Source organism: Amblyraja radiata, chromosome 9 (assembly GCF_010909765.2).
Source record: "Amblyraja radiata isolate CabotCenter1 chromosome 9, sAmbRad1.1.pri, whole genome shotgun sequence".
Taxonomy (NCBI): domain Eukaryota; kingdom Metazoa; phylum Chordata; class Chondrichthyes; order Rajiformes; family Rajidae; genus Amblyraja; species Amblyraja radiata.
Window position 1 is genome coordinate 896619 of NC_045964.1, and position 144179 is coordinate 1040797.

The following is a 144179-nucleotide window of genomic DNA, read 5'->3' on the forward strand; positions in this document are numbered from 1 at the left end:
ATGTGCTGGACAACTATCCCCAGTCTTTACCGACATTTTCAATCTCTCACTGGCCCAGGGTGTTGTCCCCACTTGCCTCATGACATCAACCATCGTGCCAGTGCCCAAACAGTCAGCCACAGGGAGCCTCAACGATTTCCGCCCAGTGGCACTCACCCCTGTCATTGCTAAGTGCTTTGAGCGGCTGATCTTGGCTCACCTCAAAGCCAGCCTCCCCCCCACACTGGACCCCCATCAGTTTGCCTACCGGGCCAACAGGTCTACAGAGGACGCCATATCGGCGGCCCTACACTCTGCCCTGACCCACCTGGACAGCAATAACACCTACATCAGGATGCTGTTCATTGATTTCAGCTCCGCTTTCAACACTGTCATCCCCGCCAGCTTGATCACCAAACTCAGCGGGCTTGGCATCTCCACCTCCCTCTGCAACTGGACACTGGATTTCCTCACCAACAGACCACAGTCTGTTAGGGTCAACAACCTCACATCCTCCACTATAACACTGAACACCGGCGTGCCACAGGGCTGTGTGCTCAGCCCTCTCCTCTACTCCCTCTTCACCCACGACTGCATCCCTAAGTACGGATCCAACGCCATCATTAAGTTTGCTGACGACACCACGGTGGTAGGACTGATCAGTGACAACGATGAGTCAGCCTACAGAGAGGAGGTCCAGCACCTGACAACCTGGTGTGCCAATAATAACCTCGTCCTCAACTCCAAGAAGACGAAGGAACTTATTGTCGACTTCAGGAAGGTCAGAGGGGGCAGACATACCCCCATCCACATAAACGGGACTGAGGTGGAGCGCGTCTCCAGCTACAAATTCCTCGGGGTACACATCTCGGAGGATTTGTCCTGGTCCCTCAACACCTCCAAGCTGATCAAAAAGGCACAGCAGCGCCTTTACTTCCTGAGGAGGCTCAAGAAAGCCCACCTGTCCCCCCAGATCCTGACCAACTTCTACCGGTGTACCATCGAGAGCATCCTGACCGCCTGCTTCACGGTATGGTACAGCAGCTGCACTGTTGCGGACAGGAAGGCACTACAACGGGTGGTGAAAACCGCGCAGCACATCATCGGTGCCCCGCTCCCTGCCATGGATGCCCTCCACCGAAAACGGTGTCTGAAACGAGCTGGGAAGATCATTAAAGACCCCTCCCACCCCAACCATGGACTGTTTGCCCTCCTCCCATCAGGGAGGTGGTACAGGAGCCTCAGGTCTCGTACCAGTAGGATGAGGAACAGCTTCTACAATCATACCGTCGCATTGCTGAACTCGGAGTCCCGCCGATAGATTCCTCCGGTCCCTCCGTCCCCATTGTTTAATTATTCTGTATTTTTTATTATTCTGTATCCTCTTTTTTTTTTTTTTAATTTCTATATTGCACTACTACGGACTGATGCAAAACTGCATTTCGTTGTACCGATACTCAGTATTTGTGCAATGACATTAAAGTTGAATTGGAATTGGATTGAATTGGATCCGTGAGTTTTGTGTCCCGTTAATTCTGGTGTCTTTCTTAACTTTTCCTGTACTCTCTTTCCCTTTAACTCCATCCTTGTATTTCCAATTTGTCTCCCCCTCCCCATTATTTAGTTTAAACCCACCCATGTAGCAGTGGCAAACCTGCCTGCCAGGATGCTGGTCTCCCTGCCTGTCAAGGTGCATCCTTTTGTACAATTCACCCTTACAGGGGGAGGAGCCATCTTGGTGAATGGCGGCTAGCCAGCAGCCGTCCGTTTTAAATTCGTTTTTTTATAATAATTTTTAGTGAGTCCTGTCTTTTGTTTGTAGGGGATATGGTCTTTTTAATGTGGGGGGTAGGTGTAACTATATATTTTTTGGTCCCTACCTGGTCGGTGTGGCAGCCTTTTCTCCGGGCTGCCCGTCGACCCGTCCTCGTGGCCTACCAGCGGGCTTGGAGCGCCGTTTCCTGGCGGGGACCGCCCAGCACCTCGGCCTCGGCGGCGGCACCGCGCTGGAGTGGAGCGGGCGATGCCTTGCCTGGGTCGCCACGCTGGAGCGACGCGCTGGAGCTCTGGTGAGCTGGACCGCCGAGAGCAACATCTCCGGGCTGCAGGTCTGCGGAGCGGAGAGGCGGCAGTGCGGAGAGGCGGCAGTGCGGCGAGGCGGCGCCGACTTTATCATCGGGAGCCTGGGAGCTCCAAACCGGCGCGGCCTTGTTGGCTTCGGCAGCCGCGGGCTCCAACCAGGAAGCGGCCGTTCCAGGTGGCCCAGCCGCCGAAAGGACTCTCCCGACGCCGGGGCAAGACCACCCGGTGAGAACAGTCAGGAACATCGGGCCTCCGTAGAGGCAATTGCGGTGGCCTCAATAGGCCTGACTTTGGGGTGAACATGGGGTGGGGACTGGACATTGTGCCTTCCCCCACAGTGCTATCCACTGTGGGGGGATGATTTTTTTTTGTCTAATTGTAATCCTGTAAGTCTGTGTCCAAGATGGCTGCTGTGAAGAGAGAGTGGACGCTGGCGCGCTTTGGCTGCCGCTGCTCTCTCTTCACACTGTGTTTTTGATTTTCTGTTTTTGGATTGAATTCTGTTTTTAATTTGTGTCTCTGTGATGTCTTTATTACTTATTTTATTCCGATTATATGTTTTTATTCCGATTAATATGTATGGTGTCCTTGAGATGTCTGAAAGGTGCCCATTAAATAAAATTTATTATTATTATTATTATTGCTCCAAAACAGATGCCCGTGGTCTAAGAATCTAAATCCCTGCCCCCCGCACCAGTTCCCCAGCCACATATTCAGATCCCGTATCTCCCTGTTCCTGCCCTCACCAGCACGACGAACTGGAAGCAACCCGGAGATAACCACCCCGGAGGTCCTGCTTTTCAACCTTCTTCACAGTTCTCTAAAGTCACGCTGCAGAATCTCTTTCCTCTTCTTCCCGACGTCATTTGTGCCGACATGCACTACCACTTCCGGCTGCTCACCTTCACCCTTGAGGATGTTCTGCAATCGGTCCATGACGTCCTGGATCCTGGCACCAGTGAGGCAACACACCATCCTTGAATCCCACCTGTTGCCGCAGAAACCCCTGTCTGTACCTCTCACGATGGAGTCCCCGACTACCACAGCTCTGCCTGACGCCTGTCACTTCGGCTTTGCTTCAGCGCCACGTTTTGCCTCGCAGACCTGTCCTCCGCTCAGACTGGCAGTGCCTTCTGTCCCGACAGCTTCCAAGAGGGTGAACCTGTTTTCACGAGGTACATCCCCGGGGTCGCCTGTACTCCAAGCTTCCTTCCCTTCCTCATCGTCACCCACCTTCTCTCTTCCAGTATCTTCAGTGTAACGATCTCACTGTAGGTCCTGTCCAGGAAACTCTCGTTTTCCCGGATGATCCGGAGGTCATCCAGTTGCCTCTCCAGTGCCCCAACACAGTCCTTCAGGAGCTGAACCTGGACACACTTTCCACAGGTGTAGCAGCCAGAGGCACCATCAGTGTCCCTGACCTCCCACATCCTGCAAGCATCAAACTGAATCAGCTGACCTGTAATTCCTTCACTGTATCTCACCCTCTACAACTTTTGGCGTAGTCTCCTCCCTCAGCCTCCTCGCTGAAGACACTCGTGCCAAAGACTCGCACTTTTCTCACAGGGCACTTTGCTCGACAGGCCGCTCCCCTACTCAGCCAATCCCCACTCTCACTCTTCACCTGCTGCTCCTCTGTCGACCTTGAAGTTCTATCGTATTGTATCTGCAGAGCTACCTTGTCTTGTGAGGAGTAAAAGGATCCTTCTCTTCCTTTCCACCTCACGCCCCTAAACCTGGAGGGCTGCTGCAAAACTCTTTATTAACTGTGGCATGCGTAATACTCATGGTCTCAGCCCAAAAACACCACTGCCTTTAAAACAGCAAATTGTTTTTAATCAGCTCTGGCTATCTTGAACTATTGGAATCTACTTAATGAAGAAATGATTAAATTCACATGGTTCATTGTGAAATTTATTATGCAGAACTTTAAATTAAAAGCTAATTACATGTCTTAAGATATTAATATTCTGAAAATGTATCAGTCCAGCACCATCAAAATCCAGATTACTGGTTTTACAGTATTCTACAGTTGGGCCAATAACTATATTTATTACAGAAAGAATAAAATCTATGAGTCTTTCTGCAATGTTCCACTTTTTAATAACAAGGAATTTCATGTGATAGGATAAACTGGATATATTACAAGAATCGAGAACCAGAGGTCATACTGTAGGTTTAAGGTGAGGGGGGAATGATTTAATAGGAACCTGAGGGGTAACTCTTTTACACAAAGGGTGGTGGGTAAATTGGACGAGCTATTGGAGGAGGTAGTTGAGGCTGGTACTATCACAATGTTTAAGAAACATTTAGGCAGGTACATGGATAGGATAAGTTTGGAGGGATATGGGTGAAATGCAGGCAGATAGAATTAGTGTAGATGGGACAAGTTGGTCAGTGTGGGCAAGTTGGGCCGAAGGGCTTGTTTCCACACTGTATGACTAGAATTTTTCAAATATAAAACAATTGCTTACTACATCAAAACTAAGTAGGTTGATCTGAGTTATTATGGTGCCTAGCACTATTAAATATTAACTGGAGGAATGTATTGAATACGGTAAAAAGTGGGAATGACAAAGTGGTTAAGGGTTTTCAAATGATCATGACCAAAGAAAAAAGGTGATGAAATAGTGCAGTTAGAAAGTACTAATGCAGTGCAGAACAAATCTATTATCAAACCACTACTAACTAGTCTGAATAATGTCATGAAACAGCAAAACAACTTGCAATATAAAACTATAAAATAAATCCAGCAGTTCTTTAACAGATGATTGGAGATGATGTCTCTATAGACTTTTTGTAATCTACATAAAATGAACAAGGGTTGAATAAAACTAAATTATTGAAGTGAAATAAGATTAATTTAATCTATTTATAACTTACATAAAGTCGGAACCAACTGTCAATGGAAACTGAGCTAACAGAAGTCTAATAAATGTGAGTTTCCAAAACACAACAGCAAAACATTCATAAAGCTATGGCTTTCCTCTATGCTTCATGTTGAGGTATAATTCCACAGACATTATGTGACATTCACATCATACTGACGTTTTGTTTGGCAGTGTAGGGTAAATGTTGTGAATAGCAAAAGAGGACACAGAGTGCTGGAGTAACTCAGCGGCAGTCAGGCAGCATCTCTGGAGAACACGGATAGGTGATGTTTCAGAGACCCTTCCTCAGACTGATAGGGGGTGGAAAGAAAGCTTGAAGGGGCAGGACAAAGCATGGTAGGTACTAGTTGAACACAGGCAAGGGGGTGTTCTAGTTGGTGAAAAGCCAAAGATGAAAAAACAGAAGCCTTTGTCCACCAATAGTGGAAGTTATTGCAAATTTGGTTTGTTGTAATGGGGAGAAAGCTACAACCTGCTGCATAAGCCCATTCACCACTGAGGCTGTGGTGGGATTCATGACTCAGCCTCTGGATGGCTTGACTGTAATCCACTGACTGTGTAGCACGCAACTAAAGATTTTCACTATCCCTCAGTACAGGTGAGGTCACCTGATTGGTGACCCTCGGACTATCCTCGATCGGAGTTTACTGGCTTTACCTTGCACTAAACGTTATTCCCTTATCGTGTATCTATACACTGTGAATGGGTCGATTGTAATCATGTATTGTCTTTCTGCTGACTGGTTAACACGCAACAAAAGCTTTTCATTGTACCTGGAATGTGACAATAAACTAAACTGAACTAAACTGGAAGGAGGACAAAAATGCTGGAGAATCTCAGCGAGTGAGGCAGCACCTATGGAGCGAAGGAATAGGTAATGATTCGGGTCGAGACCCTCCTTCAGGCTGATGTGGGGGCGGCAAGAAGAAAGGAAGAGGCGGAGACAGTGGGCTGTGGGAGAGCTAGGAAGGGGAGGGGAAGGAGGGAGAAAGCAAGGACTACATGAAATTGGAGGTCAATGTTCATACCGCTGGGGTGTAAACTACCCAAGAGAAATATGAGGTGCTGCTCCGCCAATTTGCGCTGGGCCTCACTCTGGCCATGGAGGAGGCCCAGGACAGAAAGGTCGGATTCAGAATGGGAGGGGGAGTTGAAGTGCTGAGCTACCGGGAGATCAGGTTGGTCAATGCGAAGTGTGCGGAGGTGTTGGGCAAAGCGATCGCCAAGCTTGCGTTAACTGGAAGACTGTTTAACACAGATTAGTTGGAGTTTCCCAGCACCTCTTGCATTTATCAACTATCCAATAACCTTTAGGTCAAAAATTTCAGCCGGATCCCAGAAAAATTTCTGTGTAAAATGCCTCCAATGCCATTTGTTATGCATACTCCTGAAAGGTTTGACTTGTTTTATTGGGAAAACAAATATTTTGAATTTACAAGAATAGAATGCAAATATAGATTTTATACCAGCTGGCGACGATTGCGGGAGGTGGTACAAAGCAATATGAATATCTAAACCCACCCATCCATTCCAGTTTTTAGAAAAATTAACAAAATTACTGGGATAACTTATTTTATATAAAGGGTGGTGGGCGTATGAAATGAGCTGCCGGAGGAGGTAGTTGAGGTAGGTACTATTGCAACGCTTAAGAAACATTTAGACAGATTCACGGATAGGTTTAGAGGGATACAGGCCATACACAGACAGGTGGGACTAGTGCAGATGGGACATGTTGGCCAGTTGGGCAGGTGGGCCTGTTTCCATGCCCTATGACTCCATGACTCTACAAAATTATATCTGTATCCCTATTTAAAATAAATAGGCTTGTTGATGACGTGGAAACTTTAGCTCATTCATGTCTTTCCAAAGCAGAGGCACCTGCACTGAACGCGGTCAGAGTGAAGGTAGTTGGGCACACCATTTATACTGGGATGGATGTGCTTGAGAGGCATATGAGGCACAAGGTGCAGGTCATCCTGAAAAACCCCGGGCATCCTCTCCATGTAATTCTGGAGAGTCAAAAGAGCACTCGGAACAACAACCGGCTCCTCTCCCTGCCCTGTAGAACGGAGCGGTTCAGGAGATCCTTCACCCCTGCAGCCATTAGATTTTATCATTCGGACCGCTAGGCTGTAGGGGGATGCATTCTGCAATTTTTAATTTTTAACTGTTAATTATTGGTCTTTTTAAGTATTTATTGCTCTCAGGTAGTGTCCACATTGTATTCTATGTATTTTCTGTCTGCGTTCATTTTGAATCTGTGGGTTTGTTGGTTGGGGGCTTCTGGACATCTGAATTTCCCTGAGGGGATCAATAAAGTATTTATTAACATTATTAACATTAACATTAATCACAAACAAGAATCTCCAGGCAAATACTCTCAACCTTCACTTAATTGCAACAGAGCTACTACATCAGAGTCAACTGGGCAAGGACTGTTGATGGCAGGAGGAGGTCTGAGAATCCAGTCGAACAGGAACAGGAGCAGCAGGAATCCAGAGAGAGTGAGAGAACCTCAGGCAGCAAAGAAGCTGTTTATCTTCTCCTGACTGTCAGTCATTACGCTCAAAGAGCTCTCGTGTGGAAACCGCCTTCACTTCAAACCCTTTCATTTACAACACTCAGAATCCTATGGTATGTGAACATAACCAATGAGTTGGGGAAGCAAGCTGAAAAAATATTTGACTTTTCTTTGAGACTGGTGATTTATCAGAAATCAGCGCAATTAATAACATGGATCCAAATATGCTTTCAGTAAGTGAGTATAGACAATAAACAATAGACAATAGGTGCAGGAGTAGGCCATTCGGCCCTTTGAGCCAGCACCGTCATTCAATATGATCAAGGCTGATCATCCCCAATCAGAACCCGTTCCTGCCTTCTCCCCATATCCCCTGACTCCGCTATCTTTAAGAGCCCTATCTAGCTCTCACTTGAAAGTATCCAGGGAACCGGACTCTACCACCCTCTGATGCAGACTCACAACTCTCTGTGTGAAAAAGTGTTTCCTCATCACCATTCTAAATGGCTTACCTCTTATTCTTAAACTGTGGCCCCTGGTTCTGGACTCCCCCAACATCGGGAAAATGTTTCCTGCCTCTAGCATGTCCAAACCCTTAATAATCTCAATAAGAAAACCTCTCATCCTTCTAAATTCCAGAGTATACACGCCCAGCCACTCCATTCTCTCAGCATATGACAGTCCCGCCATCCTGGGAATTAACCTTGTAAACCTACGCTGCACTCCCTCAATAGCAAGAATGTCCTTCCTCAAATTAGGGGACCAAAACTGCACACAATACTCCAGGAGTGATCTCACTAGGGCTCTGTACAACTGCAGAAGGACCTATTTTCTCCTATACTGAACTCCTCTTGTTATGAAGGTCAACATGTCATTCGCTTTCTTCACTGCCTGCTGTACCTGCATGCTTACTTTCATTGACTGATGAACAAGGACCCCCAGATCCCATTGTACTTCCCCGTTTCCCAATGACACCATTTAGATAATAATCTGCCTTCCTGTTTTTACTACCAAAGTGGATAACCTCACATTTATCCACATTAAACGGCATCTGCCATGCATCAGCCCACTCACCCAACCTGTCCAAGTCACCCTGCAATCTCATAGCATCCTCCTCACAGTTCACACTGCCACCCAGCATTGTGTCATCTGAAAATTTGCTAATGTTACTTTAAATCCCTTCATCGAAATCATTGATGTATATTGTAAATTGCTGTGGTCCCAGCACTGAGCCTTGCGGTACCCCACTAGTCACTGCCTGCCATTCTGAAAGGGACCCGTTAATCCTTACTCTTTGTTTCCTGTCTGCCAACCAATTTTCTATCCATGTCAGCACTCTACCCCCAATACCATGTGCCCTAATTTTGCCCATTAATCTCCTATGTGGGACCTCATTCAGTAATGAGGTTATTGAAGTTCATCAGCTTTAGGAGAAAAGCAGATGAGAAAAGCTGTCCTGAACTACCATCTACCTCATTGGAGACCCTCGGACTATCTTTGTTCGGACTTTACCTTGCACTAAATGTTATTCATGTCATTTCCTTCATCACTGTGGACGGCTTGATTGTAATCATGAATTGGATTTGCGCTGACTGGTTAACACGCAACAAAACCGGGTCTGCGCCGACCAGCGATCCCCGCACATTAACACTATCCTACACACACTAGGGACAATTTTACATTTTTATACCAAGCCAATTAACTTGCAACCTGTATGTCTTTGGAGTGTGGGAGAAAACCGACAATCCCGGAGTAAGTCCACATTGGTCACGGGGAGAACGTACAAACTCTGAATAGACAGCACCCGTAGTCAGGATCGATCCCGGCTCTTTGCTGCTGAAAGGCAGTAGCTCTACTGCTGTGCCAACGTGCCACCCTATTAGGGGAGGTAGAGTTGCTGCCTGACAGCGCTTACAACGCCGGAGACCTGGGTTCGATCCTGACTGTACGGAGTTTGTGGGTTTTCTCCGAGAACTTCAGTTTCCTCCCACACTCCAAAGATGTACAGGTTTGTAGGTTAATTGGCGTGGTATGAATGTAAATTGTTCCCAGTGTGTGGAGATAGTGTTAATGTGCGGGGATTGCTGGCCAGTGCGGACTAGGTGGGCTGAAGGGTCTTTTTGCGCGCTCTATCTCTAAACTAAACTGGACTAAACTCTAGGGTGTTGCATGCTGTGAAGGAAGGAATTGCAAATGCTGGTTTCAACCGAAAATAGACACAAAATGCTGGTGACTCAGTGGGACAGGCAGCATCTCTGGAGAGAAGGAATGGATCCTTGTTTCAGACTAGTTAGGAATAAGGGAAATGAGAGATATAGACGATGATGCAGAGAGATAAAGAACAATGAATGAAAGATATGCAAAAAAATAACAATGATAAAGGAAACAGTCTATCGTCAAGCCCACAGTCGCCGAAAAGTTGTAAACATTTCAACATCCAGCGGCGACCAGAAAAACGTTACGACTCTTTAGGGGACTTGAGGAGACGACTCACGAGCATACAGGCGACACCCCACTACCATGTGTTGACAGCCAAGTCGCCTGTAGTCATAGAAAAAATCGCTAAGTGGGACAGGGGCTTTACTGACATTGAGTCTCGATGGGGACAAGGTGCAACATTTTGAAGGAGTAGTTAAAATCCTTTCTCGCCACATTACTCATTTCCACTGTTAATGCACCACAAGTTTCCGCCTTCCTGCAGCAATTGCCCTAAAGTTCCAAAACAAGCTCAAGCATTAAATGATGTTTACTTCTTGAGAAAGCAAACACAAAGATCTTCTTTTTCCCACCAATTCTCCGCAGCACATTCCACAATGTTTTGCAGGAAAATAATTCAGATGGTCGAGATTGTGAAAAGGATATAATTATAGAAAGTTATCACGGTAACGCAGCGGTAGAGTTGCTGCTTTACAGCGCTTGCAGCGCCGGAGATCCGGGTTCGATCCCAACTACGGATGCTGTCTGTACGGAGTTTTGTGGCAACTGCGGTTGTTTAAAGTGCTTTATAAATAAAGTTATTATTATATTATTATGTACGCTCTCCCCGTGACCTGCGTGGGTTTTCCCCGAGAGCTTCGGTTTCATCCCACACTCCAAAGACGTACAGGTTTGTAGGTTAATTGGCTTGGTATAAATGTAAATTGTCCCGTGTGTGTGTGTAGGATAGTGTTAATGTGCGGGGATCGCTGGTCGGCACGGATTCGTTGGGCCGAAGGGCCTGTTTGCACACTGCTTGTCTAAACTAAAACTAAACTAAAAGCAGCAGAACGTTAAAATTGTTAATTGCCACATTTAATTGCCTGCATTCAAGTACTGAAGCCTAGAAACTGGCATTATGCAATATTTATCCAAGAATAATAAAAATATTACAGTTCACTTTGGTTTATTAAATGGAATGGAAGAGTGGCGTTAGAAATTGACGAAACAACAAATTGGAAAGGAAGACAATAATCTTTTCCAGCTCCCAAACTCCAATCCTAACAGATCAGTGGTAATTATACAAAACCGGAGATAAATATTAAAATTTATTTTCGACATCAACCGTGAACGTGAAACACAGGTTTTGCAATATTTTTTACTTTAACAGCAGTAATTCAATTATTTATTTTAAGCAACTGACATGTCCACTGACCTGCCAGGGAGAATTATATGTACAGTACATGAATCATCCACCCACTGACACCACCCAGCACCTACAGAAGCCATTCAATACACTGTATCTTTGCAATCTGCTCCAAAGTGCAAAACAAATACTCCTTCCTGTCTTTTCTGCAGCTCAGTTTTGTTTTCATCAAGTGCTCTTTTGAAAGTTACCAGGTCAGCATGGACAATTGTGTCCAGTTTTGGTCTCCTAATTTGAGGAAGGACATCCTTGTGATTGAGGCAGTGCACGAGGTTAATCCCCGGGATGGCGGGACTATCATATGAGGAAAGATTGGAAAGACTAGGCTTGTATTCACTGGAATTTAGAAAGATGAGAGGGGATCTTATAGAAACGTATAAAATTATAAAAGGACTGGACAAGCTAGATGCAGGAAAAATGTTCCCAATGATGGGGGAGTCCAGAACCAGGGGCCACAGTCTTAGAATAAAGGGGAGGACATTTAAAAATGAGATGAGAAAAAACGTTTCAACCAGAGAGTTGTGAATTTGTGGAATTCTCTGCCACAGAAGGCAGTGGAGGCCAATTCACTGGATGAATTTAAAAGAGAGTTAGATATAGAGTTCTAGGGGCTAGCGGAATTAAGGGATTATGGGGAGAAGGCAGGCACGGTTACTGATTGTGGATGATCAGCCATGATCACAATGAATGGCGGTGCTGGCTCGAATGGCCTATTGCCTCCTACTGCATGTATTTTCTATGTTTCTAATATGGGCCGAAGGGTCTATTGCCTTGCTGAATGACTAATTATTATCATTGGGAAGGCTGTAGCAGCACCTAGTGGTGGGTTGGGGAGGTCAGAACCCTCGTCATTGGTCGGCTCGATCACGTGACCGCGGGCTTTTCAGTTAGTTCGTCAGCGCTCCTCCCAGCAACAGGAGCTGTTTTTTGTTAGCTAACCAGGCACGCATATTGCACAAGTTTTGGTGTCGTTTTTATTGATAATAAAAATGACTTCACTCAACCTGTCTGGTCTCGCTCTAAGGCGGTCATAAGAATAAATGAGAAAGTAGACCTGACAGCGATAACAGAGGAAGATAGAGGCACAAGGAGTTGCAGATGCTGGGTTACAAAATAAAGACTGCAGTATCTCAGCTGGTCGAGCAGCATCTCTGGAGAACATGGAAGTTAGATAACCTTCTTTGTCAGTTTAATCCTAATATAGATTGATGCTGTTAAGTTAAATAAAATGGATCATATACAGTTATAGGTACATATTTGGTTCAAACTCTTGAAGATTTGATCTTTTCTGTTCATGTCATGCAAAATAATTTTTATTTTAATAAGTCTGACAAAGGGTCCTGACCTGAAACGTCACTTATGCATGTTGCTCCAGAGATGCTGCCTGACCTGCTGAGTTCCTCCAGCATTTTGTGTCTTTCTTTTGTAATAAGATCCGCACAAGAAGCGACAAGACAGACACCATTGTATGCAGATGCCGAGATGTGTGTTCAGGTCTGGCTGAACAACTTCTAATCTTGTATGTGGACTCGATAAGAAGAATAAGATCCAGCAGATTTTTTTCAGAGTCTCATTAGCCCTTTCAAAGTTCTATGTTGATTAATTCTTTCGAAGGTCCAGTTAAGAATTTTCAACTCGTCTTTCCACGGGTCTGAAAGACTCATGCGCATATGTTAAAGATACATTATTTCACTGAAAGCTTAATTTTTTTAATTACTGTTGACTGAATAATTAGAGCTGGTACCAACATGGTCACTAAAATATTTGTAACATGAAGAAAAACTTTTGCTCAAAAATATTTTAGTCAGCCTTGCATTAGGAATAAGCATAACTGCTGGTGACTCATGATCAAACCTCTGTGGTGTTACCATGGTGCCGTACATTGTAATAACAATGCAGCTTGCACTGCTGTTTATACCGTGCCTGAAGACTGGATGGTTGTTAGTTATAAACCATGGATTTTGATGCCGAGGTCATGGCAAGTGGGTGTGAGTGGGGGAAGAGCATCATTGCCTAGGACCTGCTAGATACAATTTTCAAATTGTTTAGCAAATGAGTGTGCAGCTGCCCACCTGAAAGAGGAACTCGTCTCCATGGAGTCAGGTCAAGAGTTGCGTGTTTGAGGCAGCTTCTCTGAAAGATCCCTTCAATGGTGGGGAGGACAGTACCTTAGTTTTAGTGTAGAGATACAGTGTGGAAACAGGTCCTTCAGCCCACTGAGTCCACACCGATAACGATCACCCATACACTAGCTTTATCCTACACACTAGGGACAATTTACAGAAGCCAATTAACCTACAAACCTGTACATCATTGGAATGTGAGAGTTAAGGGCCTGTCCCACCAGCATGCGACTCCATGCGGCAAGCGTGACCTAACGCGGTCGCTTGAGCCGTACGGCCATGAGGAGCCGGTCCCACTTCGATCGCCGGAGCCATATGGAGTTGTGCGGAGCTGGTCCCGACATCACGCGGGGCTCTGAAAAACTGACCGTGTTCACAAATTCCGCGCGGCAACGGCCTGCCAGCCCGCAGCTGCCTCGACGCCGTACGTCACACGCGAACTTCCCGCGGACTTCACTCGAACTTCATGTCACTCACTCGACCTCTGCGTGGCCCCCGCTTCTGGTCTGGTCGCGCTTGCCGCATGCAATCGCATGCTCATTGGACAGGCCCTTTAGGTCGCGCTTGCCGCATGGAGTCACATGTTCGTGGGACAGGCCCTGAAACCTGAGAGCCTGGAGAAAACCCACGCGGTCACAGGGAGAATGTATAAACTCCATAGGGACAGTGCCTGTAGTCAGGATGGAACCCGACTAGCGGGGCAGCAACTCTACCACTGTGCTACCTGTGATGGACTGGGCAATGTGCACCACTCTCTGTAGTATCCTTTGTTCCTGGCCATTTGCCTAGCTGAAGCAGACCATGATGCAACTAGTCAGGATGCTCTCTAGTATGCAGCGATGGAAGTTTAATAGGGTATTCGTCCACATTCCAAATCTCCTCCATCTTCAAAGGAAGAAGCGGCATTGATGGACTTTCTTTGTGAATGTATCAAGGTGCTGGGTCCAGGACAGATCTTCAGAGACATGAACACACAGGAACTTGAAGCCATTGACTAGCATCCTATTGATGAAGACAAGTTATTGGATTCCAGGTCTTCCTTTCTTGAAGTCAACAGTCAGCTCCAAGGTACACACAAATGCTGGAGAAACTCAGCGGGTGCAGCAGCATCTATGGAGCGAAGGAAATAGGCAACGTTTCGGGCCGAAACCCTTCTTCAGACCCCAGTCAGCTCCATGGTGTTGCTAGTAGTCTGGCACCTTCATTCAGATTAGCGATCTCCCTCCTCATCATTACTGGATATTCATCCAGCAACAGTGCTATTATCAATTAATTTGAAGGATACAAAGCGAGTTTTACCCCAAGGTTTAGGCAGAATTGGTAGAACATTCAATATAAGATGGTGCAATTGGACCCACCCAAGTCAGAAGGTCGCTGCAGCTTTCATGCCAGTTCAATACCTGGACTAACACAAATCCTTTTATGAATTATTCAGCCCTACGAGGTGTGACAGACCCATGTTCTCCTTCAGGAATGAACTACAGATGAAGTAATGGTAAATACCTTCAACTCTCCTCCTCCCCTGAGCCCCATCTGGACTTGTATCTATTTCTTCCCTCCCCTTCCACCTTCATTGTTCTTCTAGCTTCACACCTCTTCAATCCTTTTGTCTCTCACCTTCTGTCTTTTCATCCATGGCCATTGTCCAAGCATCTGCCTATCAAACTGCCCCCTTCGCCTGTATCCACCTATTACTCATCAGGCTTTGTCCTGCCCCTCCTCACCTCCAGCTTTCTCCCTCCCCCCCCCCCCCCCACCTCTCATCCCCAAAATTTAGTCTGAAGAAGGGTCCCGATCCAAAACGTCACCCATCTGAGAAGCTGATTGACCCACTGAGTTACTCCAGCACTTTGTGTCTTGTTTTGAAAACCAGCATCTGCAGCTCCTTGTTTCTACATAGTTTGATTATTGGCATAAATAGTTGTGCCAGGCAACCTGCTTCCATGCGGTATGTCAATTAATCTTCTAAAATCTCCATCTACACTTGATAGAAACAAAATGCTGGAGTAACTCAGTGGAACAGGCAGCATCTGTGGAGAGATGGAATGGGTGACGTTTTGGGGCGAGATCCTTCTTCAGACTGAAGAAGGGTCTCGCCCCGAAAAAGGGTCTCAACCCAAAATGTTTAAATCTGCTGTTCCTTCCTACACTTGATGTTCGGGCCGGTTGGCTTTATTTAAAGCTCGTGACTGCCCAGATTTCTAATGCTACCCAAGTGCCAGCTGTTGATTCAGCCCATGCTACGCAGGCAGCTCAAAACTGGTTTGTAGATGAGGCTCTAGGATTATTATAATCCCCTTTCTAGATAAGTCTGTAAGGTTGTTACAAACTAGTTCCCACAGCTCAGGGGAAGTTGAACTTGACACATGGGCCCAGCCTTCCATCATTCTCTGCTTCCACCCTTCTCATCAATGAATTTAAACTTTCGATATACAGCGCGGACACAGGCCCTTCGGCCCACCGAGTCTGCGCCGACCAGCAAGCAGCCGTACACTGGCACTGTCCTACACACTAGGAATATTTTTACAATTTCTGAACCAAAGTCAATTAACCTACACACCTGTACATCTTTGGAATGTGGGAGGAAAGCAGAGCAACCGAAGAAAACCCACACAGTCGCGGGGAGAACGTACAAACTCCATACAGACAGTACCTGTAGTCTGGATTGAACTCGGGATTGTGAGGCAGCAACTCTATTGTTGTGCCAACTGCCCCCATTGTTTCATTCCGTTTATAATCCTTTCCACAGTTCCAGTTAAAAAAGGACACAAGTGCTGGAGTAACTCAGCAGGTCAGGCAGCATCACTGGAGAACATGGTTAGGTGACGTTTCACAGAGTGCTGGAGTAACTCAGCGGGTCAGGCAGCATCTGTGGAGAACATGGATAGGTGATGTTTCACAGAGTGCTGAAGTAACTCAGCGGGTCAGGCAGCATCTCTGGAGACCATGGATAGGTGACGTTTCACAGAGTGCTGGAGTAACTCAGCCGGTCAGGCAGCATCTGTGGAGAACATGGATAGGTGACATTTCGGGTTTGGATCTAATTCTACTCCTCTTGCTTTTTTCCCCATTTAGTATTTATCAAAGGCTTTTCTAAATATCCATGTATAACAGATCCATTTTTATTTCTTCCAGCCACTCACTCACTTTTGCCTATCAGGCTTGTTAAGCCAATGTTTCCTTTATAAAAAATGGTGGCTTACTTTAAGCCCAGCAAGCTGGTAGAGTTGCCACATTACAGCGCCAGAGGCCCAAGTTCATTCCTGACTCTGGGTGCTGTCTGTGCAGAGTTTGTACTGTGATCACATGGGTTTTCTCCAACTGCTCCACTTTCCTACCACACTCCAAAGTCGTGCAGGATTGTAGGTTAATTGGCTTCTGTAAATTGCCCCTAGTGTGTAGTGTGGAGTTTGAGTTTGAATATAGTTCATTGTTAGCGTGAAAACCTTTTGTTGCATAATAATCAGTCAGCAGAAAGACAATACATAACTACAATGGAGCCATCCAATGTGTACAGATACACGATTAAGGGAATTACGTGAATCATGTTTAGTGCAAGATAAAGTCCAGTAAAGTCCGATCAAAGTTAGTCTGAGGGTCTCCAATGAGGTTGATAGTGACTCAGGACTCTATTTGTTGGTGGGATTGTTAGGATATAGAACTGGTGTGAACAGATGATTAATGGTTGGCGTGGATTCGATGGGCCAAAGGGCCTGGTTCCACACTGCATCTCTAAGCTAAGCTAAGATATCAGTGGTGTGGCAATACCTGGAATACACCCAGGTCTAATGATGCTCTCAAACTGATTCACTGTTGACCCAGTACTTGAGAGTAAGTAAAAAGCCCACTTTTATAATCCTCTGCAACATACAAGCCTTCTGCTGCTTGGAAATAGCACGTTGACGTTTGTGTAACATTGGCTGGAAAATCTCCAGCATTTTCAAATGGATAGATTTTCCTTTGCTATTCCTCTCTTTAAAATATAACAATGATTTTTTTTCATTAAGATCGTGCAACACAAACCATTACTCTACACGACACTTTACTGATCGATGCATGTTTGTGTCATTGCACAGCTCCCATGCAGGAACTATTTAAGTCATGAAAAGTCTTACTAAAGAATTAAAACATAATATTATTTGTATACCGCTGTTTTATAAGATCACTATGGGATACAAATGACCTAAAAATGACACTGAATTTGAACATTGGAAGTCTTGGCTTCTGACAACAATGTTGAAATCTGTTTAAGTCAGGAGAATGGGGCTGAGAGGGAAAAGTAGACCTACCTTGATTAAATGACGGAACAGACTGGATGGGCTGAATGGCTGACTACTATTCCTCTGCCTTATGATCCCGTGGCCTCATGTTTAATGTTCTGATATGCGGGTGCAAACACTGCTTGCCTAAAATTGGACTGGATTTCCCTTTTTGTTGCTGCACCAACACATTGCATTTAGCCAAAATAGTTCTCCTAATATTAACAACATGTGCAATAATATAGGCTGGTTTTCACTCCAAAAAATTTGTTAAATTGTGAAAAAAAATGGTGTGCTGGGGGTTGGGGAAATTTTTTTTTAAATCTCTTCATCCGACGGAGATGTGACTTTTTTCGATCGTATCTCCGTCTGCACTGCGGCCTAACATCATGGAGCTGGCGTTCCCTTTGTTTGGGACCAACTTTGGGAACTCCAGCTGCAGGAGCTTCGACCGCCCCGGTCGTGGGAGCCTTGATTGCCCTGTTGTGGGGGAGCTTCGATCACCCCGACTGCGGGAACTTCGATCTCCCCGTTGTGGGGGAACTTCGATCTCCCTGTTGTGGGGGAGCTTCGATCACCCCCGACTGCGAGAGCTTCGATCACCCCCGACTGCGGGAACTTCGATCACCCCCGACTGCCGGAGCTTCGATCACCCCCGACTGCCGGAACTTTGATCACCCCCGACTGCAGAGAAAAGGAGGGAGAAAGTAACAGCTATTCGCCTTCCATCACAGTGAGGGGTGAGAGATCACCGATAGCAAGATGGATGCTGCCTGCGCTGGTGGGGACTTGCCGTGGGTGCAGTGATCTTGGTGTTTGTGGGAACATCGCATCATGGGAGCGTCCTGGAGTCCAGTGCAAGTGCGGACGGCTTTCTGACCGGCTGGACAGGGACTGCAGAGAGAGCGACAAGCGGTCAGTCCAACTCTGGTCACATCACGGTGAAGAGCGTGTGTGTGGCCCGGACTTTGGACTGATGGCTATGGGTCTCCGCTTTTGCTGTGTGCTCCGGGGATTTGCACACTCCACTGTGGTGGCTGTTTATGTTTAATTTTCATGTAATATTGTGTCTTGTTGCTTTTTTTGGTGTGACTGTATGGTTAAATCAAATGTCACTGTACCTTGGGGTACACGTGACAATAACGGACTATTGATCGATTGAACTATTGAACTCAGTGGATAAGGCAATGTCTGTGGAGGGAATGGACAGATGATATAGTTTGTGTTTTAGGGTTATTACTCTCACTTGTAACGAGATACAGTGAAAAGCTTGGTTTTGCACGTAATTCGAACAGATCAGATATACCATGAATAGATACAATCAGTTCAAACTCAAGTACACTAGGTAGAGCAAAGGGGAAGATACAGAGTGCAGAATATAGTTCTCAGCATTGAAGCGTGTCTGTCTAATGTCCACATTGGGATAGTGTTGAAGAGCTCAGTACCCAAGCTTATTGAGAGTTTGGCCCGGGTTTCAACTAATTTGTGTGTGTAAGACAAGAGGGCCCAAACCGGAACAAAGCACATTTTGCTAGTTTATACACAACCTGCATACTTTGCGAGGTGTCTGAGCAATTTCCAATTATTTTTGATTTGCTGTGTGAAGTATCTCATTATGGGACAACTGCCTCTTAAAATGGCATTAAACTGTGACATTCATTGCCTCGGATGCCTGTGGAGGGAGGCCAGGTCATTGGGTATTTTTTAAAACGGACATCGATAGGTTCTTGACTAGTAGGGATGTCAAAGGTTAGGGGGAGAAGGCAGGAGAATGGGGTTGAGAGGGAAGAATAGATCAGCCATGATTGCATGGTGGAGCAAACTTGATGGGCCGAATGGCCTAATTCTGCTTCTATGACTTATGATATTAAACATTGAGCTTAGTTTAGTTTAGCTTAGAGATACAGCGTGGAAACAGGTCGTTCGGCCCACCAGGTCCGTGCCGACCAGTAATCCCCGGACACTAGCACTATTCTACACACTAGGGACAATTTTACAATGTTACCAAAGCCAATTAACCTACAAACCTGTACATCTTTGGAATGTGGGAGGAAATCGGGGAAAGCCCATGCCATCATGGGGAGAACATACAAACTCTGTACGGACAGCACCCATAGTCGGGATCGAACCCGGGTCTCCAGCACTGTGAGGCAGCAACTCTACCGCTGCACCACCGTGCTGAGTTGCTCTCATTGTTTTTGCATGACTCCCAAGCAATCGGCATATTCTGTTCTCAGAGCTCTGTTTTATGTAGAGGGAGTTTCAAACATACATTGCGTGATGCCCAATGTCATTAGATGTGCAACTAAACGTGGGAAACATTGAACATTATAGTGTAAACCCCAAGCAGAGATGCCAGATACAACTCCACAGTTTCACCCTGAAAGAATTGCTGAATCCCTTTGTTCTGTGTCATATTAGATCACGTAGATCTAGAAAAGAATCAGGTGGCTGTGTCTTCCAGTTTCCAGGCAACAGACTTTTTGATGCCTCAGGATTGATAAATCATATTAAAAAAGAAAGCAAAGGATATATTCAGGTCAGACAGCATCAAAAGAAGTGAAATAAATAGAATTAACCTTTCTTTCTGGTTGGTGACCTTACATCAGAGCTAAAAAATGCTGTGGCTTTTAAGTAGCTAAGCAGGGAGAGGGAGGGGCAAGAACAAAAGGTAAGGTCAGTTGTGGATGGAGGGGCAGAGTGATTACATGACAAGTAGGATGATACAAGACAAATGGAAATGGCAACAGGACAACACATTTTAGTTTGGGAACAGCTCCGTCCAAGACCGCAAGAAATTGCAGAGAATTGTGGACGCAGCCCAGACTATCACACAAACCAACCTCCCTTCCATTGACTCCATTTATACCTCACGCTGCCACGGCAAGGCCAGCAGCATAATCAAGGACCAGTCGCACCCTGGCCACTCCCTCTTATCCCCCTCCCATCGGGAAAAGGTATAGAAGTATTAAAATGCACACCTTCAGATTCAGGGACAGTTTCTTCTCAGTTGAACCATCCTACCAAAAACTAGAGGGCAGTCCTAAACCACCATCTACTTCATTGGATTATCTTTTATCTGACTTTACTGGCTTTATCTTGCACTAAATGTTATTCACGATATTCCCTTTATCATGTATCTATACACAGTTGCTGGTTCGATTGTAATCATGTATTGTCTTTCCGCTGACTGGATAGCACGCAACAACAGTCTTTCACTGTACCTCGGTACACGTGACAATAAACTAATCTCAAACTCAAACTGAAGGATTGGTGTTGAGGAGGTGTAAAATGATCAATTCCTGCCTCTGCAAACCTCCTCTAGACTTTGTTTGCTTCTTATCCATTTACCTAACCCATTTCAAATATGTTGAAAGTGTATTTGCCACTGTTTGGCCCAGGTGCAAAACCTATTCAGCATTCTTGACAAGAAAGGCACAACGTGCTGGAGTAACACAGCAGGTCATGCAGGGCCTTGTAGGGCCGAGATGGCCTGTTTCCGTGCTGTAATTGTTATATGGTCATGCAGTATCTCTGGGGAAAAAGGAATGGTTGATGTTTCGGTTCAGTCTTTCAGTCCGAAACGTCTCCCATCTTTTTTTCTCCAGAGATGCTGCCTGACCCGCTGAGTTACTGCAGCAGATTGTGTCTATCTTTGGTAAAAACCAGCATCTGCAGTTCTTTGTTTCTACAATCCTGACAAGATCTAGGTTGGATACATACCATGCACATAATACAAGTTGCAGCAGCCATTCAGAATGGATAAGATATATAACTGCCATGAGAAGTCTAAAAGTGTAGATGTTAGATGCAAGCATCTTGAGAGAAGCATCAGGAGGAATGACCTTATAGAAACAAGGAACTGCAGATGCTGATTTACAAAAAAAAAAGGCAATGTGCTGGAGTAACTCAGCAGGTCAGGCAGCATCTATGGAGACCATGGATAGGTGACATTTTGAGTCGTGACCCTTCTTCGGACTGAGAAGAAGCATCACGTGAACTGACCTGGAACATCATCTGTCCATGTTCTCCCAAGCAATGCCCTTATATGGTGATTTTATTTCACCATTTATTAGGATTGTTTTAATTAACATGAATTTTGTTTGCTTACATCACTTCAATCTTCAATGAACATTTGTGCTCTTTAATTGTGAAAAAATTCAGATTCTACTCACTCTTATTTTGTTCGATCAATCATGGCAAACAGATTAGAAGTCATTCCATTATTGTTTTTATACCTCGAAAATCCTTTAACGAAATGTTCTCTGCAGCTTACCAGCAACATAAGACCATGTAAACAATTCTTATAAATTGATGAGTGAAATCCACATAATGCAGCCACGTAATATACATTGACCTGGTGCAAGAGGTTTGAATGTCCATCACGGCAGAAGCAAGCTCTTCTGTGAACAATGGAGTCTTGCTAATGATAGAAAATTGCTTAATTACACCAAAACGTTTCAGAATATGTTCCCGAATTTATCTTTTGTAGGTCGTGATGTTAATTAACATCAGATTGGTGTTGGCGCAGGCTGCACCGAGGTAATATTTTGTGCATGGTTTTTACAAGTCCTGGTGGATAATTGTGGAGGTGAAAAACAAGTGAGGATGAGAGAGGCTCCATTTTAGTCACCAAACAATCAAAAGAACAAACTGGCGTCAAGCATTTTGATGTGCAGATGCGAATGTTTAATTTTCAAAGAAAAATTACAGTAGCCTGCAATAAAACATTGGAAAGAAAGGAACATTGAAAGTGACATGCTTTTAATTCTGTTCTATTTGATTTAGCTTTCAAGTGGTTTTCAGTCTGCAATATCAATTGTGTAAACAAATGAATATATACATATGCAGATCATTGTGAACAAAATGAATAAACTGTAGGTGGCATCATCTCACCTTTGATTTATTTGGATTTGTTTCATTTAGTTTATTTTAACATACATATGAAACATTGACTTCCCATGTTGGAAAATTAACCCTTTTTAGTTTAACAGAAGCGTTAGGAAAATAAAATTAAAAAGGTACAAGAAGATAGACACGAAATGCTGGAGTAAGTCAGCATGACAGGCAGCGTCTCTGGAGAGAAGGAATGGGTGACTTTTCCGGTCGAGATCCTTCTTCGGACTGAACACCTGAAGAAGGGTCTTGACCCAAAACGTTACCCATTCTCTTCCTCCAGAGATGCTGCCTGTCCCGCTGAGTTACTCCAGCACTTTTGGTCTATCTTCCAAACTGGTTTTCTTGCATGACTCTTGCTTGTACAGAGATCTGTTCCTCAGAAGAATGCAGAGCTTCGGGTTCATCCAAGGCTTCTGGTTGGGAACACTCGGATGCTTTTCATCATCTTGCACACCTCCACACATTTCCTTAAGGAGTCGGGAACAACTATGGCATTTTCATTCAGGTCCATGGCCAGGTCTTGAACACCGAACTCCAGTATTCTGTGTCCACCTTTGGTTTAAACCAGCATCTGCATGTCCTGCACAAGGTACAGGACGAGTAATGAAGAGCAGAGACTTGTGCATGGGATCAAGTGGAGAACATATAGAGGGATGATCTTTACTGTGATGGCAAATTTATGTAGTCTGGTGTGTTGTGATGCAAATTAGCTTTTTCACAGATTGTATTCCTGGTCTGGGGCTTTGGACGCTAAGAAAAACATTAAAGGGCCTGGCCCACTTACATGTCGTTGGCACGCAAATTACACGACCTTGTGGTCACGTTGAGGCGCACGGGCATCGTATGGCTGCGCGGGGCCAGTCCCACTGAGAAGCGCGGAGCTGTATGTAGTTGTGTGCAACATCGCGCGGGGCTCCGAAATTTTTGTAGTGAACGAAATCTTCGCTCGCCAACGGCCTGTCGCGGAACTGACAGCCAAAGTGGGACAGGCCCAAGACCCTGGCGCGACGCAACGTCTCACCTTCAACAGCAGCAAGACACAGGCAAACGATCGTCAAACTCGACCTGGGGCTCACGGCCGTTGCGGTCCGGATCCGCCCCTACTTCTACTCCCAGAGCGGGGCCAAGAAAATTGAATATGGACACAAAATGCAGGAGTAACTCAGCTGGACCGGCAGCATCTCTGGAGAGAAGGAATGGGTGACGTTTCGGGTCAAGACCCTTCTTTCAGACTGAAGAAGAGTCTCGACACGAAACATCACCCATTGCTTCTCTCCAGAGATGCTGCCGGTCCCGCTGAGTTACTCCAGCTTTGTGTCCATCTTCAAATGATGTCACGCGCTCCAGATGGCTGTGTGTACGCATGTAATCGCGCCCGACCTTCGCGGGACTGTCGCGGCTCAACGCGACCACAACGCGTGCCAAAGACACGTAAGTTTGACAGGCCCTTAAGACAGTTTCTCCAGAGATGCCGCCTGACTTGCTGAGTTACTGTGTCCATCTTTGGTTTAAACCTTATATCCTGATCAGATATATCTGAGAACATTGTGGGAAACTAGAGAGGAAATTGCAGGAGCCCTGGTTAAAATTTATGAATCATCTTTAAATACAGGAGAGGACTGGAGGGTGGCAAATGTTGTGCCTTTATTCAAGAAGGGCTGCAGGGAAAATACTGGGAACTATAGGCTGATGAGTTTGACATCTGTAGTCGGAAAGCTACTCGAGAGGTATTCTGAAGGATAGGACATACAAGCATGTAGAAAGACAGGGCTGATTAGGGATAGTCAGCATGATTTTGTATGTGGGAGATCGTGTCTCATAAATCTGATTGAAATTTTTGAAGATGTGACCAAAAAGATCGATAAGGGCAGAGCTGCAAATGTTGTGTATATGAACACAGCAAAGCATTCGACAAGGTCCCACATGGTAGGCTGCTCTGGAAGGTTAGATCACTTGCCAGAGATTCGATTGTTTTCCGGATCGTATCTCCGGTTGCTCTGCAGCCTAACATCATGGAGCTGGCGGCCTTGCTCGAGACTGACTTTGAGCCCCACCGCGGGCCCGTGGACTTACCATCGGAACCTGTGGTCCCTTGCCTGGGATCAACGCTCCAATTGCGGCCTGCGTATTTCAACATCGAGGAGCTCGCAGTCTCGGGTAGAGACTGATGTCGGGAAGTTCCAAGCCTCAGGTGGTTCAACCAGCCCCGACCCGGGGCCCGATCGCCCGGCGCGGGGAGCTGACATCCCCCAATGCGGGAGTTTGATCGCCCCGACGTGGAGGGCTCGACCGCCGGCTGCAGGAGATAAGATCGCCCCGACAACAGCCCCAACCGTGGGAGAACAAAGAAGGGAAGAAGATTGAACCTTTTTGCCTTCCATCACAGTGTGGAAGTGGGGGAGTCACTGTGATGGATGTTTATGTAAAAACATTATTTGGGTGTCTTGTTTCTCTTTATTGGTATGACTGTATGGCAAATCAAATTCCTCGTTGCAAAACCTACCTGGCTCATCAATTACTATTATGATTATAATTATGATAGGATCCAAGGAGAGATTGCCGAATGGATAGACAATTGGCTTCATGGAAGGACACAAAGTGGTGGTGGTGGAAGATGGTGGAAGGTTGCTTCTCAGACTGGAGGCCTGTGACTAGTGGTGTGCCTCAGGGTTCAGTGCTGGGCCCGTTACTGTTTGTCGTCTACATCAATGATTTGGATGAGAACATAAACAGCAAGATTATATGGCCTTTCCAGTTATGATTAGCAAGTTTGCAGATGCTACAAAAGTGGGTGGTTTTACAGATACTGAAGATGGTTGTGAAAAATTGCAGAAGGATCTTGATCAATTGGCCAGGTGGGCTGAGGAATGGTTGATGGAGAGAAATATAAGGTGTTGCTTTTTGGGAAGTCTAACATGGGCAGGACCTACACATTGAATGGTAGGGCTCTGGGTAGTGTTGTAGAGCAGAGGAATCTAGGAGTACAGGTGCATGGTTCCTTGAAGGTGGAGTTGCATAAGGTGATCAAAAAGGCTTTTGGCATGTTGGCCTTCATCAGTCAGAGTATAGGAGTAGGGAGGTCATGTTGCATTTGTGTAAGACGTTGGTGAGGCCACATTTAGAGCATTGTGTTCAGTACTGGACACCATGTTATAGGAACGATGTTATCAAGATTGAAACAGTACAGAAAAAAAATACGAGGTTGTTGCCAGGACTAGAGGGTCAGAGTTACAGTATAGGGAGAAGTTGAGTAGGCTGGGACTCTATTCCTTGGAGTGGAGGAGGATGAGAGGTAATCTTATAGAGGTGTATAAAATCATGAGATTTTAGATATTTTAGAATAGATACACAGAGTCTCTTGCCCAGAGGAGGGGAGTCGAGGACCAGAGGACATAGGTTTAAGGTCAAGGGGAAACATTTTTTTTTAGGGAGAGGAATCTATGGGGTACCTTTTTCACACAAAGGGTGGTGGGTGTATGGAACAGGCTGCCAGAGGAGGTCGTTGAGGCAGGGACTATCCCAACATTTAAAAAACTGTTAGACAGGTACATGGATAGGACAGGGTTGGATATGGACCAAACACTGGCAGATGGGACTAGTATAGCCGGGACATGTTGGCCGGTGTGGGCAAGTTGGGCCGAAGGGCCTGTTTCCATGTAGTATCACTCCATGACTATGATTCTATCTGCAGTTCCTTCCTACACAAGACATCAGTTCAGATGAGTTTAGCTGAGAGATGCAGAATGAAAACACGCCCTTCGGACAAACGTGTCCACGCCAACCGAAGATCATCCATGCGCTAGTTCTCTGTTACCCCAGTTCTGTATCCTACACACTAGGAGCAATTTACAGAAGCCAATTAACCTGCAAACTTGTACGTTTTTTGGAATGTGGGAGGAAACCGGAGCACCTTGAGGAAACACACGCAGTCGCAGGGAGAAGGTACAAACTCCATATAAACAGCAGCCATAGTCAGGATCGAACCTGGGTCACTGGCGCTGTGAGGCAGCAACTCTACCACGGCACCACCGTCGCAAGTGGTCTGGAGACCTAGCTGGATTTTATTGGTTACTATGTTTGGTACCTGATCTCTGCAACTTAACACCACAAATCTGCTTCAAGCACACAAACCCTGTGCAAAGAAGGCAAATACACGCAGGGATGAGTTTTTCCAGCGGTTTCTGGTTTTATTCCATATAAAAACAAACTATTGTTGGAGATGGCAGCAATCAGAGTTAATATATTTCCACACAAAGATATCATTCACGCATATATATATATGGACAGACACATTTTATATGGCCTCTCCAGCATGAATAGAGATCACAAGAGTCTGACAAAAAGCCTTTAAAAAATGTTTCCATAGGGCTTTAACTGACAGCATATTATAACACTCGCTAGAAACCTTTAAGAGAAATCCACAACTTTATTTGATGCCCCGTAGAAAGGACTTTATTGGGATGCATTTGGATGGAGGGTTTGGGAACAGCTCCAACCAAAACATCAAGAAATTGCATAGAGTTGTGGACGTAGCCCAGACCATCACACAAACCGACCTCCTTTCCATTCACCATCTCCACTTCACGCTGCCTCCGCAAGGCCACCAGCATAATCAAGGACCAGTCCCTCTTCTTGATACGATACCATACAATATAACTTTATTTATTCCAGGAGGGAAATTGGTCTTAAACAGAATTCCATTGTGATCAGCCATGATCACATTGAATGGCGGTGCTGGCTCAAAGGGCCGAATGGCCTCCTCCTGCACCTATCTTCTATGTTTCTATGTTTCTATGTTTCTAAAACACAACAAGATACATGAAACACAAAATTAAAGTGACGAGTGGAATGTCCAGGATTGGGGATGTGCAAAGATTGCGCTGTGTCTTGGTGGAACCAGTCTGTTACATAGATACATAGATACATGACGTCACATGCGCGCAGAGGGTTAGCGGATGGAGGAACGTGAACAGTCACGGTGTGGCGTGTGAGAATGGCGATGGCGTGTGAGAATTCCCTGGGCAAAGAGTATGGACAGAGACCCACAGCCATCAGTTCAATGTCTGGGCTACACACACGCTCCTTAACCGTGATGTGACCAGGGTTGTACCATTTGTTGTTAATGAGAATAGCAAATCCCCCACCTTTACACGTGTCACTCTCTCTGCAGTCCCTGTCCGCCTGAACAATTTGAAAGCCCTCCACACTAGCATTGGATTCAGGGATGTCCTTGTGGAGCCATGTCTCTGTGAAATACAGCACACTGCTCCCATGGTACTCCCTCTGGGGCCTCACTAGTGCAGCTTGCTCATCCATGTTGTTAGCCGGTGATCTCACGTTGCCCATTGTGCTGGAAGGCAAGTCTGGCTCATTTTACTCCCGACCGGCATCCGCTGCATTTCGTCCTCAGTCCCTTGGGGATTTCTGAGTTAACCCTGGTGAAGCCAGCCAGTCGGGGCAGTCGGAGTTCCAGCAGTTGATCCCTGGTGTAGACAACAAAGAGACCAGCTCCTACTTGTTGTATCACCCCAGCGAGGAAAGAGATAAAAAGTTTCCCCTATCACACGGTGACGCAGCAGTGGAGTTGCTGCCTTTCAGTGCTTTTAGTGCCAGAGACGCGGGTTCGATCCTGACTATGGGTGCTGTCTGTACAGAGTTTGTACGTTCTCCCTGTGATCTACGTGGGTTTTCTCTGAGATCTTCGGTTTCCTCCCACACTCCAAAGGCGTACAGGTTTGTAGATTAATTGGCTCGGTATAAATATAAATTGTTCCTAGTGTGAGTAGGGTAGTGTTAATGTGTGGGGATCGCTGGTCGGTGCAGACTCGATGGGCCGAATGGCCTGTTTCCATGCAGTATCTCTAAACTAAAGTAAACTAAAGGGCCTGTCCCACTTATGTGTCCTTGGCACGCAAATTACGCGACCTCGTCATCGCGTTGAGGCGCACGGGCATCGTATGGCCGTGCGGGGCCAGTCCCATTGAGAAGTGCGGAGGGGCTATGGAGTTGTTTGCGACATCGCGCGGGGCTCCGAAATTTTTGTAGGGAACGAAATCTTTGCGCGCCAACGGCCTGTCGTGTAACTGACGGCCAAAGACCCTGGCACGACGCAACGTCTCACCTTCAACAGCAGCAGAAGCAGGCAAACGATCGCCGAGCTCGGCCTGCGGCTCACGGCCGTTGCGGTCCGGATCCGCCCCCACTTCTACTCCCAGAGCGGGAACAAGAAAATTGAAGATAGACACAAAATGCTGGAGTAACTCAGCGGGACCGGCAGCATCTCTGGAGAGAAGCAATGGATGACGTTTCGGGTCAAGGCCCTTCTTTCTGACTGAAGAGTCTCGACACCAAACATCACCCATTCCTTCTCTCCAGAGATGCTGCCGGTCCCGCTGAGTTACTCCAGCATTTTGAGTCTATCTTCAAATGACGTCACGAGCTCCAGACGGCTGTGCGGGCACATGAAATCGCGCGCAACCTTCGGGGGCCTCAACGCGACCACGAGGTCACGGTAATTAGCGTGCCAAGGACACGTAAGTGGAACAGGGGCTTAAATAACGTGGTGTGAAAAAAAAACTAACAAACCAAAAATATACCAAATAAATAGGAATAGAAATAAGTATAAAAAAGGAAAAGACAAGCGACTGTTGCCTGGCTGCTGTACGCACAGCGCCAGAACCAGAACCCCTCCACTATCAGGCACGAGGTACAGAAGTGTGAAAACGCACACCTCCAGATTCAGGGTCAGTTTCTTCCCAGCTGTTATCAGGCAAATGAATCATCCTACCACAACCAGAGAGCAGCGCTGAACTACCATCGACCTCATTTTAGACCCTTGGACTATCTTTAATTAGACTTTAGTGTACTTTATCTTGCACTAAACATTATTCCCTTTATCCTGTATCTGCACACTGTGGATGGCTTGATTGCAATCATGTACAGGTATAGTCTTTCCACTGGATAGCACGCACCAAAGAAGCTTTTCTTGAAAAGTGGGATAACATTAGCTACCTTCCAATCCACAGGAACTGATCCTTAATCTATAGAACATTGGAAAATGATCACCAATGCATCCACGATTTCTAGAGCCACTTCCTTAAGTACCCTGGGATGCAGACAATCAGGCCCTATGGATTTATCAGCCTTCATTCCCATCAGTCTACCCAACACCATTTCCTGCCTAATGTGAATTGCCTTCAGTTCCTCCATCACCCTAGATCCTCTGGCTACTAGTACATCTGGGAGATTGTTTGTGTCTTCCTTAGTGAAGACAGATCCAAAGTACCTGTTCAACTAATCTGCCCCATAATAAATTCCCTTTTTTCAGTCTTCAAGGGTCCAAGTTTGGTCTTAACTAATTTTTTCCTCTTCACATACCTAAAGAAGCTTTTACTATCCTCCTTTATATTCTTGGCTAGCTTATCTTCGTACCTCATCTTTTCTCCCCGTATTGCCTTTTTTGTTATCTATTGTTGCTCTTTAAAAGTTTCCCAATCATCTGGCTTCCTGCTCATCTTTGCTATATATTTCTCTTTTATTTTTATACTGTCCTTGACGTCCCTTGTCAGCCACGGTCGCCCCTTACTCCCTTTAGAATCTTTCTTCCTCTTCGGAATGAACTGATCCTGCACCTTCTGTATTATTCCCAGAAATACCTGCCATTGTTGTTCCACTGTCATCCCTGCTAGGGTCTCTTTCCAGTCAACTTTGGCCAGCTCCTCCCTCATGGCTCCATAGTCCCCTTTGCTCAACTGTAATACTGACACTTCTGATTTTCCCTTCTCCCTCTCAAATTGTAGATTAAAACTTATCATTTTATGGTCACAACCTCCTAATGCCTCCTTTACCTTGAGTTCCCTTTATCAAATCCGGTTATTTGCATAACACTAAATCCAGAATTGCCTTCTCCCGGGTAGGCTCCAGTACAAGCTGCTCTAAGAATCCATCACAGAGACACTCTACAAACTCCCTTTCTTGGGGTCCAGTACTAACCTGATTTTCCCAGTCTACCTGCATGTTGAAATCTCCCATAACAAGTGTAGCATCAACTTTGCTACATGCCAATTTTAACTCCTGATTCAACTTGCACCCTATATCCAGGCTACTGTTTGGGAGAGTGCAGATAACTCCCATAAGGATCTTTTTACCCTTACAATTCCTCAGTTCTATCCATACTGACTACATCTCCTGATTCTATGTCTCTCATTTCATTCTTTACCAACAGAGCTACCCCACCCCTCTGCACACCTGTCCGTCTTTTCGATAGGATGTATACCCCTAAATATTCAGTTCCCAGCTCTGGCCCTCTTGCAGCCATGTCTCTGTAATTCCCACAACATCTCACTTGTCAATTTCTAACTGAGCCTCCTCATCCACTTTATTTCTTATACTTTGTGCATTCATATATAATACTTTTAATCCATTACTCCCTCACCTTTCACATCGATTCCTATTTCACGTGGTTTTACACTCCTATCCCTTCCTGAGCTTTCTGCCCCGTTAATTCTTGTGTCTTTCTTAACTTTTCCTATATTCTCCTTCCTTTTAACTCTATCCTTGTATTTTCCATTTGTCTCCTCCCCCCCCCCCCCCCCACCCGTGTAGCAGAGGCAAACCTGCCTGCCGGAATGCTGGTCCCCCGCCTGTTAAGGTGCAACCCGTCCCTTTTGTACAATTCACCCTTACCCCAAAACAGATCCCAGTGGTCTAAGATTCTAAATCCCTGCCCCCTGCACCAGTTCCTCAGTCACACATCCAGATCATCTATCTCCCAGTTCCTGCCCTCGCCAGCACGAGGAACTGGAAGCAAACTGGAGAAAACCACCCTGGAGGTCCTGCTTTTCAGCGTTCTTCAGCCTTAGAACTGAGATGAGGAAAAACCTCTTCACACAGAGAGTTGTAATTTGTGGAATTCTCTGCTTCAGAAGGCAGTGGAGGCCGATTCACTGGATGCTTTCAAAAGAGAGTTAGATACAGCTCTTAGGGCCAGCGGAATCAAGGGGTATGGGGAGAAGGCAGGAACGGGGTACTGATTGTGGTGCTGGCTCAATGGGCCGAATGGCCTACTCCTGCACCCATTGTCTATGTATCTATGACCTGCATGGGTTTTCTCCGCAATCTCTGATCTCCTTCAACACTCCAAAGACATTCAGGTTTGTCGGCTAATTGGCTTGGTAAAATTGTGAATTGTCCCTAGTTTGTGTGCGGTGATCCCGGGCTGGCATGGACTTGGTGGGCCGAAGGGCCTGTTTACACGCTGTATCTCTAAACTAAACTAAACTTAATTTACATCTCTCCCCTTTCAAAGTATGACACTATAAATGGTGAACATTGCTTTTATTTAGTATGTTTATATATAAGACAAGTGTCATTAGAGGAAATTATATCATTTGATCAAATTACATGAAAATCAAAAAGTTGAAGATATTGGAAGCAAGGAACTCCAGATGATGGTTTAGACAAAAAGACGCAAAGTGTTGGAGTAACCCAGCGGGCCAGGCAGCATCTCTGGAGAACATGGATAGGTGGTTCGGGTCGAGACTCAAGAATGGTCCCGACACGCCACCTATCCATTTTTTCCACAGACGCCACTTGACCCGCTGAGTTACTCCAGCACTTAATGTTTTTTTGCAGATATTAGAAATCTGAAATAAAAACAGGTTCTGATGAAGGAGGGTTGTAAATGTGACACTTAAAGCTGTATGCTGGAGCACATCAACGAGATTTACTTATCTACAGAGGACCGCAGACCCTTGGTTTAGTACAGATAGCCTCTAACAATCAAGTGATGCATTTATAGAGTGCATCAAGGACAATTTACACTGGATTTTATTGCTTGGAATAAATAACACATGAGTACTGAAAGCAGCATCTCAATTTGTAAGGTGGCTGTAGCATGAAATGGAACTGTGCCCCTGCTCCCTGGGTTCTTTCTTTTGCCAAACCAGCAACAATTTGAAGACATTACTGCCCCATTTTACAAAATGCTTTCTGAATCGTCTCACAATTTAGAATCACATTCCAGTCACATCCTACAGATTGCTCTTTCATGTTTGATTTTGCTTTCCTTTCACTATAAGGAAAATAACCCTCAAAGTCCAGAGACACGGTGGCACAGCAGCAGAGATGCTGCCTTACAGTACCAGAGACCCGGGTTCGATCCTGACTATGGGTGCTCTGTATGGAGTTTGTATATTCTTCCCATGATCGCCTGGGTTCTCTCCGAGATCTTCAGTTTTCTCCCACACTCCAAAGACATACAGGTAGGTTAATTGGCTTGGTATGAATGGAAATTGTCCCTAGTGTGTGGGATAGTGTTAGTGTGCGGGGAGCGTTGGTCGGTGCAGACTCGGGCCTGTTTCCGTGCTGTATCCCTAAACTAAACTAAGGTTCCACTGCATCTCTGGAGGTGGAGCTGGCCAGGCTTCCTGTCTGACCTTTTGTCCTTTGCCTCAGGCCTCAAACGATGAGACCCTGCTCGATTGACTTGTCATTGAGCCTGCAAATACATGAAGAAAATCTTAGCATTTAGAACTGTGAAGTCCACATGTAACATTAACAGCTTAAACAGAAGACACCTGATCATTACAACATCTCTATGGTAGACAAGCCAAGACATATAGGACAATCAAGATAAATTGAATTAAAATGAGCATTTAAAAGACATTTGGACAGGTGCATGGGTAGGAAAGATTTAGAGGGATATGGGCCAAATGCAGGCAAGGGGGACTAGTGTAGGTGGGGACGTAGATAGGCATGGGCAAGTTGGGCCAAAGGGCCTGTTTCCATGCAGTTTCCGTGAACACTATGCCAGTTGAAGAAATTCACACATTATACAAATTTTCTTTGTTTCCCCAGACTTTTAAACCAACTTCATATCCACAAAGATGTGAATTCACAAATTCTGTATCATTCAAACCCATGGATTCCAATAACAGAAACATAAAATAGGTGCAGAAGTAGGCCATTCGGCCCTTCGAGCCAGCACCGCCATTCAATATGATCATGGCTGATCATTCCCAATCAGTACCTAAAGCAATTCCTGCTTTCTCCCCATATTCCTTGAATCTGTTAGCCCTAAGCTCGATATCTAACTCCCTCTTGAAAACATCCAGTGAATTGGCCTCCACTGCCTTCTATGGCAGAGAATTCCACAGATTCGCAGCTCTCTGGGTGAAAACGTTTTTCCTCATCTAAGTTCTAACTGGCCGAGACCTTATTCTTAAACTGTGACCCCTGGTTCTGGACTCACCCAATATCGGGAACATAACCACTGCACTGGTGTGAAAAAAGGAACTGCAGATGGTGCAAGTTGGGCCGACGGGCCTCTTTCCGTGCTGTGTGACTCTATTTACAAAGTGAAGGGATACTGTAAAATCTTTGCCTAAGAGTCAACTTGTAGCATTGCTTATCACAGTGTTACAATCCCGTGATGGCATTGTAACGTGCCTTCACTTGACATGGAATAGCAGTGTCTATGCTCTGAGCATGACAGCCCAAAGTATGCCTCATCCACAGGGAATTGTGTAAGATTTGGCAAGCGGTTCATTGATCAGCCACGTGAAGAATATTAACAAATGTGCAATCTCTCTTTACAAGCTAAGTTACAGAAACACAAGCCCTGTTTTCACTTCTTAATTATTTTAGCTGTTCTGTTCTCAGATTTACACGTGAAATCTAATCCGATAAAACAGTTCAAATGGGACATTTTCTTCCTTCGTAGGTTTCCATTCACCGAATGAAAGAATAATGATCAAACTACATTTATTTTTAGAGCTGAGGAAGCCTAAAGCTCAGTCATAACAATTTTTGGAGGTACAAAACTTTAGAGCAATTGAAACTGATGAATTTTAACACTGCTGCTGTACATTGCTTCGAGCTGCTGCATTGCCAGCTAAGATTAGAAAGCAACCTATTACATTGTTTGAGCTAAACGCGCAACCTTCAACACAAACACTTTCACGGAATGACTCATATTGCCTTGTGCAATGCATTTTGTTACGTGCTTCCGTCAAAATAGCAGCAACTATGGGAAAATGTAAAACTGCAGGAGAGACCCCTGGCTGGGGAAAAACACTAAAAAGATCACTTCCAAATGTATTCAATACATGCATTACCAATCTATTAATAGTGTAAGGCATGCATTATTTTTATTCTAAATCTAAATAAAATAGTCATTAAACAAATAAAAGTCACATTTTCTCATACTTAATATTTTCTTAACATTACAATAGGACTATGAGACATAGGAGCAGAATTAGGCCATTTGGCCCATTGAGTCCAATCTGTCATTCAATCATGGTTGATCTATTTCTCCCTGTCAACCCATTCTCCTACCTTCTCCCCATAACCTTTGAAGCCCTTATTAATCAAGAACCTATCAGTCTCCACTTTACAAATACCCAGTCTTGGCATCCACAGCCGTCTGTGGCAATAACGAAAATGAAATGTAATGTTTGCCTTTGTGGTTTGTGTTTTTAGTAATATTATTTCAAGATGAATTATATTAAAACAGTTATCTCGGACAGAGGTTATTTTTGTTTTCAAATCAGAAATAATGATTGCAGAGGAATAATGGACTTCCACAGAGTGTTTAGTTTAGTTTAGTTTAGTTTAAAGATACACGTGAGTCCACACTGACCAGCGATCACTAACACTATCCTACACACACACTAGGAACTGTTTACAATTTTATCGAAGCCAATTAACCTGCAATTAACCAATTAACTGTCTTTGGATTGTGGGAGGAAACCTAAGCACCCAGAAAAAACCCAGGCGGTCTCAGGGAGAATGTTCAAACTCCATACAGACAGCACCTGTAGTCAGGATCAAACCCTAGTCTCCGGGCACTGTAAGGCAGCAACTCTACCGCTGTGCCACTGTGCTGCCCAGTTAGCTGATAACCCATGCAGATGAAGTGAATGCAATGAAACCTTGATGTACAGACTTCACAAAACACTCAAAATACTACTGACCTCAAGCAAGGCAGAAGTTAAACATTTATTATTCACCATTTCCTGAGATTACATGGCATGATCTGTTTATCTTCTGTTTTAGCAGGGGGTAGTCTCAGAAATAATGCTTGCAGAAGAATAATAGACTTTGCTCTGCATGGGGTAGTCTCTTTATAAGCTGACAACAGCGCCATCTTCTGGTACACTACAACTCGACACTCCATGGTTTTTTTAATATATCAAAAGCAATTGTTTAGGTGTAGGTTTAGGTTTTTTATTGTCAAGAGGTATAATGAAAAGCTTAGTTTTGCATGCAATCCAATCAAATTAGATAATACTAAATCTTTGACTTTATACTATACATTAATGCAATCAAGTCAGACTCAAGTAAACGCACGGGACTTGGTGCCAGCTCTCATCCCTGCAATTGGATCCACAACTTCCTGACCAGCAGAGCACAATCAGTGAGGATAGGGGACAAATCATTCTCCACGATAATCCTCATCACTGGTGCTCTACAAGGATGCGATCTCAGCTCACTTCGTTACTCCTTGTACACCCACAACTACGCAGCCATGTTCTGTGGGCGGAAATCCTGGGGTGGGGTGGGGGGGACCTGTCCCACCATGTTTTGGGAGGTGGGGGACAATGTTGCAGCAAAACTGAAGCCTCTGAAGTCGAGTTGCAGCCACAACGCCACCACAACCTCCGCAACAGCCAGCTCCGATGGTAAGTCCACAGGCTCTGCGGCTGGAGCCCTCAAGGTCGATTTCAGTTGGAGGTCACCAGCACCTAGAATCTAGCAGCCCAGGACTAGCTGAAGTTCCCTGGTCGACTCGCCTGCCCCAGGTCTGGCTGTAGCGCCCATGTTGCCTGCGTGCTCCGGGACCAGCTGCAGTTCCCAGGTCGCGAAAACTAATTGAAAAAAAATACAGCTGCGGGCCGGATGATTTTGTATTACGGGCTGGATCCGTAGGCTGTAGATTGCTGACTCCTGTCCTAGATGTCATGCCTCATCTTGTCACCCCCATGGTTTAAAAGCGATTTCCACCCCTGCAAATCTAATTCAATTTTCAAATTCGCAGACGACACCAACATCGTGGGCTGGATATCAAATAATGATGGAGATCGAGGACCTTGTGTCCTGGTATCGAGACAACAATCTTTCTCTCAATGTCAGTGAGACAAAGGAGATATTGATCGACTTCAGGATGTGAAGCGGTCCACATACACCACTGGTCTGCATTGACGGTGCCAAAGTGGAGATGGTTGAAAAATTCAAATTCCCAGGACTCAATATCACCAACAACTTCTCCTGGACCACCCATATTGTAGCAACGACCAACAAAGCCATTACTGAAACCTGGTTAAGAGGGGGGCAGGACTGGCAACTCAATGATACAGGTGCTTCAGGAGAGACAAGGGTGAGGGTAAAGAAGGAAGGGGGGTTTCATTATTGGTAAAGGAGGATGTCCAGCAGTAGGGTTACCAATTGTCCCATTTTTGCCGGGACATCCCGTATATTGGGCTAAATTGGTTTTGTCAACCGGCCTTGTCCCCTATTTGACTGCTACTACTAGCTGCTCCTCAACTTACGATGGGGTTACCATTGTAAATCGCAAATATCGTAAGTCGAAAATGCATATAATACATCTAACCTACCATCACCAGAGTGTTCAGGATTGGCCCGCCAGGTGCTTGTGGGTTTTCATTCTCCAGGCTAGTTTCCCAGCCCAACCCACCCTCTCTCCGCTCTTCAGTCCTCTGCCCCTGGGAGTGTTTTTAATTTCCATGTTTTAATCATGAAATCTCTTTGGCGTTTTTCAACCGCTGATCAATTAGGTTTGAGATAGTAATGGATAGGGACAGAGAGGGCCCACGTGTTAAAATGCTCAACTGGGGTACGGCCAACCTTGAGGGTATGAGAGAAGGTCTCGCTCAAGTTGATTGGAGCAGGTTATTTGAGGGTAAAGGAACATCAGCCAAGTGGGATGTTTTTAAAAGTGTACTAACAAAAGCTCAGGATATGCACGTGCCTGTTAGAGTGAAGGGCAAGCAGGCAAACATAAGGAAGCTTGGCTGATGAGGGAAATTGGGGCATTGCTCAAGAATAAGAAGGATGCATGGGAAGGGTATAGGCAGCTGGGACCGCCCCCCCCCCCCCATCACCCCACCCCAAGTCCCCAATGTAGAGGGGGAGAATCCCTGTGTAGCGGGATCCCCACCGCTGGGGCCCCCTCGCGACCAGCAGGCAACACCGACCGCCACATAGTGTCTGGTTACACAGTCATGAGTATAGAGTGAGTAGAGCAGGGGGCTGAGCACGTAGCCATGAGGTGTCCCCGCACTGATTGTTAATGAGGAAGAAGTGTTTCAGACAATTGGAACAGACTGTGGTCTGTGGATGAGGAAGTCAAGGATCCAATTGCAGAGTGTGGCGCAGAGACCCAGGCCCGTGAGCTGCGTAACCAGCTTTCATTTATTTATTTATCTGTTTATTTGTTTATTTATTTTTAGACAAAGATATTTATTACAATATTAAAATAATATTTACAATAAAACAAAACAGAACTCACCACTATAATACAAGACAAACGTTAAACTACAATACAACTATCTTACACTCCTTGGCAACGATACATTCAACACCCCGTGTTGCCCAGCGGTTACGGAAATCCCCCAGGGTGCCCCTGGACAGCGTGTAGTCCCTCTCCAAAACCACCCGGGCGCGGACGTAACCCCGGAATAGGGGCGAGCAGCCGGCTCGGGCAGAGCCCTCTTCCGCCCGGCGCCGTGACTCGCAGATGGCCAGCTTGGCCAGGCCCAGGAGCAACCCATGTAGGACATCTTCAGCCCCACCCTCTCCCCTACGCACAGGGTGTCCAAAGATGAGGATGGTGGGTGAAAAGTGCAGCCAGAAGGCAAGGAGCAGCCCCTTTAGATATTCAAACAGTGGCTGCAGCCTCACGCACTCCATGTACACGTGGTACACAGACTCTTCCAGCCCGCAAAAGTGGCAGGCGGCTGGCGAGTCTGTGAACCACGAGAGAAACAGGTTGCAGGGAACTCCTCCTCCACCCCAGGTCCCCAATGTAGAGGGGGGGGGGGAATCCCTGCTTACACGGACCTCCACCGGGGACCCCCCTCGTGATCGGAATGCAACACCGACCGCCACTTGGTGTCTGGACGGTGGACCAGGGCGAGGAACTGCAGGGTGTGGAGGAGGGGCCTGTACAGGACACGCCTCCCTGCGTCTCGGAGGGAGATGAAGGGTGTCAGGAAAGGCGGCTCAAGTTGTGTGGGACCGGGAAGGATTACGGCGCCTGGGTCCAATGAGTACTGCCGGCTGAGCGGGGGTTTGCTCAACCACTGGTACTCCACACGTTTGAGCCCCCCCGACACCCGGTGGGGCGGGGCAAGGACCGGCTGCTCTCACGCCCGGGCCGTCACCCTCTGCCGGCGGTGGGGGGGCCCGGTCAACGGCAACCAGGTTCCAGACTCTCAACAAGTCCCTGTAGAAGCTGGGCATCCCCATCAGGACCGCACGGCTGACGCCCACCATCGGATCCGCGTACCTCCTTGAAGGCAGCGTTGGAAAAAGTGCGTCGCCAGCACGTGCCACCTGGGAGGATGCCCTGAGTACAGGTATCTCTGCAAGGTCCTGAGGCGGAGAGCCGCCAACTTGGTGCGAATGCACACCAGCGACTGACCGCCCTCCTCGATCGGGAGACTCAGGACCGCTGCAGAAACCCAGTACTTTCCGTTGCCCCTGAAGAAGCCCACCAACAGCAAAGGTGGCTGGTGGGACCAATGTGGTCAATCTGTACCAGAGCATGGAGGCCACGAGTTGGTTAATGACCAACACCCTGCCCCGGTAGGAAAGCACGTGAGGAGACCCGCCCAGCGCCCCAGCCGGGTGACGACTTTCATCTCCAGCTCCTGCCAGTTCACCGGCCAGTCTTTGCAACAGGACGCAGGTAAACTCCACGTGAATGATCTCACCTCCTCCGGGAGGGAGTCCACCCGCCAGGGACCCACCAAGAGTCCAGAACATTTCCCCCGACTCGTATAGAACCATGCCCGTCAACCTCACCCAGAGCAGACTAATGGGCCTGTCCCACTTAGGCGACTTTTTAGGCGAATGCAGGAGACTATGCAGTTGTCACATGGTCGCCACATGTTCGCGGATGGTTGCCGGGCAGTTGCCTTCGTGGTCGTGAGGAGTTCCCACATTCTGGGAACTAGTCACGGCCTCATTATGGTCGCCGCAAATTTTTCAACATGTTGAAAAATTAATGGCGACTAGAATGAAGCCGCCATGGAGAGTAGCGAGAAGTCTTGTGCTGTAGGTGGGTCACCAGGAGGTCCTAGTGGGTTGTCAGGTGGCCGATGGTTCTCGGAGGTTTTCGTAGGTTGTAGCCGGTGCTGACCGGTGAATTTCATTGGCTCATTGGGAAATAAAACGTAAGTAGTTTTCAGCACCAAGGATAACCGGCCGGTAATGTTAAATGTCGGCCGAGCTTCACAGCCGTGTATACAGTGCATTCAGAAAGTATTCACACCCCTTCACTTATTCCACATTTTGTTACATTACAGCCTTATTCTAAAATGGATTAAATTATTTTTTTTTAAATCAGCAATCTACACACAATACGCCATAATAAAAAAGTGTAAACAGGTGTTTAGAAATGTTTTGCAATGTAATTAAAAATAAATAACTGAAATATCACATTTACACAAGTATTCAGACACTTTACTCAGTACTTTGTTGAGGTACCTTTGGCAGCGATTACAGCCTCAAGTCTTCTTGGGTATGACGCTACAAGCTTGGCACACCTGCATTTGGGTAATTTTTCCCATTCTTCTCTGCAGATCCTCTCAAGCTCTGTCAGGTTGGATGGGGAGCGTTCTTAAAAGTTGTCTCCTTCTCCCTCCTTCTTTTAAAGGACTTCCCGTACACTGTGCATTAGCCGTCTTAATTACACCTACATAACGGGCTGGTGAAGGAAGTGATGTGTGTGTGTGTGTGTGTGTGTGTGTGTGTGTGTGTGTGTGTGTATGTGTGTGTGTGTGTGTGTGTGTGTGTGTGTGTGTGTGTGTCTGTGTGTGTGTGTGTGTGTGTCTGTGTGTGTGTGTGTGTCTGTGTGTGTGTGTGTCTGTGTGTGTGTGTGTGTGTGTGTGTTTCTGTGTGTGTCTGTGTGTGTGTGTGTGTGTGTGTGTGTGTGTGTGTCTCTGTGTGTGTCTCTGTGTGTGTGTGTGTGTGTGTGTGTGTGTCTCTGTGTGTGTGTGTGTGTGTGTCTCTGTGTGTGTGTGTGTGTGTGTGTGTGTGTGTGTGTGTGTGTGTGTGTGTGTGTATGTGTATGTGTGTGTGTGTGTGTGTGTGTGTGTGTGTGTGTGTGTGTGTGTGTGTGTGTGTGTTCCACTCTGAGTTGCCGTTCCAGTTGCCGGGTTTTCAGGCCATTGCCGGCAACAGTCGCCTAAGTGGGACAGGCCCATAAGGAATGGCTCCACGCAGATGGCGTACAGTTGGCCCGACATGGGGCAGCCCTGACGTATTCTTCTGCGGAAGGGAATGGGGGCCGTCAAGGATCCGTTTACTTTGACGAGGCAGTGTATAAAAGCCAGATCTGGGCCACAAAGTGCGGTCCGAATCCAAACGCCCGCAGAGACCTCAACAGATACTTGTGATCCACCCAGTCTAAATCCTTCTCCTGGTCGAGGGAGAGAAAGGCAGTGGGTACACCGGTCTCCTGAACCTGGTAGACCTGGTCCCAGGCCAGATGGATATTATCCTGGATGGACCGGCCCGGGACCGTGTAAGACTGGTCAGCGTGGATCACTTGAGCCAGCACTGGGCCCAGGCGGTTTGCCATTACCTTTGCAAATACCTTGTAGTCGGTACAGAGGAGGGAGACTGGGCGCCAGTTCTTTAGACGCCGGAGATCGCCCTTGTTGGGCAGAAGGACCACGACAGCCCTTCGCCAAGACAGGGGCATCTCTCTGGTCGCCAGGCTCTCCCTCAGTACCATGGTGTAGTCCTCCCCAAGGATCCCCCAGAAAGTGCGGAGGAACTCTGCTGTCAGTCCGTCTAGGCCAGGGGATTTGCCCCTTCGGATCTGATGGAGGGCCACGGTTAGTTCGGCCAGTGTCAGGGGGGCATCCAGACGTTCGGCACCCTCCGGGTCGACCATGGCTAGACCTTCCCACAGATCACTGCACTCGTCACCGCCAGAGCTATCTGGTGAGAACAAGGTCCCATAAAAGGAACGAACTGCTGCGTTAATATCCTCTGGTTCAGTGACGGAGGAGTCATCATCAGCGAGCAGTTCCACTAACTGCTGACGGACTTCCCGCCATTTCTCCAGCGAGTAGTAGAAGGGTGAACCGCGGTCCAAATCGTGGAGCAATTAGATCCACGACCTCACGTACGCGCCTCGAGATTTCTCCAACTGTAGCTGCGCGTCCTTCTCCTGGTATTCCCGCCAGAGGATCGTGTCCCCGACGGTCTGACTTAGACGCAAATCCAAATCGAGCAGCTCGCTCCCGAGCTGTCTGATCTAGGAATCGCGTCTCTTGGTCGACCCTCTAGTGTACTCCTGACAGAAACTCTGGATTTGGGCCTTGCCCACGTTCCACCATAGCCGCAGAGAGTGAAATTCTCCCCGCTTCCCCATCCAGGTATTCCAGAACCTCTCAAACGAGTCCCGGAAGTGGCGATCCTCCAGCAGCCAGTTGTTAATAAACAATAGACAATAGGAGTGGGAGGAGGCCATTCAGCCCTTCGAGTCAACACTGCCATTCAATGTGATCAAGGCTGATCATCCACAATCAGTACCCCGTTCCTGCCTTTTCCCCATATCCCTGATTCCGCTATCTTATCTAGCTCTATCTTGAAAGCATCCAGAGAACCGGCCTTCACCTGAGGCAGAGAATTCCACAGTCTCCCAACTCTCTGTGAGAAAAAGTGTTTCCTCGTCTCCGTTCTAAATGGCTTACCCCTTATTCTTAAACTGTGCCCCTGGTTCTGGACTCCCCCAACATCGGGAACATGTTTCCTGCCTCTAGCACATCCAAACTCTTAATAATCTTATATGTTTCAATAAGATATCCTCTCATCCTTCTAAATTCCAGAGTATACAAGCCCAGCTGCTTCATTCTCTCAGCATATGACAGTCCCGCCATCCTGGGAATTAACCTTGCTGCACTCCCTCAATAGCAAGAATGTCCTTCAAATTTGGAGACCAAAACTGCACACAATACTCCAGGTGTGGTTTCACTAGGGCCCTGTACAACTGCAGAAGAACCTCTTTGCTCCTGTACTCAACTCCTCTTGTTATGAAGGCCAACATGTCATTCACTTTCTTCACTGCCTGCTGTACCTGCATGCTTACTTTCATTGATTGATGAACAAGGACCCCCAGATCCCGTTGAACTTCCCCTTTTCCCAACTTGACGCCATTTAGATAGTAATCTGCCTTCCTGTTTTTGCTACCAAAGTGGATAACCTCACATTTATCCACATTAAACTTCATCTGCCATGCATCTGCCCACTCCCCCCAACCTGTCCAAGTCACCCTGCATTCTCATAACATCCTCCTCACACTTCACACTGCCACCCATCTGCAAATTTGCTAATGTTACTTTGAATCCCTTCATCTAAATCATTGATGTATATTGTAAATAGCTGCGGTCCCAGCACTGAGCCTTGCGGTACCCCACTAGTCACTGCCTGCCATTCTGAAAGGGACCCGTTAATCCCCACTCTTTGTTTCCTGTCTGCCAACAATTTTCTATCCATGTCAGCACTCTACCCCCAATACCATGTGCTCTAATTTTGCCCACTAATCTCCTATGTGGGACCTTATCAAATGCCAGCACATAAAGTGCCAAGAGTTAGACCCTCCCCGCGTGTGCTGCGGGATAAACTCCACCCATACCAGGTGCTGGTCCGAGTACCGCATGGAGGCCGCTGAGACATGGGAAACGTACGCCCGAGAAAAGTACAGGCGGTCGAGGTGAGACCCACCCCCCTCTGACCTCCTGGAGAAGGCACTTGAGTCGGGGTGGAGTCCACCAAGTCAAAGGTCCTTCAACTTCTTCACCCACTCCTGACCGCGCTGGATATCGGAACGGTCTCCTTACTCAAGGGTACAGTTAAAATCACCCCCCGACGATAACGCAGTCACCAGGGTCGATGGAGCTCAGCAGGGCAGACACCTCCCGGAACAGGCGCGTCTGCAACACGGCGAGCTTGGGGGCGTACACGTTGACAAAATGCAACGGCACGCCATCCAGGCGCACGGCCAAGTGAAGCAAGTGGCCTGGCACCAGTTCCTGGACCTTTAGGATCTCAGGCCGGAAATTCAGGGCCAACAAAATGGCCACCCCACTGGAAATGGAGCTGAGGTGGCTCATGAAGACCTTGTCACCCCACTCCAGGAGCCAGGTGGGCTTGTCTCCTGGGGTGGTGTGGGTTTCCTGCAGGAAGCTCACCGCATATGTCCCATCCCTCAGCGTTGAGAGATGGTTAAACCTGCGGAGAGGCCTCCTGCTGCCATTTATGTTATAACTGGCTATGGTGATCGCCATGTCAGGAGAACACTAGATCCCCTCACCAGTCCCCCGGTCGCTGACAGCAGAGCTGCTCCTCCCCCTCCGGACCCTAGGTGGATTGGCGGTGGGTCTTACCTTCTGGATCTTTGCTACAAGGGACGCTCTACTGCTCCCTCTACCCTCAGCAGGAATGACGCTGCTCTCGGCCTTGGCGTCCCTTTACAGGTCATCTAAGAAGCTGGTCGCCGGTCGTCCCCCTGCACCCCCATCTCCTCCTTGCCCCTTCGCCTCCTTTTGAGGATGAGGTTCAGTGAGCTGGTGAGCCCGTATAAGTTTGGCCACCGGAGGGAGGCCAGTCTGGGCTGATGTTGGGCTCCCTCCGTGGTCACGATGAACTTGCATATTTCCTCCACTGGAATGAGTGGAGTGACATCGGGACGAGCGAAAACATCAATATTCATTGTCCAAGGAATCCCCTTCCACCCACTAACTGCAGATAGAGTCACCATCCACATCCCCGGACATGCCCTTAGTGCTCGATACTCCTGCTTCACCCTGTGCAGCGGTTGCCTCTTCCCCACCCGCTGGTCTCTCTACCTCAGTCCCAACCCTGGGGCCAGTGGCAGAGGGGCCTCCCCCAGATGTACCCGGAGAGTCAAGCCCATCGACCGAGGTGGCGTTTATCCCTCCCCCAGTTGGGCCCAGAGTGGACGCTGGTGCACCAGACTAAGGGAGTCCCTCTGGAGCCAGGTCCTGAAGGAGTGAAGGGCTGGTTTCCCCAACCCCTCCCCGCCTACAGTCTCTACCTCCAGATGCGAGCTCTGCGCCTTGTCCTGGGTGGGTTGCTCCTGGGCTTCCTCGGGTGCCTGATGTGGGACTCCCACCCCAACAGGAAACTCCCCCTGCTCCATAACACCCGAGTGGTCCCCAGAATCCCCTCCAGAACATGGGACCGGGCGGGCGGGAGTCTTCCTCCACCACAGTACTCCCCTCTCCCCAGGAGGATTCCTGTTCGTCCAGGACGGAAGTTCCTTCCTAGAGAGATTCCTCATTTTTTTCAAAGGGGAGGAGCTCACAGACTCTGGGCAAACCTGAGCACCTTTCATCTGCGGCTCCCCCTCCTTCCATCCGATCCCCTCTGCCCCAGCTGGATTATGGGGCTTGTGGACTTCCTAATGGAAGGTGACGGGATGGGTGGAACATTCTTGTCTACGGGGATTTTATTCCCCAGGTGTTTCATCTTCTTTGCCGCCTTGACCCCCTTCTTTTGACCCTCCCCACCCCCACCCATGCCCTGCGCACCCCAGGGTTCCCTGATTACAGAGGGGGTGGGAGTGGTGAGGGGGGGAGGGGTGTTAGTGGCACAGGAGGCAGAAGCCTCCGCCCGGGATATAGCATAATTCCTCCAAAGTTACTGGAGAGTATTCTGAGGGATTGGATGTACAGGCATTTGGATGGGCAAGGGCTGATTAGGGACAGTCAGCATGGTTTTTTACGCGGGAGGTCCTGTCTCACAAATCTGATTGACTTTTTTGAAGACGTGACCAAAAAGGTTGGAGGGCAGAGCTGTAGATGTTGTATACATGGATTTCAGTAACACATTCAACAAGGTTCCGCATGATAGGCTGCTCTGGAAGGTTAAATCGCATGGGATCCAAGGAGAGATAGCTGAATGGATAGTAAATTGGCTTCATGGAAGGAAGCAGAGGGTGATGGTGGAAGGTTGCTTCTCGGACTGGAGGCCTGTCTAGTGATGTGCCTCAAGGTTTGGTGCTGGGCCCTTTACTGTTTGTCATCTACATCAATGATTTTGATAAGAACATACAGGGCAAGATTAGCAAGTTTGCTAATGATACAAAAGTTAGTGGTTTTGCAGATGGTGAAGATGGTTGTAGAAACATAGAAACATAGACAATTGGTGCAGGAGGAGGCCATTCGGCCCTTTGAGCCAGCACCGCCATTCATTGCAATCATGGCGGATCGATTGCAGTTGTGATCGATTGCAGGAGGATCTGGATCCATTGGCCAGGTGGGCGGAGAAATGGTTGATGAAATTTAACACAGAGAAGTGTGAGGTGTTGCATTTTGGGACGTCGAACAAGGGCAGGATCTACACAGTAAATGATAGGCCTCTGGGTAGTGTTGTAGAGCAGAGGGATCTAGGAGTACAGGTGCATCGTTCCATGAAGGTCGAGTTGCAGGTAGATAAGAGTGGTTGTCAGAGCCATTCATGCTTAGGCTAGTTACTGTTGGCATATTATATTATTTTGTCTAGATATTTCTAGCGGTATTGTTTTGAACACTTGGAGTGGGCATTTGATGCATAGATGGGCGTTATATATATCATAGTTGGAGAGGAGTGGGCAGATCAGACGAGCCACAGGAGAGAACAGTTCTCACTAAATAGTAAGAACGGAAAGCTACAATTTGTATAAGAATAAAGAGGACCTGGAATGTTCATCTTTTTGTCTGTACAACTACTTCAATAAAGAACCAACAAAGAACCAAAGAACTGGAAGATTTGTTCTTTCATCTGTGTAAGATCACTCCCACTTTCCCCAGTAGTAATGGCAACGGAAAGTTGGACATTGAAAAAGTTAGAAATTGCCATTGTAGTGGCCTGGACACGGTCAGAAAAAAGCTAGACGCCAGGCAGGTTCAAAGGTTCTTTAATGAGAGTTGTGAACATCCACTCACAACGAGTTCCACCAAAGGGATGTAGAATTCCCAGAAACCCCAGGGCAGGAACCGGAAACCGAGGGATGGCGACCCCCTGCAGTGGCGCGCGCATGTGTCGCTGCACCTTGGCGGTCTGGCACGGGATGCAGGTGCGCGCCCAATGTCCAACTTCCTTCCGCAGCCCGTGCCACATGAAGCGGGAGGCTACCAGCGCCGTTGTCGCCCGGATGGAGGGATGCGCAAGCCCATGGAGCACCTCAAACACCCTGACCGCCAGGCGACGGGGACGATGGGCCGCGGAAGGCCAGTGGAGACTTCACACAGCAGCGTTGCACCCACAGGACCACAGACAATGTCCTCCAACTGCAGGCCCGAAACTACCGTGCGATAGGCGCCCGTCTCCTCGTCCGCCAGCAGTGCGGCTGCCAGGGCGGAATAATGAATGCCCTCGGCCACCTGGAGAACGGTGAGGACCACGGGTGGCGATAAGGCGTCGGCCACCCTGTTGTACTTGCCCTCCACGAAACAGATGGAGGTGGTGTACTCCGACAAGTACGACAACGGCCTCTGCTGCCGCGCAGACCACGGGTCTGAAACTTTGGCGTGAAATGAATACACATAACTGTTCTATTAATACAAGACATAATTTAATTCAATTCAAATTATTACATAGACTATATTATTCAAAAACGAGGTTGAATAAATTTTATCCAAACGTCTCTCCCAGATGCGATAAATGTTTGTTTCAAAACGCTAATTTAACACATTCATTTGTAGGATGTACAAAGTTGAATAAATTTTGGAGTGATATATTTGATATATTTACAAAGCTCTTCAAGTCAAGAATAGAACCCAAAATGGAATGGATTATATTTGGAATAATAGGAGAAGATACCAATTTAAATAAAGACCAAAATGTTTTTTTTAATTATGGGTTAATAATTGGAAAGAAATTGATACTTAAATTTTGGAAAAATACAACCATACCAACTGTTAAAATGTGGATTAGGAATATGATGGACATAGCACGCCTTGAAGAAATGAGACTCCGACTAATAGATAAATATGACCAATTCTTAAGGAATTGGTCTCCTTTCATCGACTTTTTTGAATCATGTGATGCAGCGGTACCATAAGGATTGCTGATTTCAGTTCATGACGTGGATAGATCTACATCTCCGAATATAGATTTAAAAATTCTCTTTTAAGGGGCCTTTTCTTCTATTTCTACTTTCCACCTTTTCTTTTTTATTTTATTTTTTTATTTTTATTTTTTATATCCACACTTCACATTTTTCTACTCTCTACCATCTATTTTTCCACTCTTTCCCCTTTCTATTGTTTTCTTTTTCTTGTCTTGCCTACTCATAACATAAAACTAGAGGTTGTACATAGAATGGATTACGGTATGACATAGTTGGCACCTAAAATTAGGTGCCACTGTATTGTTTTGTATTGTATTAACTTCTAATAAAATAAACAAAAAAAAAAAACAAAAAAACAAAACAAAAAAAAAAAAAAACGTGAAAGTTAGCGGCTTGTGATCCGTGAAGGCAGTGAAGGGCCTTCCCTCCAGGAAGTAGCGAAAGTGGCGCACGGCGAGGCACAGGGCAAGGAGCTCACGGTCAAAAGCATATAACGGTGCTGAGCACCACTGAGATGCCTGCTGAAGAAGGCAAATGGCCGCCAGCATCTGTCAATGAGCTGCTCCAACACTGCCCCAACCGCAACCTGAGAAGCGTCCACCGTCAGGGCAGTCGGGGCATCCTCTCGTGGGTGGACGAGCATCGTGGGCCCTGCCAGGGCTTCCTTAGCCCTTTTGAACGCCGCCACTGCTTGGTTGGACCACTCAACCTCCCTGCGATGACCAGCGATGAGGTGGAAAAGTGGACGCATGATTCCGGCTACCGCCAGCAAGAAGCGGTGATAAAATTCGACCATCCCCACGGATTCCTGCAGGTGGTCGGACGGGGGAACCGGCGGACAGCGTCCCCCCGGCTGGCAGAGGTACCACGGTTGCCGTGGAGTTACGCGGTTACGACTGTGGAGCTACGCGGTGGCCAAGGAAGTCGATGGCCGTCACCCCGAAACAGCGCTTGGACGAGTTGATAGCCAATCCATGGTCACTGGGGCGCTGACACAGCTGGCGGAGGTGGATGCAGTGCTCCTACTGTGAGCAGCTGGTCATGAGTATGTTGTACAAGTAGACGAATACAAAGTCCAGGCCACGGCAAACACAGTCCACAAGCCGCTAGAAGGCCTGCACAGCGTTCTTCAACCCAAACGGCATCCGCAAAAATTCAAACAGTCCAAACGGTGTAATAATTGTTGTCTTAGGGATATCATCGGGGTTGGACTGGAATCTGGTTGTACCTGCGAACGATGTCCACCTTGGAGAACACCGATGCTCCGGACAGATGGGCATTGAAGTCCTGTATGTGCGAGACCGGGTACTTGTCGGCGACGGTCGCATCATTCAGGCGACGGTAATCCCCACACGGGAGCCATCCCCCGCCCGCCTTGGTGACCGTGGAGCGATGACACCCATGGGCTATCGGAGGGGCGCACAATGTCCATCGATTCCATCAGGCGGAACTCCTCCCGAGCTAGATGGAGCTTGTCCGGTGCGAGACGAGACGCCCTTATGCACGGGCAGGCCGGTAGTAGGAATGTGGTGCTCCACCTCGTGCTTGGGGGCAGAGGAGCGGAAGTGGGGTTCAAGGATGTCCAGGAAATCTGCCAGGATGTGCGACGACAGGGGGCCATCAGGGTGTGCAGTCGGGTCACCAACGTGGAGGGAGACCGGCTCCATTGTGTGGAGTGCACCAGGTGATGCCACTTGACATCCACGAGGAGTGAATGGGCTTGTACGAAGTCGGCACCCAGCAGCGGCTGGGAAACGTCGACGATGACAAACGCCCATGAAAAACAGCTGTGGCCAAAGTTGATAGAGATGGTGCGGACCCCATAAGTACGAATAGGGCTCCCGTTCACCGCAGTGAGGGGGGACACGTTTGCCCGCACGGATGTCAGCGATGGACGGAGGCAGCACACTCACCTCTGCCCCGGTGTCCACGAGGAACCGACCCCTGGTGCGGCTATCCCAGGCGAAGACACGATGAATATGGCCGGCCGCCGAAGGAATCACTGACGACCGGCCCCTTCATTTCCTGGGAACGCACAGGGCGGGCGACATTGCCTAGCTGCTGCTCCCCAGCGGCAGTGATAATAGCACCAACCCCCTCTGCTGGCGTCTGGTGGTGTAGGCGATGGTGCTGGCTGGGCCGTCCACCAGCGACCTCTGCTGGCGTCAGAGGGAACTGCTGACGGGCTATGCTGGAGTGACGTGCCTGCTCTGGGGTGCTCGATGGTGGCAGGATTTTGCCATGGAGGTCGTCCGGAAGTGGCTGAGATGCGGTCAATACAGGCCCCGGCCTGCTCTGCGCTTCCTGATGCCACGGGAAGGTCGGCCGGCGCTTCCAGGTCCCGCTGACGGGACATCCACAGCTGGTCAGCGTGCTCGGCCAGCGCCTGCGTGTCGGTAAAGGGATCGCTGGCGAGCTGCAGGCAGATGTCGGGCGGGAGCTGCTGGAGGTTGGCATGTTTAAACAAGAAACAGGGCTTGTGGTTGCTCATAAGGGCGAGCATGTCCTCCAGGAGGGCCGGCAGTCACCGAGGCCGTCCATGCGCAGAATCTGAGCTGCCCGATCGGACTAGCTAAGGTTAAACCTCCTGATGAGCAGGGCCTTGAGGCCTGCATATTTGTTATCAGCTGGGTGGGACGAGGAGGTAAGGTTTTACTCGCCTCGCAGTCACCTGGTCAAGAGCGCTGATGACATAATAGTACTTTGATGCAGCCACCGTCACACCCCACAGAGCAAACTGTGCCTCTGCTGCTGGAACCAGATATCAGGCTTCGGTCCACAAAGTCAGGAGCTTCAGCACGACGGCGTCTGGTCCATAACGAAGCGTGATGAACGTCGGGGTCACCCATGTAGTGGCCTGGACGCGGTCAGAAAAAAGCTAGACACCAGGCAGGTTCAAAGGTTCTTTAATGAGGGTTGGGAACATCCACTCACAACTGTGGGCAGTCCCTTGTCCCTGTCCCTCAAGTGCCGAGGGGGATGACCCAAGGAGTGGCCTAATATTCAGGGCTGCCACACCATTACATTAAAGTAATAACTGTTCTCTATGAGTGAAACTGGAGCTTGTGAAAACCTGGAACAAAGGATTGGTTTATTGCTTAAGCCTGACGCTGACAACTGGACAAGGTCTCCTCCTGCTCTATCTGACTAATGAAGATTGGAAACTTCGGAAGCAATGTGCAGGGACAGAGTGGGTACGTACAGCTAAACATATAGTATTAAGATTTATTGGAATGGCTACTATAAGAGAAGCTCTATTGGAAAACAGCTGCTGATGGAGAATTGAAAAGTGACCTTGAGAATTACAGCAACATCTTTTGTTTTGAAATACCAGTCAAGTTGTTTTGAATTCCAATCGCAATCATACGGCTTTATGTCTACACGTCTTAAAGGGATAGTGAGCCAGAATGTCTAAAGCTCAGCCACAAGAGGGTGAAATGGAACGGGATTCTGGAAAAGAAACAAGAACCATTAAATATACGGACAAAGGTCGGAAATTGTTCATGGAAAGGTGTCAGAAGGCAAGAAATACGATATGTAAACAAGCTATCAAGTTAATTGAAAAGCTGAAGGAGCGCATGAAATCAGATGAGAATGTGAATGAAATACAATCTAATCTGGTTCAATTAATCAAGCTGTGCAAAGTCAGAGAAAACCACGAGTCATTGGTGAAAGTACCACTGCCTGAAAAGGAACTTGAAAGGCAAAATCAGTGGTTTCAAGAAAGAATTGAATCTTTTAATGGTTTTATACAAGATGTAGATAGGTGGTTATCTGAAGTGGGACAGCAAACTACGCACTCTTTAGTTGAATGTGCCATACAACAAAGTGTTGTAGAATCAGAAGAAATTGGACCTGAAGAGTGTTTCAAATGTCTCAAAACGAAGATCAAGCCACAAATCTGGTTCTGCATCGTGTGCATCTTCAAGGGTCTCTGCTCGTATTGAAGTTCAGGCAGATTGGGCTCTTGGAACTGGCTGCTGCCATGAGAAAAAGATCTGCTTTAAAAATATTTTGGTAATGAACATAAGATCGCCAATGCATATATGGTCAAGACTTTTGCTTGGTCAGTGATCAAGCTAGAGGATGTGAAGGCATTGCATGTGGTCGCGCTGTTTCTTAGAGGTTGTTGCAATGCTATGGAACATCTCACCTATATGGAGGAAATAAATGTTGCTTCCAATATGAAGATCATCCTTCTAAAACTGCCTTACAAGCTCAGAGACAAGTGGAGGGATAGGGCATGTCTACTACCGGATGAATATGGACGTCGAACTAAATTTTCTGACCTGGTGGACTTCATGGAGAAGCACGTGACGATATTGTCAGATCCACTTTTCGGAAACATTCAGGATCCTAGACCAATTGCAGATGTGAAAGGTTCTACTTGTGCTAAAACAAGAGAAAGATCAGGACCAAAATGAAGCAGTTTTGCACCAACTGTAATACCTGTAGAAACAGCAGTGCAAGAAAATCCGACAACAGGTGGAGCGAGAAGACATGTATCTACCACTAATACTCAAGGTTCTTGTTTGTTCTGTAATAAAAGTGGTCACACTTTAGGACGGTGTCTACAGATCAGGAAGAAAGGGCACAAAGCAAAGATAGACTTCTTAAGAGAGAAAGGAGTCTGCCTTAGATGTTTGAAGGTGGGACACATGGCCAAAGACTGCAAGTCGTATGACTTGTAATGTGTGCAACCAAGATCATCCTGAAATACTTCACATTGAACAGAAGAACAAGAACAAGAAAAGCGGGAGCATGCAGAACAGAATGAGGAGCCAATCGCTGAGCAATGCTGCTTCCTCATCTCAGAAGTGTGGGCATATTGAGGTAGTGTTCATGCATGGGGATCGTTGGTTGGTGGTGCAGACTCGGTAAACTATAACTAAATTAACCATTGGAGGAACAGCACCTCATATTCCGTCTGGGGACCTTGCGTCCTTATGGCATTAACATTGAATTCTCCCAATTTGGCTAGCCTGTGCTGTCTCCTCCCCTTCCTTAACCCTCTAGCTGTCTCCTCCCACCCTCCCATCCGCCCGCCCTCGGGCTCCTCCTCCTCCTCCCCTTTTCCTTCTTTCTTTCCCCACCCCCCATCAGTCTGAAGAAGGGTTTCGGCCCGAAACGTCGCCTATTTCCTTCGCTCCATAGATGCTGCTGCACCCGCTGAGTTTCCCCAGCAATTTTGTGTACCTACTAAATTAACCATCTTTGGGATGTGTTGAGCAGCTGGAGGAAACGCATCCGATCACCGGGAGAACATGTAAACTCCACACAGAAAGCACCCGAGACATACTCTGGCGCTGTGAGTCAGCAGCTTTGTCTTTGCATCTGGGGACAGTGTATTGTATAAAGTGTATAAATGATCAAAGTGAAATATTCTTCCACTTTTATATGATCATACATATAATATGACCATAATAAAAACTTACCTGGAAAATTTCGAACATCAGGCATTTTTTTCCATTTGTACAACGGTATTTCTGTATCAACGGGCAATACCAACAATTGAAACTAGGTATGTTACAATACTTACCTTCAGCAGCGCTGCAGTTCTGCCACTGGCCGTGTGCGCGATTTCGGCACGTTTGAGGGGAGGGGCTGGGTTAAAACGCGATTTTCTCTTACCTTGTCCTGGATTATATTTTGTCGGAGTCCAGGCGTTTGCTGAAGAATCGTTCCGACGGCCGTTCTGTGTCCTTTTAAAAAAAAATCACCCGACAATTTCAACGCTGGAGTCATTTTAAAACCAGCTTCTAAAGCCGTAAACGCTGACAACGGGGACGGATTTCATGTAGGTGACAGGTAAAAGAAAGTTGTTTATATTTATGTATAAAAGTGTTTCTTAAGATGCCTTTAGTTCACATTTTAAGTTGTGAAATGGTGATTTAGTCCCCATACGAACCGGCATGCCGATATGGGGGTATAAATCACCACAATCTCAACGTTCCAAATGGTCCCTTTCCAGTAAAACCCATCGCAAGTTGATTTAAATGGCCATTAATTTACAGGTATTAAACATTAAATTCCTTCCATTTGGCTTATAAATCCATGACAATGAGATTTAAAAAACATGTTTTATTGTGAATTCTTGTGTGAGTGTTATTTGGACACTTAGGCTATTTAAAAATGTTAATCTATTCTTTTTTTAAATTTTATTTTTTTTATTTATTTTAATTAGAAGTACAGTAAATTACAGTAATACACATCACATATATCTTATTACATTTGTTAATCTATTCTTAAGAAATTGATAGATGTTTAGATCTAGTAATTGAATTTTGTAATTAGCTACAATTAGGTGACTAACTAATTATATGCTTTAATTCCAAGTCATCTAAGTAAGATTGTTTCATATTTGTTTCAGAATGCTTCAATCCACAATAACTGAAATTTTCTTAATTTTTAAGAAAGTTATGGGCTTTTGACTGTCCTCAATCACAGCTTTTGTGTTCGGTCAATGGAAAAGAGTATGAAAATGGCCATAGCTTTTTTAATACTGAAGATATGAAAGTGAATTAGGTGTCAAATTAAACTTCTTGTTATGCTTTATCGGATGGGAAAAATTACAGACTTGATTTTTAAAATCTCAAAATTTTGTAACATTGCTACTGAAACCGTCTGCGTTGATAAAGCGTTCAAGAAGGAACTGCAGATGCTGGAAAATCGAAGGTACACAAAAATGCTGGAGAAACTCAGCGGGTGCAGCAGCATCTATGGAGCGAAGGAAATGATGCTGCTGCACCTGCTGAGTTTCTCCAGCATTTTTGTGTACCTGCGTTGATAAAGCCACTGACTCCAGGTGACAGGTACACAAAATTGTTGGGGAAACTCAGCGGGTGCAGCAGCATCTATGGAGCGAAGGAAATAGGCAACGTTTCGGGCCGAAACCCTTCTTCGAAACGTCGCCTATTTCCTTCGCTCCATAGATGCTGCTGCACCCGCTGAGTTTCCCCAGTAATTTTGTGTACCTTCGATCTTCCAGCATCTGCAGTTCCTTTTTGAAGACTCCAGGTGACGCCCGGTCAGTTTCGCATTGATATCGCTGGAGGGCGATGTGTTTAATCTCAGGTAGCCTCGCTGTGGCAGGCAAAAGCGAAAGAGGAACTTTTGTTGCCTTCGTCGCCGAATAAGGTTCTTTAAAAACGCGACCGAAAACCGGACCTCATTGCATTTGTGTGTGTGTGTGATTAATCTACTATCCCTGGACTGAGTCAGGCGGAAAGCCGAGCTGCTGCAGCGGCGTATGCTTGGGATCTGGAGCGCACTTTGGAAGTTACCTGCACCCCGAGAACCGACCTTGGGCTTGTGAGAGGCCCGAGCTGCGCACCTGTACCCCGGGAAAGGCTCCCATTGATCCCTGTACCCCGGGAGAGGCTCCCACTGATCCCTGTACCCCGGGAGAGGCTCCCATTAACCTGTACCCCGGGAGAGGCTCCCATTAATCCCTGTACCCCGGGAGAGGCTCCCATTGATCCCTGTACCCCGGGAAAGGCTCCCATTGATCCCTGTACCCCGGGAGAGGCTCCCATTAATCCCTGTACCCCGGGAAAGGCTCCCATTGATCCCTGTACCCCGGGAGAGGCTCCCATTGATCCTTGTACCCCGGGAAAGGCTCCCATTGATCCCTGGACTCCTAGAACGGACTCTGACACCGGACTCGGACTCGCAGTGAGTTCCTACAACGGACTCTGGTTGCCTGATGCGAACCACAGCCAACTCTGCCTGCCTGCACTCCTCTATAATCTTTGGTCCTGACCAGCTGGGCATTTGGCGTGAATCGGTGCTGATCTAGCCCCTGTCGCTTCATGGCTTGGTGAGGCTTTCCAAATCACTGCTGCCCTGTCACAGTAAGTAGGTGGTACTTAAACCCATCCCGGACGTAGATTTGCATTTTATTTTCCTTTCTTTAATACCTTAGTTGAAATTATGTAGAGGAATTATGTAGAGGATGTTCTTTATGTTTAAATCTCTTATTAATGTTATGTCTGTATTCTTTCTTTATGTGCTGCACTGGCAAGAAGCATTTCACTACACCTAGGTGTATGTGACTAATAAATAACCTTTGACCTTTTGACCTTTTGAATTTCACTACATCTAGGTGTATGTGACAATAAATCAACCTTTGAACCTTTGAACATTGAAAAAAGATTAGGAAGCTGCCTTAACAGTCACCTGATTCTGCTGCTTTGCACTGACATTTTAATAACTCTGACACTGGCCACTCAAATCAGCTGCCCTGGACATTTTAATGATTGTTTTTACTGTATTTTAATGTTGCTGTTTTGCCTGCTTTTAACTATTTATACTGTGTCGTCAGGGACTGGATTGTTTTTACTGTTATTATATGTGAAATGTTTAAGTTTCATGTGCGATGCTCCGGTATTCCCTGGGAAACGTCTTCTCATTTTGCACTGTACAACTGTTGCTTTGCAAGATGACAATAAGGGTTGATTTGATTGATTGATTGATTGATTGATTAACAGAAAGCATCTCAATAATAGTACAGAATCAAAGGTCAGAGAGACAAACTAAACATTGCCACTATAGAAAGTGGGATTAACTGCTGACAACTGTCAGTATCATTGGAAGTAATTCCCTAACTTGTGGAAAGTTCCCAGCGATTGAGACCTGACATCTGTCCTTGTTCAGGTAGTTGTCATTTTGCATTATAAAAACCAGGAGAGATTCCAATCAGGTGCAGCAGTAGAGTTGCTGCCTCACAGCACCAGAGACCCATGTTTGATCCTGGCTACGGGTGCTGTCTGTATAGAGTTTGTACGTTCTCCCCGTGACCACGTGGGTTTTCTCCCGGTGCTCCTGTTTCCCCCCCACAGTCCAAAGACGTGCAGGTTAATTGGCTTCTGTAAATTGTAATTTATGGAGTCCTAGAGTAATACAGTGTGGAAACGGGCCCTTCGGCCCAACTTCCCCAAATCGGCCAACAATGTCCCAGCTACACTAGTCCCACTTGCCTGAGCTTGGTCCATTATCCCTCCAAACCTGTACTATCCATGTACCTGTCTGTTTCTTAAATGGGATAGTCCCAGCCTCAACTACCTCCTATGGCAGCTTGTTCCATACACCCACCACCCTTTGTGTGAAAAAGTTACCCCTTAGATTCCTATTAAATCTTTCCCCCTTCACCTTGAACCTATGGCCTCAATTCCCCTACTCTGGGTAAACGACTCTGTGCATCTACCTGATCTATTCCTCTCATGATTTTGTACAGCTCTATAAGGTTGCCCCTCATCCTCCTGCGCTCCATGGAATAGAGACCCACCCTACTCAACCTCTCCCTATAGCTCACACCCTCTAGTCCTGGCAACATCCTTGTAAATCTTTTTTGAACCCTTTTCAGCTTGACAATATCTTTCGTATAACATGGTGCCCAGAACTGAACACAATATTCTAAATGCCGTCTCACCAACGTCTTGTAAACTGCCACATGAACTCCGAACTTCTGTACTCAATATTCTGACTGATGAAGGCCAAAGTGCCAAGTCCCTTGTGTGTAAGATAGTGCCAGGGAAAGGGGAGTTTGCTGGTTGATGCGGACTCAGTGTGCTGAATGGTTTGTTTCCACTCTGTATCTTTGACGTCCAAAAGTCTAAACAGTCATGTTTATGGAAGGGATATCACATTTGACAATTTTTATGAGTGCTTGATGATATGAATCGGGTGGTTATGGATCCAGCAAACCCCCGCTTTCATAGATAACCAGCTGTATTGTGACTTTTCTATAAAGCAAAGATGCACCATACACGCATACAATGGTGTATTTACTTTATTTCCCACATAAATTCTTTGTGAGTGAAATTTATACTGTGTCTCAAATTTCTGGATGATGATTTGTGAATTCTGTAAGGGTGGACTTGCAATACTGAATGGCCAGGAAGCGGCCAAAGTAGCCCCAGAAATAGTGGATGCATTAGTGATAATTTTTCAAAACTCTTTAGATTCTGGAGTAGTTCCTGATGATTGGAGGGTAGCTAATGTAACCCCACTTTTTAAAAAAGGGAGGGAGAGAGAAAACGGGGAATTACAGACCGGTTAGTCTAACGTCGGTAGTGGGGAAAATTCTGGAGTCAATTATTAAAGATGGGATAGCAGCACATTTGGAAAGTGGTGAAATCATTGGACAAAGTCAGCATGGATTTATGAAAGGTAAATCATGTCTGACGAATCTTATAGAATTTTTCGAGGATGTAACTAGTAGAGTGGATAAGGGAGAACCAGTGGATGTGTTATATCTGGACTTTCAGAAGGCTTTCGACAAGGTCACATATAAGAGATTAGTATGCAAACTTAAAACACACGGTATTAGGGGTTCAGTTTTGATGTGGATAGAGAACTGGCTGGCAGACAGGAAGCAAAGAGTAGGAGTAAACAGGTCCTTTTCAGAATGGCAGGCAGTGGCGAGTGGGGTACCGCAAGGCTCAGTGCTAGTAACCCCGACTATTTACAATATATATTAATGATCTGGATGAGAGAATTGAATGCAACATCTCCAAGTTTGCGGATGACACGAAGCTGGGGGGCAGTGTTAGCTGTGAGGAGGATGCTAGGAGGCTGCAAGTTGACTTGGATAGGTTGGGTGAGTGGGCAAATGCATGGCAGATGCAGTATAATGTGGATAAATATGAGGTTATCCACTTTGGTGGCAAGAACAAGAAAGTAGACTATTATCTGAATGGTGGCTGATTAGGAAAAGGTGAGATGCAACGAGACCTGGGTGTCATGGTACACCAGTCATTGCAAGTAGGCATGCAGGTGCAACAAGCAGTGAAGAAAGCGAATGGTATGTTAGCATTCATAGCAAAAGGATTTGAGTATAGGAGCAGGGAGGTTCTACTGCAGTTGTACAGGGTCTTGGTGAGACCACACCTGGAGTATTGCGTACAGTTTTGGTCTCCTAACCTGAGGAAAGACATTCTTGCCATTGAGAGAGTACAGAGAAGGTTTACCAGACTGATTCCAGGGACGGCAGGACTTTCATATGAAGAAAGACTGGATAGACTCGGCTTGTACTCGCTAGAATTTAGAATATTGAGGGGGGATATTATAGAAACTCACAAAATTCTTAAGGGTTTGGACATGCTAGATGCAGGAAGATTGTTCTCGATGTTGGGGGAAGTCCAGAACAAGGGGTCACAGTTTAAAGATAAGGGGGAAGTCTTTTAGGACCGAGATGAGAAAAACATTTTTCACACAGAGAGTGGTGAATCTCTGGAATTCTCTGCCACAGAAAGTAGTTGAGGCCAGTTCATTGGCTATATTTAAGAGGGAGTTAGATGTGGCCCTTGTGGCTAAAGGGATCGGGGGGTATGGAGAGAAGGCAGGCACAGGATACTGAGTTGGATAATCAGCCATGATCATATTGAATGGCAGTGCTGGCTCGAAGGGCCGAATGGCCTACTCCTGCACCTATTTTCTATGTTTCTATGTTTCTACTATCACAATGACAGTGCTTATGGTGAACCAGTGCCTTTCTAATTATTAGAAATTCTAATTCTAAACCTTAGAATTCTTTCAAGTACTATCTCTCGCATGCTGTAGGCAGATCAGATTGTACTTCATATTCCACTGTCTTTGCAGTATTGACATCTTGATCTTTGTCCAACCTTTTTATAACATCTCTGTATTTTTTGCCTTCCACTGTTGCTCAATATTAATGAGGTTCTAGATTCATGATTCCTCTGTTTCTATATTGGGGAGAAATTGTCTTGGAGTCCAACTAATTTTTCCTTGAATACTTCCCTCAGGATTGATGTAAATGTATCTACAACTGGTTGTGCGCTTTTTCTGAATCTTATCTTGTCCGTTCAATTTGGCCTTTAGTTGGGAGTAATAGTTTCAAACTGAACAATCCTTGATTATTAAATATTCTCCTCTTGCCTGCATTTCTGCTGTCCCTATTGGTACCACTGCTTCATGTGAACCTACAAACTTAGTTGCTTTTGCCTGTTTAACAAGGTTGGTTGGATTCACATTTAGCTCTAGCCATTTAAAATATTTGCACTTGATTTGGAGAAATATATTGGTTGAAAGACATATGTCATGAGACCATAAGTCATCAAAGCAGAATTAGGCCATTCAGCCCATCGATCCATTCAATTCTATTTTGATTCAATTTTGCCCTATCTACCCCATTGTCCTGCCTTCTCCCTGTAACCTTTGACACCCTTACAAATCAAGAACCTATTAATCTAAAGATACCCAATGTCTTGGTCTCCACAGCTGTCTGGGACATGTAAAATAATTGATAACCATGTAATACAAATTTTAAATAATTTCACAGTGGATAAATGTATAGTTTGCTTGCTGGGCTACTGGAGCCCTTACGTAAGTATATATATTAATTGACCTTGCTCTACAACTAAACCAAAAGATCAAGTTGAGTTTTAAAATCAATTTCAAAATAATTATTTTTTATATAAGAAACTTTTTTTTTGTTTTGAGTTAAAGCTTTTTCCTCAAGCATAATGTAATATTTTGTTTGAATGTGATAGAGATGCTTTAACTAAGCTATTGAATACATTTTAGCAATGCTTTCATTTTATTCTAGAGAAACGACACAGATTTATTGCTCGGATTCGGAAGTACTTCAGGAGAACCAGAATGTCAAATATGGAATTAGTGTTAAATGACAAATTGCCCGGAGCCATGGATTCTCCGGTTCAAGGCCAGGCTGGCTGCAATACAGCAGATAGCCAAGATGGACCAAATAACGTGAAGCAAAGCAGCAAGAAAACATCACCAGAGACCAGCAGTCCCAAAGTTAAGGTGCTTGATACAAGTCCAAAAGAACAGTTTGGAATATTAAGAAACATTTACAGATTAAGTAAAAGAAAATTAAGCTTCTCGCCTTCAAAAAGCTCAGACAAGGATAAACCATCGGTTATGTCAAACGAGAGCACAGCAAATAACTCACAGATGGGAATCAGAGAAGAGGAAGCCATGTGCATTGCAGTGAAAGACCAAGACGATAAGGCAACTGAGAACACAATTGCACCGTTGTCAGGTAAAGAATGGAGATATTAATATGGGCTACATAACACGCTGAAGTTTCATCGAGGCTGGATGAAGGGTCTTGAACCGAAACACAGAAGGTCCATTTTCCTCTACAGATGCTGCTGGACCCATTGGGTTCTTCCAGCAGTTTGGTTTTTGCTCCAGATACCAGGATCTACAGTCTCTGGTGCCATCAATTTATTTGTTTTGTGTTCATAAATTCATAAATTCTAGGAATAGAATTAGTCCATTCAGCCCATCAGGTCTACTCTGCCATTCAATCTTTCCCTCTCAACCCCATTCTCCTGCCTTCTCCCTATAACCTCCAACACCTGTACTAATGTGTTGGGTATGAAGGGAAAAAGGTGGAAAGATGGATGTCCATAAGTCATTTTCTAAGTTGCCACATCAGGGATCAATGCAGAATATTAATGGTCAAGGTGTAGGAAACAACATATTGGTGTGCTTAATAGATCCCTTCTGTGTTCAAACCTGACACTAGGTTCTCGATCTCTTTCATGTACTTCATCCCAAAGTAGTTGTTGATCTTGAGGTTTACAAGACTAATCCCAGGAATTAGTAGGTTAACCTATGATGAGCATTTAGAAACATAGAAAATAGGTGCAGGAGTAGACCATTCGGCCCTTCGAGCCAGCACCGCCAATCAATGGCTGATCATCCAAAATCAGTACCCAGTTCCTGCTTTCCCCCCATATCCCTTGATTCCCTTAGCCCAAAGAGCTAAATCTAACTCACTCTTAGTTTAGTTTATACAGCGCGGAAACAGGCCCTTCGGCTCACCGGGTCAATGCTGACCAGCGATGCCCGCACATTAACACCATCCTACACCCACAAGGGACAATTTTTACATTTACCAAGCCAATTAACATACAAACCTGTACGTCTTTGAGTGAAATTGAAATTTGTTGGTACTAGGTGGAGTTTAGAAAAATGAGGGGGGACCTCATTGAAACGTGCAGAATAGTGAAAGGCTTGGATAGAGTGGATGTGGAGAAGATGTTTCCACAAGTGGAAAAGTTCAGGACTAGAGGTCGTAGCATCAGAATTAAAGGACTTTCTTTTAGGAAGGATATGAGCAGACATTTCTTGTGTCAGAGGGTGGTGAATCTGTGGAATTCTTTGCCACAGAAGGCTGTGGAGGAAAAGTGACTAAGCACACAATCCTGTGGGGCAGCAGTGCTGAAGGTCAGGATGGAGGGAATTTTATGGTCAATTCTAAACACCCGAGATCTGCTGGTCAGGAAGTCAAGAAGCCAATTGCAGAAGGGTGCCCCAAGATTCAGGTTCAGAACCATAGGTAGATACAAATATGGTAAGTTTTAATCTACAATTGGAGAGGGAGAAGGGTGGATCGGAGGTGTCCGTGTTACAGTTGAACAAAGGGGACTATGGAGCTATTAGCGAGCAGCTGGCCAAAGTTGACTGGAAAGATACCCTAGCAGGGATGACAATGGAACAACAATGGCAGGTATTTCTAGGAATAATACAGAAGGTGCAGGATCAGTTCATTCCAAAGAGGAAGAAAGATTTCAAGGGAAGCAAGACATTTGGAAACAGACAATAGACAATAGGTGCAGGAGTAGGCCATTTGGCCCTTCGAGCCAGCACTGCCATTCAATGTGATCATGGCTGATCATCCACAATCAGTACCCCGTTCCTGCCTTCTCCCCATATCCCCTGACTCCGCTATTTTTAAGAGCCCTATCTAGCTCTCACTTGAAAGCATCCAGAGAACCGGCCTCCACCGTCCTCTGAGGCAGAGAATTTCACAGACTCACCACTCTCTGTGGGGGAAAAAGTGTTTCCTCGTCTCCGTTCTAAATCGCTTACTCCTTATTCTTAAACCGTGGCCCCTGGTTCTGGACTCCCCCAACATTGGGAACATGTTTCCTGCCTCTAGCCTGTCCAAGCCCTTAACAATCTTATATGTTTCAATGAGATACCCTCTCATCCTTCTAAACTCCAGAGTGTACAAGCCCAGCTGCTCCATTCTCTCAGCATATGACAGTCCCGCCATCCTGGGAATTAACCTTGTAAACCTACACTGCACTCCCTCAATAGCAAGAATGTCCTTCCTCAAATTAGGGGACCAAAACTGCACACAATACTCCAGGTGTGGTCTCACTAGGGCTCTGTACAACTGCAGTAGGACCTCTTTGCTCCTATATTCGATTCCTCTTGTTATAAAGGCCAACATGCCATTCGCTTTCTTCACTGCCTGCTGCACCTGTAAGGGGCAACCATGGCTGCCAAGGGACGTCAGGAACAGTATAAAATAAAAGAGAAGAAATACAACATAGCAAAGATGAGCGGGAAGCAAGAGGGTTGGGTAATGTTTAAAGAGCAACAGAAGATAACTAAAAAGGCAATACGGGGAGAAAAGATGAGGTACGAAGGTAAGCTAGCCAAGAATATTAAGGAGGATAGTAAAAGCTTCTTTAGGTATGTGAAGAGGGAAAACATAGCTAAGACCAAAGTTGGACCCTTGAAAACTGAAAAAGGTGAATTTATTATGGGGAGGAAGGAAATGGCAGATGAGTTGAACAGGTACTTTGGATCCTGTACTTAAGAGGGAGTTACATGTGGTCTTTGTGGCTAAAGGGATCAGGGGGTATGGAGAGAAAGCAGGTACAGGATACTGAGTTGGATGATCAGCCATGATCATATTGAATGGCGGTGCATGCCTGGGTTTCAGCAACTAAGTTACAGAGAAAGGTTGAACAAGTTAGGGCTTTATTCTTTGGAGCGCAGAAGGTTAAGGGGGGACTTGATAGAGGTCTTTAAAATGATGAGAGGGATAGACAGAGTTGATGTGGATAAGCTTTTCCCACTGAGAGTAGGGAAGATTCAAACAAGGGGACATGACTTGAGAATTAAGGGACAGAAGTTTAGGGGTAACATGAGGGGGAACTTCTTTACTCAGAGAGTGGTGGCTGTGTGGAATGAGCTTCCAGTGAAGGTGGTGGAGGCAGGTTCGTTTTTATAATTTAAAAATAAATTGGATAGTTATATGGACGGGAAAGGAATGGAGGGTTATGGTCTGAGCGCAGGTATATGGGACTAGGGGGTAATACGTGTTCGGCACGGACTAGAAGGGTCGAGATAGCCTGTTTCCATGCTGTAATTGTTATATGGTTATATGGTTATGCGCGAAGGGCCGAATGGCCTACTCCTGCACCTATTTTCTATGTTTCTATGATCCATCTTCACTAAGGAAGACACAAACAATCTTCCTGATGTACCAGTGGCCAGAAGATCTGGGGTAACGGAGGAACTGAAGGAAATCCACATTAGGCAGGAAATGGTGTTGGATTGACTGATGGGACTGAAGGCTGATAAATCCACAGGGTCTGATGGTCTGCATCCCAGGGTACTTAAGGAAGTAGCTCTAGAAATCGTGGATACATTGGTGATCATTTTCCAATGTTCTATAGATTCTGGATCAGTTCCTGTGGATTGGAGGGTAGCTAATGTTATCCCACTTTTTAAGAAAGGTGGGAGAGAGAAAACGGGGAATTATAGACCAGTTAGCCTGACATCGGTTGTGGGGAAGATGTTGGAGTCAATCATAAAAGATGAAATAGCGGCACATTTGGATAGCAGTAACAGGATCGGTCCGAGTCTGCTTGGATTTACGAAGGGTAAATCGTGCTTGACTAATCTTCTGGAGTTTTTTGAGGATATAACTAGGAAAATAGGCAAGGGAGAGCCAGTGGGTGTAGTGTACCTGGACTTTCAGAAAGCATTTGATAAGGTCCCACAGAGGAGATTAGTGGGCAAAATAAGGGCACATGGTATTGGGGGTAGAGTGCTGACATGGATAGAAAATTGGTTGCCGGACAGGAAACAAAGAGTAGGGATTAACAGGTCCCTTTCAGAATGGCAGGCAATGTCTAGTGGGGTACCACAAGGCTCGTTGCTGGGACCGCAGCTATTTACAATATACATCAATGATTTAGATGACGGGATTCAAAGTAAAATGAGCAAATTTGCAGATGACACAAAGCTGGGTGGCAGTGTGAACTGTGAGGAGAATGCTATGAGAATGCAGGGTGACTTGGACAGGTTGGGTGAGTGGGCAGATGCATGGCAGATGCAGTTTAATGTGGATAAATGTGAGGTTACCACTTTGGTAGCAAAAACACGAAGGCAGATTATTACCTAAGTGGTGTAAAGTTCGGAAAATGGGAAGTACAACGGGATCTGAGGGTCCTTGTTCATCTGTCAATGAAAGTAAGCATGTAGGTACCGCAGGCAGTGAAGAAAGCGAATGGCATGTTTGCCTTCATAACAAGAGAAGTTGAGTATAGGAACAAAGAGGTCCTTCTGCAGTTGTACAGGGCCCTAGTGACCACACCTGAAGTATTGTGTGCAGTTTTGGTCCCCTAATTCGAGGAAGGACATTCTTGCTATTGAGGGAGTGCAGCGTACACAAAGTTAATTCCCGGGATGGCGGGACTTTCATATGCTGAGAGAATGGAGCTGCTGGGCTTGTACACTCTGGAATTTAGAAGAATGAGAGGGGATCTTATTGAAACATATAAGATTATTAAGGGTTTGGACACTCTCATTTTCACACAGAGTTGTGAGTCTGTGGAATTCTCTGCCTCTGAGGCCGGTGGAGGCCGGTTCGCTGGATACTTTCAAGAGAGAGCTTGATAAGGTTCTTAAAGATAGCGGAGTCAGGTGATATGGGGAGAAGGCAGGAACGGGGTACTGATTGGGGATGATCAGCCATGCTCACATTGAATGGCGGTGCTGACTCGAAGGGCCGAATGGCCTGCTCCTGCACCTATTGTCTATTGTCTGTTGTGTATTGAAACAAGGAACTGCATATGCTGGTTCACAAAAAAACCCAATGTGGTGGAGCAACATAGCGGGTCAGACAGTACATGGATGGGTGACGTTTTGGGTCTGAAGAAATGTTCCAACCTGGAACGTCACCTATCCACGTTCTCAGGAGATGCTGCCTGACACGCTGAGTTATGCCAGCATTTTGTGCCCTTTTCATTTATTCATCGCTTATTCATTAAAATGGTTTTAAAGGCAGAGAAGGTGAATGAATAACAATTTACTTTCAAGATGATCCAGAGCTGAATGTAATGCAGGAAAGATGTCACCCTGCATAGACTTATGACCTTGTCCCACTTAGGAAACCTGAACGGAAACCTCTGGAGACTTTGCGCCCCACCCAAGGTTTCCGTGTGGTTCCCGGAGGTTGCAGGTGGTTGCCGGACGTTGCAGGTAGTGGAAGCAGGTAGGGAGACTGACAAAAACCTCCGGGAACCGCACTGAAACCTTGGGTGGGGCGTAAAGTCTCCAGAGGTTTCCGTTCAAGTTTCCTAAGTGGGACGGGCTTTATACCTTTACCACAAATTGCAGGGGATATATGTAGATTGGCCAGAAGACTAATGGTGGTCTTCCTAAAAGAAGTGTTCATCTCAGAATGAAGTAGGGAGAGGTTAACGATGTCCGAGATTACTCTTGCCTACTGGTTCGTGCAAGACCTGAGGATCTGGATGTGGCCTTCATTCGCCCAGTTGCTTTCTGCGGTTCACTCTTGGGAAGACCGATCGGATATCTGTGACCGTAACCATAGGTACAGTTGCACCAGAGGCAGTCACGACGGATTACTTCATTCTGCTGACCTTCTGTTGAAAACAAGCATTGAACGCTTTGAGCTGGTCAGGGGGTCATGTTGCCAGCGACACAGCCTGCCTTCATTTTGCAGCCTGTATTGGATGCAAGCCTTGCCACAATCGACACGATTTACAAGAATGATTCTGGGAATAAGTGGGTTAACCTATGATGAGCGTTTGTCGGCACTGGGCCTGTACTCGCTGGAGTTTGGAAGAATGAGTGGGGACCTCATTGAAACATAGAGAATAGTGAAAGGCTTGGATCGAGTGGATGTGGAGAGGATGTTTCCACTTGTGGGAGAGTCTAGGACTAGAGGTCACAGCCTCAGAAGCCTCAGAATTAAGGGTTGGGTACTTTTCAGCGCTGCCATTCCGGCGTTTCTGTTTCCGCGCTTCTGTTTCCGGCGCCTCTGTTCTGGCGCCTCTGTTCCCGCGCCTCTGTTCCCGCGCCTCTGTTCCGGCGCCTCTGTTTCTGCGCCGGTCTTTTGCAAATTGGATCTGTAAGCATCTGTGGCAATAGAAACAGCTAATGTTTCAGGTCCAGGACCCATCATCAGAACAGAGAGAGAGATACTCTACAGTATCTACAATGTTTTTGATTTATTGTTTCCGAGGCTTTTTCCCTCATAAGGTAAACACTTTTGGGCAACTAACAAACAAATAACCTATTTTCTATTCTACATGTTTAAGTTTAATTACTTGTAGATAATATTCCTGTCAGGGGTCAGCATCCAATGGCACCTGTGTTATCATTGAGTAAAACTATCACAATAGGGACGTCGGATCATGATGATCAGTATGATGTTGTGGCGATCAGTGAAACATGGTTGCAGGAGGGCTGTGATTGGAAACTAAATATTCCAGGATTTCGTTGCTTCAGGTGTGATAGAATTGGAGGGGCAAGAGGTGGTGGTGTTGCATTGCTAGTCAGGGAAGATATTACAGCAGTGCTTTGGCAGGATAGATTGGAGGGCTCATCTAGGGAGGCTATTTGGGTGGAACTGAGAAGTGGGAAAGGTGTAGCAACACTTATAGGGGTGTATTATAGACCGCCAAATGGGGAACGAGAATTGGAAGAGCAAATATGTAAGGGGATAGCAGATATTAGTAGTAAGCACAAGGTAGTGATTGTGGGAGATTTCAACTTTCCACACATAGACTGGGAAACACATTCTGTAAATGGGCTGGATGGTTTGGAGTTTGTAAAATGTGTGCAGGATAGTTTTTTGCAGCAATACATAGAGGTACCTACTAGAGGAGGGGCAGTGCTGGACCTCCTGTTAGGAAATGAGACGGGACAGGTGGCGGAGGTATGCGTTGGGGAGCACTTCGGGTCCAGTGATCACAATACCATTAGTTTCAATATAATTATGGAGAAGGTCAGAACTGGACCTAGGGTTGAGATTTTTGATTGGAGAAAGGCTAACTTTGATGAGATGCGAGATGATTTAAAAGGAGTGGACTGGGACATTTTGTTTTATGGGAAAGATGTAGAAGAGAAATGGTGGACATTTAAAGGGGAAATTTTAAGAGTACAGAATCTTTATGTTCCTGTTCGGTTGAAAGGAAACAGTAAAAATTGGAAAGAGCCCTGGTTTTCAAGGGAAATTGGACATCTTGTTCGGAAAAAGAGGGAGATCTACAATAATTATAGGCAGCATGAAGTAAATGAGGTGCTTGTGGAGTATAAGGAATGTAAAAAGAATCTTAAGAAAGAAATTAGAAAAGCTAAAAGAAGTTTAGGTTGAGGTTGCTTTGGCAAGTAAGGTGAAAGTAAATCCAAAGGGTTTCTACAGCTATATTAATAGCAAAAGGATAACGAGGCATAAAATTGGTCCATTGGAGAAACAGAGTGGGCAGCTATCTGCAGAGCCAAAAGAGATGGGGGAGATATTGAACAATTTCTTTTCTTCGGTATTCACCAAGGAGAAGGATATTGAATTATGTGAGGTAAGGGAAACGAGTAGAGTAGTTATGGATACTATGAGTTTCAAAGTAAAAGAAGTACTGACACTTTTGAAAAATATAAAAGTGGATAAGTCTCCAGGTCCTGACAGGATATTCCCTAGGACATTGAGGGAAGTTAGTGTAGAAATAGCCGGGGCTATGACAGAAATATTTCAAATGTCATTAGAAACGGGAATAGTCCCCGAGGATTGGCGTACTGCGCATGTTGTTTCATTGTTTAAAAAGGGTTCTAAGAGTAAACCTAGCAATTATAGACCTGTTAGTTTGACTTCAGTGGTGGGCAAATTAATGGAAAAGATACTTAAAGATAATATATATAAGCATCTGGATAAACAGGGTCTGATTAGGAACAGTCAACATGGATTTGTGCCTGGAATGTCATGTTTGACTAATCTTCTTGAATTTTTTGAAGAGGTTACTAGGGAAATTGACGAGGGTAAAGCAGTGGATGTTGTCTATATGGACTTTAGTAAGGCCTTTGACAAGGTTCCTCATGGAAGGTTGGTTAAGAAGGTTAAACTGTTGGGTATAAATGCAGGAATAGCAAGATGGATTCAGCAGTGGCTGAATGGGAGAAGCCAGAGGGTAATGGTGGATGGCTGTTTGTCGGGTTGGAGGCAGGTGACTAGTGGGGTGCCTCAGGGATCTGTGTTGGGTCCTTTGTTGTTTGTCATGTACATCAATGATCTGGATGAAGGGGTGGTAAATTGGATTAGTAAGTATGCAGATGATACCAAGATAGGGGGTGTTGTGGATAATGAAGAGGATTTCCAAAGTCTACAGAGTGATTTAGGCCATTTGGAAAAATGGGCTGAAAGATGGCAGATGGAGTTTAATGCTGATAAATGTGAGGTGTTACACCTTGGCAGGACAAATCAAAATAGGACGTACATGATAAATGGTAGGGAATTGAAGAATACAGTTGAACAGAGGGATCTGGGAATAACCGTGCATAGTTCCTTGAAGGTGGAATCTCATATAGATAGGGTGGTAAAGAAAGCTTTTGGTATGCTAGCCTTTATAAATCAGAGCATTGAGTATAGAAGCTGGGATGTAATGTTAAAATTGTACAAGGCATTGGTGAGACCAAATCTGGAGTATGGTGTACAATCTTGGTCGCCCAATTATAGGAAGGATGTCAACAAAATAGAGAGAGTACAGAGGAGATTTACTAGAATGTTGCCTGGGTTTCAACAACTAAGTTACAGAGATAGGTTGAATAAGTTAGGTCTTTATTCTCTGGAGCGCAGAAGGTTAAGGGGGGACTTGATAGAGGTCTTTAAAATGATGAGAGGGATAGACAGAGTTGATGTGATCAAGCTTTTCCCTTTGAGAATAGGGAAGATTCAAACAAGAGGACATGACTTCAGAATTAAGGGACAGAAGTTTAGGAGTAACATGAGGGGGAACTTCTTTACTCAGAGAGTGGTAGCAGTGTGGAATGAGCTTCCAGTGGAAGTGGTGGCGGCAGGTTCGTTGGTATCATTTAAGAATAAATTGGATAGGCATATGGATGAGAAGGGAATGGAGGGTTATGGTATGAGTGCAGGCAGGTGGGACTAAGGGAAAAAAATTGTTCTGCGCGGACTTGTAGGGCCGAGATGGCCTGTTTCCGTGCTGTAATTGTTATATGGTTATATGGTTATATGGATCCAATTTAGTTTTCACAGGCAAAAAGAGGTGCAACATGCTGGAGTAATTTGATGGGCCTGGCAATCTATGCTTTGATGGTTAATTCATACATTGTCGGTACAGGTTTACCTTAGTGTTAATGTTTTCTTTATTTGAACATTGTTTAAGATGAGATGGTAATTCAGCACAATTAAAGGACGTTCTTTTAGGAAGGAGATGAGGAGAAATTTATTTAGTCAGAGGTTGGTGAATCTGTGGAATTCTTTGTTACAGATGGCTGTGGAGGCCAAGTCAGTGGATTTTTTTAAGGCGGAGATAGATGGATTCTTGATTAGTATGGGTGTCAGAGTTTATGGGGAGAAGGAAGGAGAATGGGGCTAGGAGAAAGAGATCAGCCATGATGGGCTGAATGGCCTAATTCTATTCCTCTCACTTATGTACTTATGACATGACAGATGAAAATGTGGTTATTCCAGGACTCTAGCATGGTCTGTTATCCCCTCTTGGCACCTTTGATGGCTTTGTGAAGCTCGTAAATAGATCTCTTGTACCACTCGTGATTGTTTGACTTGTACATTGAAACATAGAAAATAGGTTCAGGAGGAGACTATTTGACACCAAGCCAGCACCGCCATTCATTGCGATCATGGCTGATCATTCACAATCAGTAACCCGTGCCTACCTAGAGCTCTATCTAACTCTCTTTTAAATCCATCCAGTGACTTGGCCTCCACTGCCCTCTGTGGCAGAGAATTCCACAAATTCACAACTCTCTGGGTGAAAAAGTTTTTTTTCATCTCAGTTTTAAATGGCCTCCCCTTTATTCTTAGACTGTGGCCCCTGGTTCTGGAATCCCTCGACATTGGGAACATTGTTTCTGCATCTAGCTTGTCTAGTCATTTTATAATTTTATACGTTTGATAAGATTCTCCCTCATCCTTCTAAATTCCAGTCTTTCCAATCTTTCCTCATTTGACAGTCCTGCCATATGAACCTACGCTGCACCGCCTCAATCACTTCCTCAATTTAGGAGACCAAAACTGCACACAATACTCCAGATGTGGTCTCACCTCATTCCAGAAGATTAGTCAAGCAGGATTTCCCCTCCATTAATCCATGCTGAATTGGACCAATCATTTTACTGCTATCCAAATGCACTGTTATTACTTCTTTAATAATTGACTCCAGCATCTTCCTCACCACTGTTGTCAGGCTAACTGGCTTATAATTCCCCGTTTTCTCTCTTGCTCCTTTCTTGAAAAGTGGGATAACATTAGCTCCAATCCACAGGAACTGATCTTGAATCTATAGAACAGGGGTGGGAACCTTTTCATGTTGGAATGCCGCATTAAGTTAGCTGTAATACCGCATCCAAGAAACTTCAATTAGATATACTTCAAAATGTACGTTATTTTGTAAAAATCTAACTACTGTGTACTAACTTCAAGAAAATGAAAAAAAAATTGTTGATTCTAAAGTTAACTAACCTTTTAATGACTTTGTTGTGACTGCTTTTTGTGGGAAAGCATTTGAATATTTGGTTGCAACATGGAGGTACGCAGTTTCAGCTGATCTTCTAGATGGGTATCCGTCATTTGTGACCTTAAGGGCATCTTGATTTGGCTTAGGTAGGAGAATGTAGATTGGCAGCCATAAGTGGTTGGCAGCCATAAGAAAGCATTTTTCGTGCATGTTGCCGAAGACGTGGGTATCCTATTGCAGTTTTTCCATATTTCAATCGGATCTTTCTTAGTGTTAAATAAGGACTTTAAAATGTCATCTTCTGAGAGCTCAATGAATTCCATCTGTAGTTCTTTAGGAGCCTTGGAGACCAACTAGGTGAGGTTGAAATGATAATTTGAGTGTGATTTCATGATTCTCAAAGTCAGTGAACCTTTCATTGTATTCTTTAATTAATAAGTCTCTAACAGCTGCGTATTCTTCAAATGATTCGCATGGATCCTCCTGCTCATCAATGACCTTTGCTAACTGGGGGAAATGTTCATCCCAAATTTCATTTTGAAAAAGATGAGTTTTGAAAAAAGGTAGCTTTTTTCGAAATGCTTGGATTTTTTTGCCACATATATAGACTTAGTTTTACCTTGCAAAGAAACATTCAAGTCATTATGTTTTGACATGATATCACACAGAAATGCAGTATTTCTATAGAAATCTTCTTTCAATAATTCACATTGCTGATTCTGTTCTTCATGAAATTTAACTATCTGTTCTCGCAAAGATAAACATTTTGCTAACACCTGTCCCTGCGATAGCCAACGCACTTACAATGATATGGCAAATCCACACTGAATGCCTCATCGTCCAACTTTAACTTATTACAAAACTGACGATGCAGTTTTGCATTTGCTCGAATATAGTTAACAAAGTGTCACTTAAAATAGTAGAATTAGCACAGAGATTTGGCTGATGTAAGATACAATGAAAAGAAATGAGAGCATCTGGATCTGATAATACCTTTTTTATCTGTGCAATAAACCCTTCACGTTTTCCTGTCATGGAAGGTGCACCCTCTGTACATACATTCACTAAATTAACCAAATCCAGTCTAACTTCACAACATTTATCTTGAAAGTTGTTGAAGAAATCTATTCCTCGTGTTCTACCCGTAAGTGCCCAAAACGAGTAACTCTTCGTAGCAAAGAAAATCTTCTGTTATGGCCCGAATGAAATATAAAACCTGCGCCGAGTCAATAGTATCAGTTGATTCATCCAAAGCGATTGAATAATATATATTTTCCTTCTTGAGTATTGTGTGAAGTTGTTCTGTTTCATTGAGGGCTAATTCATCCAAATCATGCACTTGCAAACTTGCTCAACTCTTCTGCAAAAGCCTCATACATATTAGAAACATAGTAACATTAGAAAATAGGTGCAGGAGGAGATCATTCGGCCCTTCAAGCCAGCATTGTGTTCATTGTGATCATGGTTGATCGTCCCCAATTAATAACCCGTGCCTGCCTTCTCCCCATATCCCTTGATTCACTAGCCCCTAGAGTTCTATATAACTCTCTCTTAAATCCATCCAGTGATTTGGCCTATGTGGCAGCAGTGAATTCCGCAAATTCACAACTCTCTGGGTGAAAAAGTTTTTTCTCACCTCAGTCTCAAATGGCCTCCCCTTTATTCTAAGACTGTGGTCTAGAACCAATATTAACAAAAGGAAGGACATCTGGACCTCACCTTATCATCAACTTCCATCTTGTGTCCAGACTCCTTAGAGCTGTGACGCCTAGCTTGCAACTTTCACGGAAAGAGGCCAAGCAGGCTTTGCAAAAACAGAGATTCTTCAATTTGTGCCATCTTATTTGGCCAATTACAAAATTTGGATTCATTCAAAAGGCCGCACTTAATGCCCTAGAAGGCCGCAGGTTCCCCAGCTCTGCTATAGAACATTGGGAAATGATCACCAATGCGTTCATCAGTCTGAAGAAGGGTCTCGACCTGAAACGTCACCTATTCCTTCGCTCCATAGATGCTGCTTCACCCACTGAGTTTCTCCAGCACTTTTGTCTACCTTCGATTTCTCCAGCATCTGCAGTTCTTTCTAAAACCAATGCATCCACAATTTCTAGAGCCACCTACTTGAGCACCCTGGGATGCAGACCATCAGGCTCTGGGGATTTATCAGCCTTCAGTCCCATCAGACTACCCAATACTATTTCTCACCTAATGCAAATTTCTTTCAGTTCCTCTGTCTCCCTAAATCCTCTGTCCTCTAGTACATCTGGGAGATTGTTTCAGTTTTCCTTAGTGAAGACAGAACCAAAGTACCTGTTCAACTCTTCTGGGATTTCCTTGTTTCCCTTAATCGTTTCACCTGTTTCTGTCTTCAAGGGACCCAAGTCAAGTCACGTTTTATTGAATTTGCCAGCAGCGGTACAATAAAAAAGGACACACATTAGAGAATAAAAATTTAACACAAACATCCACCACAGCATTCATCACTGTGGTGGTCCGTCCTCCTCCATTTTCCCCCGTGGTCGGGACCTCAACCCTCCGCAGTCGCCGCTGCGGGCGTCCAGATGTACAGACAAGGTAAGTCCAGGTAAGTCCTGAATCGGTGCCTCCCCACCGGAGACCACGGCTTCAAGTTGGTGTAGGCTGCAGGCCGGCGGTCGAAGATCTAAAGTCTTCTACCGCGCCGCAGCCAGAAGCATCGCAGACCGCAGGGCCGGCAGTCGAAGCTCCCCTCCAGAGACCCCCGGCGAGGGACCCCGCTCCCGATGGTAAGTAAATCCCCGTCGCGCCCGTGGTTAGAAGTTGGCCTCGGGCCGGCAGTTGGAGCTCTCCTTCCCCCGGGTCCCCAACGAGGGATCCCAGGCTCCGCTCGCAGCACCAGCTGGAGCTCTGCAGACCGCGGCTTCAGGCTACCACGGGCCAGTGAACGGAGCGCTCCCCTCCGGCGAGGGCTCGCCGGCTCCATGACGAGAGTCCCCGCTGCGCCCGCAGCTGAAGCCCCAGGCACATCCCCGCGAAAGGCCGTACCGATCCTCGATGTTAGGCCACAGGGGAGGCGACATGGAAAAAGTCGCCACTCCATGGAGGAGGCGCCAAAGCGGTTTCCCCCTTACCCCCCACACAAGACATTAAAAACACACATTTAGACACACTAAAAAAACAAAAAAAGTTGAAAAAACTAACTCGTTGCTGGCTGGGCTGCCGGCTCGCAGCGCCCCCACCGACCTCAGTACTCAAGACCCACATTTGTCTTTACTAATCTTTTTCTTTTAACATACCTAAAGAAGCTTTTACTATCCTTCTTTAAATTCTTGTCCAGTTTACCCTCTTACTTCATCTTTTCACCCCGTATTGCTCTTTTTGTTACCTTCTATTGTCTTTTGAAAGTTTCCCAATCCTCTGGCTTCCCGCTACTCTTTGCTTTGTCATACATCTTTTTTAGTTTTTATTCCATCTTTAACTTCCATTGCCTCTTATTCCCCTTGGAATCTTTCTTCCTCTTTGGCATGAAATGATCCTGCATCTGTTCAGTAATTCCAGCCATTGCTGTTCCACCGTCATCCCTGCTTGGATCCCTTTCCAGTCTACCTTGGCCAGCTCCTCTCTCATGCCTCCATAGTCCCTTTTGTTTAACTGCAACACTGACACTTCTGATTTAATCTTTTCCCTCCCAAATTGCAAATTAAAACTTATCATATTATGGTCACTACTTTCTAGCGAATCCTTTACCTCGAGTTCCCTTATTAAATCTGGTCCAATGGACAACACTAAATCCAGAATTGCTTTCCCTCCGGTCGGCTCCAGTACAAGCTGCTCTAAGAATCCATCTCGGAGGCACTCTACAAACTCCCTTTCTTGGGGTCCAGGACCAAGAAATTCCCAGTTTTCCCAGTTTTTCCCGATCTACCTGCATACAGAAATCTCCCATAACCACAGTGGCATTACCTTTGTTACATGCCAGTTTTAACTCGCAACTTGCACCCTATATCCAGGTTATTGTTCGGGGGCCTGTAGATAACTCCCATTAGTGTTGTCCTACCTTTACTATTCCTCAATTCTATCCACAGTGATGCTACATCATCAGTCCCCTCGCAAGGGACTGAATTTCATCCCTCACCAACAGAACATCTCCTCTGCCCACCTGCCTAGCCTTTCTATAGGATGCATAACCCTGAATATTTAGTTCCCAGTCAAGATCCTCCTGCAGCCACGTCTCCGTAATCACCACAATGTCATATCTACCAATCTAACTGAGCCTCAATCTCATCCACTTTACTTCTTATACTTCGCGCATTCATATATAATACTCTTAATCCATTACTCACCTCACCTTTCACATTGATTCCTATTTCAGGGGGGAAAGAAGAAAAGGATAATAAACAGAGAATAAGAGGTGGTGGGTTTCTTAAATGTGTGAGCAGAGAGACAGAGGGGTGTAAAATGAGGGTAGAAGCAATAGGTAGCAAGGTGAAAAGTAAAAGTGGCAGGCAGACAAAACCAGGGCAAAAATCAAAAAGGGCCACTTTTCAACATAATTGTATAAGGGGTAAGAGTGTTGTAAAAACAAGCCTGAAGGCTTTGTGTCTCAATGCAAGGAGCATTCGTAATAAGGTGGATGAGTTGAATAGAGGAACCAACGAGAGAGCAGGCTATTCTAGACTGGGTATTGAGTAATAAGGAAGGGTTAGTTAGCAGTCTTGTTGTGCGTGGCCCCTTGGGCAAGAGTGGCCATAATATGGTTGAGTTCTTCATTAGGATGGAGAGTGACATAATTAATTCAGAAACAAGGGTTCTGAACTTAAAGAAAGGTAACTTTGAGGGTATGAGATGTGAATTGACCAAGATAGACTGGCAATTGATTTTTAAAGGGTTGATGGTGGATATGCAATGGAAGGCATTTAAAAGCTGCATGGATGAACTACAACAATTGTTCATCCCAGTTTGGCAAAAGAATAAATCGGGGAAGGTAGTGCATCCGTGGATAAGAAGGGAAATCAGGGATAGTATCAAAACAAAAGATGAAGCATACAAATTAGCCAGAAAAAGCAGCCTACCAGAGGACTGGGAGAAATTCAGAGTCCAGCAGAGGAGGACAAAGGGCTTAATTAGGAAAGGGGAAATAGATTATGAAAGAAAACTGGCAGGGAACATAAAACTGACTGCAAAAGTTTTTATAGAAATGTGAAGAGAAAAAGATTAGTTAAAAGGTCCCTTGCAGTCAGAAACAGGTGATTGATCATGGGGAACAAGGACATGGCAGACCAATTGAATAACTACTTTGGTTCTGTCTTCACTAAGGAAGACTTAAATAATCTGCCAGAAAAAGCAGGGGACCAGGGGTCAAATGAGATGGAGGAACTGAGTGAAATCCAGGTTAGCCGGGAAGTGGTGTTAGGTAAATTGAATGGATTAAAGGCCGATAAATCCCCAGGGCCAGATAGGCTGCATCCCAGAGTACTTAAGGAAGTAGCCACAGAAATAGTGGATGCATTAGAGATCATTTTTCAAAACTCTTTAGATTCTGGAGTAGTTCCTGAGGATTGGAGGGTAGCTAATATAACCCCACTTTTTAAAAAGGGAGGGAGAGAGAAAACGGGGAATTACAGACCAGTTAGTCTAACATCGGTAGTGGGGAAACTGCTAGAGTCAGTTATTAAAGATGGGATAGCAGCACATTTGGAAAGTGGTGAAATCATTGGACAAAGTCAGCATGGATTTATGAAAGGTAAATCATGTCTGACGAATCTTATAAAATTTTTCGAGGATGTAACTAGTAGAGTGGATAAGGAAGAACCAGTGGATGTGTTATATCTGGACTTTCAGTAGGCTTTCAACAAGGTCCCACATAAGAGATTAGCATACAAAATTAAAACACACGTTATTGGGGGTTCAGTATTGATGTGGATAGAGAACTGGCTGGCAGACAGGAAGCAAAGAGTAGGAGTAAACGGGTCCTTTTCAGAATGGCAGGCAGTGACTAGTTGTGTACCGCAAGGCTCAGTGATGGGACCCCAGCTATTTACAATATATATTAATGATTTGGGCGAGGGAATTGAATGCAACATCTCCAAGTTTGGGGATGACACGAAGCTGGAGGGCAGTGTTAGCTGTGAGGAGGATGCTAGGAGGCTGAAGGATGACTTGGATAGGCTGGGTGAGTGGGCAAATGCATGGCAGATGCAGTATAATGTGTATAAATGTGAAATTATCCACATTGGTGGCAAAAACAGGAAAGTAGACTATTATCTGAATGGTGGCCGATTAGGAAAAGGGGAGATGCAACGAGACCTGGGTGTCACGGTACACCAGTCATTGAAAGTAGGCATGCAGGTGCAGCAGGCAGTGAAGAAAGCGAATGGTATGTTAGCATTCATAGCAAACGGATTTGAGTATAGGAACATGGAGGTTCTACTGCAGTTGTACAGGGTCTTGGTGAGACCACACCTGGAGTATTGCGTACAGTTTTGGTCTCCTAATCTGAGGAAGGACATTCTTGCCAAAGAGGGAGTACAGAGAAGGTTCACCAGACTGATTCCTGGGATGTCAGGACTTTCATATGAAGAAAGACTGGATAGACTCGGCTTGTTCTCGCTAGAATTTAGAAGATTGAGGGGGGATCTTATAGAAATGTACAAAATTCTTAAGGGGTTCGACAGGCTAGATGCAGGAAGATTGTTCCCGATGTTGGGGAAGTCCAGAACAGGGGGTCACAGTTTAAGGATAAGGGGGAAATCTTTTAGGACTGAGATGAGAAAAACATTTTTTACACAGAGAGTGGTGAATCTCTGGAATTCTCTGCCACAGAAGGTAGTTGAGGCCAGTTCGATTGATTGATAGACTTTATTAATCCCCTTATTCAGGGGAAATTCTGATGTCCTTGCAGCACACTAATAAAAATACAACACAGTATTCATGAAGAAATTCAACACCAAAACATTAAAACATCCCCCCACAGTGATTCCCACTGTGGGGGAAGGCACAAAGTCCAGTCCCCATCCTCTTGTCCACCCAAAGTCGGACCTATTGAGGCCTCCACAGTCACCGCCACGGCGCCCGATGTTCTCGCCGGGTGATGGTACTCCGGCGTCGGGAGGCTATATTTAAGAGGGAGTTAGATGTGGCCCTTGTGGCTAAAGGGATAGAACCATATAACAATTACAGCACGGAAACAGGCCATCTCGGCCCTACAAGTCCGCGCCGAACAATTTTTTTCCCTTAGTCCCACCTGCCTGCACTCATACCATAACCCTCCATTCCCTTCTCATCCATATGCCTATCCAATTTATTCTTAAATGATACCAACGAACCTGCCGCCACCACTTCCACTGGAAGCTCATTCCACACCGCTACCACTCTCTGAGTAAAGAAGTTCCCCCTCATGTTACCCCTAAACTTCTGTCCCTTAATTCTGAAGTCATGTCCTCTTGTTTGAATCTTCCCTATTCTCAAAGGGAAAAGCTTGATCACATCAACTCTGTCTATCCCTCTCATCATTTTAAAGACCTCTATCAAGTCCCCCCTTAACCTTCTGCGCTCCAGAGAATAAAGACCTAACTTATTCAACCTATCTCTGTAACTTAGTTGTTGAAACCCAGGCAACATTCTAGTAAATCTCCTCTGTACTCTCTCTATTTTGTTGACATCCTTCCTATAATTGGGCGACCAAAATTGTACACCATACTCCAGATTTGGTCTCACCAATGCCTTGTACAATTTTAACATTACATCCCAGCTTCTATACTCAATGCTCTGATTTATAAAGGCTAGCATACCAAAAGCTTTCTTTACCACCCTATCTATATGAGATTCCACCTTCAAGGAACTATGCACGGTTATTCCCAGATCCCTCTGTTCAACTGTATTCTTCAATTCCCTACCATTTATCATGTACGTCCTATTTTGATTTGTCCTGCCAAGGTGTAACACTTGATTTGTCCTGCCAAGGATAGAAACATAGAAATTAGGTGCAGGAGTAGGCCATTCGGCCCTTCGAGCAATATGATCATGGCTGATCATCCAACTCAGTATCCTGTACCTGCCTTCTCTCCATACCCCCTGATCCCTTTAGCCACAAGGGCCACATCTAACTCCCTCTTTAATATAGCCAATGAACTGGCCTCGACTACCCTCTGTGGCAGAGAGATCAGGGGGTATGGAGAGAAGGCTGGTACAGGATACTGAGTTGGATGATCAGCCATGATCATATTGAATTGCGGTGCAGGCTCGAAGGGCTGAATGGCCTACTCCTGTACTAGGCTGTGGGCCGAGCATCAAAAATGTGTCTAGAAATAGGGTTTTGTGACCTGTCACCAAACTACATGACATTTTCCACAGATTTGGATGAAATATAATTGAGAAGGATGTCATAACTCATCATTGCCGAAAGTTGCACATTAATTAATTCAACTAATTAGAAAATGAGATCGGGAAAATAAGCGCCATCTTGTGGCCAATGCCCGTATTACACCATGGGCAGCCTATTTCCGTTTTGCAGTCCATTTAAACGATATATTATTATACCAATATATATATATATATATATGTAGCCTGTAAATATGAATGTAATCATATATAATTAAGTATAATTATATTATATAAAAATAATATGATGAATATAATTGTGAGTGTTTTTTTAATGACACTGTCGCAGAGGTCCTGCTCCTGAACCAGCCTAATTAATGGGTTAGGGCAGTTCTTGTGGGTTCCTTCCTTTACTGAACCCCACTGACTGCCAGTGTGCAGAGTGGGGGTAACGGCCATAGTGGGACTGGGGCAGTGCCAGGCAGGCATGTTTAGGAAATTAAATGAGACTGCAGCAGATGTCCCAGGTATTAAGGGCTCGTGAACCTGCCTAATTAAAGGGTCAGGACAGATCCTCTAGGTTTCCCCATTCACTGAACCCCGCTGACTGCCAAAGTGGGGAGAGGGGGGGTAACGGCCATAGTGGGACTGGGCCAGTGCCAGACCTGTAAGAGACCTGTCTTATTTCTGATGTAAATGTCACATCCTGGCCAAGAATCGAATGCTCTGATGTTTACTCGATGAATATTCATTTTAAGCTACAATGAGCTTATATTTATGTTATAGGCCCCCCCCCCCCCCCCCCCGATGGTGCCTTTGCAAATGAGGGCTACTACCTTTAACCTAAAAGAACCCTAAAAGTGTTGCATTGTTTATCTCTAGTTTGTGTGTGTCTGTGTATGCCTTTGAAACGTGTATCTGTGGCTGTGCGTATGTACGTGTGGATGGATGTATGTGTGCATGTATGTCTGCGTGTGAATGGATGTGTGTGTGTGTGCAGATTTATGTGTGCATGTATGTGTGTGTTTGCTTGCATGGAAGTGTGCGTATGGATGGATGTGTGTGTGTGGATGTGCATATGTATGTATGTATGTGTGGATCGGTGGGTGGATTGTCGCAGTCATTCACTGGCACGCCATTAGTTCAAGTGAGTTTATTGTCATGTGTCCCTGTATAGGACAATGAAATTCTTGCTTTGCTTAAGCACACAGAAAATAGTAGGCATTTACTACAAAACAGATAAATGTGTTCATATACCATGATATAAATATATACACACATGAATAAATAAACTGGTAGTGCAAATAACAGAAAGTGGTTGCTAATAATCAGAGTTTTGTCCGAGCCAGGTTTAATAGCCTGATGGCTGAGGGGAAGTAGCTATTCCTAAACCTGGTTGTTGCAGTCTTCAGGCTCCTGTACCTTCTACCTGAAGGTAGCAGGGAGATGAGTGTGTGGCCAGGATGGTGTGGGTCTTTGATGATACTGCCAGCCTTTTTGAGGCAGCGACTGCGATAAATCCCCTCGATGGAAGGAAGGTCAGAGCCAATGATGGACTGGGCAGTGTTTACTACTTTTTGTAGTCTTTTTCTCTCCAGGGCGCTCAAATTGCCACGATGCAACCGGTCAGCATTCTCTCGACTGTGCACCTGTAGAAGTTAGAGAGAGTCTTCCTTGACAATCCGACTCTCCGTAATCTTCTCAGGAAGTAGAGGCGCTGATGAGCTTTTTTGATAATTGCGTTAGTGTTCTCGGACCAGGAAAGATCTTCAGAGATGTGCACGCCTAGGAATTTGAAGTTCTTGACCCTTTCAACCATCGACCCGTTGATATAAATGGGGCTGTGGGTCCCCCTCCTACTCCTTCCAAAGTCCACAATCAGTTCCTTGGTTTTGCTGGTGTTGAGGGCCAGGTTATTGCGCTGGCACCATATGGACAGTTGCTCGATCTCTCTTCTGTACTCTGACTCATCCCCATCAGTGATGCGCCCCACAATAGTGGTGTCGTCAGCGAACTTGATGATGGAGTTCGCACTGTGGTTCGCTACGCAGTCATGGGTATAGAGTGAGTACAGCAGGGGGCTGAGCACGCAGCCTTGAGGTGCTCCCGTGCTGATTGTTATTGAGGCTGACACATTTCCACCAATACGAACAGACTGTGGTCTGTGGACGAGGAAGTCGAGGATCCAGTTGCAGAGGGATGCGCAGAGACCCAGTTCTGCGAGTTTGGTAACCAGTTTGGAGGGGATGATTGTGTTAAATGCCGAGCTGTAATCAATGAATAACAGCCTGACATATGAGTTTTTGTTGTCCAAGTGGTCCAGTGCGGAGTGGAGGGCCAGCGAGATCGCATCCACCGTTGATCTGTTGTGGCGGTACGCGAACTGCAGTGAGTCCAGGTTTTTGTCGATGTAGGAGTTGATTTGCTCCATGATCAACCTCTCAAAGCACTTCATCACCACCGGCGTTAGTGCCACTGGTCGATAGTCATTGAGGCATGTCACCTTACTCTTCTTGGTTATCATAAGTAATTCACTCATTGTTTAAATAATTTGACCAAATAAACAGTGAAACGATCCACATTAAAATAAAACTTTATATAATCATTTTTTTCCACAATTTATTTCTTTTGTGTACTTTGAACATTTACAAATGATGCAATGCGCTGGTAGGACATGCCTACGGTCAGTGTGCTCAACAGTTGCTGTTTGTTGACTATGACTTGTCATGGATCGAAGCAGTCTCTTTGGGGCCGGCTCATCTGCTTCACCATCAGGAATTGACTCTGGAGGTGATTCACCTGCTTCAGGCTTTTCAGCGTCTTGAACTCAATTGAAAGAGGAAAAAGAAAACAGAAAAGGAATGAAAAGTAAAATAGATCAACATCCTCAAATATATCTTTTCATTTTTCAAAGTAACATCATATGACCATAAGTAAAAAGATTTGTTGTTTGAGTCCTATCATTACCTTTCTTCCTTCTAGACTTTGCTATCGCTCGATTTATTGTTGTTATGTTGCAGAAGCACTCTGCATGATAACCTGGGATACACTGCTGCCTCCTAATAATAGAAGATAATATGTGTCAAGGTGTATTTTACATCTTTTTATGTTTTATATTATGTAAGATAATATCGACATATCAATGAGGAAATTAAACATGTATGCATGTCCAGGTAGATGGGATGGCAAGTCTGAAAATTATCAAATTAGTGTTCATTAAAGCACAGTGAATGTCCACGCAAAACACTTTTGTGTGGACAGGCTCTGAAGAGTGGAGGGGCAGAAGCTGCAGAAAAAAAATCTCATATTACTTAGGTCTGCATGGACTTCAATTCATAAAATGTCAATCTCTTCTTAATGACATTGAGACTGACACTGTAATTTACAGCCATAGATAAGACTTCAAGTTCAAGTGCAGGAGCAGAGGGTACAGAATAGCTAGAGAAAGAAACATCTCATAGTACTTGGGTCTGCATGGACTTCAATTCATAAAGTGTCAACCTCTATTTAATGTCAATGAGACTTACACTGTAATTTACTACAATTGATAAGTTATTTCAAGTTTCAGTAGAGGCTACAGAAAAAAATAATCTCATAGTCATTAAGTCTGCATGGACTTCAATTCATAAAATTTAAACCTCTTCTTAATGTTAATGAGAATAACAATAGGTTACTACCATAGAAAAACTAGTTCAAGTTCACATATCACCAATTCATTTCTACAGAAAAATCAACCATTTCTGACCATTTCTCACTGCAATGGAGCCTATAAATTGCGATCGATATCCCTCTGTTTTTCTCCCGTGGTCGGGGTCTGAAAACGGCCACTACAGTCGGCACTATGTACAGCCTCCACCCCCCCCCCCCACCCGCCTGCGGAGATAACCATATAACCATATAACAATTACAGCACGGAAACAGGCCATCTCGACCCTTCTAGTCCGTGCCGAACACATAATCTCCCCTAGTCCCATATACCTGCACTCAGACCATAACCCTCCATTCCTTTCCCATCCATATAACTACCCAATTTATTTTTAAATGATAAAAACGAACCTGCCTCCACCACCTTCACTGGAAGCTCATTCCACACAGCTACCACTCTCTGAGTAAAGAAGTTCCCCCTCATGTTACCCCTAAACTTCAGTCCCTTAATTCTCAAGTCATGTCCCCTTGTTTGAATCTTCCCTACTCTCAGTGGGAAAAGCTTTTCCACGTCAACTCTGTCTATCCCTCTCATCATTTTAAAAACCTCTATCAAGTCCCCCCTTAACCTTCTGCGCTCCAAAGAATAAAGCCCTAACTTGTTCAACCTTTCTCTGTAACTTAGTTGCTGAAACCCAGGCAACATTCTAGTAAATCTCCTCTGTACTCTCTCTATTTTGTTGACATCCTTCCTATAATTAGGCGACCAAAATTGTACACCATACTCCAGAATTGGCCTCACCAATGCCTTGTACAATTTTAACATTACATCCCAACTTCTATACTCAATGCTCTGATTTATAAAGGCCAGCACACCAAAAGCTTTCTTTACCACCCTATCTACATGAGATTCCACTTTCAGGGAACTGTGCACAGTTATTCCCAGATCCCTCTGTTCACCTACATTCTTCAATTCCCTACCATTTACCATGTACGTCCTATTTTGATTTGTCCTGCCAAGATGCAGCACCTCACACTTATCAGCATTAAACTCCATCTGCCATCTTTCAGCCCACTCTTCCAACTGGCATAAATCTCTCTGTAGACTTTGAAACTCTACTTCATTACCCGCAACCCCACCTATCTTAGTATCATCTGCATACTTACTAATCCAATTTACCACGCCATCGTCCAGATCATTGATGTACATGACAAACAACAGTGGACCCAACACAGATCCCTGTGGCACCCCACTCGTCACTGGCCTCCAACCTGACAAACAACCATCCACCATTACTCTCTGGCATCTCCCATTCAGCCACTGTTGAATCCATCTTGCTACTCCACCATTAATACCCAACCATTGAACCTTCTTAGCCAACCTTCCATGAGGAACCTTGTCAAAGGCCTTACTGAAGTCCATATACACAACATCCACTGCTTTACCCTCATCAATTTCCCGAGTAACATCTTCAAAAAATTCAAGAAGATTAGTTAAACATGACCTTCCAGGCACAAATCCATGTTGACTGTTCCTAATCAGACCCTGTTTATCCAGATGCTTATATATATTATCTCTAAGTATTCTTTCCATTAATTTGCCCACCACTGACGATCCGCGGCTCCGCGTTCGTGAATCGGCCGCTTCTTAATTGAGACAGCGGCTTCACTATACCGCGGGTACCTAGGCCCCGCGATCGGAGCACTTTTTCCCGGTAAGTTTTCGCAGGCAGTTCCGAGATTAGCTGTTAATGACATTACTCTACAACAAGCTGGCATTAGTGACAATGTTTAATTGACTGTTATGGATACATATAGATTAGGCCCTCAATTTCATGAATGAATGAGTGAATGAATGAATGAATGAATTTATTCACATTATAAAAGGGTGCAATGAAATTAATTAAACTCCATACCGATAGAATTTCATAAATTCAGACTTTAGATCTTACCTTTCAGTTAGAGTTGATTCCTGGCTGTCTTCTTTGTGTTGGCAGCATATCAGCAGGGACTTTGCTTTCAAGGCTTTCTTCTACTTCAATTCACTTAGCAGCACATTCATCAGCCTTTTTAATGCTTTTCTCACTAAAGCGGCCTTTTCACGGGGCGAGTTGACGCAAGATGTCACAAGAGTGAAGAGGTCGTGATCCAGCACGAGTCTCGCACGATATAACGGGGATAGATAAAGAGTTCCCACGGTACTCGGCATTTATGTTATTTGTGCGAGTGACTTGGCCATTTCCCGAGCTTTCGCGTTAAATCTTGAATGAACATCGTGACACAAATGATGTAACTTTTTTTTTCACACACTATATATATCCTCCCTTGGTTGAATCGGCTCATTTGGAGACATGCCTATACTAAATAATTTCGAGTACAGGATGTTGGTTTTTTTCATTGACGCGCTGCATGCAGCTGCCCACTATGTGCATCGAAAACGCTTGCTTGAAGGCAGAAGGGAGAGATTAATTAAAAAGAGAATTAAGAGGAAGTCTCACTGGGTGAAGCCCATCTTTCAACGGAGAGCTCAATTTGGACAATATGAGCAACTGCTTAATGTGCTGTGCGAAGAGGATACAAGTGCATTCAAAAACTTTGTCAGAATTTCACCCGAGCTCTTTAATGAATTAAAGAATAATTTGGGACCTCTGCTGAAGAAGACTGACACTGTAATGAGAAAAGCACTGGAACCAGGGTTGCGCATAGCAATCACCCTCCGCTACTTGGCCTCAGGCGATTCTTATACAAGTCTATACAACTCCAGCTTTTTGTGTCTGTCTTCGGTTTAAACCAGCATGTGCAGGTCACTCCTTACACGGGTCTCTGTACAACATTGATTGGTAGCGTTCCGGACCCCTGGACCCGAGGACTCCGACCTCTATCTCTCAAAGAAGGACATGTGAAAAATTTCTCACGGACCATAAAAATGCATAACCTTTCAGTAAAGTCCCTTTTAAAGATTATAGTTATTTTCTTGAATCTCATTAACATAACTCATGAATAAGTTGATGTCCATATGCGGATGTAAATCTTTATTTTTATTTATTTTTTAAATTCAATCCCACAGAAGATAATTTTTAATCACCTTCTGTCCCCTCTGTCCAGCTTCCGGGTTCACCGTTCGCAGGAGTTCCCACGGTACCCGCAAGAGTTATTACGGATATCGCACTGGCCACTACGTTCATATAATGTTGCAATACTCAACCACAAGTGTACAAGTCAATCTTGGAGAAATTCAAAGTTTCTTGAATTTTCTCCCGAGTGACCAAGTTACACGATGACCTGCCGTTAGCGCTACAGTGGTCCACGGTGGTCCACGAATGCCGTACTGTTATCGCACGAGGTTCCCACGATGTTAAACTCCGGTTAACTCTTGCGTCAAGTCGCCCCGTGAAAAGGCCGCTTAAATTCAATTACCCTGCTGCAAGTTTCCACGACATGTATTCCACAGAACAACAAATCGGAATCTCCAGTAAAACAGGCATCAGTGAAGCCCCCTCAGCCATTTTGTGTGCTAGCCATAAGCAAAGCGCGTGATTGGCCAACTGGCAGACAACTCAATGTTAAACGTGCTTTGATTGGACTAAAAATTACCCGAAATATTTCCGTTTTTTCTCTAATTTAATAAAAAATGTGCAAGTTTTCTTCATGACGAGTTTCAGGGGTAATTTATATAATTTTTTTTACACAATATGTGAAAATTTCATGTAGTTTGGTGACTTGGGTCACGAAACTGTAGAATAAAGCTCCTCGGCCCACAGCCTATACCTATTTTCTATGTTTCTATGTTTCACTTGGCCATACTCTCCTATCTCTTCGTAAGCTTTCTGTTCTGATAATTCTGGTGTCTTCCTTAACTTTTCCAATACTCTCTTTCCCTTTAACTTCATCATTGTATTTTCAATTTGCCTCCCCCTCCGCCCCCCAACTATTTAGTTGAAACCCACCCGTGTAGCTGCAGAATTGGGCTTCACCTGTGAATGGACCTCTCTGTTCATACATGGTAACTGGTTGGGGAACACTTGTATTCTCATCTTTGCCACACATTCAATGTGGCACAGGGTGGCAGTGTGAACTGTGAGGATGCTATGAGAATGCAGGGTGACTTGGACAGGTTGGGGAGTGGGCAGATGCATGGCAGATGAAGTTTAATGCGGATAAATGTGAGGTTATCCACTTTGGTAGCAAAAACAGGAAGGCAGATTACTATCTAAATGGCGTCAAGTTGGGAAAAGGGGAAGTACAACGGGATCTGGGGGTCCTTGTACATCAGTCTATGAAAGTAAACATGCAGGTACAGCAGGCAGTGAAGAAAGCGAATGGCATGTTGGCCTTTATAACAAGAGGAATCGAATATAGGAGCAAAGAGGTCCTTCTGCAGTTGTACAGAGCCCTAGTGAGACCGCACCTGGAGTATTGGGTGCAGTTTTGGTCCCCTAATTTGAGGAAGGACATTCTTGCTATTGAGGGAGTGCAGCGTAGGTTTACAAGGTTAATTCCCGGGATGGCGGGACTGTCATATGCTGAGAGAATGAAGCGGCTGGGCATGTACACTCTGGAGTTTAGAAGGATGAGAGGCGATCTCATTGAAACATATAATAAGATTGTTAAGGGCTTGGACACATTAGAGGCAGGAAACATGTTCCCGATGTTTGGGGAGTCCAGAACCAGGGGCCACAGTTTAAGAATAAGGAGTAAGTCATTTAGAACGGAGATGAGGAAACACTTTTTCTAACAGAGTGGTGAGTCTGTGGAATTCTCTGCCTCAGAGGGCGGCGAAGGCAGGTTCTCTGGATACTTTCAAGAGAGAGCTAGATAGGGCTCTTAAAAATAGCGAAGTAAGGGGATATGGGGAGAAGGCAGGAACGGGGTACTGATTGTGGATGATCAGCCATGATCACATTGAATGGCGGTGCTGGCTCCAAGGGCCAAATGGCCTACTGCACCTATTGTCTATTGTTTATTCCTCAACACACTTTGTGCTGAAGTGTGTGATGTCATACTTACACGCACTCACGTAACAATTCAAAGTAGGTTGTCCCGTTTCCTGAATGACCTGTGTTACTGCCACGGGTGGATGGCAAGGGCCTCCCGTCTGCTTCATAGGTATAAAACTGTTGCCCGGGCTCGCTGCTCTTCCAGTTTCGACAGTGGGAAGGTGAGAAAGAATGTGGGAGGCGGTGGAGAGAAACTCCCAGCTGAACTGCCGACATCTTCCACAAGGGGGCACAAATGCTGTAGTAACTCAGCGGCTCAGATGCATCTCTGGAGAACTTCCGATGCGTGACATTTCGGTGATGACCCACATATATATTTTCTATGTATGTATTGTAATACTTTCACAGGAATATTTGAAAATGTAAGAAATCATGAATTATTCTTCCTTTTAATAGACGTTAAACTTGTTTCATTGTTTTTGTGCAAAATACTATGAAATATAGTGGAGATGTAACAGTCAGAAAAAGAAAAGTTATGTAAATAGGGCGGCTCTGTGTCACAGCGGTAGAATTGTTGCGTTACAGCGCCAGAGACCTGGGTTCGATCCTGGCGTGGAAATCCCAGGGGGGGACAGGGGGACACGCCCTCCCCTGTTTTGAGAGGTGGGGGCCGATCCCCCACCCCCATTTTTTGTAATCCGGATTTTAAAACTTAGTGAAAAAAAAAGCTGTTTAAAATCTCCGCTTTCAGTGGTGGTGGGACTGATGATTGAAGGCGTCGATTGGACAAGAGGGACGTCGGTCAGCATGCAGTGGAGGGCCCATGATGATTCAGCGCAATGATTGGAGGAGGGAGGTGTCAGTTAGAGGGGGTGGGACTGAGGATAGAGCACAGCGATTGGAGCAGGGAGACGTCCTGGTGGAGCAAAGGTCACAGAGCGGAGCTTGAATCGGCCCGTTCGCGGGCTTTACATCGCCCGGCCCAGCGCAGCTTAAAAATCATCCTCGGGACCTTCCACTGCGCCGCGGTCAAATTGCTGCGTCAAGGCGATTGAGGCTCCTTGTCTCGAAGCCCCCGCCGGGCGATGAAAGGCCCCGCAAACGGGCTGATTAAAGCCCCATGATTCTGCTGTTGCCGGAGTTCGGAGTAGGTCACCAATTAGGTCAGTTGCCGATGTTAACGACCATAGGGCCCACGGCCGAAACCTCGCGTGCGCGCCTGCCAAGAAATTGTGTACCCCCCCATGTTTGGACAGCGATTTCTGTGCCTGGTTCGATCCTGACTATGGTTGCTGTCTATATGGAGTTTGTACGATTATCCCGTGACCTGCATGGGTTTTCTCTGGGAGCTCCAGTTTCCACCCGCACTTAAAAGATGTGTAGGTTTGTAGGTTAAGTGGCTTGGTAAGATTGTAAATTATCCCGAGTGTGTAGAATACTGTTAGTGTGGGGAGGAATCTCTGTTCGGCGTAGACTCGGTGGGCCGAAGTGTCTGTTTCCGCGCTCTATATCTAAACTAAACTAAACTAAAAGTGTGTTGAATATAATGCTTTCAACCCACTTACTGTGACTCATTATGTTTAATTTTATCTTGCAGTAATGGAAATAAACCAGTTAATAACCAATAAATTGTTTCTGGAGGCCAATGAAAATATAAATAAATTGGAAAAGGAGTTGCTCAATGAGAGAAAGCTTGCAAAAGATGAAGAATGCCACCAAAAAAACATGGTCAAAGTTCGAGATCTTCATCTGCTTCTTGACGCACTTGTTGAACAAATAACGTCCATAATTGCCAATTCCCTCACTACGCCCGAAGAAAATAGCAGCCATCTGCGTTCAGCAATTAACGTTATTGATATGGATGAAGCAGCAGAAAAAGAGTGGCAAGAGGCAATGAATCCTTCTGATGCTGAGAGTTTCAGAAGACCCAGAAAGTGGAAAGAATTGTGGGCAGAGACAGTAACCAAAAGTGTAAAGGAACGGATATCAAACCTGCCCTTCGTTGCGAAGGAGCAGAAGGCTTCATGGATGGCACTGCACTTATTAGACCTTCAACAAACCATTGTGGAGGATTTGAAAACTGTCAAAAACTTTACCCAAAAGAGTTATCCGGGAAGTTACAATATTTTTAATGTGTACCTGAAATACTATCACCAAACTGTATCTTCTCACTTGGAATGTATCCAACAAAAACAGCTCGAATCTAATGATCTTTATGCACTGCTCAACTGGATTATTCACACCTACAAAAGGTAGATTGACCACTCGTTCATATTGCTTAATATTGTTTAGATATTGTTTGAGGACATTTCGAATCAGCAGGGAAAGATTATTGCTGGCTCTTGATCCAGAAAATGGAAAAGCGACAATTATCCTCGCTTTTGATTGCAGCCTTGCATCAGGCCTGGATAGAGTGGATGTGGAGAGGGTCGAGGACCAGAGGGCACAGAATTAAAGGAGGCACCTTAAGAATGTAGATTCGGAGCAATTTCTTTAGCCAGATGGTGGTGAATCTGTAGAATTCATTGACACAGACGGCTCTGGAGGCCAAGTCATTGGGTATTTTTAAAGTGGAGATTGATAGATTCTTGGTTAGTTAGAGGGTAAAAGAGAGTTGTGAGTCTGTGGAATTCTCTGCCTCAGAGGGCGGTGGAGGCAGGTTCTCTGGATGCTTTCAAGAGAGAGCTAGATAGGGCTCCGAAAAATAGCGGAGTCAGGAGATATGGGGAGAAGGCAGGAAATGGATACTGATTGGGGATGATCAGCCATGATCACCTTGAATGGCGGTGCTGGCTCAAAGGGCCGAATGGCCTACTCCTGCACATATTGTCTATTGTCTATAAAAGGTTACGGGGAGAAGGCATGAGAATGGGGTTGAGGGTGAAAAGTTCAAGTTCAAGTGAGTTTATTGTCATGTGCCCTGATAGGACAATGAAATTCTTGCTTTGCTTCAGCACACAGAACATAGTAGGCATTTACTACAAAACAGATCAATGTGTCCATATACCGTAATATAAATATATACACACATGAATAAATAAAATGATAAAGTGCAAATAACAGATAATTGGTTATTAATAATCAAAGTTTTGTCCGAGCCAGGTTTAATAGCCTGATGGCTGTGGGGAAGTAGCTATTCCTGAACCTGGTTGTTAATAGATTGGCCGATAGAATGGTGAGTGGACTCAATGGACCAAATGGTCTCATTCTACCCCGTTATCTTATGGTCTTGATTGAATTTGAAGAAGGGTGCTAATGTCACCTATCGAGTCCGACACGGGTCCAGACCTGAAACATCACCTATCCATGTTCTCCAGAGATGCTGCCTGGCCCCATTGAATTACTCCAGCATTTTGTGTCTTTTGTTGAAAACCAGCATCTGCAGTTCCTTGTGTCCACAATGATTACCGTTGACCTGGAAGGAAAAGTCACACCAAGATGATCCCTTTTTCTGCCCCCTGCTGCCAAAAGGCATCCGTTTCACCCAATCCTTGCTATATATCTAAAATGTCAGCAAACAGGCTAAGAGACCAATCGCATTAAATAATTCTCACAGCTAAAAATCCAGCTGGTGTTTTACTTAACTTTTAAAACATTATTAAGGTTGCCAAATAAATATTGACACATACATGTGATTAAATTGGAAGCTTAAATATCATTAATAAGACATATGAAGTGTGAAGGGTTTTTATTATAACATCCCATGTATTTTTAAGTATACAAGGCAATAGCAATTCATACCCATTAGTTCAGTGGACTAGGTCAAACAATATTGTTGAAAAAATGCAAAGGTGTTAATATTGAAGGCTGATGATCATTCACACATTGAACGTAGATTTAATGAAAAACCACACAAAATGCTAGAGTAACACAGTGGGGCAGGCAGCATCTCTGGAGAACATGGATAGATGACATTTTGGATCAGGACCCTTCTTCAGACTAATTGTAGGGGGGTAGGGGAACTGGAAGAGAGGAGGGGCAAGACAAAGCCTGGCAGATATTAGGTTAACTTAGTTGATACTGAGTACAGAAGTTGGGAGTTGTAGTTGTATAAGAAGTTGATGAGGCTGCATTTAGAGTATTGTGTTCAGTTCTGGGCACCGTGTTATAGGAAAGATGCTGCAAGCTGGAACGGGTACGAGGATGTTGCCAGGACTAGAGGGTGTGAGCTATAGGCCGAGGTTGAGTAGGCTGGGACTCTATTCCTTGGAGCTCAGGAGGATCAGGGGTAATCTTATAGAGGTGTATAAAATCATGAGTGGAATATATTGGGTAGATGCACAGTCTCTTGCCCAGATTGAATGTGTGTGAGTGATTGGCGGTGGTCGGAGGGGCCGTAGGCGCAGAATGGCAGCCACGCTTCCGTCAGTCTGCCCCAGGGCAGCTGTGGCTACAGAAGTAGCTTACCACCACCGAGTGTGACTGAGGAGTGAATGAATAATGCGATGTAAAGCGCCTTGAGTATTAGAAAGGCGCTATATAAATCCCATCCATTATTATTATTAGAGTAGGGGAATCGAGGACCAGAGAACATAGGCTTAAGGTGAGGGGGAAAAGATTTAATGGGAATCTTTTTCACACAAAGGGTGGTGGGGTGTATGGAACGAGCTGCCAGAGGAGGTAGTTGAGGCTGGGACTATCCCAACATTTAAGAAACAGTTAGACAGGTACATGGATATGACAGGTTTGGAGCGATATGGACCAGACACGAGCAGGTGAGACTAGTGTTGCAGGAACATGTAGGCCGGTGTGGACAAGTTGGGCCGAAGGACCTATTTCTACATTGTATCACACTATGACTATGACTCGGGGGGGGGGGGGGGGGGGGGAGCAATATATAAACATATAATGTTTAGATAATATGTCCCTTATGTTTCATTGCCATAAAATGATGAACTCGCATCCCTCCAGGTTCAATAAATATGCTTTAAGATGCAATGTTCATTTGCCTTTTTCAATTTCATTAAGAGCTATTATGTGCATGATATTTATGCCTATTATTATTTTCATTACTTTTTCCTCTATGGATGGTCATGCATCTTCCCTCTGACTTTACTATCCATAATTTTGAGTCATTGCGACTAATTTCACACTCGGCATCCCTAATGCAAAGCAGGCATTGTCCACATAAAATATATCTTGGATGTAATCTTGTTAATGAAGCATACAGAACATTGAACAGGCCATCACAAGAACAGGCCGCTCGGCCCACAATGTTGGTGCTGAACATAGTGCCAGGACCATCATTTATCTACTTGTGCATAACGCATATCCTTCCATTCCTTGCATATCCATCTGCCCATCCAAAAATATTTTAAATGCTACTGATGTGCCTACTTCAATAACCCCCCCCCCCCCCCCCCCAGCATGCGTTGCAGGCACTCACCATCCTCTGTGTAAACAAACCTGTCCCACTCACCAACTTTGCCCCTCTCATCTTAAAGCTATGCCCTCCAGTATTTGATTTTTTCCATCCTGGGAAAATATATTTTTCTTTGCATTAAAGCCACGAAAGCATTGCATCTTTTAAATTGTTTTACTGTTGTGATGGTGTGCTTTTCTTTAATCATATTTTAATGTTTTAGCAAGCACGCATACACCCATTTGCCACTTGTTATCGATGAAACAAGACCACAACAGTTATTTTACAATCAGAACACTGCAGATGCAGGAAATGTAAAATAACTTAAAACTCTGGCAATATTCCGTGCAAATAGTAAGCAGAAATGGACATTTCTAGCGCTGTGAGTGAGTTGCAATCTTCACATGGATCGCCATTGTGTAAATTATGAAAATTAAGAGGCTAAAGAATGCACTTTGTTTACAGTGGGGATGTTATGAACCATCCTGATCTTTTACCAGAGGTAAACGTAGAAGAACTGGGACCACTGTTGGACCAAGGGATTATAAAGAATATCATGGACAAATACACTGAAGCTTTAAAGGTACAAATTCAATGATGACTGACATTTGTGGCTCATCTAAATTAACATTGGAAATTTTTAAATGTACAGAAAGAAACCTTGAGTATGTTTTCAGGAGAGATCGTCTCGTGTGCAGCATCACAACCTCCGCTTCATGGTGGCATTCTTTCTCCAGCCAGATTATTCGTTCTCACTAGACTAAGTGGGACCCGTTGGGTCCCGGTCACCACGGTGGTGTATGGTGGGGGGGGGAAGTGTGTATATGGGTGGGAGGGGTTTGCGAGGGGGGTGAAGGAGGGATGTGAGTGGGGGGGGGGGGTGTGAGTGTGGGCGGGGTATGGGGGAGGGAGGATGTGGGAGGGGGTGGTTTGGTGGAGGGGTGTGTGGACGGGAGGAGTGTGTGTGGGCTGGGGGTATGTGTGGGCTGGGGGTATGTGTGGGCTGGGGGTGTGTGTGGACGGGAGGAGTGTGTGTGGGGAGGGGGTTTGCAAAACTAACAATAAGGATTTTAAAAAGCGCTAAGGAATAAGTAGTCATGTGGCAATGTGAAGAGGCTTGTCTACACTTGTGGGTAGCACAGTGATGTAGGCAGTAGAGCCACTGCCTCACAGCGCCAGATATATGCACATATAAAGATATTGCAAGATATGAAACATTTGATACATCATCCAACAATTTAGTTAAAAATGATTGTCAAATAAATGACAAAAAATTATCAACTCAAAACATTCTCACACACAGAGGTTTAGCATTAAGTAATTACAAGATTTTTTGGATAACAGCTGTCCTTTTTGACTTGCAGTTAAAAGTTCCAACATGGATGATAAATACATTGAAGGAAGACAAATCAAAATGGTCAGAATCTGCATATGAACCAGAAATAATGATGGGTTGTTATCGTTCTCATGTTGCCTCTGATATATGTGAGGTAAATGTCTCAATGTTCTGAATATTTCCGTCCACAGCATGGTGGGGCAGTGGTAGAGTTGCTGCCTTACAGCGTCACAGACCCGGGCTCTATCCTGACCAGGGTATGGACTTTGTACGTTCTCCCTGTGACCATGTGGCTTTTCTCCGGGTGCTTTGGTTTCCTTCCACAGTCCAAACATGTACAGGTTTGAAGATTAATTGGCTTCTGTAGTGTAAATTGTCCCCAGTGTGTAGGATAGTACCATTGTACAGGCTGGTCGGCACGGATTCGGTGGGCCAAGGCCCTGTTTCCACACTGTAGCTCCAAAGTCTAAAGTAAAGGTTAAAGAAATTGGTCCGTCCAACCTTTTCAACGGTTCACTGACCTGGATATGCCCCTCTCTGCCCGTAACAAATTACAGATTTCAATTTGGAACTGAACATTAATTGAATTAGTAACTATTGCAATTTGTGCGAGAGTTGTAATAAAGAGGTATTTCAGTTGGGTAAGACTAGAATTATTATCCTCAAAGCCAAAAAAACATTGAGAAAAGACTTGATGGAAGTACGCCATAGGCTGACACAAAATGCTGAAGTAACACAGAGGGACAGGCAACATCTCTGGTGAGAAGGAATGGGTGACGTTTTGGGTCGAGACCCTTCTTCAGATTTAAACCAGCATCTGCAGTTCTTTCCTTCACCATAGGTTGACTAGTTTAGATGGGTTGAACATAGAAGTGTTTTCCTTATAGTGGGTGGTATGCCTCCGAATCTCCGGGGTTGGGTCGCAGCCGCGCGCCATCTCATCCTTCAAAATTCCAGTGAATACAAGCCCAGGCTTTCCAATCTTTCCTCATATGACAGTCCCGCCATCCCGGGGATTAACCTCGTGAACCTACGCTGCACTGCCAAGGTGGTGGGCAGGTAGCCTGGAGTGGGCTAACGCATTCTGGCTGGCTGACGTTTGGAACACAGTCAGTCAGGGGCTTCCATTAGAGAATGACATAAACACTTCCAATAGAGGTGGGTGGGTGGCGAGATTCACGTCGCAGCGGCCTCTGCAGTCCATCTGTCTTTTTATTATTTTTTGTCTCGTTTGAATGTAGTTTTTATTTATTTTTTAACTGGGTATGTGTGTGGGGGGCGGGGGGTGGGGAAACTTTTTAAATCTTTTCCCTGTAAGAAGAACCCGACCTTTTCTCTGTCGGGTCTCCATTGTCGTTGAGGCCGAGCACTGTGGAGCGGCCTCCAACCGGAACGACCTGGGGCTCCAGTCGCGGAGCTGTGGACCTACTTACCATCGTGGAGCTGGCCGAGTTCGGAGCGGGAGGAGCTGTGGTGGCGCTCGGCTGCGACCTGACCCCGGAGATTCGGAGGCTTACCGCAGGTCTGGTGGACAGTGACACGGGAGCTCGCGGGACCCTGCTGGGAGACCGCTTTTCGGGGCTTCCGCAATGGCGACTTCTCCCGCCCGGCGCGGCTTTAATGACCACGGGACACTTACCATCGCCCGCCGGGGGCTTTGACTCTGACATCGGGAGGAGAATGGGGAGTGCAGGGGAGAGATAAGTCTTTGCCTTCCATCACAGCGAGGAGGAGATGCGCTGTGATAGATGTTTGTGTAAATTGTGTTGTGTTTTGGTTCTTTTCCTTGTGTGTATGACTGCAGAAACCAAATTTTGTTTGAACCTCAATGAGGTTCAAATGACAACAAATAAATTGTATTGTATTATGTAGGCACTCAAGCATGGATAATTTGCAGGGCTGCAAGGAAAAGGGTGAGGGACACTGGCAGATTTTTGTACAAGGAGTAAAGGGCCTGTCCCACTTGGGCGACCTAATCCGCGAGTTCTGGCGAGTTTGCCCATGACTTATACTCGCAGCATGGTCGACACGAAGTCGTAGGAGGTCTTCATAATTCTCCTTCATGCTCAGGAGTGGTCTCGTACTCGAGGCCTCAGCTAGGTCGCGGCGTTTTTTTCAATATGTTAAAAAATGCCCGCGAGAAAAAAAAAGGTCGCCATGGAAAAAATCGATACTTTTTTTATTCGTAGGTTTAGTCGTAATAGATCAGCATGTTACTCGTGTATAATCGAGGGTAGTCGTAGATAGTTTTCATCGCTCTCCACTATTCGGTGTCCAATTTTCCCGAAGTTAGTCGTAGCTAGTCATAACTAGTCATAGCTGGTCTTCAACATAGTCGAAGGAGGTCTTCAACATGTCATTTTTTCAAACTCTTCTTAACTCGCCAAGTAGGTCGCCCAAGTGGGACAGCCCCTTTAGAATGCAATCAATAGTCAAATGTTTTCTGAACTGTAATAATTTCATGTTTCTTGCCTCGCCATCATCCCTTGTATAACTGTTTCCCCAAGGGACATGGAGAAGATGTAATGCAAATTAGGGTACAGTTAACACAATAAAGTAACTGGAATTAGCTTCAGGTATTATCATCAAAAGCTGATCATTGCAGATAATGCTTCATGTAAAACTAAGTTGTTTTGTCATTTCAGATGATTGCATCTCATTTGAACGAATCAGGCAAGATCAGCAAGGATCTGAAGAAGAGTGTTTTATGTTACTGCTTGGAAGAATTAACAAATTTTATACACTGGTAATTGTATATTACTTCTTTATAAGCTGCCCACAAGGTGTTACTGCAAATCAGAATGATCAGAGCCAGCTCCCACTGGAACAGGGACCCACTTTCAGTGAAAGAGTGAAAGATAAGAGTTGCAAACTGATGTGGAAACAGAGAATAAGGAGTATAACGTTGTCGCCTAAACTCAAAGCCATGCTTCCTTTTAGGGGGAAGCAGAGCAAATCTGAATTATCCTATTAAAAGGGTTTAAATCTGGAATATGCATTCCATTCTTTTTGTTTTTAATATAACTCATCTTATTCGTCCTTGTTTTCAAGAATGCCTTGATTCCATAAAATAATAGGAACACACTCGAGTGCCTTGTCACAGAATTTACAGAATAAAAAAGGGCATGAGTTCATGCTTGACACCAGCCTCCTCATTTAATCCTCATTGTAGATCCTTCTCGTCCTCTTTGTTTACCTTTAATCTTTAACTTCCCCATAAAGACATCAGTGAACGATGTCTGAAGTTGCACATTTTAATCATTGGGAGATAGATGAAGATTGAAAACTGGTGAATTAATTACTGTGATATATTTATGGTCATTTGTATTCAACATTTCCCCAAGTTGAACCATCAATCCCCTTCATTGAATCAAATACCTTTTATAATTTTTAAGACATATTTATCTCACAATGATATCTCCCAGAATAAAATGTTATCCTTTTCTGATGAATGTAGACTCCTACCATCTCTGTAAATGATTTTGTCTCTACATGTGTTTCTATATTTCTATATTGTCCACAGAGCTGTACACAGCATTGTTGATGTGGCCAACCAAAGGTTCCACAAACATATCACTTTACTTCCTGATTTTCTAATTCTGCTCCCCTAAAAATGAATCCCAACCCTTTGCATTTTATTGTTTTGTTATCTTTATCACAAAAAGTTGCATTTAACCGGCGGTTGAGAATACTAAAATGATACAAGGTCATTAAGGGCAGCACGGTGGTGCAGCAGTTGCGTTGCTGCCTTGCTGCGCCGGAGACCCAGGTTCCATCCAGACTACGGGTGCTGTCTGTACAGAGTTTGTACGTTCTCCCCGTGACCTACATGGGCTTTTGCCGAGATCTTTGGTTTCTCCCACACTTCAAAGACGTACAGGTTTTTAGGTTAATTGACTTGGTATTATTGTAAATTGTCCTTAGTGTGTGTAGGATAGTGCTAATGTGCAGGGGTCGCTGGGCGGCACGGAGTCGATGGGCCGAAGGGCCTGTTTCTGCGCTGTACAGTGCCCTCCATAATGTTTGGGGGAAAAAACCCATCATTTATTTATTTGCCTCTGTACTACACAATTTGTGATTTGTAATCGAAACAATCACATGTGGTTAAAGTGCACATTGTCAGATTTTAATAAAGGCCATTTTTATACATTTTGATTTCACCATGTAGAAATTACAGCTGTGTTTATACAAAGTCCCCCCATTTCAGGGCACCATAATGTTTGGGACACAGCAATGTCATGTAAATGAAAGTAGTCATGTTTAGTATTTTGTTGCATATCCTTTGCATTCAATGACTGCTTGAAGTCTGCGATTCATGGACATCACCAGTTGCTGGGTGTCTTCTCTGGTGATGCTCTGCCAGGCCTGTATTGCAGACATCTTTAGCTTATGCTTGTTTTGGGGGCTAGTCCCCTTCGGTTTTCTCTTCAGCTTATAAAAGGCATGCTCAATTGGGTTCAGATCGGGTGATTGACTTGGCCACTCAAGAATTTACCTTTTTTTAGTTTTGAAAAACTCCTTTGTTGCTTTAGCAGTATGTTTAGGATCATTGTCTTGCTGTAGAATGAACCTCCGGCCAATGAGTTTTGAACTTGAGCAGATAGGATGTGTCTGTACACTTCAGAATTCATTATGCTACTACCATCAGCAGTTGTATCATCAATGAAGATAAGTGAGTAAGTACCTTCAGCAGCCATACATGCCCAGGCCATAACCTTTGAGGTTTCACAGATGAGGTGGTATGCTTTGGATTAGAGCACATGGTATTGGGAGTAGGGTACTGACATGGATAGAAAATTGGTCGGCAGACAGGAAACAAAGAGTGGGGATTAACGGGTCCTTTTCAGAATGGCAGGCAGTGACTAGTGGGGTTCCGCAAGGCTCAGTGCTGGGACCACAGCTATTTACAATATACATGAATGATTTAGATGATGGGATTAAAAGTAACATTAGCAAATTTGCAGATGACACTATGATATTATTTATTGACATTGGAATGCTATCAATGTAAGGATTGAGTTTATTTAACCATTTGACCTGTTGCAAGGAGACTTAACGTACTAGTCAGATTTTGTTTCCATGTGTTTGAATCAAGCTACCAACAAGACCTGAAGGTCAGAAAACAGAGTGCTTCAAACCCATTACCTCTCCTGGTTGTCAGTATCAACAGCTACACTGCCCTCGAGTAAGTGTTATTAATAATTATATCAATAATATAAACATTAAGATATATATTCATAATGGCTGTGGATTGAACATCAGGGTAGCAACTGCTCAAGACCAAATAGGAATGGCCAGTCAGTAGACCAAAGAGCTGGAGTAACTCATCTGGTCAAGCAGCATCTCTAGAGAACAAACAACATATTGGATTTGGGACACTTCTTCAGTCTGACATTCAGTGTTAAGAAGGGTTCCGACACAAAACGTCACCTATCCATGTTCTTCAGAAATGCTGCTTGACCGCTGAATTATCCCAGCACTTAGTGTCTTCTATTGTAAACCAGCATCTGCAGTTCCTTGTTTCAAAAGACAATAGTTGCAGGAGTAGGCCATTCAGCCCTTCGAGCCAGCACTGCCATTCACTGTGATCATGGCTGATCATCCACACACAATACCCCGTTCCTGCCTTTTCCCCATATCCCTTGACTCTGCTATCTTTAAGAGCTCTATCCAACTCTCTCTTGAAAGCATACAGAGAATTGGCCTCCACTGCCTTTTGAGGCAGAGAATTCCACAGATTCACAACCCTCTGTGTAAAAAGGTTTTCCTCGTCTCCGTTCTAAATGGCTCACCCCTTATTCTTCAACCGTAGCCTCTGGTTCTGGACTCCCCCAACATCGGGAACATGTTTCCTGTGTCTAGAATATCCAAACCCTTAATAAACTTATATGTTTCAATAAGATATCCTCACATCCTTCTAAATTCCAGAGTATACAAGCCCAGCTGCTCCATTCTACCAACATATGACAGCCCCTCCATACTGGAAATTAACCTTGTGAACCTACACTGCACTCCCTCAATAGCAAGAATGTTCTTCCTCAAATTTGGAGACCAAAACTGCACACAATACTCCAGGTGTGGTCTCACTAGGGCCCTGTACAACTGCAGAAGGACCACTTTGCTCCTATACTCAACTCCTCATGTTATAAAGGCCAGCATGCCATTTGCTTTCTTCACTGCCTGCTGTGCTTACTTTCATTGACTGATGAACAAGAACCCCCAGATCTCATTGTACTTCCCCTTTTCCCAACTTGACACTATTTTTCCACATGGCCAGTATGTGCTGTCCCGGTCAACGACATCCTTATCTCATTAACTAGTTATAAAAAGATGACAGACTGAATGCTTTGGAAATGTAGTTACAGACAATTGTCTTTTTCTTCTCCGTAGCGTTTGTCAGAATCTCATTTGCTTTCTTTGTTCCCTCAGACTTTATATTCCCTTTCCCTAAATAACATTTGTTAATGCTATGTGGCCTTTTATTTCCCATCCACCCACCCCCCCCCCCCTCCCCCACCCCCGTCACCCCAAACTATTTCTGGTAACGGGGTTTACAAACCTCTAAAAATATTCTACCTGCATTTTGTCATGATTCTCCTATTGTACTATAGATCATAGACATAGAATCATGCTGCATGGAAATAGGCCCTTCGGCCCTTCTTGCCCATGCCGACCAAGATTCCCCATCTACACTAGTCCCATCTGTCCATGTTTGGCCCATCTCCCTCTAAATCTCTGGATTTCTTATCAATTTACCTGTCCAAATGTTGTTATAGTACCTGCCTCAACCACCTCCTGTGGCAGCACGTTCCATATACCTACTGTGGAAAAAAGTTCCATATACCTACTGTGGAAAAAAGTTGCCTCTGAGGTTTCTCATTAAATCTTTCCCATCTCACCTTAAACCTACTTCCCCGAGTTCTTGATTCTCCTACTCCAGGTAAAAGACACTGTGCTTTCACCTTATCTATTCCCCTGATAATCTTATACACCTCTATAACATCATCCCTTGTCCTCCTGCATCCAAGGAATAAAGTTCTGGACTACCTAACCTCTCCCTATAGCTCAGACCCTCGAGTCATGGCAACATCCTTGTACTCTGCACTCTATAATACGATTGATTTGTACTATAATAACTATTTGTTTTGTTCTAATTCTCCCAATAATGGCAAATTGTAAAAGGTGAGTTTGAGTTTAGTTTATTGCCACGTGTACCGAGGTACGGCGAAAAGCTTTTATTGTGAGTTAACGGTCAAGTTCTTCTACTTCTTCATGCAAAAAAACGTTCAATAGCTGAAATGCCTTTCAATTCTATATTCTGTTACTCATCTGTGTAAAAAAAGATTTTCTCATCTCGGTCCTAAAAGACTTCCCTCTTATCCTTAAACTGTGACCCCTAGTTCTGGACTTCCCCAACATTGGGAATAATCTTCCTGCATCTAGCCTGTCCAACCCCTTAAGAATTTTGTAAGTTTCTATAAGATCCCCCCTCAATCTTCTAAATTCTAGCGAGTACAAGCCGAGTCTATCCAGTCCTTCTTCATATGAAAGTCCTGCCATCCCAGGAATCAGTCTGGTGAGCCTTCTCTGTACTCCCTCTATGGCAAGAATGTCTTTCCTCAGATTAGGAGACCAAAACTGTACGCAATACTCCAGGTGTGGTCTCACCAAGACCCTGTACAACTGCAGTAGAACCTCCCTGCTCCTATACTCAAATCCTTTTGCTCTTGTATTGTTCCAACATAATATGGACACAAGATGGCTCACCTGACAACTAAAGCTCCATATCTTTGGATTTATTTAGTACTTTAGCGACATTTAAAAGATATTTGGACAGGTACATAGATAAGAACGATTTACAGGGATATAGGCCAAACGTGGGCAGTGTAGATGGGGCAGCCCAGGTGTTGGGTGGACAAGTTGGGTGAAGGGCCTGTTTCCATGCTGTGTGACTTTATCACTCTAACTACCCTTTCATAATGTTTTTTTAAATATAATGCACAGAATATTATTGCCTCCTTCTGTAAATAGCTCGTTCTAAGCTCCCCCCCAGTCTAGTTTCAGTCAAAAACCACTGAGTCAAGCACTTGCGCATCTAAACTTTATTTTGGAAAAACACAATAACAGTTCCCCACTACTATACCTAACCACGGCGGGTTCGATCCTCGTATATGCCCTCTTAGCTCTGTTCAAGCAGAGACACTCCAGAAGGCCACACAGTCCTAAGCGCTCTCCAAGAAGATTGACACAGGACCTCATGGGAGTGGCCTTTTATAGGTCCCCGAAACTTGAGGGGCCAAACCACAGGGGGGTGGGTCTCTATATAGTCCAATAACAGATATCGATTAACACAATACATGATAGACATTTCCCCAACCCAATAAAACAGTGACTAATAGAATGTATCTGACGAAGTTTCGAGATGCAGTTTAACAGAGATGAATTATGAAACATTTGCCTTGATGTTCAAGAAATCCAGACAAGGCTCAACACTTAACCCAATCAACATCTAGCAAAGTAAAGCTTTGCAACAATATTTACAATGTGTATTCAAGAAGGAACTGCAGATGCTGGAAAATCGAAGGTACACAAAAATGCTGGAGAAACTCAGCGGGTGCAGCAGCATCTATGGAGCGAAGGAAATAGGTGACGTTTCGGGCCGAAACCCTTCTTCACCCGCTGAGTTTCTCCAGCATTTTTGTGTACCTTTTACAATGTGTATGTCTGGTTTGCATTCATCCAAACCGTTTCATGCAATTTACACCTAATTGTCAGAATCTGCAGATGTAAAGGGATAGTTTAAGGGAGTAAAGGGATGGTTAATGACCCCAGAATTAACGAGAAAGAAAGCCCACGAAGGGATAGGAGAGTATGGCCAAGTGTAATAGGGATCGATGTGAATGGTGAGATGCGTAAGGAATTAAAAGTATTGTATTTGAATGCGCAAAGTATAAGAAGTAAAGTAGATGAGCTTGAGGCTCAGTTAGAGGTTGGTAGATATGACATTGTGGGGATTACTGAGACGTGGCTGCAGGAGGATCGGGCCTGGGAACTTAATATTCAGGGTTATATATCCTATAGAAAGGACAGGCAGGTGGGCAGAGGAGGGGGGGTAGCTCTTCTGGTGAGGGATGGAATTCAGTCCCTTGCGAGGGAACACATAGGGACTGACGAGGTAGAGTCACCATGGATTGAGTTGAGGAATTGCAAAGGCAAGAAGACACTAATTGGTGTTATCGACAAATTCCCAAATAGTAGCCTGGATGTAGGGTGTAAATTGCAGCAGGAGTTAAAACTGGCATGTAACAAATTCGCTGTGGTGATGGGGGATTTTAATATGCAGGTAGACTGGGAAAATCAGGTTGGTTCAGGACCCCAAGAAAGAGAGTTTGTAGAATGCCTTCGAGATGGATTCTTAGAGCAGCTTGTAATGGAGCCGACCAGAGAAAAGGCAATTCTGGATTTAGTGTTGTCCAATGAACCAGATTTGATAAGAGAACTCGAGGTAAAGGAACCGCTTGGAGGTAGTGATCATAATATGATTAGTTTTAATCTGCAATTTGAGAAGGAGAAGGTTAAATCGGAAGTGTCAGTAATGCAGTTGAACAAAGGGGACTATGAAGGCATGAGAGGCATTAACACTTCCTTTGTTACACAGGGAATTCATGAAGACTCTTAAACAAGATAATGACGCTCATTTCGAAAAAGTGGAGAAGACACTAAAGAATTCAGTGCAGGAACTCAACAAAATTCTCTCAGATGACCTTCTGCTTCAAGCATTGGTATGTTGGCAATAGTATTAACCCGAATGCTTTAGATATCAAGGAGTTAGTGCTATGCTGTGATTTTTTTGTTTTCTCTAGCCTTGTTTTAAGAAGCTCATGACAAGGAAGTGGTTAACCTGCAGTGAAGATTTTAATCAGCTAATAAGAAAGACTGAAATATATTGCAAAGACTTCAAGAAAATGAAGCAGGCCAATTGCCAGGTACATTGCTTCTTGTTGTACAGTAAAAAAAGGTTAATTTATTAAATACCATAAAGCAGGAGCTTATAATAAATAACTAAACCTATATCTCTATTTAAATAAAAGGTGCTGGTTTCTGATCTCCACTATCAGTTTGTTAAAACATACATTATACAAATGATGAAAATGAACATCAGCTGGAAATTACCTGCAAGACGTGTCACAGCAGCAAATAAGATAAAAGAAGAACTGGGAAGAATAAGTAAGATGTATCAAGAATTTGTAAGTCATAATATTTTATATTTCCTCCTGGTTTTGAAAAAACTATTTGGAATCTCCCTGTGCTTATTTCTTTGCTTAGCTTGGCTGACGAGTGGACACGTGGGCCAGGTGTGGCCAGCTGGGATCAAGTGTATCCCTGGAGGAATTTCGGGAACTAAGGAGCAAAGTTTTAAAAAAAGGAGATCAGAAGGGCAAAAAGGGCCCAGGAGATAGCTCAAGGAAAATCCCAAGAGATTTTGTAAATACATAAGGGGGAAAAGGGTAACAAGAGAGAGAGTGGGACCTCTCAAGAATCAAAGCCGTCACTTCTGTGTGGAGCCACCTGAAATGGGCAAGGTCCTCAATGAGTATTTCTCCTCTGTATTGAAGAGAAAAACAGGAGGGCGGAGGAATTTGGGGCAGTCAATGGAAGTGTCTTGAGGGCAGTCAATGTTCCCGGTCGAAGAGGTGCTGAAGGTACTATCATGTATGAAGGTGGACAAATCTCTAATGCCTGATCAGATATATCCGAGGACATTGTGGGAAACCAGCGGGAGCCTAGGTTGAGATTTACGAGTCGTCTTTAAATACAGGAGAGGTGCCGGAAGACTGGAGGGTGGCAAATGTTGTGCCTCTATTCAGGAAGGGCTGCAGGGAAAATGCTGGGAACTTTAGGCAAGTGAGCTTAACATCTGTAGTTGGATAGTTACTCAAGAGTATAGGACATGCAGGCATTTAGATGGACAAGGGCTGATTAGGGATAGTCAGCATGGTTTTGTATGTGGGAGGTCATGTCTCACAAATCTGATTGAGTTTTTTGAAGACGTGACCAAATAGGTTGATGGGGGCAGAGCTGTAGATGTTGTATATATGGACTTCTGCAAAGCATTCGACAAGGATCCGCATGGTAGGCTGCTCTGGAAGGTTAGATCGCATGGGATCCAAGGAGAGATAGCTGAATGGATAGAAAATTGGCTTCATGGAAAGAAGCAGAGGGTGATGGTGGAAGGTTGCTTCTCGGACTGATAGGTGACTGGTGATGTGCCTCAAGGTTCGGCGCTGGTCCCGTTACTGTTTGTCATCGATATCAAAGATTTGGATGAGAACATACATGGCAAGATTAGCAAGTTGGCAGATGATACAAAAGTGGGTGGTTTTGCAGATAGTGAAGATGGTTGTGAAAAATTGTAGCAGGATCTTGATCAATTGGTCAGGTGGGCTGAGGAATGGTTGATGGAATTTAATACTGAAAAATGTGAGTAGTTGCATTTTTGGAAGTCTAACACGGGCAGGACCTACACAGTGAATGGTAGGGCTCTGGGGAGTGTTGTCGATGCGGACAGATCTCGGAGTGCAGATGCATCGTTCCTTGAAGGTGGAGTCGCATGTAGATCGGGTGGTCAAAAAGGCTTTTGACCCATTGGCCTTCATCAGTCAGAGTATTGAGTATAGAAATTGGGAGGTCATGTTGCAGTTGTATAGGACGTTGGTGATGCCGTATTTATAGTATAGTGAAGGAAGAAACTGCAGATGCTGGTTTAAACCGAAGATAGACACAAAATGCTGGAGTAACTCAGCGGAACTGGCAGCATCTCTGGAGAGAAGGAATGGGTGACGTTTTGGGTCGTGACCCGTCTTCAGACTGATAATCAGGGGAAGGGGAGACTACAGATATAAGGATGGGTAAGATGTGAAAACAAAGCATCAAAGGGGGTAGAGGTGCAGGCAGGTGGGACTAAGGGAAACAAGTTGTTCGGCACGGACTTGTAGGGCCGAGATGGCCTGTTTCCGTGCTGTAATTGTTATATGGTTATATGGAGATCAAGGAAAATGTAGAATAGATCATTGTTAGCTCGGAGATGTTAACAACAAAAAAAACAGAGATAAAATGTAATCAGGGACAGTTAGACTGGTCAGAGAACTAGGAAGGGGGAGGGTGCAATGGAAAGAGAGGGAAAGCAAAGGTTGCTTGAAGTTAGAGAAGTCAATGTTCATACCGCTGGGGTCTAAGCTGCCCAAGCGAAATATGAGGTGCTTTTCCTCCAATTTGCGCTGGGCCTCACTCTGACATTAGTGGAGGCCCAGGACAGAAAAGTCAGTGTAGGAATGGGAGGGGAAGTTAAAGTGTTTAGCAACCTGGTGATCAGGTAAGTTTAGGCAGACTGAGCGGAGGTGTTCAGCAAAACGATCGCCAAGCCTGCGCTTGGTCTTTTGATGTGTGTTGTGTTCAGTTCTGGGCACCATGCTATACAAGAGATGTTATCAAGCTGGAAATAGTACAGAGAAGATGTACAACGATGTTGCCAGGACTAGAGGGTCTGAGCTATAGGGAGAGGTTGAGTAGGTTGGGGATGAGGGGTGATCTTATAAGAGGTGTGTAAAATCATGAGAGGAATAGATCGGGTAGATGCACAGAGTCTCTTGCCCAGAGTAGCGGATTGGTTGAGCAGAGGACATAGGCATAAGCTGAAGGAGAAAAGAATTAATAGGAATGTTAGATGTAACTTTTTCACATGAAGGGTGGTGGGTGTATGAAACAAGCTGCCAGAGGAGGTAGTTGAGACAGGGCTATCCTAAATTTAAAGAAACAGCTAGACGGGTACATAGATAGGACAGGTTTGGATGGATATGGACCAAACGTGGGCAGGTGGGACAAGTGTAGCTAGGACATGTTGGCCGGTATGGGCAAGTTGGGCTGAAGGGCCTGTTTCCACACTGTATCACTCTATGACTAAGCCAAAGGAAACACTACTTTGTAGTGACGCATCAGTAGAACTGAGCCTCATTGCGCCAGAGACTCAGGTTTAACGCTGACTAAGGGTACTGTCTGCACAGAGTTTGTATGTTCTCCCCGTGACTGCGTGGATTTTCAGCGGGTGCTCTGGTTTCCTCTCACACTCCAAAGACATGGGATTGTAGGTTAATTGGCTTCTGTAAATTGTCTCCGGTGGAAAGGATGGAATTGGTGTGCGGATGATCATTGGTCGACGGACTCGGTAATCTGTTACCATGCTGTATCTCTACTATTCCATCATCCACTGAACCGTAAAAATACTCAACTAGCTCTGTTGAGAATTAGTTAATATAACTACTATTTTATGTTACCTAGTGTATTCACCATTCTTTTTAATCTTTAACGTTGTTTGTGATTGGATAATTTTGCATTTCTAATGAATCCTTCAATTCTTGATATAACCTTCATCTAAACTTTGGTGAAAACGTCAGAGATTTACAAGTATTTTTGTTCGGGAAACTCTCTGAAAATACAAATAAGCTTTCAGAAAATCCCAGCAAATTTATATACTTCCAAGAACATTTATCGGATATTTCAAAACACAGTTTCAGCATCTCAAGGAAAAGACTCATATTATTATGAACTATTTATCTTAATTAGAATATAAAAATGGAAATAAGTCGTTAAGAAGTCAAAATGTTTAAAACATGCATGTGATTTAACAATAGAAATCTAATTACCTCAAAGGTAATAGGAATGTCCAATGTCTAGAAGTCCAGTTTGAAAATTCTTGATGTGTATTTTGATTATAGAACATAAAAATAATAAAGCATACTTAATTCATTTTTCATTCGATGATTTATAAACGATATATATATTTTATTTCACAGGGTACAACTGCCTCATGGCTTTTTCCAGTAACCCAACATTTGTTTGAGTTTATTAATGCAAATGATACCGATCTTGAATCAAAGCTGATTGCATTATACAAGGACTATCCTGATATTGGGTAAGTGGAATAATAATGCGCATGCAAGGGCTTTTTACTCTGACTAAGAGCTTTTCATCCTGTGATTATTGGGCTGGAAACTGCACTTTTGTTCTTTAGTTTAGTTTATTATTGTCACATATAGGTACAGTGAAAAGATTTTTTTGAGTCATAGAGTGTGGAAACAAGCCCTTGTGCCCAGACCGACCAACATGTCCCATCTACACTAGTCTCAAACCGTTCTGTTCAAACAGCAAAAAGACTGTACATGATTACAATCAAGCCGGCCACTGTACACAGGTACAGGATAAAGGGAATAACATTTAGTGCAAGATAAACTCCGATAAACTCCAGAACATTGGCTTCAAAAAGACCTGGAAGATCTTCCACTCTTCCCAACCTTCCTTCTTTGCCATCTCTTATTGTTCCATGTGTAAAATCGGGGAACATCAGCGTAGTAGAGTGTTCTTGGAAATGGCTCTTGAGAACACAATGCCATGAATTCAATTAAAGTCATTCTCGCCATATCATCATTGTTCACTTGCTGAGCAGCATTGACTCTGATAACGACTCGTTGTTGTGGTAGATGTGTCTGGAGTCGAAAGACAGCGGGGTGCCTCTCATGAGTCGGAAATCCAAGGATTGATGCCACTGCTTCTGATGGACCAATGTATCTGCCAGTCAAGTACTGTAATTTTGTCATCCCTGTTAACTAAAAGCTACTTGATCACTTCCCTTCAAGGTGTACTTGTGGATGTATTTGACTGACTTTATAGAGGAGCATATCTCAATGTTGATGTGAGATTTGAACAACTTCAATAGTTGAGCATTATAGGGCACCACCCAATCAGAAGTGATATGTCGATGCCGGTGTCCTTCTTGATGTCCCTGAAATCCTCCCATGTCTGGTGATCTTCTCCTGTATAGAGGATATGAATTATGTCGCGATAAATGGCTTTGGGAATCTCTTACTGCATTTTCCTTCCTTTCAACATGGAGAGGTGTGGTTGCAGAATGGCCCATGAAACATGTGCTTGAGTACCAATTTAGCAGCTCAGGATCTACTTATGGGTCTGGTATTTCAGGCTTGCACAAATCTGTCAAAATCATTTGGTCTTGGCTTAGTTGCTTCATCAAACCACAGCAGACAGTGCAAATGAGGCAGACCTCTCTTCTGGCATTCCACAGTGGAGACAAAATCTATACAGTTGCCAAAGAGGCCATGTAGTCCAGTGGGGTAGTTGATGAATAGGGGGTACACAAAAATGCTGGAGAAACTCAGCGGGTGCAGCAGCATCTATGGAGCGAAGGAGATAGGTAACGTTTCGGGCCAAAACCCTTCATCAGTTGATGAATATGGAATTGAATTGAATTGAATGCCTTTATTGTCATTCAGACCTTATGGTCTGAACGAAATTTCGTGCCTGCAGTCATACATACAATCATACAATAATAACAACAATAAACACAAATTAACATCACCACAGTGAGTCCTCCAAGCACCTCCTCACTGTGGTGGAGGCAAAAATCTTAGGGCTGCAGTCTCTTCCCTCCTCTTCTCCCTCTGCGCTGAGGCGATACCCCACCGGGCGATGGCACAACAGTCCCGCGGCTCACCGAACCCCGCAACGGGCCGGCTCAAACACCGCGGCCCGGGGTGGTCGAAGCTGCGCCCTCCAGTCCAACAGACGCAGCCGCTGGCCCGCGGCTCAACCCCGGACTCGGGTCATAGCCGCCAGATCGCCGTCCCAGCCACCGGAGCACCGTTCCAGCCCTGAGCCGGATCGCCCTCACTTGAGTGCCGTTCCTCCCTCGAGCTGGGCCACTCCGACGGGAGTGCCGTTCCATCTCGGGCTGGGCCACTCCGACGGGAGTGCCGTTCCACCCTCGGGCTAGGCCACTCCGACGGGAGCGCCGTTCCACCCTCGGGCTGGGCCTCTCCGACGGGAGCGCCGTTCCACCTCGAGCTGGGCCACTCCGACGGGAGTGCCGTTCCACCTCGAGCTGGGCCACTCCGACGGGAGTGCCGTTCCAGCCCCGAACCGGGCCGCTCCTCACGGGAGCGAGCCCAGGGTGAGTCCTGACTGGCTCTGCCTCCGGAGTCTCGAGGCCGCCAGCTCCGCCATTAGGCCTCAGCGCAGACGGAGGCAGAGAAGGGGGATACGACAAAAAAGTCGCATTCCGCCGAAGAGAGAGACAGCAAGCCCCGTTTCAATAGCTTCCTTTTCAGATCGAATGCTCTTGCAATCAAGTCTGGTCTATCACACAGCTGCTGATTGCGAAAGCAACACTGTCGCAGCTCGCTCCAGTTTGGTCGGGGGGAGCGCTACAAGCTGCCAGCCCTGCCAGCAGTGTGTTTGATTTTTCTACTTTTTTTGTTTTTTTAGTGTGACTTATGTATGTTTTTAATGTCTCTGTGTGTGTTTTGTGTGGGGGGTGGTGTGGGGGGATAAGGGGGAAACTGCTTCGGTCGCCTCCTCCACGGAGAGGCAAATGTTTCCATGTCGCCTCCCCCGTAGCCTAACATCGAGGATCGGTGCAGCCTTTCCCGGAGAGGTGCCCGGGGCTTCAGCTGTGGGCGCAGTGCGGACTCTTCCGTCGTGGAGCGGGCGAACCCTCGCCGGAGGGGAGCGCTCCATTCGCTGGCCCGCGGCAGCTTAAAGCCACAGTCTGCGGAGCTCCTGCTGGCGCTATGTACGCAGCCCGGGATCCCTCGTTGGGGACCCCGGAGAAGAGCTCCGACCGCCGGTCCGCGGCCAACTTCTACCGTGGGCTCAGTGGGGACTTACCGTCCGGAGCGAGGTCCCTCGCTGGGGTTCCCTGGAGAGGAGCTCCGACCACCGGCCCTGCGGTCTGCGATGCTTCTGGCTGCGGCACAGCGGGGACTCTAAATCTTCGACCGCTGGCCTGCGGCCGACACCAACCTGAAGCCGCAGCCTCCGGTGGGGAAGCACCGATTCAGGACTTACCTGGACCTACCCTGTCCGTACATCTGGATGCCTGCAGCAGCGACTGCGGAGGGTTGAGGTCCCGACCAAGGGGGAAAATGGAGGACTGGCCAAATGTTGTGCCTTCCACCACAGTGATGAATGCTGTGGTGGATGTTTGTGTTAAAAAAAAAATTTGCGTATTGTGTGTTCTTTTTTTTAATTTTACCGCTGCTGGCAAATTCATTTCACTTGCACTTATGTGTACATCATGGCATCCTGGCATCGTTCCATCATGTATCTTAGTCCACCGACAAATGTCGAGAAGGCGATGATGCGCTTTCCGATGTTTTCCAAATCATCATTATTGTTTAATGCATCCGTGAGGTCTCTGTAAGTTGTTGATCTCAACGAAGCTCGATTCATGCAAATATAATTGAGCCTATCGGTCTCCATTTTAGCGACATATTAACGACATATTGTTGAAAGAGTCGGCCTCCTCTCAAATGGTGGTTTAATTCATTATCATGATTCACGATCCTATAGGCATAATATCGCTTTTCTGTCAATTTCTTGGTGGTTAATCATTTGGAGTTGGTGATGTCATCCATCATCTCCATGTGGAAAGGAAAACTATCATAAGACCTATGAGATTCTGAAATGCTTTTCAGGCCTCCTCCTCTTTCTTTCAAGACAATGTGCCGTGATGTTGCCTGAGGGTGATTATCGTTTGGAATTATGACAGCAACTTCATTGGCAATTTGTGTGTTAAACTGCCTTTCATGTTCCAAAGCTGGCCGATGATCTGGATTTATGATGATCGATGCCTCTGGTAAACCTCGAATTGTTTCCTTTGCCATTTTAATTGTTTCCTTTGCCATTTTAATTTGAATACCGCCAGCTTACTCGCAGTTTTGTTCCGATCGGTGGAAGCTGGTAAGAGTTATCGAAGTTTAAAAATCTTAAAAACTGCGCGTGCGCAGATCGATGGCCTTTCCTGCCATTCAGCGCCTCGCGGATTGGTCCCTTCTACTGTCACTTCTCGGGCCGGTTTGCCCCTTCCTGCGCCATCGCGTATTTACTGCAGCTGCAGGAGGCTCTGGATAGCCGGTGGAGGTCTCCAACCGGACACAATTTTCGGAGGGAGGGACCGGAAATGGCCCGACCCAGCCCGACCCGACCCAGTCCGACCCAGCCCAGCCCAGCCCAATCCAATCCAACCCAACCCGGCCCAGCCCAGCCTGGCACAGAGTCAGAGATGGCACCGATGTCGCCAAACGGAAAGCAGAGACCCTGATCCCGGCAGAGGAGAACGACCAGCGAAGCAACGGCGGCCTGTGACCAACGACAAGCGCCCGCTGTGAGTCCCCATCGCACCGCAAACCCCTTCCCCTCGCTGGCTCCTGCCCTCATCCCCCTTAATACTGCGCTCTCCCCCATGGCTCTTCCCCCGTCTTTTCTCTGAGCTCTCTCCCCCACCACACCACTTCCCACACACACACACCTCCCTCCCACACACACCACTTCCCCCCCCACACACACCTCCCTTCCGACACACACCTCCCTTCCGACACACACCTCCCTTCCGACACACCCCTCCCTCCCACACACACACCTCCCTCCCACACACACACCTCCCTCCCACACACACACCTCCCTCCCACACACACCTCCCTCCCACACACACCACTTCCCCCCCCGCACACCTCCCCTCCCACACACACCTCCCTCCCACACACCCCTCACAACTCTCCCCCTGCCCACACCCCCCCCTCACTCCCCACAACCCCCCCCCATCCATGCACCCCTCTCCCCCACAACCCCCCTGCCCACACGTACCACCCTCCCACACCCCTCCCTCCCACTCACCCATTCCCTCCCACAACCCCCCACAACACCCCCCACAATGCCACACCCCCGCCCACATACCCCTCTTCCCCACAACCCCCTTCCCCTTCAACCCTCCCCTCCTCCCCCCCCACATACTCTTCCCCCAACCACAAACCCCTCCACAACCCCCCCTGCCCACAACGCCCCTCCCCCACAACCCTCAGAAGTGAAAGGTTGAAAACGTCCATAAAAACTCCAGCCAGTTGGTCCGCACAGGTTTTTAGAACATGACCGGGTATACCATCAGGACCAGGTGCTTTCCGAGGGTTCACCCCTCTGAAGGATTTCCTGACGTCGGCCTCTGTGACTGAGACTGAAATACCATCACAGCGAATGGGGGCTCGGGAAGGCACATCAGTGTGCTCCCTATCAAAGCATGCGTAAAACGCATTGAGCTCAACCATGGAGGAGCTCGCAGTCTCGTTTAGAGACAGATGTCGGGAGCTCCAAACGACGCAGAAGGTTTTGACCAGCCCCGACCTGGGGTCCGATCGCCCGGCGCGGGGGAGCTGAGATTCCCCCCCCCCCCCCCCCCCCCCCCCCCCCTGATGCAGGAGCTTGATCACCCTGATGCGGAAGGCCCAACCGGCAGCTCCGGGAGCCAAGATCGCCCTGTCAACGGAAGGCTCGAGTCCCCCGGGAGAACAAAGTAGGGAAGAGATGGAACTTTTTTTCGATTTCCATCACAGTGAGGAATGTGGAGGAGTAACTGTGGTGGATGTATATGTTAAAATGTATTTTTTGTGTTCTGTTGCTTTTTATTGGTATGACTGTACGGCAAATCAAATTTCTCGTATGTTGCAAAACATTCTTGGCTAATAAAGCATAATTATGATGATGATTATGATCTTAAAATTAAAATGTACTGATTCTCATTGTCATTGACACTTGTATTTTACAGTGAGGAGCATATTTCAGCCCTTCTTTACTTCCGTGGGATTTCAAGAGGAAGAAAGAAAAGCAAATTAATGAAACATTTCAGTCAACTGGAGGAAACTATGAAAGAGCCAATAAAAACTAGCCACCCCTTTCTTTTTGCCGATATAAAAACTGGACCAGTGACCTGTTTGCCATCATTTTAATTTGCTTTAAATTTCATGTTTCGAGTTGCTGCTGCACAGGTTTGTAGGCTGATTGTCTTGGTAAAAAAAATTGTGAATTGTCATGTCATAAGTGATTGGAGTAGAACTAATCCATTCGGCCCATCATGACTGATCTATCTCTTCCTCCCTCCTAACCCCATAGTATTCCCATGTGTGTGTAGGATAGAGTTAGTATTCATGCATTGCTGGTCAGCACGTGCTCTGTGGGCCGACCAGCGATTTGAAACACTGACTTGGTACACGGGACAATGAACTAAACTGAACTGACCAAGTAAATGACTCCAATCACTTCAGCTTCATGATCAGAAAAATGTTAATTTACAACACGTTATTACTAACGACATTGTAGTTAGAAGCCGATGTGTAAAATAAATCTACAGATCGAAAACACTGTTTGCAGCAAGCAGCATTCACTTCCACAAATCTTGCAATAACTTTTCAGGGCAAGGAGCCACTATCGTATAAATGACTTTAATCACCTCAACTTCATGAAATACATCACAAACATTAGTTTACAACATATTATTACTAACTACATTTTAGTTCAAGGCTGATATATGGAAAATCACACAACAACTGAGTAGGTCTGTTTGAAGCAAGCAGCTTTTGCTCCCATGATTCCTGCAATGACTTTTCAATAACTACAATCAAACCAATTATTTCATAGGATGCAGAGTATTGGAATACATCAGAAAGGGTGGTTTACAACACATTACTACATTTTAGTTGATAGCTGTTGTATGAAAAACAATACTGCTTTGGAAACTGAATTGGCTTGCTTGCAGCAAACAGCATTCATTTCCATACATCTTGAAATAACTTTTCAGTGCAAGGTGCTACAATCAAACCAATGACTCCAATTGATGCAGTGATGATATGCATTGGAAAAGGTAGTTTATACCAAGTTGTTACTTTCTACCTTTTTGTTGGTAGCCGTTGTATGTAAAACAATGATACCGCTTTGGAAACTGAATTAGCCTGTTTGCAGCAAATAGCATTTGCTTCCATACATTAATGACTTCAATAGACGTAGTTTGATGAAAATCTGCATGCTGTATGAGTATATAATTGTTGTTATATAATAACAAGCATGCAAACAGGCCCTTTGGGACAACTTGCTTACGCTGGCCAACATGTCCCATCTACAATAGTCCCGCCTGCCTGCATTTGGTCCATATCCCTCTAACCCTGTTCATGTACCTGTTCATGTACCTGTCCAAATGTTTCTTACCTGCCTCAAGTACCTCCAGCGGCAGTTCGTTCCATACACCCACAACCCTTTAGCGTAAAAGGTTACCTCCTCAGGTTCCTAGGGGAAGGGTAAACAATAGTGAGGGCTAATAGTGAATAGAGCTGTGGATTGTGCTAATGTGATAACAGGAAACCGCAGACAAAGCTGAACAGGAATTGATTATGCGTGATTATGATTATGAACTGATTATGCATGCACCCATCATTATAACTGAAATTTGGATTTACTATTAATGAATTGAGACTTGTGGATAATCATCTCATTTTGTTTCCGACCTAATTAAGACGGCCTGAGTTCATTCTGTAATCAAAATCCCTCGTTTTTATTGTTAATCAAGTCTCTGTACAAAATCTCGTCATTTGAGAATGTATAAAATGTACCAGTTGCAGTTGACATTGGTAGCCTCCCAGTAAACAGGGACATGCTTGTGAGCAGCGGGCCGGGACACTCTCTGTGAGCGGGGACATGCTGGTGAGCAGCGGGCCAGGGCACTCTCTGTGAGCAGGGACATGCTAGTAAGTAGGGACATTCCTGGTTAGCAGTGGGCTGACAGAGAAGGTGGTCCCCAGTGGAGGTCTCTTTGTAAGGGAGTCCTCCCCCTGTCCATCGGACACCTGCTGTGGAGCGTGTCGCACAGAGCTGTGGCGTGCAACAGATATTTGAGTCAGTTCATGGACACGCCAGCCGCCTGTCACTTCTGCAACGAGGAAGAGACGATGTCCCACATGTAGATGGAGTGCGAGAGGCTGCAGCCTCCGTACGACTATCTGAAGGGGCTGCTCCTCATGTTTTGGCTGAACTTTAGCCCCACGCTCCTGATCTTTGGTCACCCAACAGAGGGGGTAAGGTTGGGAGGGGGGGGGGGGAGGGGGGGGGGGGGGGGGGGGGGAGTTATCTCCCTGTCGGTTTGCTCCTGGGCCTGGCCAAGATGACCATTTGCGGATCCAGGCAGTCTAGGGCAGCCCAAGTTGACTGCCTGCCCCTCATCCGGGCCAATGTCCGTGCCCGCGTGTCCCTGGAGAGGGAGCACACGGTGTCCATGGGGACTGGAGGCCTTCTGTGAACGCTGGTTGCCGTTGCCGGGGGGGGGGGGGGGGTGTATTGTAGGTAAAGTTGCCAATATTTTAATCTGATTACTGTTTGATTGCAAACTGCCAATGGCAGTTTTGATTTTGTTACTGTGTATTTGTATATAATTGAATAAAAGCATTTGGATTATTTAAAAAACAGTGAGCAGTGGGCTGGGACACTCCTGGTGAGCAGAGGCACTGCCAATGAGCAGGGACACTCCCATGTGACCCGGCCTGCCTGCTTGCACACCTCAATGTTTTTTTTCCTGAAATAGAATTCCAAATTACCCGGAATTTGATTGTATTTCCCGGCCGGGTACGGCTTCCCCAAATGAGCATGTGCGACTGCTGCCCCAACTGTGCATACGGGGATACCGGGCACACTGCGCATGCGAGGGAAGTCGGCGTCCCTACCGCGTCACTGGCGCCATTTTCAATTGTAACGCGGCTGACTGGCCTCCCCCAACTGCGCAGGCGCCGATGGTTGTAAATATACAGGTACATACATAAATCATCCCGCGGGCCTAATTGGACCCTTTGGCATCTCCCTGCTAGTGTGCCCGGATTCCGTGCGTGCGCAGTTGGGGAGGCAGTCGCACATACGCAGTTGCGGAAGGCTTATCGGGCCAGGAGATTTCCCAAAATTATTTCATTTCCCTAAAATTACCTGAAGACAACCGGAATTTCCAGAATTTCAAGTAATTTCCTTCAAAGTGGAAACACTGGGTCAGACTACGGAGGGGGACTCACACGCGGCCTGCAGAGAGAGGCCGGTGTGGAGCAAGTGGTCGAGGGGAGATGGTCGGGCCAGATCCCCAAGGACGAGCCGAGGACTAGTTGGAGACACCCTTCATGAGGTCGGGCTGGAGCCTCAAGGTTTAGCTGAGCTGGGACTGAGGTGGACGAGCTGCATTGCCGAAAACAAAGAGATCCGGCGCAGGGGGAGAGGGGGCCAGGAACCAAAGATCATAGACGAGCAAGACAGACTACTCTTGCAAAATTCCAATGCACTCCGGTGTAGTGCGCAATGGAGCAGAAGGGCCGTCATTTTAGTATGCTCAATCCGACTTCCGTTATGCCTCTCACAGTGTAGTGTTGTGGGGGAACAGTATAGCATGTGTGTGATATAGCATATCTATCAATTAACATATTTTTGTTAATTTTCTTTTAAAATGTTTCCCCCTGCTTAATCTAACGGTTTCTGCCCATTTCCCTCCCATCCTTCCTCCCCACCCCCTAATTTCCATTGTATTGCTCTAACACACACTACGCACCCATTTAACTTAATCTACCTTCTGTCTGCCTTTGTCTATCTGTCTGTCTGACTGTCTGAAGATAGATTGGGACTTGTACCTGGCGAGATGCCGTGAAATTCTTTGTTTTTTAACACAAAGTACACAAAAGAGTCGCCACAAAGGCAGCGACAAAGTTACAAAAAGTACTCACCCATCATACAACCCCTCTACGCCAGGTCCCCCTTAGTTCCCGACAAGATAGACCACTCTGTGAAAAAGCCGTAGTAGGTCATGGGTACATTTTAGTGCCATCTTGATAAGCTGCTTTGTGATTACCGTCCTGGCACCTACATCTACAAGTTCAGCTCACTGTTCCACCAAAGAAAGGTGAGAAAATATTATTTATTTCTGTCGATATTATTCTGTCGTGAAAATATTATTTTCTGTTCTCCCATCAACGGCCATAGGGATACTAGGTTTGTCAGTACTGTAAAAAGTTATTAGAAAGTTTCTTTAATAGATCTGGACTTACCACAATAATAAAGTTATCAATTTTTACACAGTTGTACATGTTTGGTTTTGTTCTTGTTGTAAGTCATGCATCCTACTGTCTTAGGTCCAAAAGAAGATTGAAAGAAAATACTAATATGGTCGATGTAAGAAGATTTTAATAAGCTCTTCTACATTCAAGGTAAATTGACATATTAGAGGAAAAATGCATCTTCAATATACAGGCCTCTCCCCAACCCTGAAACAATTGCACAGGAGGTTCAAAGATGTGGCAAGTGGTGAGATCCCATTGGAGGTGGCAAAAATGACGGAGGATTATTTGTTGTATGTGACGGCCAGTAGGGTGGAAGTTGAGGATAAGGGGGACTTTGCCCTTGTTACGAGTGGGGGGGATGGGGTGTGAGAGCAGAGTTACAGGGTATAGAAGAGACCCCGGTGAGAGCCTTATCTATAGTCGAAGAGGAGAACCCCTGTTCCCTGAAGAATGAGGTCATCTCCGAAGCCCTGGTTTGGAAACATTGCTTTTGTTTGTGATTTATGAATTTTTCAAACGTGAGTATATCTCATAACAACACATTTGTGGGTTAGCCGTATATTGCACCAACCCCTTCAATATTAAATAATTCAGTTTTAAAGCTTTTTTAAATTGTTTCCAAATTCGTATTCCACTTTGTATTATAGGGTTTTCCTTATAGGTTTTTTTATGCAATTTTGTGGGAGCAAATATAATCGAACCAATTTCAAAAGGTAAACAGTCTTCCTTTTCCATCCTTAACCAATCTGCTTGTGATCCATTTCCAGCCAGAAATTCATGTTTTTAATATGGACTGCCCAGAAATAAAACAAGAAATTTGGCAAGGCTTTAAAACTGAATAATATACCACTATGTCTTCCCATTGTAAATAATCATTTATTCAAGCCATCCATATTGGATAAAGGTTTCACACAATGGAAAAATTATGGATTTAAAAAGATTGGACATCTTTATAGGAAAGGCATCTTTCTTTTATTTCAAGAGTTACAACAGAATCATGGACTGCACTCAAATAATTTCTTCAGATATCTACAAATTAGAGATTATGTTAAATCTAACACACAAGTTTATAGGACTAGGGAACCAGAAATTCTTGATGAATGTTTGAATAAGCATCCTAACACTGAAAAATTAATAGCTTATATTTATAACACCCTCTTAAACAATGAGGTACCACCGATGGAACTATATAGATACACATGGGAAAATGAGTTAGGTCATCCTATAACGAAAGATATTTGGGACGAAAGTTTACAACATATACATCAATGCTCGTTAAATGCCAGACATGCTTTAATACAATTTAAAGTCTTACACAGATTACATTACTCCAAAATAAATCTAAATAGAATCTTCCCACATATTTCTCCTATTTGTAATAAATGTCTGCATCTAGAGGCCAATTTAACATACTTTTGCAAATTGTACAAAAATTAAAAATTTCTGGACTGATATTTTGAAATAATTTCTGATGTTGTTAATACTAAATTGGATCCAGACTCAAAATTAATAATACTTGGGTTATCAGGACAAAGTTTAACACTCACAACAAGCCAAAGAAACTTCCTCGACTACAGTATAATAACTGGGAAAAAAATAATATTTAAATTTTGGAAAGGCCCTATAACCCCCACAATTAAAATGTGGATTGTGGAAATGTCGGACACCCTACACTTGGAAAGAATTAGACTTGGACAAACAAGAACTTTTTGTTAAAATATGGGCTCCGTTCATTAACTAATTGAAGGGATAGATTGGCCCAGCACGAAAACCCAACTGAAGCTTGAACTCAGGATTAGATGAAAAGTTATACTTCATAATCTACGAACTTATCTCCAATGACGTATTATAAGTAATTCATTCCACCTTTTCTCTTTTTTGATATTTGTAATTCTTTTTCTCTTTTTCTCTCTTTCTATCTATATATATAAAAAACACTAGCAGAATTAATCGACAATTGAAAATTTTAATAATGTATGATTGATGTATATGAAAAGTTGTTTTTACTATAATATGTAACTATACTTTATAATATGTTTGCTTCTAATAAAAACATTAAAAAAAATAAAAATATATTAAATAATTCAAAATGGAACTTCACAATCAAGGATAACACTTTTTATTTGTCATTCATGGTAAGTTTTACATAATTTATATCATTTTGTATGCAAGATCTTTGCTGCTTTGAAGGCTTTGGTGAAGATGGTAGGTTCTCATTCTTCCTCTTGAGTGACCTTCGTTGGGAAGACAGACGTTTCGGCAGATTCGGGATATCAAATAGTTGGAACTGCATTCCAATTTAGTCTGTTCTTGGTCTGCTTTTTGGAAAACTGTTCAAGTTCGAAGTATTCAGATCAAAGACGGCCGTTGTTTGACAAGTACACCAGAGTTCGGTTTAGGACAGGGGTCGGCAACCTACGGCCCTCGGGCCGGATGCGGCCCATAACCTGAAATCATCCGGCCTGCAGGCGGATTTTTTTTCAATTCGTTTTTGTGACCTGGGAACTACAGGCACACAGGCAACCTGGGCGCTACAGCCAGTCGCGGGGCAGGCGAGCCGACCTGGGAACTGCAACCAGTACCTGGGAATGCAGGCGATCTGGGTACTACAGCTGGAACTTGGGCAAGCGAGCTGGCCTGGGAACAACAGCCAGTACCTCGGCACACGAGGGACCTGGGAACTGCAGAAAACTAGTTTAAAACACATGAACAGCGGTTTAAACAATGACTGCCGGTTAGTGGGCAAAATTAGAGCACATGGTATTAGAGAAGTGGTTGGCGGACAGGAAAGAAATATCGTTGCCTGCAGCCAAACATATAATAAACAAAACACACAATAAATACAAATTAACATCCACCACAGTGAGTTCACCAGGCACCTCCTCACTGTGATGGAGGCAAAAATCTTAGGGTTACTGTCTCTTCACTCCTCTACTCCCTCTGCGCTGAGGCGATACCCCAGCAGGCGATGGTAAGTCAGTCCCGCGGCTCACCGAGCTCCGCGAACGGGCCGGTTCAAGCTCCACGGCCTGGGGTGGTCGAAGCTGCCGCCCTCCAGCCCTGCGGACGCAGCTGTTGCCGCGGGAGCTCCGGAAAACAGGCACCAGCCTGTGACCTGCGAGCTCCTGACGATGTCGTCCACTGGCCCGCGGCCGAGCCCCGGATTCAGGTCGCCGCCTCAGCTATCGGAGCACCGTCTCAGCCCCGCGCCGGGACGCCTCAGCCACCGGAGCACCATCTCAGCCCCGCGCCGGGCCACCCTCACCGGAGCGCTGTCCCAGCCCTGAGTCGTGCCGATGTCGTCCACTGGCCCGCGGCCGAGCCCTGGATTCAGGTCGCCGCCTCAGCTATCGGAGCACCGTCTCAGCCCCGCGCCGGGCCGCCTCAGCCACCGGAGCACCATCTCAGCCCCGCGCCGGGCCACCCTCACCGGAGCGCTGTCCCAGCCCCGAGTCGTGCCGCTGCCACCGGAGCGCAGTCTCAGCCCCGCGCCGGGACGCCCTCACCGGAGCAGTCTCAGCCCCGCGCCGGGCCGCCCTCACCAGAACACCATCCCACATTGTCACAAGTTGTTAAATATTGTTGCACATTGTTATACATTATTACACATTGTGTAAATTGTTGTACATTGTTGCACAATATAGCATATTGTTGCACCTTATTGCAGTTATTGTGTAAATTGTTGTACATTGTTGCACCTTATTGCACAATGTTGCACCTTATTGCACAATGTTGCACCTTATAGCACAATGTAGCACCTTATTGCATTGTTACACATTGTTGTACGTTCTTTTACATTGTCACACGTTGTTCCATATTGTTACAAATTGTGCATTGTTGCACATTGATGTGCATTGTCGCACATTTTATTTTGTTACTTTGTTGTACATTGTTACACAATGTTACATATTGTTGCACATTGTTACGTTATATTGTTACACATTAATGTCCATTGTTACATTGTAGTACATTGCTGCACATTGTTACCAATTGTTGCACTTTACTACATATCGTTGCACATTGTAGAACATTGCTGCATTGTTGCGCATTGTCACACATTGTTACACATTTTTGCACATTGTCGCTTTTTGTTGCACTTTCCCGCTCATTGCTACATATTTTTGCACATTGTAGCAATTTATTGCACATTGTACCACATTGTTACACTTTATTACACATTGTTACTCATTGTGGCAAATTGTTACACATTGTTGTACATTCTCACACAAGGTTATAAATTGTTGTGCATTGTTGCAGTGTAGCACATTGTAAAAAGTTGTTGCACATGGTTGCCCATTGTTACACATTGGTGCACATTTGTCCATTGTCCCACATTGTAACTAATTGTTCCATTGTTGCACATTGATGTACATTATTTACATTGTTGCACATTACTACACATTGTTACGCATTGTTGCACTTTACTACACATTGTCGCTCATTGTTACACATTATTACACGTTGTTGCATTGTTGTACATTCTTGCACATTGTTGTATTGTTGCACATTGTAGAACATTGCTGCATTGTCCCTCGTCACTGAATGTTGCACATTATTGCATATTGTTACACGTTGGTACAAATTCTCGTGCATTGTTGCATATTGTCACACATTGCCACTCATTGCTACACATGTAACACAGGAGGATGCTAGGAGGCTGCATGATGCCTTGGATAGGCTGGGTGAGTGGGCAAATGCATGACAGATGCAGTATAATGTGGATAAATGTGAGGTTATCCACTTTGGTGGCAAAAACAGGAAAGTAGACTATTATCTAAATGGTGGCCGATTAGGAAAAGGGGAGATGCAACGAGACCTGGGTGTCATGGTACACCAGTCATTGAAAGTAGGCATGCAGGTGCAGCAGGCAGTGAAGAAAGCGAATGGTATGTTAGCATTCATAGCAAAAGGATTTGAGTATAGGAGCAGGGAGGTTCTACTGCAGTTGTACAGGGTCTTGGTGAGACCACACCTGGAGTATTGTGTACAGTTTTGGTCTCCAAATCTGAGGAAAGACATTCTTGCCATAGAGAGAGTACAGAGAAGGTTCACCAGACTGATTCCTGGGATGTCAGGACTTTCATATGAAGAAAGACTGGATAGACTTGGCTTGTACTCGCTAGAATTTAGAAGATTGAGGGGGGATCTGATAGAAACGTACAAAATTCTTAAGGGGTTGGACAGGCTAGATGCAGGAAGATTGTTCCCGATGTTGGGGAAGTCCAGGACAAGGGGTCACAGTTTAAGTATAAAGGGGAAATCCTTTAGGACCGAGATGAGAAAAACATTTTTCACACAGAGTGGTGAATCTCTGGAACTCTCTGCCACAGAAGGTAGTTGAGGCCAGTTCATTGGCTATATTTAAGGAGTTAGATGTGGCCCTTGTGGCTAAAGGGGTCAGGGGGTATGGAGAGAAAGCAGGTACAGGATACTGAGTTGGATGATCAGCCATGATCATATTGAATGGCGGTGCAGGCTCGAAGAGCCGAATGGCCTACTCCTGCACCTATTTTCTGTTTCTATGTTACATTTTGTTACAATTTGTTGCAAATTGTAGCACATTGTTACATTTTGTCAGTTACACATTGTTGTACATTGTAACACATTGGTGCACATTATTGCACATTGTGGTGCATTGTTGCACATTCGGCCACATTGTCCCACATCGTAGCACTTTATTACATATTGCACATTATTGCATTGTTGCACTTTGTCACTAATTGTTACACATTGTTGCACATTGTTACATGTTATACATTGTTACACATTAATGTCCATTCTTGTACATTGCTGCACATTGTTACGCATTGTTGCACTTTACTTCACATTGTTGCATTGTTACACATTGTTGTACATTCTTACATTGTTCAACATTGTTGCGCATTGTTACACATTGATGTACCTTGTTTACATTGTTTACATTGTTGCACATTGTTACACAATGTTGCACATTGCTGCACTATGTTGCACATTGTTGCACTTTACTGCACATTGTTACATATTGTAACACATTGTCACTCATTGTTATACATTGTTACACACTGTTGTACATTCTTGCAAATTGTTGTACATTGTAGAACATTGTTGCTCATTGTCAGACATTGTCACACATTGTTGCTGAATGTTGCACATTATTGCATTGTTAGTTACATATTTTTACAAATTATTGTGCATTGTTGCACTCCTTTCTTCTATCCCCTCTTCTCCCTCCTCCCCTCTCCTCTCCTCCTTTCTCATCCAGCAACAAAGATAATTGTAATAGAGCGGAGGTGAGATATTGTCCTCTCCTCTCATCTCCTGCCCTCCCCTCCCCTCATCTATTCTCTTTTCTTCCCCACTCCTCCCATCCTCTCTGCTCCCTCTCCTCTCCCCCTCACCTTCCCTCTCATCTCCTCCTCTCCACCCCTCTCCTCTTCCCCATTCCTCTCCTCCCCTCTCCACCCCCCCCCCCTCTCCTTTCCTCCCTTTCTCTCTCCGCTCCCCTTAAATCCAGCACTAAAGATAATTACAATATGGACTAGGTGAGAGATTGTCTCCTCTCCTATCTCCTCTTCACCCTTCCCCTCTCCTCTCTTGTCCCCTCAATCTCCTGCTCCCCTCCATCTCCCTCTTCTCTCCCCCTCACCTCTCTTCTCTCCGCTCCTCTCCACTCCTCTCTCTTCTGCACTCCTCCCCTCTCCTCACTTCTCGCCCTCCTCCCCTCTGCTCTGCTCTTCTCTCCCCTACCCTCATCTCTCCCTTCCTCTCCTCTCCTTTCCTCTCCTCGCCTCTTGTCTCCTCTCCTCCCCTCCCTTCTCATCCACTCTCCTCTCATGCCCTCCCCTTGCTTCTCCCCTCATCTCCTCTCTTTTCTTCCCCTCTCCTCCCCTCCTCTATCCTCCCCTCCCTCTCCCTTCCAAACCAGCACCAAAGATAATTGTAAAATGGTGGAGCTGAGAGATTGTCTCATCTCCACTCCTATCCCCCCCCCCCCCTTTACCTCTCCTCCCTTCTCCACTACCCTCCACTCCCCTCCTCCCCCTCTCCTCTCCTACTCTCGGCTCCCCTCCTTCTCCCACTCCTCTCCTCCCCGCTCTCCCCTCTTCTCCTCTCTTCTCCTATCCTCGTCTCCCTTCTCTGCTCTCCCCTCCTCCCCTTCCCTCCTCTCCTCTATTCTCCTGTGCTCACCTCCTCCCCTCCTCTCGTATACTCTCCCCACCTCCACTCATCTACTCTTCATCTCCCTTCCTTTACTCCCCTCTCATCCCCTCTTCTCTTCTCTCCCTTCCCCTCAAATCCAGTATCAAAGATAATTGTAACAGTGGAGGTAAGGGATGTCCCCTCTCCTCTCTTTTCCTTTCCTCTCCTCCGATCCCTCTCACCTCCTCGCCTCCTCTACCGCCCCCCCACCCCCTCCCTCCTCACCTCCCTCCTCTAATCTGGATGCTTTCAAGAGAGTTAGATAGGGTTCTTAAAGATATTCCAGGGATATGGGGAGAAGGCAGGAATGGGGTATTGATTGTGGATGATCATCATGATCACATTGAATGGCGGTGCTGGCTCAAAGGGCCGAATGGCCTACTCCTGCACCTATTGTCTATTGTCCTTTTCTCTTCTCTCCTCCCCTCTTCTCTTCTCCCTTCTCACTCCTCCCCTCCCTCTTCTCACCTTCCTCTCTCCTCTACTTCCCTCTCCTCTCCACTCGCCCTAACCCTCCCCTCTATCTCTTCTCTCCCCCCTTATCTCCCTCCTCGCCTCCCCTCCTCTCCACCCCTCTCCTCTCCACTCCTCCCCTCCTCTCCACCTCTGCTCTCCTCCCCTCTCCTCACATCCCCTCTCCTCTCATATCCTCCCCTCCCCTCCGATCTCCACCCCTCCCTCTGCTACACGGGTGGTTTTAAACTGAATAAGGGGGGTGGGGTGACAAATGGGGTAGCGAAGGACAGAGTTAAAGGGAAAGGGATGGTTAATGACCCCAGAATTAACGGGAAAGGAAGCTCACAAAGGGATAGGAGAGTATGGCCAAGTGTAATAAGGATCGATGTGAATGGTGAGATGCGTAAGGTATTAAAAGTATTGTATATGAATGCGCAAAGTATAAGAAGTAAAGTAGATGAGCTTGAGGCTCAGTTAGAGGTTGGTAGATATGACATTGTGGGGATTACTGAGACGTGGCTGCAGGAGGATCAGGCCTGGGAACTTAATATTCAGGGTTATACATCCTATAGAAAGGACAAGCAGGTGGGCAGAGGAGGGGGGGTAGCTCAGCTGGTGAGGGATGGAATTCAGTCCCTTGCGAGGGGAGACATAGGGACTGACGAGGTAGAGTCACTGTGGATTGAACTGAGGAATTGTAAAGGCAAGAAGACACTAATTGGTGTTATCTACAGACCCCCAAATAGTAGCCCGGATGTAGGGTGTAAGTTGCAGCAGGAGTTAAAACTGTCATGTAACAAAGGTAATGCCACTGTGGTGATGGGGGATTTCAATATGCAGGTAGACTGGGAAAATCAGGTTGGTTCAAGACCCCAAGAAAGAATGCCTCCGAGATGGATTCTTAGAGCAGCTTGTAATGGAGCCAACCAGAGAAAAGGCAATTCTGGATTTAATGTTGTCCAATGAACCAGGTACCTACTAGAGAAGGGGCAGTGCTGGACCTCCTGTTAGGAAACAAGACAGGTCAGGTGGCGGAGGTATGCGTTGGGGAGCACTTCGGGTCCAGTGATCACAATACCATTAGTTTCAATATAATTATGGAGAGGGTCAGAACTGGTCCTAGGGTTGAGATTATTGATTGGAGAAAGGCTAACTTTGATGAGATGCGAAAGGATTTAAAAGGAGTGAATTGGGATATTTTGTTTTATGGGAAGGATGTAAAAGAGAAATGGAGGACATTTAAAGGGGAAATTTTAAGAGTACAGAATCTTTATGTCCCTGTTCGGTTGAAAGGAAATAGTAAAACTTGGAAAGAGCCATGGTTTTCAAGGGAAATTGGACACGGTTCGGAAAAAGAGAGAGATCTACAATAATTATAGGCAGCATGGAGTGAATGAGGTGCTAGAGGAGTATAAAGAATGTAAGAAGAATCTTAAGAAAGAAATTAGAAAAGCTAAAAGAAGATATGAGGTTGCTTTGGCAAGTAAGGTGAAAGTAAATCCAAAGGGTTTCTACAGCTATATTAATAGCAAAAGGATAACGAGGGATAAAATTGGTCCATTAGAGAGTCAGAGTGGACAGCTATCTGCAGAGCCAAAAGAGATGGGGGAGATATTGAACAATTTCTTTTCTTCGGTATTCACCAAGGAGAAGGATATTGAATTATGTGAGATAAGGGAAACAAGTAGAGTAGCTATGGATACTATGAGATTCAAAGAAAAAGAAGTACTGACACTTTTGAAAAATATAAAAGTGGATAAGTCTCCAGGTCCTGACAGAATATTCCCTAGGACATTGAGGGAAGTTAGTGTAGAAATAGCAGGGGCTATGACAGAAATATTTCAAATGTCATTAGAAACGGGAATAGTGCCCGAGGATTGGCGTACTGCGCATGTTGTTCCATTGTTTAAAAAGGGTTCTAAGAGTAAACCTAGCAATTATAGACCTGTCAGTTAGACTTCAGTGGTGGGCAAATTAATGGAAAAGATACTAAGAGATAATATATATAAGCTCTGGATAAACAGGGTCTGATTAGGAACAGTCAACATGGATTTGTGCCTGGAAGGTCATGTTTGACTAATCTTCTTGAATTTTTTGAAGAGGTTACTAGGGAAATTGATGAGGGTAAAGCAGTGGATGTTGTCTATATGGACTTTAGTAAGGCCGTTGACAAGGTTCCTCATGGAAGGTTGGTTAAGAAGGTTCAATTGTTGGGTATAAATGCAGGAGTAGCAAGATGGATTCAACAGTGGCTGAATGGGAGACGCCAGAGAGTAATGGTGGATGGCTGTTTGTCAGCTTGGAGGCAGGTGACTAGTGGGGTGCCTCAGGGATCTGTGTTGGGTCCACTGTTGTTTGTCATGTACATCAATGATCTGGATGAAGGTGTGGTAAATTGGATTAGTAAGTATGCAGATGATACTAAGATAGGTTGTACTGTGGATAATGAAGTAGATTTCCAAAGTCTACAGAGAGATTTAGGCCATTTGGAAGAATGGGCTGAAAGATGGCAGATGGAGTTTAATGCTGATAAGTGTGAGGTGCTACATCTTGGCAGGACAAATCAAAATAGGACGTACATAGTAAATGGTAGCGAATTGAGGAATGCAGTTGAACAGAGTGATCTAGGAATAACTGTGCATAGTTCCCTGAAGGTGGAATCTCATGTGGATAGGGTGGTAAAGAAAGCTTTTGGTATGCTAGCCTTTATAAATCAGAGCATTGAGTATAGAAGTTGGGATGTAATGTTAAAATTGTACAAGGCATCGGTGAGACCAATTCTGGAGTATGGTGTACAATTTTGGTCGCCCAATTATAGGAAGGATGTCAACAAAATAGAGAGTACAGAGGAGATTTACTAGAATGTTGCCTGGGTTTCAGCAACTAAGTTACAGAGAAAGGTTGAATAAGTTAGGTCTTTATTCTTTGGAGCGCAGAAGGTTAGAGGTCTTTAAAATGATGAAAGGGATAGACAGAGTTGACGTGGACAAGCTTTTCCCATTGAGAGTAGGGAAGATTCACACAAGAGGACATGACTTCAGAATTAAGGGACAGAAGTTTAGAGGTAACATGAGGGGGAACTTCTTTACTCAGAGTGGTAGCTGTGTGGAATGAGCTTCCAGTGGAAGTGGTGGAGGCAGGTTCGATTTTATCATTTAAAAATAAATTGGATAGGTATATGGATGGGAAAGGAATGGAGGGTTATGGTCGGAGTGCAGGTAGATGGGACTAGGGGAAAATAATTGTTTGGCACGGACTTGTAGGGCCGAGATGGCCTGTTTGCGTGCTGTAATTGTTATATGGTTCTATATGGTTATATGATAAGAGAACTAGAGGTAAAGGAACCGTTTGGAGGTAGTGATCATAATATGATTAGTTTTAATCTGCAATTTAAGAAGGAGAACGTTAAATCAGAAGTGGCAGTGATGCAGTTGAATAAAGGGGACTATGAAGGCATGAGAGGGGAGCTGGCCAAGGTAGACTGGAAAGGGATCCTAGCAGGAATGACGGTGGAACAGCAATGGCAGGAATTTCTGGGCATAATCCGGAAGACGTAGGATCATTTCATTCCAAAAAGGAAGAAAGATTCTAAGGGGAGTAGGAGGCAACCGTGGCTGAAGTTAGGGATAGAATAAAACTAAAAGAAAAGATGTATAACACAGCAAAGAGTAGCCGGAAGCCAGAGGATTGGGAAACTTTCATAGGACAGCAGAAGGAAACAAAACGGGCAATACGAGCCGAAAAGATGAAGTACGAGGTGAAGCTGGCCAGGAATATAAAGAAGGACAGTAAAAGCTTCTTTAGATAAGTTAAGGGAAAAAGAGTAGCAAAGTGAAATGTGGGTCCCTTGAAGGCAGACATGGGTGAAATTATTATGGGCAACAAGGAAATGGCAGAAGAGTCGAATAGGTACTTCGGATCTGTCTTCACTAAGGAAGACACAAACAATCTCCCAGATGTACTGGAGGACAGAGGATCTAGGGAGGAACTGAAATAAATTTTCATTAGGCGAGAAATAGTATTGGGTAGTCTAATGGGACTGAAGGATGATAAATCCCCTGGACCTGATGGTCTGCATCCCAGGGTCCTCAGGGAGGTGGCTCTAGAAATAGTGGACGCATTGGTGATCATTGTCCAATGTTCAATAGATTCAGGATCAGTTCCTGTGGATTGGAGGATAGCTAATGTTATCCCACTTTTCAAGAAAGGAGCAAGAGAGAAAACAGGGAATTACAGACCAGTTAGCGTGACCGGTGGTGGGAAAGATGCTGGAGTCAATTATTAAAGAGGTAATAATGGGGCATTTGGATAGCAGTAAAAGGATTAGTCCAAGTCAACATGGATTTATGAAAGGAAAATCATGCTTGACTAATCTGGAATTTTTTGAGGATGTGACAAGTAAAATGGATGAAGGGGAGCCAGTGGATGTAGTATATCTACTTTCAGAAAGCCTTTGATAAGGTCCTGCACGGGAGACTGGTGACTAAAATTAGAGCGCATGGTATTGGGGGTAGGGTGTTGACATGGATAGAAAATTGGTTGGAAGACCGGAAGCAAAGAGTAGGAGTGAACGGGTCCTTTTCAGAATGGCAGGCAGTGGCCAGTGGAGTGCCGCAAGGCTCGGTGTTGTGGCCGCAACTGTTTACCATATATATTAATGATTTGGAAGAGGGAATTAGGAGCAACACTAGCAAGTTTGCGGATGACACAAAGCTGGGTGGCAGTGTGAACTGTGAAGAGGATGTTCGAAGGTTGCAGGGTGACCTGGACAGGTTGAGTGAGTGGGCAGATGCGTGGCAGATGCAGTATAATATAGATAAATGTGAGGTTATCCACTTTGGCGGCAAAAACAAGGGGGCAGATTCTTATTTCAATGGGGTTAGGTTAGGTAAGGGGGAGGTACAGCGAGACCTGGGTGTCCTTGTACACCAGTCACTGAAAGTTGGCTTACAGGTACAGCAGGCAGTGAAGAAAGCTAATGGAATGTTGGCCTTCATAACAAGAGGTTTCAGTATAGGAGTAAAGAGGTTCTTCTGCAGTTGTATAGGGCTCTGGTGAGACCACATCTGGAGTATTGTGTACAGTTTTGCTCTCCTAATTTGAGGAAGAACATCCTTGTGATTGAGGCAGTGCAGCGTAGGTTCACGAGATTGATCCCTGGGATGGTGGGACTGTCATATGAGGAAAGATTGAAAAGATTAGGCTTGTATTCACTGGAGTTTAGAAGGATGAGGGGGGGGGGGGTCTTATAGAAACATATAAAATTATAAAAGGACTGGACAAGCTAGATGCAGGAAAAATGTTCCCAATGTGGGGCGAGTCCAGAAGCCAGGGGCCACAGTCTTAGAATCAAGGAGAGGCCTTTTAAGACTGAGGTGAGAAAAAACTTTTTCACCCAGAGAGTTGTGAATTTGTGGAACTTATTTGAATGTCGATTGTTTCACTGTTTATTTGGTCAAATTATTTAAACAATGAGTGAATTACTTATGATAATGGTGTGCTGGTAATGCACAGCCACACACATAAACTACAGATACTCAAACAATGCAACACTAGTTTGTGTGTGTGTCTGTGTATACCTGTCAAACGTTTATCTGTGGATATGTGGATGTAAGTGTGGATGTTTCAGTGGATGGATGTATGTGTGAATGGATGTATGTATGTGTGGATGTATGTGTGTGCCTGGATGTGTAAATGTATGTCAGCGTGCGAATGGATGTGTGTGTGCGGATTTATGTGTGCATGTATGTGTGTTTGCATGCATGGAAGTGTGCGTACGGATGGATGTGTGTGGATGTGTGGGTGGACTGTCACACCGTCATTCACGAGCATGCCATGAATGAATGAATGAGTGAATGTACAGCCTCCACATCTCATTTTTTCACATTATAAAGGGTGCAATTAAATGAAAGTCCATACAGATTCATTTTCATAAATTCAGATTTTAGATCTTACCTTTCAGTTCCAGCTGATTCACAAAGATTGACTGCAGCATCTCAGCAGGGACTTTGCTTTCAAGGCTTTCTTCCATTTCTATCCACTTAGCAGCACATTCTTCAGCCTTCTTAATGCTTTTCTCACTAAATTCAATTACCCTGCTGTAAGTTTCCATGACATGTATTCCACAGAACAACAAAGAACCTTCATGGGAATCTCCAGTAAAACAGGCATCAGTGAAGCCCTCAGCCATGTTGTGTGCTCCCTGCCTAGCTAGCCTGAACCAAAGCACGTGATTGGCCAACTGGAATACAACTCAATGTCAAACGTGCTTTGATTGGACTAAAAATACCCCAACATTTTCAGTTTTTCTCTAATTTAATAAAAAATGTGCAAGTTTTGTTCTTGACGAGTTTCAGGGATGATTTATATAATATTTTTACACAATATGTGAAAATTTCATGTAGTTCCATGAGTTGGGTCACGAAACAGCACAAAAAAGCTCCTCGGCCCACAGCCTAGCAGGAGTTATAAACCAGAGACGGGACATCGCGGATGTTTACAAAGATTATATTTTATTGTTGCGCCTAAAACACAGCGACACATACCAAAAGAGACTTGAGACCCTGTTACCCTCTCCCCCTCCCCAGAGGGCTAGAGACGCCTGTTACCCCACCTCCCACCCCTTCTCTCTTCCCCTTCCCACCCTCTCTCCCCCTTCTCTCTTCCCCTCCCCTTCTCTCTCTCTCCCCCTCCGACCCTCTCTCCCCCCTCCCACTCTCTCTCTCTCCCCTTTTCTCCCTCTCTCAGTGTCGGGGAGAGGGGCTGGAGTCTCCTGTAACCCCTCCCCGTCCCCCTCCCTCTCTACCCCTCCCACTCTTTCTCCTCAGTCCGAGTCGTCTCTCAACACCGGGACCTGCTGGTTCTGAATCTGTTGTTGCTTCTGATAGAGGTCGGCAATCTGGGAGAGAGAGAAGGGGGGTGGGGGGCGGAGAAAGGAGAGGAGAGAGAAGAGAGAGAGAGAGAGAGAGAGAGAGGGGGGAGAAAGAGAGAGGAGAGAGAGAGAGAGAGAGTGAGAGAGGAGAGACGGGAAATAGAGGGGAGAGTGTACATGAGACCATGGGTCACATCCCCTTTTCCCCTCCCACACCACACCCACCTCTCCCATCCCCTCCCCTACGCCATCTATCCCCTCCCCCTCCCCCTCCCTCTCCCTCTCACCTCCCTCTCCCCCCTCCACTCCCTCTCCCTCTCCCCCTCACCTCCCTCTCCCCCTCCCCCTGTCACTACCTGCGAGCTGGACGTTGCCTCTTCCGGCTGTTTGTCCTCACGGACCCTCAGGAACCGAGGGAAACGGAGAGAGATCCCCCTCCCCTCCTCCACCTGTGTGTGGGTTAAAGAGAGAGTTAGTGTGCCCCCTAAATTCCCCCCCTCCTCTCCCGCTCCCCCCTCCCCTCAACGTGTGTGTCCCTCCCAGCGTACCCCCAACCTTTACCCCCCTCTACATCTGCACAACACTCCCTGCCGCCCTCCCTCCCCTCGCCCTCCCCCCTCTCCCCGTTACTCACCATCCCTAGAGCCGCTTTGTAGATGGGGGACACAGAGAGATCGGCACACTTCACCTCCCACACCTGAACTGCATCAAACCACACATCCGGCTCCGCCGAACTGTCCCAGCAGTAATATGGTCGCGGGGATTCTAACACATGGGCCTGGGGGAGACACAGAGAATCAGGGGGAGAGTGACAGAGGGAGAGAGAGGGAGAGAGGGGGGGGGGGGGGGGTGGGGTGAGGACGTTACCTTCAAGAAGTTGGCATGTTGTTCGAGTTCCTCGTCTTTGAATCCGGTCCCAATCTGTGGACAGAGAGAGATCAGGGGAGTCCACGTTAAGGAGCATCGATAGACTCTCTCCCCCCATCTCTCTCTCTCTCCCCGTCTCTCTCCCCGTCTCTCTCTCCCCGTCTCTCTCCCCGTCTCTCTCTCCTCGACTTTCTCTCCCCCTCTCCCCGTCTCTCTCTCTTTCCGTCTCTCTCTCCCCGTCTCCCTCTCTCTCTCCCCGTCTTTCTCTCTCCGTCTCTCTCTCAGCCAGCCTCTCCCTCTCTCCCCGTACCTTACACACGGTGTGGAACTCCTCGAGGTCGGGGTGGTAACAAGCCAGCAGGAATCCCCCATAGACGCCCGTTCTCTTCCCCCGCCCGTGATATCCTCCAATAACCACCAGGTCCAGTGAATCCCCCACTCCATCCAGGTAGTCCTTCTTCAGCTGCCGGAGAGACACAGAGAGAGAGAGAGACAGAGCATCAGTTGGAGAGCCACAGTTACAGAACAGACACACACAGAGACAGAGAGAGAGAGAGTGAGAGAGAGACAGACAGACAGAGACAGAGACAGAAAGAGAGAGATAGGGAGACGGAGAGAGATAGAGAGAGACAGAGAGAGAGACAGACAGAGAGGGGGATAGACAGATAGAGGGAGAGAGCGAGTTGAAACAAAGAACTGCAGGTGCTGTTTTACTAAAAAAAGTCAACTGGAGTACTGGAGTAACTCAGCGGGTCAGGCAGCATCATATGTAATGAACCGGATTTGATAAAGGACCTTGAGGTTAATTAGCCATTAGGAGGCAGTGACCATAATATGGTCAGGTTTAATCTACAATTGGAGAGGGAGACGGGTAGATCGGAGGTGTCAGTGTTGCAGTTGAATAAAGGGGACTATGGGGCCATGAGGGAGGAGCTGGCCAAAGTTGACTGGAAAGATACACTAGCAGGGGTGATAGAGGAACAACAATGGCGGGTATTTCTAGGAATAATACAGAAGGTGCAGGACCAGTTCATTCCTAGGAGGAAGAAAGATTCCAAGGGGAGAAAGGGACGACCATGGCTGACAAGGGACGTCAGGGACAATATAAAAATTAAAGCGAAGAAGTTCAACGTAGCAAAGATGAGCGGGAAGCAAGAGGATTGGGTCATGTTTAAAGAACAACAGAAGATAACCAAAAAGACATAACGGGGAGAAAAGATGAGGTACGAGGGTACGCTAGCCAAGAATATAAAGCAGGAAAGTAAAAGCTTCTTTAGGTATGTGAAGCAGAAAAAATTAGTTAAAACCAAAGTTGGACCCTTGAAGACCGAAAAAGGTGAATTTATTATGGGGAACAAGGAAATGGCAGATGAGTTGAACAAGTACTTTGGATCCATCTTCATTAAGGGGGACACAAACAATCTTCCTGATGTACTTGTGGCCAGAGGATCTGGGGTGACGGAGGAACTGAAGGAAATCCACATTAGGCTGGAAATGGTGTTGGATAGACTGATGGGACTGAAGGCTGATAAATCCCCAGGGCCTGATGGTCTGCATCCCCGGGTACTTAAGGAAGTGGCTCTAGAAATTGTGGATGCATTGGTGATAATTTTCCAATGTTCTAAAGACTCAGGATCAGTTCCTGTGAATTGGAGGGTAGCTCATGTTATCCCACTTTTTAAGAAAGGCGGGAGAGAGAAAACAGGGAATTATAGACCAGTTAGCCTGACATCGGTGGTGGGGAAGATGCTGGAGTTAATTATAAAAGATGAGATAGCCGAACATTTGGATAGCAGTAACAGGATCGGTCCGAGTCAGCATGGATTTACGAAGGGGATATCATCTATATATATTACTAAAAGATCTTGACCGCTTTTGACACTGCGATGTGATTTCCGAGAGAACGCCGCCACTTACGGCCGTCATTTTTGGCCACCTCGCTCAGAGCCCCCCTCCGCCGGACTGGAGCGGAGGATTTTTCCCATCGATGAAAAATCAGATATTAATGTTTTTTTAAAATTGCCATTCTCTCTGCTGTTCCCGCTGGCAGCAGGGGGGAGGGGCTATAAAACCCGGAAGTGTCGTGGCTCACTCAGTCTCTGCCAGACGGAGAAAGCGAGAGGGTCACGGCTCTCTGAGCTGCGAATAACACTGAACGCACGTCCACTCCACGGTTGTGGTTTTCAGCAAATGTGTTTGTTGTTTGCAAAGTGTTTGCCCAATTAGGTTGGCTTTTTAAAGGGATTTCAGCAAATGTGTTGTTGGCTTGCAAAGTGTTTTTGTCCAATTGGCTTGGCTTTTAAAGGGCTTGTATGCAACAGTTTTCAGATGGATAAAGCATGTAAACATTTTATTAGATTAGGACTGTGTTTAATTTCAAAATTGGCGCTCATTCTGTGATTTTCGCTTAGTTGCAAGATGACGCAGATGACGTCATTTCCGGTTAGCGGCAAGAAGCGAGAGGGTAAGGTAAGGGAAACTAGTAGTAATTATGTGAGGTAAGGGAAACTAGTAGAGTAGCTATGGATACTATGAGTTTCAAAGTAAAAGAAGTACTGACACTTTTGAAAAATATAAAAGTGGATAAGTCTCCAGGTCCTAACAGGATATTCCCTAGGACATTGAGGGAAGTTAGTGTAGAAATAGCCGGGGCTATGACAGAAATATTTCAAATGTCATTAGAAACGGGAATAGTCCCCGAGGATTGGCGTACTGCGCATGTTGTTCCATTGTTTAAAAAGGGTTCTAAATTAAATTTCTTTATTTATATAGCACATTTTTAGTCAACTTGCATTGACCCCAAAGTGCTTCACATAATTACATCCACACACACAGGCAAAGGTGGGTGAAGTGTCTTGCCCAAGGACACACACAGGCAAAGGTGGGTGAAGTGTCTTGCCCAAGGACACAACGACAGTATGCACTCCAAGCGGGATTCGAACCAGCTACCTTCCGGTTGCCAGCCGAACACTTAGCCCATTGTGCCATCTGTCGTCCCTAAGAGTAAACCTAGCAATTATAGACCTGTTAGTTTGACTTCAGTGGTGGGCAAATTAATGGAAAAGATACTTAGAGATAATATATATAAGCATCTGGATAAACAGGGTCTGATTAGGAACAGTCAGCATGGATTTGTGCCTGGAAGGTCATGTTTGACTAATCTTCTTGAATTTTTTGAAGAGGTTACTAGGGAAATTGACGAGGGTAAAGCAGTGGATGTTGTCTATATGGACTTTAGTAAGGCCTTTGACAAGGTTCCTCATGGAAGGTTGGTTAAGAAGGTTCAACTGTTGGGTATAAATGCAGGAGTAGCAAGATGGATTCAACAATGGCTGAATGGGAGACGCCAGAGGGTAATGGTGGATTGCTGTTTGTCAGGTTGGAGGCAGGTAACTAGTGGGGTGCCTCAGGGATCTGTGTTGGGTCCTTTGTTGTTTGTCATGTACATCAATGATCTGGATGAAGGTGTGGTAAATTGGATTAGTAAGTATGTAGATGATACCAAGATAGGGGGTGTTGTGGATAATGAAGAGGATTTCCAAAGTCTACAGAGTGATTTAGGCCATTTGGAAGAATGGGCTGAAAGATGGCAGATGGAGTTTAATGCTGATAAATGTGAGGTGCTACACCTTGGCAGGACAAATCAAAATAGGACGTACATGGTAAATGGTAGGGAATTGAAGAATACAATTGAACAGAGGGATCTGGGAATAACTGTGCATAGTTCCTTGAAGGTGGAATCTCATATAGATAGGGTGGTAAAGAAAGCTTTTGGTATGCTAGCCTTTATAAATCAGAGCATTGAGTATAGAAGCTGGGATGTAATGTTAAAATTGTACAAGGCATTGGTGAGGCCAATTCTGGAGTATGGTGTACAATTTTGGTCGCCCAATTATAGGAAGGATGTCAACAAAATAGAGAGAGTACAGAGGAGATTTACTAGAATGTTGCCTGGGTTTCAACAACTAAGTTACGGTTGAATAAGTTAGGTCTTTATTCTCTGGAGCGCAGAAGGTTAAGGGGGGACTTGATAGAGGTCTTTAAAATGATGAGAGGGATAGACAGAGTTGATGTGGACCAGCTTTTCCCTTTGAGAATAGGGAAGATTCAAACAAGAGGACATGACTTCAGAATTAAGGGACAGAAGTTTAGGGGTAACATGAGGGGGAACTTCTTTACTCAGAGAGTGGTAGCGGTGTGGAATGAGCTTCCAGTGGAAGTGGTGGAGGCAGGTTCGTTGGTATCATTTAAAAATAAATTGGATAGGCATATGGATGAGAAGGGAATGGAGGGTTATGGTATGAGTGCAGGCAGGTGGGACTAAGGGAAAAAAGTTGTTCGGCACGGACTTGTAGGGCCGAGATGGCCTGTTTCCGTGCTGTAATTGTTATATGGTTATAGGGTGACCTCATGATGGCGCCATTCAATAATTCAAGAGAGCTGACTGCTCTGTCTATGGTGAATGTGTTTGTTGGATGTTATTTAAAGCACTTTTTGCTTCAGCAGCAGCAGCCTCTGCAGGAGGCTTTAAACATTCGTTTTCCACACTGTGTATTCAACACGTTCTGAAGTTACTTGGAATTTTAGTATTGGGTGAGTGTGTGTGAATGAATGAGTGTGTGTGTGTGTGTGTGAATGAGTCTGTGTGTGTGTGAATGAGTCTGTATGTGAATGAGTCTGTGTGTGTGTGTGTGAATGAGTGTGTGTGTGTGTGTGAGTGTCTGTGTGAGGTGGCGGGTGTGTGTGTGTGTGAGAGAGTCTGTATGAGAGTGTCTGTGTGAGGTGGAGGGAGTGTATGATCAACAAATAGTACGAACTAGCGCAACAGAAAGCCCCCCCACTGGCCAGCAATACTGGAATTGGTGGAGGTGGAATATTGCGTTGGGTAACCAGCCCTCCCGTGTGATGCTGGGACCCAACGGGTCCCACTTAGTCTAGTGTTTGACTAATCTTCTGGAATTATTTGAAGATGTAACTAGGAAAATGGACAAGGGAGAGTCAGTGGATGTTGAAAGTACCTGGACCTTCAGAAAGCATTTGATCACGAGGATTTGTCCTGGTCCCTCAACACCTCCAAGCTGATCAAAAAGGCACAGCAGCGCCTTTACTTCCTGAGGAGGCTCAAGAAAGCCCACCTGTCCCCCCAGATCCTGACCAACTTCTACCGGTGTACCATCGAGAGCATCCTGACCGCCTGCTTCACGGTATGGTACAGCAGCTGCACTGCTGCGGACAGGAAGGCACTACAACGGGTGGTGAAAACCGCACAGCACATCATCGGTGCCCCGCTCCCTGCCATGGATGCCCTCCACCGAAAACGGTGTCTGAAACGAGCTGGGAAGATCATTAAAGACCCCTCCCATCCCAACCATGGACTGTTTGCCCTCCTCCCATCAGGGAGGCGGTACAGGAGCCTCAGGTCTCGTACCAGTAGGATGAGGAACAGCTTCTACAATCATACCGTCGCATTGCTGAACTCGGAGTCCCGCCGATAGATTCCTCCGGTCCCTCCGTCCCCATTGTTTAATTATTCTGTATTTTTTATTATTCTGTATCCTCTTTTTTTTTAAATTTCTATATTGCACTACTACGGACTGACGCAAAACTGCATTTCGTTGTACCCATACTCAGTATTTGTGCAATGACATTAAAGTTGAATTGAATTGAATTGAATCAGGTCCCACATAGGAGATAAGTGGGCAAAATTAGGGCACATGGTATTGGGGTTAGTGTGCTGACGGATAGAGAAGTGGTTGGCAGACAGGAAACAAAGAGTAGGGATTAACGGATCCCTTTTAGAATGGCAGGCAGTGACTAGTGGGGTACCACAAGGCTCGATGCTGGGACCGCAGCTATTCACAATATACATCAATGATTTGGATGAAGGGATTCAAAGTAGTATTAGCAAATTTGTGGATAACACAAAGCTGGGTGGCAGTGTGAAATATGAGGAGGATGCTATGAGAATGTAGGTTGACTTGGACAGGTTGGGGGAGTGGGCAGATGCATGGCAGATGAAGTTTAATGCGGGTAAATAGCAGGTTATCCACTTTGGTAGCAAAAACAGGAAAGCAGATTACTATCTAAATGGCGTCAAGTTGGAAAAAGGGGAAGTACAACGGGATCTAGGGATCCTTGTTCATCAGTATATGAAAGTAAGCATGCTGGTACAGCAGGCAGTGAAGAAAGCGAATGTTGGCCTTTATAATAAGAGGAATCGATTATAGGAGCAAAGAGGTCCTTCTGCAGTTGTACAGAGCCCTAGTGAGACCGCACCTGGAGTATTGGGTGCAGTTTTGGTCCCCTAATTTGAGGAAGGACATTCTTGCTATTGAGGGAGTGCAGCGTAGGTTTACAAGGTTAATTCCAGGGATGGCGGGACTGTCATATGCTGAGAGAATGAGGCGGCTGGGCATGTACACTCAGGAGTTTAGAAGGATGAGAGGCGATCTCATTGAAACATATAATAAGATTGTTAAGGGCTTGGACACAGTAGAGGCAGGAAACATGTTCCCGATGTTGGGGGAGTCCAGAACCAGGGACCACAGTTTAAGAATAAGGAGTAAGCCATTTGGAACGGAGACGAGAAAACACTTTTTCTCATAGAGAGTGGTGAGTCTGTGGAATTCTCTGCCTCAGAGGGCGGTGGAAGCGGGTTCTCTGGATGCTTTCAAGAGAGAGCTAGATAGGGCTCTTAAAAATAGCGGAGTCAGGGGATATGGGGAGAAGGCAGGAACGGGGTACTGATTGGGGATGATCAGCCATGATCACATTGAATGGCGCTGCGAGAGGGAGGGGGAGGGAGAGTGTGGGAGCCATTCGGCCCATCGACCACCTACCTTCAGCCAGTTGTGGGAACGTTTGGCGATCTCATAGGTTGCATCAACGTCCAAAGTCTTCACCATGAGACCCTCACATGAGTCTGGGGAGACAGAGCGAGAGAGACGGGAGTAGTCTAGTCTCGAGATACAGTGGGCAAACAGGCCCTTCGGCCCACCCAGTCCGTGCCCACCCACACTCACCTTTGATGGATTGTTCGAGGAACTCAGCGATATCCTCGGTGTTATTCCCGATCATCGACTCGGCAAATACAAACTCTCCCTCAATCTCCTCAAACGACTCTCGCAATAACTGGCGGCGTCTGGAGAAAGGCTCCTTCACCAGGGACTGGGGGAGAGAGAGAGTGAGTGAGGGGAGAGAGTGAGTGAGGGAGAGAGGGGGAGTGAGAGAGTGAGGGGAGAGAGTGAGAGAGGGGAGAGAGAGTGAGTGAGGGGGAGTGAGAGAGTGAGGAAGAGGGGAGTGAGTGAGTGAGAGAGGGGAGAGAGAGTGAGAGGAGTGAGTGAGTGAGAGGGGAGTGAGTGAGTGAGAGAGAGTGAGAGGATGAGGGGAGAGAGTGAGTGAGGGGGAGAGAGAGTGTGAGGAGAGAGTGAGGGAAAGGAGAGAGAGTGAGGGGAGAGAGTGAGTGAGGGGGAGAGAGAGGGGAGAGAGTGAGTGAGTGAGAGAGTGAGAGGATGAGGGGAGAGAGTGAGTGAGGGGGAGAGAGTGAGGGGAGAGAGTGAGGGGAGAGAGACAGGGGAGAGAGACGGGAGAGAGAGGTGAGAGAGAGAGGGGAGAGAGAGAGAGAGAGAGAAGGGGAGAAAGGGGGGAAATAGAGGAGGGAGAGGGGGAGAGAGGGGAGGCTATTTAAGATTGAGGTGAGAAAAAAAAAGTTTTCACCCAGAGAGTTGTGAATTTGTGGAATTCCCTGCCACAGAGGGCAGTGGAGGCCAAATCACTGGATGGATTTAAGAGAGAGTTAGATAGAGCTCTAGGGGCTAGTGGAGTCAAGGGATATGGGGAGAAGGCAGGCACGGGTTATTGATTGGGGACGATCAGCCATGATCACAATGAATGGTGATGCTGGCTCGAAGGGCCGAATGGCCTTCTCCTGCACCTATTTTCTATGTTTCTATGTAGGGGAGAGGGAGGGGGAGAGAGAGAGAAAGGGGGGGGAGCGGGGGAGGGAGAGAGTGGAGGGAGAGAGAGGGGACAGGGAGTGGGGGGGGAGGGTGGAGAGAGGGAGGGAGGTAGAGGGGGAGAGAGTGGAGGGAGAGCGGGGAGAGAGAGGGTATAGGGAGTGGGGGAGGGTGGAGAGGGAGAGGGGGGGGGAAGGTAGAGGGGGAGAGAGAGGGTGGGTCCTTACCTCTCCGTTGAGGTAGAGCAGATCAAAGGCATAAACGCAGACCTGCACCGTGATGTCAGCAGCATCAACATCCTGGAGACAGAGCGAGAGGCACACAGCATGAACATGGGGTAGAGAGACAGAGTGAGAGAGAGAGAGATAGAGAGGCAGAGAGAGAGAGAGAGAGACCAGAGCGAGAGGCACACAGCATGGACACGGGGTAGAGAGACAGAGTGAGAGAGAGAGAGATAGAGAGAGAGAGAGAGAGAGACAGAGACAGAGGCTGTGTGTTTCTCAGCTCCGGTGGCTGAAAAGTTTTGAAGCAGCCTTTCAAGGATCTTGTCGATGGAGGAGGAACAGAGGCAGTGAGGCTTCATAGTTTAACTTATCGTTGGACTGCTGAAACTTTCCTTTGTTTAAGGATTCCTCCATTAGTGTGAAATTCCTGAGTTTTTCTGCACCGCTGTGGGTGTGGCCGTGGCTGGCGGATTGCCAAGAGTGCCTGGAGATCGAAGGTAGGCAAGAGTTGGGTGTCTGACGATTCTAGCACTGATTATCTGCCCCAACACCATTTTGCACAGTGTTGCTGCCGCCTGGCTTAATGTGAAGAAGGTACTTTTGCTTCCGGCAGGGCTGTAAAAGAGCTTCCAAAAGCTGCTCTCGGCTGTGGACGAACTTGGGGTTTTCCCTGCGTCAGCTGGAGGTTTCTGCTTCTGCTGCTTATCTTAGACTGCGACTGTCTCTGAGAGACTCGCTTGGAGCTGAGCTGCTGGGTTTCCTGGAGCTGGTCTTGTGCCACTGTCAAGATGGGGGGGGGTCGGCCAAAGGATCGGAGTTATGCAGCTGTGGTTTCAGTGGCGGGTTCGGGGCCATTTGAGGATGAGCCTCATGCTGACTTGGATTGGGACATATTCGGGATCTCGGTCCAAACTGGGCCCCTGTGGACCAGGGGAGCAGTTGCGAAGGGCTTGCATGACCTTTGCAAGAGGGATGTAATTGTCTCTTCCGAGCTTGCAGGAGGAAAGGTTGAGTCCCGGGTGGATGTGGCCCTAGCGTTGGAGAGGGGGCTCTCAGTGGGGGGGGGTCCACATACAGGTGGATCCGTGGGTGTTTACTGTGAGACCGGTTCTCCTGTGGAGTTGCCCCACGTGTAGTCGGGATGCAACACTTCTTCCACACCTGTCTATGGTTGGGGAGGTGCGGTCTAAGCTTTTTAGGCTTATGCATCCCGGGAATGACCTGTATGTAAAAGGGGTCTTGAGCTTCAAAAGGAGGGTTTTCATGAAGGTGGGAGGAGGAAGGCGTTGAGGGGAGCTTCGTTGTGGAGCACAAGGGTCTCCCCAGATGCGAGTGTTGGAGTTGGGGAAAGGCACGGTGTCATGCGTGCGGTGAGTTTGGACATCTCCGTAGGGAGTGTCATAATCGCGGGATTACTGCTAGAAGTTCTAGCGCAGCGGCCCAGGAATGCACTGCGGGCCCATCCGGGGTGGCTCATCATGCCTCGGTGACGCGGGGTAGTACTGCTGACCAGGCTAGGGCTGCCAGCTCTGCCCCGGTGATCCGGGGCGGCAGTGATAGCCCATCAGGGGCAGCAAGTTCCGCCTTGGTGACTCAGGGCAGCGATGGCCCCCGC

General features: G+C 45.6%; 2 protein-coding genes across 4 annotated transcripts in view; one reads left to right on the plus strand and one right to left on the minus strand.

Annotated features, from left to right (window-relative positions):
• The first annotated feature begins 54784 nt into the window (after nucleotides 1-54784).
• exoc3l4 (exocyst complex component 3 like 4) lies at nucleotides 54785-115301 on the plus strand. Of its 3 annotated transcripts, none has more exons than XM_033026481.1 (12): nucleotides 54785-54843; nucleotides 60278-60733; nucleotides 89943-90597; nucleotides 94173-94290; nucleotides 95072-95197; nucleotides 97689-97789; nucleotides 100139-100228; nucleotides 104702-104825; nucleotides 104907-105029; nucleotides 105135-105290; nucleotides 108894-109012; nucleotides 114710-115301. In XM_033026481.1, the coding sequence occupies exons 2-12, from the start codon at nucleotides 60331-60333 to the stop codon at nucleotides 114888-114890; spliced, it is 2196 nt and encodes a 731-aa protein (XP_032882372.1). In that variant the 5' UTR covers nucleotides 54785-54843; nucleotides 60278-60330; the 3' UTR covers nucleotides 114891-115301. The 3 variants fall into 3 exon arrangements, with proteins under 3 accessions (XP_032882372.1, XP_032882371.1, XP_032882374.1); XM_033026480.1 differs by having other exon boundaries at nucleotides 54805-55559; XM_033026483.1 differs by lacking the exons at nucleotides 54785-54843; nucleotides 60278-60733 and adding an exon at nucleotides 89265-89508.
• Nucleotides 115302-133138: 17837 nt separating this feature from the next.
• lig1 (DNA ligase 1) overlaps nucleotides 133139-144179 on the minus strand; it is a 35318-nt gene continuing 24277 nt past the window's right edge. The window contains exons 17-24 of the mRNA XM_033027777.1: nucleotides 142568-142639; nucleotides 141408-141552; nucleotides 141225-141307; nucleotides 134696-134848; nucleotides 134386-134439; nucleotides 134153-134296; nucleotides 133875-133967; nucleotides 133139-133545 (exon numbers count right to left, since the gene is read on the minus strand). Coding sequence (XP_032883668.1) covers nucleotides 133471-133545; nucleotides 133875-133967; nucleotides 134153-134296; nucleotides 134386-134439; nucleotides 134696-134848; nucleotides 141225-141307; nucleotides 141408-141552; nucleotides 142568-142639 — 819 coding nt within the window. The 3' untranslated portion in view covers nucleotides 133139-133470. The remainder of the gene's footprint in view (nucleotides 133546-133874; nucleotides 133968-134152; nucleotides 134297-134385; nucleotides 134440-134695; nucleotides 134849-141224; nucleotides 141308-141407; nucleotides 141553-142567; nucleotides 142640-144179) is intronic.

Excerpts from the sequence above, each read along its gene's own strand:
- exoc3l4 (XM_033026481.1), top strand. The coding sequence starts at position 60,331 with ATGTCAAATATGGAATTAGTGTTAAATGACAAATTGCCCGGAGCCATG. Across the intron at positions 90,598-94,172 it reads ATTATTCACACCTACAAAAG|TGGGGATGTTATGAACCATC; the intron begins GTAGATTGACCA and ends CTTTGTTTACAG. Across the intron at positions 105,291-108,893 it reads GTAAGATGTATCAAGAATTT|GGTACAACTGCCTCATGGCT; the intron begins GTAAGTCATAAT and ends TTTATTTCACAG.